Raw genomic sequence first — 144,179 nt, forward strand, 5'->3', positions numbered from 1 at the left:
CTTGGGCTCCACCTGGAGGAACTGGAGGAGGTGTCTGGAGAGAGGGACGTCTGGGCGTCTCTGCTGAGTCTGCTGCCCCCGCGACCCGGCCCCGGATGAGCGGAAGACGACGAGTACGAGTACGAGTGTTTAATTTAACAACAATATAATATAAAATAATATAATATAATATAATATAATATAATAAACAGGTTATTTATGTATGTTTGTGCTGTCAGTTAGCTAATTCAAATTTTTGCCTGAGTTTAATTTTGTTTCTTTGACCTCTTCTATTATGGAGGACCGATCCTGACAAAATTAAAAATAAAAGCAGAAATATATATATTTTCTTTTTCCTTTTCCTTAGACATGCCTTTGTTCTTTTGACATTTCCTCGTCTCTCTTTTTCCTTTACCGTATGCATTTCTGCTTCATTATGCAAATGAGGAGGGCTGCCTTCATCTCTCCAGCTCCTCTACTATTGGTCAATAAACAGGAAGGAGGAGGATCCATGTGCCGGCCGAGGGTGTGTCCCAATTCAGGGGCAGGATCCTTCCAAGTCCGTACTTGTGGGGCGATTACGTCACAGCGCAGCGCGGAAGGTCTGTCAAATGCGGCAGACAAATGTGTCCTTCTTTTGCCCGATTTGAAGGATGCGTTGTGAGTATCCTTCGCGGTCCATCTTTTCTCATGATTCATTGCGGGTCGAAGCGTTTTGGTCAAGCAGGGGCAGCCATGGCGGACCACACTGGCAAAAGCTGTGAGTAAACTGTGACAAATTACACTTTCTGTGACACAAATGAACTTTTACAATGTTTTTAATGCGGGAATATAACTGTGTAGACGTGAAAAATCTGCTTGATTTATCAAGACATCGCTTGATTTCAAACGTGCTCCGACATGTTCGGAGTTTTCCGATCCCGCTGTAGTAACTGCCGGCTTGCCTCGACAGCAAGCTAGCCCCGGAGAGATCTGACCGGACTCTCGACACTGAGCTCCTGCTGGCAGTCATCACAGTGAACGTTAAACACAAGTGATTTCTAATAGTTTATGTTAGTATTATTTAATGTATTGTGTCATTTGTTCATGTAAGTTGATTTGACATTACAGGTGATATTAAAGTTAACCTGAATAAATGGACGATTGTATGTAATCTTACCGTATCGCTGGAGAGTGTGATTGAGAATAAATAAGCTTTTAAATATTCATTTTTGATGAAGAAATATGCTACATGTGTTTTTAAAAGTATATTTATAATTCAGCTAGTATTATAATTCGTGATTCCAGGTATAGCTGAAGAGAAATACACTTTCAAATGCAAGCAAATCTCAGTAAAGTGTAAAGTTTGAAAGAGCTTGTTTTAGGCATTTGCATAGAAATATTTTAATATGTTCTGCAAATTAAGAAAAATGTAAAAAAGGCTTTGTTTACACCGAGCCAGTTTATTAAGCTCAGGGGTGAGAATGACCACCTTTTTACTGGAGCTAAAAACTCAGCCACCGTGGCTTGGAGGTACAATAACAACATTCTTTGCAGTCAGTTTCTGTCCAGTTTCAAAAACTCCTATCTTTCTATCTTTCATAAATATCCATCCAGTGATTAACATACTTCTTTTGGTTTTCCCTCTTTCCTTTTGTTTGCTTAGGACAATTCAAGATGGGCCAACAGGTGTCTTTATGCAGCTAACGACCTCAAACAGGTGCTTCTAATTTAGAATAATAAGTGGAGTGGAGGTGGACTTTTTAGAGGTGGACTAACAGGTCTTTGAGGGCCAGAATTTTTGCTGATTGGCAGGTGTTCAAATACTTATTTGCAGCAGTAACACACAAATAAATTATTTAAAAAAATCATTGTTTTGTTTTAGATTATGTCTCTCACAGTTGACGTGCACCTAAGATGAAAGTTTCAGATCCCTCCATTATTTCTAAGTTGGAGAACTTGCAAAGTCGCAGGGTGTTCATACTGACAACAAAATCACACAAAAATCATCAATGGAAATCAAATTTATTAACCAATGAAGCCCTGGATTGGGAGTCACACACAAAATTAAAGTGGAAAAACACACTACAGGCTGATCCAACTTTGATGTAATGTCCTTAAAACAAGTCAAAATGAGGCTCAGTATTGTGTGTGACCTCCACGTGCCTGTATGACCTCCCTACAATGCCTGGGCATGCTCCTGATGAGACGGAGGATGGTCTCCTGAGGGATCTCCTCCCAGACCTGGACTAAAGCATCCGCCAACTCCTGGACAGTCTGTGGTGCAACGTGACGTTGGTGGATGGAGCGAGACATGATGTCCCAGATGTGCTCAATCGGATTCAGGTCTGGGGAACGGGCGGGCCAGTCCATAGCTTCAATGTCTTAATCTTGCAGGAACTGCTGACACACTCCAGCCACATGAGGTCTAGCATTGTCCTGCAATTGGAGGAACCCAGGGCCAACCGCACCAGCATATGGTCTCACAAGGGGTCTGAGGATCTCATCTCGGTACCTAATGGCAGTCAGGCTACCTCTGGCGAGCACATGGAGGGCCTTGCGGTCATGCTGAAGGATGTTGCAGGCAGTAGATCGCTGTGAGCACAACCCCCATTTGTAGACGTCGGGCCCTCATACCATCCTCATGGAGTCGGTTTCTAACCGTTTGTGCAGACACATGCACATTTGTGGCCTGCTGGAGGTCATTTTGCAGGGCTCTGGCAGTGCTCCTCCAGTTCCTCCTTGCACAAAGGTGGAGGTAGTGGTCCTGCTGCTAGGTTGTTTCCTAAGTGGACAGTTTGATTTCACAGAAGTTTGATTTACTTGGAGTTATATTGTGTTTAAGTGTTCCCAGGCCAGTACAGACTTTCCTGGAACTTTCGAAATTAATGGCATTAACCTACTTCCGGCACAGCCAGGAAATGGGGTAACTGGACTTCCTGTGACGTCACTGTCCAAATAAAGGCTAGCTCTTGCTACATCCTGCCTCTTCCACCCGGACTCCGTGCGAGGCTAGTCAGTGGGCAGCGTGCTAATGTCTCTTTGCTGGCAAACAGACATAAACTCTTCAAACTGGATCCAAGGGTGTCATACGATGCACTGAGTTAAGTAAGGATGAATTACTGTTTGTGTACCCGGTATTCATTCATATAAAAGGGAAATTGGTATAAGCATTGCTTGACTTTCTCTTTGAGGCCTGCAGAAGCAAGCTGTGTTCGAGAGTATTCCCTGCAGAGACGCTGTCTCTACGAAGCCGAGTGGAGCGGTTTTCCCTGTCTGGATAGAGGACAACAGAGACCGCATCACTGTGGTAACGTTAGCTGAAGCTAACCTTCGTTCAAAGTGGATGTTTCTTCAAATTTTGTCGTCACCCGGACAACTCCTCAGCATGGTTCCTACGAGGTTAGGGTTTGGGCAGAGTAATAGAGAGATATTTAGGATTAAATGATCTGAACGTTTTTCATTTTATGAAGTTTGGTTTTGTTTGTGTGAAACTCAGCTATCTTGGTGCTAGCAGAATATCTGCATCACACGTGCTCCGTTTTGTGTTCTGTGTTTGTGTGTTTTTAAAGTTAAGACAAACTTTCTTGAAGGGTGATTTTAAACACAGAAGATTGATCATAACACGCCATCCGCGCTTATGCATTGTAACAATTTTATTAACAGTATTTTAAAGGTGTGTGTTTGATTCTGGTGCTAAGCTATCAGCCTCCTTTGTTAGCTTTCACTGCTAACAGGTAAGGACACGTGCTTGCATACTTAGGCCCATTTCTCCAGAAAGATTTGGTTCTTTTCCAAAATACTTCCTTAAATATTTGACCATTTCCTTAACATTTCTTTAAATATTATTTCAATAAATAAAGGCAGCTAATGAGACACCGTTGAGAATTAGTCTTCCAGAAGGTTGGTTTTATTTCAGCAAATCATTCTTTAAAACATTATTTTATTAAAATAATATTTTATCTGATCTTGCATTGTGAAGGGTTGTCTAAAGGTGTACTGATTATTGCCTAAGTTGGTTCCAAGACTAACTTAACTTCATTTCCAGATTCTTCAAGATAATCCTTGGTTCTCAAACATAAACATTGCATGGTAATGTTGCATCACTCTTTTGGTCATGATTCTCAATCATCTTTAATCAACTTGTTTACATTGTACATAACCCATTAGTTTTCCCTATTCTTTAATTCTGCTTGGTAGTTTAGTTGGATTATTTTAGCATAGTAAAGAGTTTGTTAATTGAAATATGTTTGACTTTGAGTTGACTTATTTTTGTTAATAAATTCTTGTATTTTAAGAAATTGTGTGAATTCATTCCATGTGTGTGCAGAGTTTATGCTGTTCAATAATGTGAGAGCTCGTCTCACACCTTTCTATTTTGTCCTAATACCACCGCCTTACTGGGCTGGTATTCACAAGACAACCCTTAACAGACCAAAATATTATTTGATAAAATATTAATATTAAATAATTTCAGATTCATAGTAACAACTGTCGAGGTAGGAAAACTTTACTGGCCGTCCGTTAACTCTTACATTACTCCTCACCTCTCATTGACTCTTTTTATTTGGTGCACCAAAGGACAATCTTCAGTCAGAGATGAGTTGTACGCTTCCACAAGTTTATTAAAACCAATACAAGTTCAGAGAGGGAGACATCACACTTACACTGCTACCTGGAAACGTCTGTGTGCTGTCTCACTTGGGCCTGTGTTACATTACATTTTATACCCCATGTTGCTGTGCAGCACCTTTTTTTCAGTTACATACACAATCATTCTATCTGTGGATGTCTCCCCAGCAACAGTATCAAAGAAACAGAGATACATTTCATTATTTAATTCATAATAATTTCATTATTTACAGGATTAACTGTGGACACTAGAGGAAGCTGTCTGAAAGGGATGTTTGGGTGCTAACCCGGATTGTATCAAAAAACATAAAACCACGGCTGCCCAAATCACGGCAGAATTAAATGTGCACCTCAACTCTCCTGTTTCCACCAGAACTGTCCGTCGGGAGCTCCACAGGGTCAATATACACGGTCGGGCTGCTATAGCCAAACCTTTGGTCACTCATGCCAATGCCAAACGTCAGTTTCAATGGTGCAAGGAGCGCAAATCTTGGGCTGTGGACAATGTGAAACATGTATTGTTCTCTGATGAGTCCACCTTTACTGTTTTCCCCACATCCGGGAGAGTTACGGTGTGGAGAAGCCCCAAAGAAGCGTACCACCCAGACTGTTGCATGCCCAGAGTGAAGCACGGGGGTGGATCAGTGATGGTTTGGGCTGCCATATCATGGCATTCCCTTGGCCCAATACTTGTGCTAGATGGGCGCATCACTGCCAAGGACTACCGAACCATTCTTGAGGACCATGTGCATCCAATGGTTCAAACATTGTATCCTGAAGGCGGTGCCGTGTATCAGGATGACAATGCACCAATACACACAGCAAGACTGGTGAAAGATTGGTTTGATGAACATGAAAGTGAAGTTGAACATCTCTCATGGCCTGCACAGTCACCAGATCTAAATATTATTGAGCCACTTTGGGGTGTTTTGGAGGAGCGAGTCAGGAAACGTTTTCCTCCACCAGTATCACGTAGTGACCTGGCCACTATCCTGCAAGAAGAATGGCTTAAAATCCCTCTGACCACTGTGCAGGACTTGTATATTTCATTCCCAAGACGAATTGACGCTGTATTGGCTGAAAAAGGAGGCCCTACACCATACTAATAAATTATTGTGGTCTAAAACCAGGTGTTTCAGTTTCATTGTCCAACCCCTGTGTTGGTGCTATATATATACATATATATATATATATATGTATATATGTATATATATATATATATATATAGCACCAGAACATGACTACTGTATGCAGGCAAGTATATTATAGATGTGATTAATGTTTGAGGGGTATAACTAATTGTAATATTTTGTAAGCACCATCTTCTAATTCTGCATATTTCTGATTACATCTTAGTGATGTGGTGCAGCCGGCCCTTTAAACTTGATGGATGAAAGAGCCATCACAAACATCTGCAGACCACCTGTGTGATGCTTCGCTCACCATCCAGAAAGACAAACCACAGGTCTCATTTGCAGCATCCCATCCATGTCTCTGACCTTGTGAGAGATTTAGCCACACCGCCAGACTTTCTGTTCAGAAAGACATCTGCCTCTTTGTTCTGTTGAAGAGGTTTTTCCAGGAACCAGTCACTCAGGTGGATCCTGCTGTCGCCATTGTAAATACTTGTACATAGTTTTATTTTATGCCTTTTGTCTTGTAATCTTGATCTGTTTGAATGTTCTTTTTTTCCACATTCTGTTTAAAATGCTATTTGTAATTTTCAAAATAAACTGTGTTTACAAATTTAAATGAAGTTGATGTATTGTTAGGTCAAATGGAAATAAAATACATTGGTGACAAAAACAATTTTGAAATTTATTAGAACAGCTTAAAACTTTAAGAACCTATTTGGACAAAACGTATTTATTTATTTATTACGTAGCACCTTATTTTGGTGCCATTCTTTGGAAAACAGTCTGTCCATTCTCTGTGCCCTCATGTCCTCCCTGATCAACTCCATCATCTCCTCATATCTGTCCCTCTTTCTTTTCTGACCCCTTCCTGCTGGCTCACTGTTTTCCTTCTCCGTCTGGATGACCACCGCTCCGCTTGGCCCTGCAGTGTCCTCAGGGATGGAGGCAATTAGGACAGGAGGTGTTGTGGAAGACCTCTGACCCAACACCTTATCCATAAGGACAAACCAGGGCCAAGTAGCAGCAGTGGACTTTTCACTGACTCCTGACTCTGGATACTTACAATCCTAAAGTTAGAAGAAAGAAAAAAAGAGTTGACTAAACAGAGAAACACAATAAGACTTTTAGAAATATTTTTTTATTTGTGTGTGACATGAGAAGTTCTGAACAAACTTTATATTTCTTTTTCATATTGTCCCACTTTGTTTTGGCCTGCAAGGGGTTGACCTTCCCCTGTTGGCCCATCTTCTCCAGAATTGTCCTAAGCAAGCAATAGGAAAGAGGGAAAACCAAAAGAAGTATGTTAATCACTGGATAGATATTTATGAAAGTGAGAAGGATAGGAGTTTTTGAAATTGGACAGAAACTGACAGCAAAGAATGTTGTTATTGTACCTCCAAGTGGCTGAGTTTTTAGCTCCAGTAAAAAGGTGGTCATTCTCACCCAAGAGCTTAATAAACTGGCCCGTCTGCTCCTTTGTCCCTAAACAACAAAAACAACAAAAAACCCATCTTGCTTAATATCAGTGTAAAAAAAAGCCTTTTTTAATTTTACATTTGTCTTAATTTGCAGAACATATTAAAATATTTCTATGCAAATGCCTAAAACAAGCTCTTTCAAACTTTTCACTTCTTTACTGAGATTTGCTTGTGTTTGAAAGTGTATTTCTCTTCAGCTGTACCTGGAAGCACAAATTATAATGCTAGCTGAATTATAAATATACTTTTAAAAACACATGTAGCATATTTCTTCATCAAAAATGAATATTTAAAAGCTTATTTATTCTCAATCACACTCTCCAGCGATACGGTAAGATTACATAAAATCGTCCATTTATTCAGGTTAACTTTAATATCACCTGTAATGTCAAATCGACTTACATGAACAAATGACACAATACATTAAATAATACTAACATAAACTATTAGAAATCACTTGTGTTTAACGTTCACTGTGATGACTGCCAGCAGGAGCTCAGTGTCGAGAGTCCGGTCAGATCTCTCCGGGGCTAGATTGCTGCCGAGGCAAGCCGGCAGTTACTACAGCGGGATCGGAAAACTCCGAACATGTCGGAGCACGTTTGAAATTAAGCGATGTCTTGATAAATCAAGCAGATTTTTCACGTCTACACAGTTATATTCCCGCACTAAAAACATTGTAAAAGTTCATTTGTGTCACAGAAAGTGTAATTCTTCACAGTTTACTCACAGCTTTTGCCACTGTGGTCCGCCATGGCTGCCCCTGCTTAACCAAAACGCTTCGACCCGCAATGAATCATGGGAAAAGATGGACCGCGAAGGATACTCACAACCCATCCTTTAAATCGGGCAAAAGAAGGACACATTTGTCTGCCGCATTTGACAGACCTTACGCGCCGCGCTGTGATGTAATCAGCCCACAAGTACGGACTTGGAAGGATCCAGCCCCTGAATTGGGACACACCCTCGGCCGGCACATGGATCCTCCTCCTTCCTGTTATTGACCAATAGTAGAGGAGCTGGAGAGAAGAAGGCAGCCCTCCTCATTTGCATAATGAAGCAGAAATGCATATGGTAAAGGAAAAAGAGAGATGAAATGTAAAAAGAACAAAGGCATGTGTAAGGAAAAGGAAAAAGAAAATATATACATTTCTTGATGAAAACGCATGTCTAAGGAAAAGGAAAATATATATATTTCTGATTTTATTTTTAATTTTGTCTGGATCGGTCCTCCATATTCTTTGAGCTCAGTTGTAATTTTTGTAATTATAACTTTTTTGGGTTAAAATAAAAAAAGACTTATTTTTTCTAATAATTGCTGTGACTCCTTCCTGTGTGGCTTTTCAACTCGGTCCCTCACAACATGTCTGGGAAATTAAAGACTTGTTCCCTGAGCATATGTGAAATTATAATCTAGCATTTTGAATGTTGCTTTTTTATTGCTTTTGAAGTAACAGCTTCTTCCTCACTGAGTGGCTTTTCAGCCTATGTTAGCACAGATATTAATTCATTGTGGATAATGACACTCTCTCACCAGCTTCATCTAGCACTCTCACAAGGTGTGCTACTTTTGTTCTGGGTTTGTTTCGCACCAAAACATGTTCGTCTCTTGGACGCTATACCTGTCTCGTTCCTGAGGAGTATGATGGCTGGACATTGCCATGGACCTTATACTTAGACATAACTGAAGAATGTGGCACCTTCAAGAATCTTAAATTTGTACCCAAGGATGACCCAGACTTGTCAAGTTTCACAGTTCTCTTCCTGATGTCTTGGGTGATTTGTTTTAAATTTCTTTTATGATGTCACACAAGGAATCAGTATATATGAGGTGTTGCCTTAAAATACATTCACAGGTGTGCCTCCATTTAACCTTAATGTTTTGAATTAGTCTATCAGAAACTACAAAACCGTCATCTGGGTTTTTAAAGACATTGTAATTTTGGTTTATGTAAACCTCCGAATGGGAAGAAAGTGAAAAATAAATCCATAATTATTCTGGCATTTAGTAAAAATAAATAATTCTGGGGATCCCAACTGACCAACAACATGAAAGTTTTTGTCTGAAATAATGTCAAGAAAGGGATTTTGTGTGCTTTTATAAGGTGTGTGTCAGGAGTCGGCAACCGTTTCAGAGCCATTTTTGCCTTGCTTCTAGTAAACCCTCCGTAAAATGATCAGGATTAATATATAAAATTACTATATAAAAATGTATGTTTTACCATTAAATTAAAGAACCAGAGTTGGAAAAAAAAGAGTCTTCTTTGTTGCATTAGAGTTTCATAGTTTTGTGGATTTTCAATGCAGATATTGAACCAAGTTGCGGACCCCATAAAAAACTGCTCTAAGTCTGCTTTTATTAAAATTCATAAGAAAAAACTGCCCAGTTCTACATTATCTTTGGCCAACTGTTGAGGACCCAAAGATCTACATGCAGCTCTGGAGCCATAGGTTGCGGACCCCTGGTGGTGTTAAATATCTGGTATTAACTTCTAGTAATGTCTATAACACCTGTTTGTCCCTAAACCAGGATATTCTTGATTATATAATTGAACATGGCCTTAATTATGATATTAAATATGCAGTAATATTAGAATTGTGCTGCAGGTTTGCTTTCAAAATATTTTGGTGACCAAGAGGTAGCCATTGATGAATAAGGGTAAATATTTCCAAGGTGAGAGTGTGAGGGGAGATAAAGAAGCAGATAGATTAGGAGTAGGCTCACTGAGGTTCCTGCTCTGCTGAGACAGGGAGGAGGAAAACATGACAATGCCCAAGATCTTTTCCCATCCCATGTCTGCATAAGTAAATGATAGTTTGTCATGACACGAGAACTAAATGCACAATTGTAAATTATATTTCCCTGTTGTTATTTTTTAGGTAAATGCACAGGCAAACATTCCTGGTTTACCTAACTTTATCCTAACACTTTTTAAAAAAATGTTTCTTCCTCTTTCTTTCTTTTCAATTCAAATCTTGCTCTGCACTTGAATATTAAAGGTATGGTCCACAGAACTCTAAGGACCACCGTTAGATGTTGAAAAATCAGGGACAAATATAGATGTCTTTAAAGCCTCTTACGACAGAGCCCGCTTACGATTCCCTTTCTGTGTACAGCATCCTTGAATAGACCACACAAAGATCCTTAAGCCAAAATCCCTCCTTGGTATTTAATTCTAAATGAGTAATTACTGGGTGTGTCAGTGTGTCTTAGGTTTACAGGTGTGCTGGGTGCAGGAGCTCATTTGCACACTGGCTTGGGAAGGAATTGCACTCTCACGTTAACGCACAACTCCAAGTGGGCATCCTTGGGAAGCCGGTGAAGAATCTAGTCACGTAGGGGGAAAGAACACATACAACCGCCAACATGTGTGACATGGGGGGTTTGGATAACCTGGTGGCCAACACGGCCTACCTGAAAGCCCAAGGAGGGGATGACAAGGAGATGAAAAAGCGTCGCCGCAGCTTGTCTCTGCCCAAGCCAGAGCAGTGTGCTGCCCTCCGAGGGGCCCTGGAGAAGGACTTTATATCCCTTTGTGAAAGGCAGCCTATAGGGAAAAAGCTTTTCCGCGAGTTTCTGTCAAGTACCCCTGAGTTCAAGCTTGCTGCAGAGTTTCTGGATGACTTGTATGACTGGGACCTTGCTGAAGGTGCAACTAAGGAGAAATCTCGCCAAGAAATTATGAATAAGTACTGCAAAGCTGACTCCAAATCCTTCCTGACCTTTCTTATGGAGGAGCCTCTGGAAAAATGCAAGTCTGTTACAGATGCCAACTTTGAAGAGGTGATGAAAACCAAGGTCCAGGAGGGTGTAAGAGAATTTCTGAAAGACAAGCCTTTTACAGAATACCAGGCCAGTCCATTCTTTGACAAATTCCTTCAATGGAAGGAATATGAAAAGCAGCCAATTGGTGAAAAATATTTCTATGAATTCAGAACTCTGGGGAAAGGGGGCTTTGGGGAGGTAAGCATAAAAGCTTTTATTTATTATAAATATGTTTTGTGAATAATTTATCTTTTAAACCTTAGCCATTTGATATGGTCTCCCCACATATACTAGTTATAATGTTAAGTTATAATGTCCTGCTGGCCATACTGCATTTCTTGGTCATAAGTAAGAGATGTAATTTCATTTGATGATAATTTATTGACAAGAGGATTAACCTCATTCCAAGCTGACTGCCTCATATGTGCTGCAAAGGCACACTTCATATTGTTGAAGGACAAATAAAATCTGATGACTGGACAGAAAAGAAATCCGAATAAAAAGCCAGCAGCTCCCAAAAACAAATGTTTTAAACATATTTGTTTTGAAGGACAAACAGCCATACAGAAAAAAGGAATGCCAAACAAAAGCATCACCATTATTGATAGGAGGTGCTTAAAATCATCAGATGAACACTACTATCCTGTAACGGCTCAGCATTACATGCCCCTTCAATGGTCCCAGAGTTGACCCTTGGGGAGTTTCTTTGGACGTAGGGATTAGCACGACTGAACCTCATAGCTGCTACCTCAAATGGCCTATACAAATATATGGTCCTTTTTTTTTTTACAGAACACAGATGGATGTAAATAGGATTTAATCTACATATAGCTTGTGCTTGTTCTATCTTCAGTCGAGATTAGGACTGAATTATAGGATTGAAAAATAGGATTTGAATATTTTAATCAAAAACAAAAAAGTCTCTAGTGTGATGCTAAGTGATGCTGAGGAGCAGCGAGCAAGAATCAAGTTAGGTTGGCTCTTACATCGAGTTTTTACTTGGCTTTACTTGATATAATGATTTAATATTAGTTTATCGTATATAATGGCATACAAATTACTTAATATTCCAAATTAACATTTTTGAATTGGACTTCGGTTTCACAGGCTCACAACATACAGACATTATGTACAAATATATAAACTTTGTCTAATAATTTGTACATTGTTTATTAGTATAATAAACAATTTAAACCTATAGGAATGAAAGAGATTTCTGTCATTTGATCCACATAGGTCAATGGGTCTTTAGCTAAGTCTGTTAGCTTCACACCTGAAGTTTTTAGAAGTCCTACACTTCTATCATAATGAAGTAGCCCTCACCTTTTCCAAAAATGTTTTTCCCCTGTAGGTGTGTGCTGTTCAGGTCAAGAACACGGGTCAGATGTACGCCTGTAAGAAGTTATGTAAAAAGCGCCTTAAAAAGAAGGGTGGTGAAAAAATGGCTCTATTAGAGAAGCAGATCTTGGAAAAGGTCAACAGCCTGTTTCTGGTCAACTTGGCCTACGCTTATGACTCCAAGACTCACCTGTGCCTTGTCATGACCCTGATGAATGGAGGAGACCTCAAGTACCACATTTACAACATAGGCTATGACGGCAAGGGTGTGGACAAGGGCATAGACATGAAGCGCATCATTCACTACACCGCGCAGATTGCCACCGGCATCTTGCACCTCCACGCCATGGATATTATATACCGGGACATGAAGCCCGAGAATGTTCTGCTGGATAGTCAAGGCCAGTGCCGACTTTCAGATTTGGGTCTGGCTGTAGAGATTACTCCAGGAAAAACTTCCACCCAGATGGTGAGTAGATGGACATTGAGTTTTTGTGGATGAGAAAGCATCTAGAAACACTGTACAACAAAAACGAATAATCATCTTTTGTGTCTGTGGGGCTGATGTTAAGGCTGTAGTCTTTTTGTTAGCTTATAGTCTGAAGAAAGGAAAAAGTCCAAATAAACCAGGATCAGTGGTTTGTGGGTATATAAAGAAAAGGTTGAGCTCATTTCAGGATCTGGACATACTGTCACCCTCTGGTAGAGTTTCAGTGTAAATCCGGACAGGGATTACTGGTTTGTTTAAAGATCTTTGCAATTACAGCCTATGAATCCATTATATAACTCATTGATCCTTTAGCAGTCAGGACATAGCTTGGTCATTTGTGGGCAATCATTTTGTGCCAGAGATATGTTAGCACAGATTCTTGGGCTTCCTTGAGGACCTTGATGGCAGAGATTTTATTAGTTCCTTCTGGCTGAGAGACTCAACTCAACTTTGTTGAGGCTACCCAAGTGGACGACCAGCTGACATACCTGAAAACGACAGAACCAAACCATACCTTTTAAGATTATACACCAACATCTGAAAACAATGGTAATTATTTTTTTAATTAAAAATGCATTGAATAAACCTTTAAAGACTCTAATTGTATAGTGGTGAGCAGCATATTTTAAGTCAACTATCAGGAAACAAAGAAGAACTATATTGCCACGGGTTTTCTTCAGGACTTACTTCAGGAGCAAAGAGTAAGCCCTCAGCTCTATGAAAGTCCAGTAAGCTCATTATCCAGCACTGCGATGCTCCTCAGTCAGCCAAAGTAACTGGGCTAACCTCCTACAGGGAAGCCTGACTTTGGTCCCATAATCCTCTTATTGGGCATTACACAAGTCTGTCCCTGATTAGATCGAGAGACTGAGAGAAAACTTGCACTGCATATGTGCAGACATGATAGTTTGCAAACAATTTGATCTTGGATGAAAAATGTCCAGAGATTGCTTCTGTTTTCCTCCTTTTTAAATGTGTGGACCAGGTGATCACATGTGACAAGGTGCTGGTAAAAAACTACTCCGCACGCAAGTTATAGATGTGTGTATTTGGCAACTCACGCTTAGTAAAGAACAGATCTTGAGGTGCCAAAGGTGTCCAATAATCCCAATCAACAATACAACTGATTTTAATAGCAGAAGCTGTGATGTCCTCGACTAATGTACATTTTTTCAGTATGACCAAAGAAGCAGGGTGCAATCTCTCAACAGGAGGGATGATTCTGGGCCAGTTGCCTACCTGCATGTTTTTTCACTGAGGGTGGAGCAAAGAATGGAAACAAATTATTTGAGTTCATAGTAATAGTCTTTAAGGTGTTAGTATATATTAATGCCTTGAATCGACTTGCGGTGGCAAACAGAAATAGTTCAGTACAAGTTTGCATCACATGTTCTTTAACTGGTAGAACAGGCTCTGTTTTTGGATGCCGGGAAGTATTTCTGCTGGTGGCCACAACATCCAGAAATGGCCAGGCCTTATATAAGAGACAGGACAACTCAGTGTGCAGACACCCACAACTCTTGACAGCTAGTAGGCTTAGCAATAGGATTAGGCTCCTGGCTTTAAGGCTGCCAGTGGGGTCACACAAGGAAAATGAAAGAAAAAGAAGGGGAAGTGGGGAAGGAGATGAGATGGTACTTCATTGCAGTACAACGAGTTTACAGTTGTTTGTATATTTGGTAAGGGAAATTCCAGAAATTGATAGTAAAAGCTAACAACATTCTCTAAATATGTAAAATAAACTGTGCATTAATTTAAATGGACACATATTTTCATAGCTGTTTCTTAATTTCATGCCTTTCATGTCTCCTGTCCAGGCTGGTACAGGTGCCTACATGGCCCCTGAGATCTTGAGCAAAACTCCATATCGAACATCAGTGGACTGGTGGGCCCTGGGCTGCAGTATTTATGAGATGGTGGCAGGGTACACCCCTTTCAAAGGCCCTGAGAGTAAAAAGGAGAAGGTGGAGAAGGAGGAGGTGCAAAGGCGCATTCTCAACGAGGAGCCAAAGTGGGAGCACAAGTGCTTCGATGCTCCTACCAAGGACATCATCCAGCAGTTCCTAAAGAAGAAAATAGATGAGCGTCTGGGCATGAGGTAAGAGCATGTAATACTGGTTGACATGGCTGCAGAATGTCATTTACAATTGGGAATTGAGATACAGTGCCTTGCGAAAGTACTCGGCCCCCTTGAACTGGTCAACCTCTTGCCACATTTCAGGCTTCAAACATAAAGATATAAAATTCTAATTTTTGTGAAGAATCAACAACAAGTGGGACACAATCGTGAAGTGGAATCAAATTTATTGGATGTGTCAAACTTTTTTAACAAATAAAAAACTGAAAAGTGGGGCGTGCAATATTATTCGGCCCCTTTACTTTCAGTGCAGCAAACTCACTCCAGAAGTTCAATGAGGATCTCTGAATGATCCAATGTTGTCCCAAATGACTGATGATGATAAATAGAATCCACCTGTGTGTAATCAAGTCTCCGTATAAATGCACCTGCTCTGTGATAGTCTCAGGGTTCTGTTAAAAGCGCAGAGAGCATCATGAAGACCAAGGAACACACCAGGCAGGTCCGAGATACTGTTGTAGAGAAGTTTAAAGCCGGATTTGGATACAAAAAGATTTCCCAAACTTTAAACATCTCAAGGAGCACTGTGCAAGCAATCATATTGAAATGGAAGGAGTATCAGACCACTGTAAATCTACCAAGACCCGGCCGTCCCTCTAAACTTTCATCTCGAACAAGGAGAAGACTGATCAGAGATGCAGCCAAGAGGTCCATGATCACTCTGGATGAACTGCAGAGATCTACAGCTGAGGTGGGAGAGTCTGTCCATAGGACAACAATCAGTCGTACACTGCACAAATCTGGCCTTTATGGAAGAGTGGCAAGAAGAAAGCCATTACTCAAAGATATCCATAAAAAGTCTCATTTAAAGTTTGCCACAAGCCACCTGGAAGACACACCAAACATGTGGAAGAAGGTGGTCTGGTCAGATGAAACCAAAATCGAACTGTTTGGCCACAATTCAAAACGATATGTTTGGTGTAAAAAGCAACACAGCTCATCACCCTGAACACACCATCCTCACTGTCAAACATGGTGGTGGCAGCATCACGGTTTGGGCCTGCTTTTTGTCAGCAGGGACAGGGAAGATGGTCAAAATTGATGGGAAGATGGATGGGGCCAAATACAGAACCATTCTGGAAGAAAACCTGTTGGAGTCTGCAAAAGACCTGAGACTGGGACGGAGATTTATCTTCCAACAAGACAATGATCCAAAACATAAAGCCAAATCTACAATGGAATGGTTCACAAATAAACGTATCCAGGTGTTGGAATGGCCAAGTCAAAGTCCAGACTTGAATCCAATCGAGAATCTGTGGAAAGAGCTGAAGACTGCTGTTCATGAACGCTCTCCATCCGACCTCACTGAGCTCCAGCTGTTTTGCAAGGAAGAATGGGCAAGAATTTCAGTCTCTCGATGTACAAAACTGATAGAGACATACCCCAAGTGACTTGCAGCTGTAATTGCAGCAAAGGGTGGAGCTACAAAGTATTAATGCAAGGGGGCCGAATAATATTCCACGCCCCACTTTTCAGTTTTTTATTTGTTAAAAACGTTTGACACATCCGATAAATTTCATTAAACTTCACGATTGTGTCCCACTTGTTGTTGATTCTTCACAAAAAATTAGAATTTTATATCTTTATGTTTGTAACCTGAAATGTGGCAAGAGGTTGACCAGTTCAAGGGGGCCGAGTACTTTCGCAAGGCACTGTAGCTAACAGGTGCCCCTGATTCCATAACAGTAACCTCTTTAAACAGGCCTTCTACAGGGGGTTAGGGATGGGGTTCAGTATTGGTGATTGGCCTTTTTGTAATTCTGGATCTAACAGGAACAACATGGAAGATCCGAGGAAACACGAGTGGTTTAAGACAATCAACTTTCCCCGCCTGGAGGCAGGGCTCGTAGACCCTCCCTGGGTCCCCAAACCCAACGTGGTCTACGCCAAAGACACTGGTGACATTGCAGAGTTCTCTGAGATCAAGGGCATTGAATTTGATGCCAAGGATGATAAATTTTTCAACGAGTTCAACACCGGTGCAGTGCCCATTCCATGGCAGCAGGAGATGATCGACACTGGACTGTACGATGAGCTCAGTGATCCCAACAGGAAAGAGGGCGGAGGAGGTTTTGACGACGACAAGAAGTCCGGCACATGTGCGCTCCTCTGAGCAGGCCCATGTTAGCCTACTAACACCTGATAATGCTTAATAATTTGCTCTTTCATGCACAATAGCATTGATGTAAAAAGTGGATCATGTTTCATGAGAGGATGGGCATCTTTGCTGAAAAAGAGGAACCATCTCTTGCTTGTAAGGATGCTCACGGTTTAGAGGTGAGCTGCTCAGTAAAGCATGAACGGTGATGTGATGATGTACTTTACAAATCACTTCAGATCCACAGCTTCTTTTAAAGACATGCATATTCAATTATGTAGGCTTGTAACCACATTGACCAAGAATGACTGCCAGCAGGAAGTTGTTTTTTTTTTTATCCACACAAGTGTTAGAGGATCACACTGTGAGCCAGAAACACTGTATGTCTTTAAAAATAAAAAGGTTGTTGCAGGGGTACACGCTTTGCAACTATAGTTACATTTCCAACTGTCGGTAAACTGTGGAAATATAAAATGTCCTCTAGATGATTAAATTGGTCAGTCCTGCTGGATTCTGGAATATCGGATCACTTTCGACGCATCTATTTAAACTGCGGTGAGGCCAAGCTGTTTCTACAACGAAGAGTGCTTTTTTTTTACCGCATTTGACAGAGAAATTTGTAGCATTCCTTTATATTTGCGATCTTAGACCACATAGTTACATTAAATCCCAGCATTTACATCTACCTGGCATCTTAGTTTTATTTTAATTATGAATCCCAATTGTATGTGTTGTACATAAAGAGTTACATATCTATCTATGCATGGAAAAGGGAAGCTTAGAATGCAAGTTTAGAATGATTTTAGAGACAGTAAATAATACCAAACACATCCCCCTCTGAGTACCTCATGTGTTGGTTCTGTGAGGTCCGACCTAGAGGCAAATGGAGACCTAAGCCCTGGGATGCTGGGGAACAGATGAAAGCACAAATAGCAGCTCTTTGCTGCAAATGGTGGTGGACAATATAGAGGAGTTGGGCAATATATTCCTATACCAGGATTTCCCTGTCCATGGCCCTGCACCTCTGTGATCACCCAGAGCTATTTTCATAGTCTTAGACTCAAACTAGCCACATATGGAAAAATATTGTACAAGTTATGTTGAGTCTAGAGACTTTAATTCATCTTAGTTCAGTTGTTCTTGTTAATTGTCTCAGGATCTTTATTTGTTTTAAATGGCAGATCTTGGGCAGAGTTGAGTTTTTACCATTTAAGTGAATATAAAATAAATGTGTATTCATGTTTGTGTAAATATTAGTGAAAGAAAATGTAGAAATGTCCAGTGCAAATCTGAAAAATCCTTTACTCTTGAATTATTTTGAGCTAATTAAATATATCTTTTGAAATCTGTGTTTCTGGTTTTCATGTGTTTTTGTCACTTGCTGCCAGTGTCACAGAACACTCCAGATCGTGGCGCATTACGCACGTCCTCATCGCTGTATTTACCACAGAGACAATGCTGCTGAGGACTCAAGTAAACCCTAAAAATATCCATCGCATTAATCCCCCTAAAGATGCTGACTACTGCCAGGTCTTGATTTCCACAAACTGGCAAGGTAAACTTTTAGCTGATTAGGTGACAACCCTTCTGCCATCTTAGTTTCAAGCAGTTTCAAACTGCCTCAAGGTTCTGAGCAACTCAATGCCGCTGACATGTGCAGGGTAAACATTTACATACAGCAATGATTAGTTTTTTTTAGGGTGGTTTGGTTATACAACAAACTATTTCAATTAATGTTTAAAATCAAAGATTTGCTGCAAAAGTTTGAATTTCAGTGGATTCTCTCTAAACAAGGTTCAGATAATATACAGTTTATACACACCCTCACCTCATGCACACCCTAGTTTTTTGTCAAATCTCTCAGCAAGCTGCAGAGAATCCATCCGCTTTTTGTGAGCTTCAACAATGTCCTGGCATAATTCTTACTGGATTTCTTTGAAAATAATTGGCCGGTTTCCAGCACAGATCCGGCTTTCGTGCCAGACTAGATTTTTAATACTGCTGAGGTCAGCACCTGTACAGAAGCCTAATATTACCTTGCTTTATCCATTCCAAAAGTTGTTGATATGCGTTTTTTGGATCACTGTCCTGTTGGAACATTCAAATGCATCCATGTTTTAATCATCTAGCTATTGATTTAAAGTCGAAAAACTCAGAAGTAGTGCTCCTTTAGTATTTAATGCAGTTTGTGTGATCCAGTCCGACCTAGCAGATGATCACCATGATGTTGCCACTGCCATGCTTGGCTGTCAGTGCAGAACTCTTAAACTTAAAAGCCTCACCTTGACTCGTCCAAATATACTTGTCATTGTAAGCTAAATGGCTCCATTTACAGGGGTTGGACAATGAAACTGAAACACCTGGTTTTAGACCACAATAATTTATTAGTATGGTGTAGGGCCTCCTTTTGCGGCCAATACAGTGTCAATTTGTCTTGGGAATGACTTATACAAGTCCTGCACAGTGGTCAGAGGGATTTTAAGCCATTCTTCTTGCAGGATAGTGGCCAGGTCACTACGTGATACTGGTGGAGGAAAACGTTTCCTGACTCGCTACTCCAAAACACCCCAATGTGGCTCAATAATATTTAGATCTGGTGACTGTGCAGGCCATGGGAGATGTTCAACTTCACTTTCATGTTCATCAAACCAATCTTTCACCAGTCTTGTTGTGTGTATTGGTGCATTGTCATCCTGATACACGGCACCACCTTCAGGATACAATGTTTGAACCATTGGATGCACATGGTCCTCAAGAATGGTTCGGTAGTCCTTGGCAGTGACGCGCCCATCTAGCACAAGTATTGGGCCAAGGGAATGCCATAATATGGCAGCCCAAACCATCACTAATCCACCCCCATGCTTCACTCTGGGCATGCAACAGTCTGGGTGGTTCGCTTCTTTGGGGCTTCTCCACACCGTAACTCTCCCAGATGTGGGGAAAACAGTAAAGGTGGACTCATCAGAGAACAATACATGCTTCACATTGTCCACAGCCCAAGATTTGCGCTCCTTGCACCATTGAAACCGACATTTGGCATTGACATGAGTGACCAAAGGTTTGGCTATAGCAGCCCGGCCGTGTATATTGACCCTGTGGAGCTCCTGACGGACAGTTCTGGTGGAAACAGGAGAGTTGAGGTGCACATTTAATTCTGCTGTGATTTGGGCAGCCGTGGTTTTATGTTTTTTGGATACAATCCGGGTTAGCACCCAAACATCCCTTTCAGACAGCTTCCTCTTGCGTCCACAGTTAATCCTGTTGGATGTGGTTCGTCCTTCTTGGTGGTATGCTGACATTACCCTGGATACCGTGGCTCTTGATACATCACAAAGACTTGCTGTCTTGGTCACAGATGCGCCAGCAAGACGTGCACCAACAATTTGTCCTCTTTTGAACTCTGGTATGTCACCCATAATGTTGTGTGCATTTCAATATTTTGAGCAAAACTGTTCTCTTACCCTGCTAATTGAACCTTCACACTCTGCTCTTACTGGTGCAATGTGCAATCAATGAAGACTGGCTACCAGGCTGGTCCAATTTAGCCATGAAACCTCCCACACTAAAATGACAGGCGTTTCAGTTTCATTGTCCAACCCCTGTATGTCTCATCTGACCATAAAACATTTCTCGAGAAAACATTCTTCTTGTCCATGTGGGCACTATAAATTTCAATCAACTTGGAGGTATAAATTTCAGAAATGATAGTTCTTGCTTGGTTTGCACCCTCTCAGTTCATGTTGATGTGGAAACGCAGTGGATAGTGACACTGGCGTTCCAACTCCTTCTAAGACACAGCAGGGTGCTCCATCCAGACAATGATCCCAAACACACATATAAAAACTGCTATTTAAGTGGATAAAGCAGGAACATCAAGTTCATGTAACAGCATTGACCTTAACCATGAAAATGTATGGATTATACTCTAAAGCCAGATCTGTGGCAGGACACCAACCAATTTAACTGGACTCTAGCATTTCCACTAAGAGTGGTCAAATATCCAGCCTGAATTGGGTCAGAAAGTTGTTGATGGGTATTGAAACTGTTTGGACTTTGGAAGCTGCTGGGGTACATACACTACTGGTCAAAAGCTTTGGACACACTTTCTCATTTAATGGTTTTCTTTCTGTTTATGACTATTTACATTGTATGTAGATTCTCAGTGAAGGCACCAAAACAGTGAATGAACACATGTTGAAATATATAGCAGAAAAAAATTACAAAATAACTTTAAATATGTTTTATATTTTGGATTCCTTAAAGTAGCCGCCCTTTGCTGTGATGACTGAAATATTAACCATTGGCCGTCTCTCAATGAACCTCTGAGAAGTTCTTTCAAGACTCTTTGGAAAACCATTTCAGGTGACCACCTGAGGAAGCCCATGGAGAGAATGCCAAGAGAGAAAAGCAGTAATCAGAGCAAAGGGTGGCTATTTGGAAGAATCTAAAATATAAAAATGTTTAGAGTTAATTCACACTTTTTGTTTACCTTATAATTCCATGTCTGTTCATTCATAGTTTTGTTGCCTTTGGTGAGAATCTGCAATGTAAACAGTCATGAAAATATAGTGACCCTATAAGTGAGAAAATGTATCTAAAACCTTTGACTGGTAGTGTATATCTAAATATTTGTGTGTGTAAAGGGTGCATATGTTTGAATCTGTATGTTCAATTGTGTTCATGTGTGGGTACCAAAGAATTCACAGTAAATTTAAACTTTTTAAACAAACTATTTAATTTATTACCTTTGTTGCAATAATCACACCAACCCAAAACACACTGCATCATTCAAAACCCTTAAATTGATACGATATTACTATCCTTTGTTTGTTTTGCATGTTGAAAGAATAAATTGTTAATGACTCCAAACAAATATCATTTGCATGTAAAGGCTGAAAATAATAGATTTTTAACAGCATTTCTGAGCAAATATTTGCTCAAATGTTGATTCATGTTATTTACCTCACTGAATCTTAAAATGTCCAGTTTTTGTCCCCAACTTTAGCCGTTTACCTCGATCCAACTCAAGGACAGTAAGAGCTTAGGAGACATTAAGATGGATTCTTGCCCCAGCTAAAGCCCAGGAGATTATCTCACATTTAGCAGAAGCTGCTGCTGCTGGTGCTGCTGAGAGTGAAGGACGGAGCAGCTGCTGCCGCCTCACCGCTCCACAGGAATGAAGTAGATGGAGGAGCTGGAAAATTAGAGCGGACAGGGGGGATCAGACTTCTTTTACATCTGACCCTGATGTTTTCTGGTCCTAACCGTCTCTGTGGGAGTGCAGATACAGGCCCAACATAATCACATGATCACATGATCAAAGAACAGTCTACAAAATAGAGAACAATTTAAATTTAAATCTATGAACACTGTTTATAGATTTATTTGCCATTAAATGTTATTAATGGCAAAGACAACTTGTTTTTGTTTCTTCAGTTAAAATATCAGAGAAACCCTGGTTAAGAAGTGCAGGGAAGTGATATTTTTCAGCAATAATTCAATTCCCAAAAGGTATTGTCCTAAAACCTGGCATTTCTCAGCATGTTGTGGGTGGGTGTTCTTAAAACGTCAAGATGAGGGGAACATTTAATGGTATCTGAAAGGTTTGCCTTTAAAAACATCTTAAAGGGGATTGCTAAAGCAAATGAAAAATGACTCAGACTGAAGATTTTTTCAAGGAATGAAGCAAAAGAAATAATGCAAACAAATGCATGTTTTTTTAAAATCTATGTTAACAGTTCTTTTTTTCACATATCCTGTCCTGGCATTTCAAAATCTGGTTGCCCACATGTTCAGGACAGATTTGCTCTTCAAAACGTATCTCTCAAGATTGTGTGATTGACTTTATTAAATTAAGACTGGATCCAGCATTAAAATAGGCAGCCCATTGATGTAATAGTAACCTATGTGCGTGTGTATGACCTTAAGCCATTTAGATTATGTTTGTGTACTCAGGGTGTCAGGAGACAGATACAATATCTTGCAAAGTAGGTAGGTTCAACTTTTTCCAATTTTATCACAATACAACCACTAATCTTTTGTGTTTTATTTGAATAATATGTGATAGAGCAACACAAATTAGTGCATCATTCTGAAGTGAAAGGAAAAGAAGAAATGTTTTTTTAAAACACACAATAGCATTGAACCCCCCATCTGTTAACGAGATAGCTGTAAGTCATGCTCTCCACAAATTTGTCCTTCACATAAGAAAGGCATGTCAGGTTTGCAGTTCTCCACTAGTCATGTAGGGGACACGGCAAACATGGAAGAAGGTGCTCTCATCAGATGAGACAAAAATGGAACTTTTTGGCCTACATGGCAGAAACCTACCACCACACATCACCCTGAACCCCAGACAAGGTGGGGGTAGCATCATGCTATGGGCATTCTTTTCTTCAGCAGGAACAGATAAGCTTCCTGTGGAAATGGAGCTGAAAGCAAGGAATACAACATGTTATGCCCCTTTTCCATTACCACCACCTCAGAGTGGTTCGCTATTGTTTGACTTGTTTCTTTGGCTTTTCCATTAGCAAGAAAGCACTGGTGCCAGCATTTTTAGTACCTGCTTGCCTGCGGTTCCAATCATTTCAAGTCACACTGGAAACATGACGTCAGAAGACTGTCAGTCACTGGTTAGTTAGGGGGTGGCGTCACTAGTCACAGCATACTTCAGTAGCTAATGTCTTCAACTGTTAAATAGTTTTACGCAGGGCTTATTGTGTATTACTATCTGTATACTATTATAGCAAGCTAGCATTAGGTAGCATTAGCTTATCCTCACGCCACACTTCCTCTAGCTCATTCCGCTCCATGGCTTCCCTCTCTCTCCCGTACTTATCCACAGTGCCTTCTCTTGCAGCCCACAGTCTTCTCTGGCTCTCTTCTTTCACTCTGAGTCTGATAACAGCCATAAAGGGAGCAGCAGTCTAGGGCAAGGGTTCCCAAACTTTTCCATACCATGGTACACCCAAACAGCAGTAGCTTTTGGGTGGAAACACCCTTTTACAAACTCACAGACGATGCTTAAAAATTATGCAAAGAGACATCAACTTTTAAAAACGTCTTTTACTAACTATGCAACAATCGATACATTTCTTTAATGTAAGAATATAATTAAAATGTGTTAACACAATTATAATCCAGTGCTGCATGGTGGCGCAGTTGGTAGCCCTGTTGCCTTGTAGCAAGAAGGTCCTGGGTTTGATTCCCAGCCAGGGGTCTTTCTGCATGGAGTTTGCATGTTCTCCCTGTGCATGCGTGGGTTCTCACTGGAAAATGACTGACTCACATTTATAATCCCACTGAATAACATTCAACAAACTGTTGAGAATAAGAACAGTGTTTTTTGTTTTATCATCCTCCCAACCTTTCTGATGCCCCCTTAGCGCCCCCTGGCGTCCTCCAGGGGCCACGGCCCCCAGTTTAAAAACCACTGGTCTAGGCTTTTGTTATGGTTGTGTCTCCACAAATCACATCACTTCGGACAGTGGCTATTTACAATCCTGCCCATATTGAGCTGGTACTCAAGTATGATGGAAAATGAATCAAAACATGTTAAACCCGACCCAAATAGATAAGGTACTAATGGAAAAGGGGCATTAAAGGCCGCAAAAGACTTGAGACTGAGGTTGTGGTTTATCTTCTAGCAGGATAACAACCTTAAACATACAGCCAATGCTACAATTTAACGATTTAAATCAAAGTATATTAATGTGTCAAAATGGACCAGTCAGTGCCCAGACTTCAATATCATAGAAAATCTAGAGATGGAAAGATATTTCAGTCTCCATATGTGCAAAGCTGGTAGAAACCTACCAACATTGATAGAATAATGACCTCAGGAGTGTAGCTTCAGATAGTTTCTGGAAAGTGCTTGAAAAGTTACATTTTTCAGTATGATAATGATTCATGATAATAAATGATAATGTTATAGAAAAAACATGTGATAAATAAGAAGCTGCATCAGAAGCATTACAGAAGCTGCGATCAATAATTGTAAACGGCAAATTAAAAAAGCCAGCCAACATCCACTGAGGAACTTTGGAATATCCCCTAGAAAGTCTGTGGAAACATAGGAGGAGCCTGAGAGAGACTAGATGCTGTTAAAGAATAAAGGTGAACATGTCAAAGATCAAGCTCGTTAGAACGATACCAAGTTTATTTTACCCCAGTTTCTTGTGTCACTGTTTGGTCTCTCTGGTGGTTCCAACAAAGTTCTGTTTCTAGCGCCCCCATGTGGCTGCAAAAATGTGCTACAATAAAGATGAAAGTTTATGGTAGTGAAAAATCCTATCTGCAGTCCAACTGCTTTTACCATCCAGGTAATAATGTCGTATCTGAAGGTAGTTATGTATTTTTCATTCTATTTTGGAATATCTCCATGCCAATTTTATACAATAATGTTGTACACTTTATCATATAACACAGGGCTAATAAAATAAAGTTTAATTTCCGAAAGGTTAGAAAATTCAGTTATTAGAAATAATGATTACATTATCTAAAATCCTTCCAGTGTGTTTTCTGTTTAAGGACAAAAACAAAACAATTTCTTCTCTACAGCTCTGACAATCATTTGTACACTGTATCATACTACACAGGGCAATCAATAAAAAGGGTAATTCAAGAAGTAACCAAGAATATGATTTTAAAAGAAAAACACTATTAGTTTTTTGTAAGTGGGGCTATACAGATCAGTTATTAGCACACAGTATCTTATCTGAGCTGCCTGAGGTATTATTTAGGTCATGGGGGGAATATAATTCAAAAAAAGCATGTGAAAACCTTCACGTCTATTGCATTAAAAATGTTCTTGCTATGGGAGGGAAAACATGAACAATGAAATTTAAACAAGGAGAAATTTTGTTTTCTCATCCCTTTATGCCATTTTGTTTGAGGTGGATGCCTAACATTGTTTCTTAATGAAATAATTAGCCTTAATAAACTCCAAATTATCCCTTTAAGACAGAACATGAATATATTTTGGGTTTTAACTGTCTGCGGTGACATACAAGTCAAAGTAAATGTTAGAATGCTAACACTGAACGCTTTTCAAAGCAATTAAATAAGTTTCTACAAGCTAAATCAATGAAAGTAAAACACAGGAAACTATTATTTTTATCTTCAAAATCACTTTTATTCCACAATTGATTTCATCAGGTCTTAAGGCACCCTGAAGAGATGTTACAGGTTGTTCCTTTAAATATGGGTTCCTTTTAAGACTGTGTAAACATAGCTTTGAATAAGATAATCTTTTGTAAATCTTTGCTTAAATTATATATTTTTTTTACAGTGCACAGACATTATGTTTTGTGACGAAAATACAGTGTGAATTAGGTAAATATGGTTGATATTGTGTGTGTGGGTGTGTGTGTGAGTGTGTATATATTTATATATATGTACATTAAAGAGTAATAGATCAGCAGACAATCAGATAAACAAGCTGAAGAAGAGAGTAAACTAACAAACAATCTTTGAGACCCAGATAGATATACAGATCACGTAAAGATATACAGTACATAGTTGTAGTTATTTTTCATTATACTTCTCTAGTTCCTCTCCGCCTCAAGCAGCAAACCCTCTCTGTACCTTCTCAGCCACCATCCATACACACTGCCGCCCCAAGCGAGGCAGCTCATCCAGCCCTGGAGGGACTCACTCACGTGTTGGCTGCGGCAGTGGAGAGGTGGACCAACAGGAAAACAGGCAGACAGACAGACAGACGGACAAATACACATGCAGACGGACAAACAGCCAGACACACACACGGCACAAGACTGGACTGCAGCTTTGTGTGCCGCAATACAGAGATCTATCTATAGTTCTCTAAATATGCTTAAGATCACTATGTATTTATGGTTAAAAGGGAGTTTGGAATTGACATTTCATATACAAGGATATATTAGCTATACTTGATTCTCAAGGTATGTCTTGATGACGTCTTTGAGATGAGAGATAAGTTGGAAATGTTCTATTTTTTCAGCTCTACTATACAGCAAGATCAACATCTTTGCAACATCAGCAAGTAACAGGGTCCCTCATACAGATTCAGAGGGGGAAACAACACACTCATCCTGACAGGAGGAAGGTTACAAATGAAAGGTGGTTCTTTTCAAAAAGAAAAAAAGTATCAGCAATTACACAACAGCTCCAAACAGCTTGGTTCCAATGGCTATAGGTTATAAAATCACATCAGCACTAAAAAAAAAGATCTAAACTAGGTAGAGGATGAACGGTGCATCAGGGATGGACAAGAATTTCTGGTCCAGAAATTTTTGTTCTGTGGATCTTTGAAGAGATCAGCAAGAAATCACAATGGAAAGAAGGGTCAGAAAGGTCATCAAAGCAACATCTCATACTAACTGCCTCCTCTGTTGGAACCCAAACTTTTATCTGCTAAAAACATAGATACCACATCCGGAAATTACAAAAACAAATCTTTGTGACATATTTGACACTTCCTTCCTTTTTTTAGAAACACAAAGCTGCCTTCGCCTTTTTACTCCACAACCTTGATCCGAAAGGTGACACGGCCCAGGAACTTGTCCCTTTCGTCGTTGTTGCGAAGGTCGGAGCCCTCCACCTTGCACTCCACAGTCAGCTCCTTGTTATAATCCTCCTTGGTGAGCATCAACTTCACAGCCACCAGGGGCTGCACATAATTCTCCTGCAATGAGGATGAAACATTCTTTCATCAGCACAGCTGGATGTTTTACCCTCATGACACTAGTTTGTATCTGCCCTGCAATTCAGTGGTGTAAGAAGGTAGGCTGCCTTATGGAAATAACGCTCTAGCATCATCTTCCCACACAGCTGATACTGGGTCATACACAATTGGATCTCCGGCTGAGACAGGCTGCCACGGATTTGTTTAGGAATGTGGAAAATTTCCATGACATGAGCTCTGGAATGCATAGACACCATAAATACTGAAGATACAGTTAAAACCAGATCATATTTGCATACGCTATAATAAGAAACATAACCTTTATTCCTCCCTGTCTGACATTATATCACACAAAATAACTATTTATCTTTGTCAGTTAGGATTACCAAGAATATCTCTATTTCCTAAATGACAGAATAATGAGAGAGAGCAGAGACTTTGTTCTTATTATTTAAAAGTCAAAGGTTTACATATACCATACTAAGACTATGAAGGCACAGAGGTGGGTGTATTTTAACAACTTAAACAGAGAAGATAGCAGGAAGAGAACTGTGGAACTCCACAAGTCTGATTCATCCTCTGGTAAAGTTTTCTGAGGTTTGACGGTGCCACGCTCATCTGTTCAAACAATTACACACGCTATTATCAACACCGTGGGAATGTCCAGCAATCAAAACAATCAGGAAGGAGAAGGTTTCTGTGTCTCAGAGATAAACACGTTTCGGAGTGAAATGTGAATATATTCAGAAAAAACCCAAAGACCTCTTGAAGAAGCCATTCATAGTGGCTGAAAGGCCACTGAGTGAGGAAGCAGGCATTAGGCAAAGAGCAACATAGCAAAAAAGACAGATTACAGTTTGCAAATGCACTCAGTGAAAACATCACCATTTTTAGAGACATGTCCAGTGCTCTGATGAAACTAAAACTGAAGTGTTTGGCCATAATGACCATCTTCATATCCAGAGAAAAAAGGGGAAGATTGCAAGCCTGAGAAGACCATCTGTGAAGTAAGGTGATAGCAGTTTCATGCTGTGGGGCTGTTTTGCTGTAGGAGATACTGGTGCATTTTACAATTATCTTAATCAATATTTCCTAATTATGTGGAAAAATTGAAGCAACATTTCAAGACATCAACCAGAAGGTTAAAGCTTGGGCACAAATGGTTTTCCAAATGGACAATGACCCACACTATACTATCAAATTAGCTACAAACAAAGTCAATGTTTTGTTTCTGTTACGCCAGTTCTGTAGGAGGTATTATCAAACTATTGTGAGATGTTTGTGGGAGGATACCTGAAACATTTAACCAAGTCATACAATTTCAAAGGGACATCTTCCAAATACTAAGAAAATATATGAAAACTTCTGAATTTGAAGAAAGCGTTAAAAATTGTCAAAGAAAATAGAAAAAAAAATTGAAATCCTAACTGACCAGAATAAAGAAAAGCTTACTCGGATTTTGATGTCAGATGGAGTGAAAAAAAATGTATTTTTATACAGTACAGCATATGTAAACTTTTGGTTTCAACTGTAGGTGCCACAGCTATGGTATTGATTCAAGTGCTACTAAAATGTTTCAGCAATGACCCAATCAAAACATTAGGTAACCTCAATTAATGCTATGCTAACTCTCTGTCTGCACTGATGAAGATTTACTTCAGCTAATAATTATCAATCATTAATTGACTGTGTAAGAAATCTATAAGTTATTAAGTGATCGTTAAGAATCGGCAACATAGGAATAAAACGAGATGGTGACATCACTGTAAAAGTAACGTACCCAGTTCTGATTGAATTTCACATTCTCCCTCCTAACACACACACACACACACACACACACACACACACTAAAACAGGTGCACAGACCAATACTTACATGGGCTTTCTTGCCATAGTAAGGGAAATACTTCTTGTCAAAGCGCCCCTCTTTGGGAAAATAGTGCATTTGGATCAGGTTGTCTTTCTGCAAGGAAGAATGCATGCTGGCATAAAGTTCACATTGAATGAAAGCAGTTTATTGTTAAATTAAAAGCAAATATGAACTGTTTTGAGGACAGCATGACACAGGACATAAGCAAGCAGAAGCAATGTCCCTCTGAGGTTGGCAAAAAGATTTAGATGAACGAGGCAATCGGATGTGCTGTGCTGAATCTGAAAAGTGACATTTTAGGGGTAAAAAAAATGACATTCATTAGGCTAAAAATAAACTCTAAAATGTCACCCAAGACGGCTTTAAGAGGCGCCCACATAATGACCTGTTACATAACAGAAATGTGTTCTTACTCCTACTGGTCTTATCCTGATAATTTACATATTCGTCTTACCCTAAAGACGTCAATGACAGCATGCAAAAAGACACGAGACACACAAAAAACAGAAAACAAACAAAAAAGAGGAAAAATATGAAAGTAAGATCAACAAAATTAATATTAAATTCACAGTGGTTATGTGTTTTTTATGGAAGAACTAAAAAGACATAAATACACATAGATTGACAGTAGCACATAATGTTGTTATTTTTGTTTTACTTTGACGGTGCAGTTAACGTAGGGATCTCCGTGTGGCTTCAGGCCGATGATCTGTGATGGGAGAGAAACAGGTCATGGGTCACTGTCAGGATAATAAATCTAATCATTTCAGAGTCATATGAAGATGTTCAGGCTCTCCCAAAAGAATTCATACCTATTAAAACTGTTCATTTTTATCATGTTACAGCTGTAAGCTACAATGTATTTTATTAGGATTCTATGTAATAGACCAGCAAAAGTTGTAGATAATTATGAAGTGGAAGAAAAATGATATTTGGTTCTCAAAAATCTTTACAAATAAAAATATAACAAATCATCTAAAATTTCCCCCTGAGTAAATACATTGTAGAACCACCTTTCACATCACTTTTAGCTGCAAACTCTTTTGGGGTATGTCTCTACCAGCTTTGCACATCCAGAAACTGCCATTTTGTCTAATTATTTTTGCAAAATAGCTCAAGCTTAATCAAACTGGACAAAGAGCATCTGTGAAAAGCATTTTTTAAGCCATCTCACAGATTATCAATTGGATTTAGGTCCGGACTTTGACACGGCTATTCTAAGACATAAACATGTAGCTCTGGCTGTATGCTTGGAGTCACTGTCTTGCTGGAAGATGAACCTTCACCCCCAGTCTCTTGAAGCCTTTAAGATAATTTCTTCCAGTATTGCACTGTATTTAGCTCCATTTATCTTCCCATCAACTCTGACCAGCTTGTCTGTCGCTGAAGAAAAGTATTCCCACAGCATGTTGCTACCACCACCACATTTCATGATGGGAGGTTGTGTTCAGCAAGATGTGCAGTGTTAGTGTTTCATTAGACATAGAAGATTGATGTTTGATGTGCCAACACAGTTATTTGTGTCAGTCCACCACAAAAACTCCAATAAAATACATGGACGTTTGTGGTTGTAATCTAACAAAAAGTGAAAATGCATTCTTGCTATGCATTCTTTTGCAAGAAACTATAAAATATATTTTTGGCAGATTTTGCAAGGAAATGTGCTTGTTACCCTGTTCATTTTGAGCAGCACACAGGGATTTCCTTCATGGTATCCGAAGTTAGTGTCAGAGAGGCCGGAGCAGAAACTCAGGAGGGCCCTCCTGAAGTGACATACTTTCTTCGACACTCCCTCCTCATCCTCCTGCAGGGTGTACTGTCCAGAAATGCAGTCCTCGTTCCCCTCCTGCTCCGTATCATTATATCCTAACAGAGACATGATGTGGACAGAGGTCTATTCAGATTTATGACAGAAGTCCATGAAAAAAGAAATCCAGGAGAGTGAAAGAGGTTCTTCTTTAACTACAGATCACTTTTATTTATTGGCTTGGAGTGCACTCACTTTGAAGGAAAGATTCCAGGTTCTTGACATACTGCGCATACTTATGCGGATCGGATTTGTTGAATGAGATGTCCAAAGAGTTTGGACGGATCACCAGTCCTGCAACAAAGACATCGAGTGAAATAAACATAACGTAAGTGAAAAGAACCTAATAACGGACACCCAAACACAGCTGTAAGAGCTCATTCTGGAAAGAAAGTATCCACTGAGCCATCCTTACTATAGTTTTCACTCAGGAAGAGACTTCCAAACAGATCAATACAAAAAGCTTCTGTAATGTAGCACATTACTGTGACAGCATCTACGTTAAAGGAGTATGAATTATAAATAAATGAAAGAGAAATGCTGCCAGTTATAGTAGAGGATTGTGCCATTCCTTAGGTGTGTTGGAGTGCTGAATGACACTGACCTGGATTGGGAATACGGTCCCTATACCTCGGCACATAGTCATCCAGAGTGAGCAGCATCACCCACATGGTCAGGGCAAACATGCCAGCCAGGAAACAGTAGAAGACCAGGTAGAAGAGCAGGATGAGGGCTGCGGCAAGGTTATAGAGACACATAGAGTAGGGATAAGAACGGAGATGTTAAAAACGAGGGGGGTAGAGCATGATTTATGGGATGTGTCTTGGTTTACTGCAGTTTGAACTATCCCTTTGAGAGTGACCATTTTGAATTCAGGAGTAAATGCTACCCACTCCTAACTAAGACAGGTGGTTTTACTTGAACAGACCCCCCTCCCCAACTTTTCAGATCAGCCAGGATTCAGCAGTTTTTGCTGCTGTAAACGTCTTAGATCGTCAGCTGCAGGTAGGAAACATCAGAATCAAAATGGTTCACCAGCATCCTGCAACTCAGAGATGCCCTCTAAGCAGACTAAAAAAGGGGGGGAAACATCCCCCCCATCTTTTTCCTCTGTCCTCTCCAGCAGTATCCCACAATGCACCTGTCCAGTGCGAGAAAGACAGAGAGAGGGAATCCCATTTGACCTTGACAGGCATGCTAATGTGGGCGGCCATGCAACTGCAATGGAGCATCCCACTGCACAGCAGCAAGGGGGCCCAGGCAGCCTGACAAGCCCTGCTCCAGCCTATAGGAGCTGGGCTGTGGTGAGGAAGGGTGGGAGGGTGGCGTGTTACCACCTAAGCCTGGGGAGAAGCATTACATAAAAATCTACATCCTGATCAGCTATGAATGCTGCTGAGGAATGCAGCAGCACCCTTATCGTTTAGGAGGGAAGCAGCTTTTACACTCAGGGCTCTGCAGATACACATAATAATTTATATTTTTTAATGAAAAACTCTCAGCTGCTGTGGCTAATAATGCAGAAAGAGGAGAATGAGACACACCTTTTGGTGGTATCACTAATCCTCCTTCACACCTTCATGTAGGCCTGGGATGGCTTCCCAGCTAATTCACTCTCTGCATGATACTCATTCAACCATCCATGCAAGGAAATGAAAAGCAGGATGCATAGATTTAAGAATCTGAGAGGAGGAGGACATCGGATGAGGGTACAATGGCAATGCCGCCGATGAAGTGCTGTGTAGCCGGCATTCTTACCCCAGCTGCTGGCCGTGCGACCCAGCAGCTCCCCGGTCCTCGGGTTGTAGATGGAGTCCTTCCAGCTGGACGTGTTCTCCTTGCTGGCCGCTTTATCCTCGGTGCTCGCCATGGTGATGAGGAGGGAGGCAGGGAGGGAGGTAGGGGAGGTTTATTTGGTCCCAAAAATATGCTGGTTATCCTCCCCTTAAAAAAAGAAAAAAAAAAAGAAAAATACAGAAAAGCGCAGCGGGGCAAGGCGATGAGGCGGCGGTGCGGTGAGTGGTCGGGATCAATGGTTGGGAAGAAGTGGGCGGTGGAGAAAGAGGAAGAGCAGAAGGAGAGAGATGCTCCGGTGGAACAGGGGGGGGGGGGGATGGGGGGGGAGGAGGAGGAAAGAAAAAGAGACGAGAGGAAGGTGAGGAAAGAGAGAGAGAGAGCTGTGACGTCCGCACTGAGCCCTGTGCTGGCAGCTGATGCAGTGCGAACATAGAGATGCGCATTGGTTAATCACAGAGACGCACGCTACGTTTACAAACTCCAAGTAGAGCGCTCACCACCAATTATACCACTTTCCTTCGCAGATTTTTACAATGTCCTCTTCAAACTCTTCTCCAGCTGACCATTTATTAAACAAGCCATATAGCGCCAAAGGCATCTGAGAGCATTTTCTCTTTTAGAATGATGTCGTGGATTGCTTTAGATGAATCTATCCTGCATCCAAGACGGAAGTGGTGAGTCACTAAACCAGGCTACACCCTAAAAAACCAGGACACAGAAATGATCCCAGAAAAGGTTCTCTAAACGTATCTGTACCACAGTGGGGGAACAGGCATAGCCAAAAAAGTGAAGACATTCTGGTTGGTTGATTGGTTCTTGGTTGTGGCAATCTGTCTTGGTAATGAATCTTACACTGCTGTAAGATTTAAGTTCTCCGTAAAAGATGCAACACTTTTGTTAGGAAAATTTGTGGGTTAAGCAGGAGATCTGAGCAAGTGGATCCTACCAAGTGCGACTCTAAGCTCTTTCTAGTGTTGCCGCCGAGGTTACTTTTAAGAAATGTCGCCACAACTAAGACATAAGACTGAAAGCAAATGTCAAGTTTTAAGAAAAACTATAACATCAGAGTATTTATTTCCTGAAGTCAAGTTGGTGGGCTGTTTCTCAGGGTTGCAGCTTTAGTATGATCATGTTTTTAGTTTTATTTATTTGACTGGGGCTCTGATTGCTCCATATTTGATCTGACAATTACTGGTCAGAATCAATCCATAGAAGATGGCTAATTCTAACCTCTGGATTACCTGAATTCAGCCTGTTGGTGTGACTCCCCCAGCAGGAATACTTACTGATTAGGCCCTTTGGAAATTCAATTGCCAACCCCTGTGGGAAGCTTTGCACGTTTTTCTTTTCTTTAAATTCTTACTATAATTGAGTTAAACCTAAAATTATTAACAGCCTCGATTAAGACTTAAAATTATTTTTATTCAGCCAAAAGGTTTGTTGTCAGTCGGATATGAGGCAGGCATCTCAAAAGATGATAAAACAATGTAAAACACTGATTATTGTTTTGGTCCAGAACCCTTGTCTGTGTTCACTGGGGGCTAAGCACCTCTTAAGGTCAAAACCTAGAACCACCACTGGTTGTGCCCGTGAAAAACTTTCCAAATCTTCTCTGCCAGTGCTCAACAGCCTTCGGTGGAGGCAGTGTGATGGTGTGGCATTACATCTCCCTCACTGAAAAGAAAACATTGTCATCTCTGGAGAGATACAGAGAGATGTCCACTTGAGATACTGCAACCAATGGTAGTATCACTCTTGGGGATTTAATTCCCTACTTCAAGATGTCAGTGCTCGCCCCCTCAGAGAGTGTTTTATCAGAGAAGGGAAGAGGATGGAACAGTGTCCCTGCAGTCCTGACCTCAACCCCATGGAACACTTGTTGGATCAGCTTGGGTGTGCTGTTTGTGCCAGAATGACCAACACACCCTCATTGTCTGACTTGCAACAAATGCTGGTTGAAGAATGGGAGGCTTTTAGAAAGGCCCTTGGCAGCTGATTAAGGCAGGAGGCTTGAGGCTGAGAAAAGGTGCAGGCCCACTGGGTGTTCATTCACCAACACTGTAGACATACAGGTAGGAGACCCTGTTACATAGGTCACACATGGTCACAACTACAGCCACACTCAGGTTGTTAACCGGCAGCCTTTTATAGCCCCTCCCATTAACAGATCTACCATGACAGGGGAAACAAACGTATACGCTGATATACATACAACATAGCTAAAACATCACTTTATTTGACAAACATTATTACTAAACACCCCTAAAACAAGTCTGTACCTAGGCTTAAGTCTTTAACACTAAACACTAAAATGCACACAGTTTACTCCTCCTTTTCAATTTATAATGGTCTCTTCCGGAACCTATAAAAGGTGCTCAGGCCCCCGGGGAATCTTTTAGCCCAAACACCCTACAGAGGAAGAGACAGAGGTAAGTCATTTGTTCAACAATACACTGGAAAACAATCCATTTCAAAGATTAGTCACAATATTGGTATTTTATCTATTTGTTTGGTTCGTTTAACAGGACACGTCATCATCAGTACCAGCTGAGAAGAAGCTGCCTAAAACATCCACAAACTAAGAATAAAATACTCCAATCTCTTTCACAGTGTAATTTGTTCTTAAAACAATATTCAAAACAGCATTTTAAGTGTACCAGCATACGTAATGCAGCTCTTCATTACAGAGGCCATCCCAAGGCAGTGTGGGACCAAGCTGATGACCTTATGACCTGGCGACCCCAAACAATTGCTAAATAAACAGAAGACGGCCATTTTTATTCGATTTTATTACCCCTTTTTTAGAACACAACGTAACAACAATGACAAACAGCACAGAGTCAGTGACTCCGAATAACTAATGGCCAATAGGGTCCAACAACACAATGACAAATCTTCATATGAGGACAGTGTGAAACAACATGAGCAATCTGAACATCAGGATGACATAAAACTACAGCATTACGGAATAAAATAAAATGAGCAATGTTAACTATTTACCCAATATTTTTTTATTCAGGTTATTACTTACCATCGATAATGTTGTAATCTAAAATATTTTTTTAACTATGGAAGCACTGTTGACATTTGCGTAGGCACACACACACATACACACACACACACACACACTCTTGTTTTACTATATGTAGTGAGGACCATGTGTTGACTCCCATTGACTTCCATTGATTTTCAGTCATTTTCAACCCTTTCTATGCCCTAACCCTGACAATAACCCTAAACCTAACTATTACCAGTGCATGCCTAACCCTAACCTTAACCTAAACTCAATTCACATCTTAGTCCTAAACCTAACCGTTAGCAAAATAGGTTGTGAGGACCAGCAAAATGTCCTCACTTTGGTACAAATGGTCCTCAATTTGATGGTGAAATCGGGAAATTGGTTCTCACTGTGATGCCAAGACAGGAACACACACACGCACACACACACACACACACACACACACACACACACACACATTTTAAGCAAGTAAATTGGACAGTAAACATATAAACACTTTGGAACGCCAAACAGAGAAACTCTCCATAGCTGGTTTTACCCTAACCTCTTCCTAGTTCCAGTGCCAGGGAATATTTTTTTAACAGGACGTGTCCTTTTAGACAAGTTTCCATGACTGCATTGTGTCATTTTTATTAAATGCAAAGATTAGGATCATTCTGTTCAGGACTGATTCAGAAAAAACATCTCCTTGCACATATTACATTTTGGCTGGACTGGTGGAATTCTTTGTTTCAGAATCTCCCAAAAATCCCTTGAAGAACCTTCAGCTGATCCAAAATGTTGCAGCAAGAGTAGACCTTTAAAAGAGATCATATTTTAAAATCTCTTCTTTTCATTATTCAATACAAAGGCAAGGATAGAATTTCACATTATGTTTCTCAGTTATGAAGCCAAATAATGACCAATCAGTTTTTTCTTCAAAAGACTAATGGATTTTTCTTTATAGTTGTATTTCTGTAAGTAGAATGGCAGGCAGACCTTTTAGTTATCAGACAGTTCTCCCAGTTTCAGTTGGAGGAAGACTCTTTTAAGACTTGGCCTAAAACGCTCCTTAATGATAAATCCCTATAGTTACAGCTGATTTCAATGAACCTCACTGGAAGTTATGCGGTTGTAGGTCTTGACAGGTGGGAGACCAGATGCACAGAACCTCTTTTCCCCACATTTCCCATTTAGTGTTGATGTTTATGCTTTTACCCAAAGTGTAATATACAGTGCCTGGCCAAAAAAAAAAGTCACCACCCAAAAAAAAAAGGTCACACTATAATATTTCGTTGGACCGCCTTTAGCTTTGATTTCGGCACGCATTCGCTGTGGCATTGCTTCAATAAGCTTCTGCGATGCCACAAGATTTATGTCCACCCAGCGTTGCATTGATGATGGTCTGACCGCTGTGCAAAGCCTTTTCCAGCACATCCCAAAGATTCTCAATGGGGTTAAGGTCTGGACTCTGTGGTGGCCAATCCATGAGTTAGAATGATGTCTCATGCTCCCTGAACCACTCTTTCACAATTCGAGTCCAATGAATCCTGGCATTGTCATCTTGGAATATGCCCGTGCCCTCAGGGAAGAAGAAAATCCATTGATGGAATAACCCGTTCATTCAGTATATTCAGGTAGTCAGCTGACCTCATTCTTTGAACACATACTGTTGCTGAACCCAGACATGACCAACTGCAGCAACCCCAGATCATAGCACTGCCCCCACAGGCTTGTACAGTAGGCACAAGGCATGATGGGTGCATCACTTCACCTGCCTCTCTTCTTACCCTGATGCACCAATCACTCTGGAACAGGGTCAATCTGGACTCATCAGACCATATGGCCTTCTTCCATTTCTCCAGAGTCCAATCTTTATGCTCCCTAGCAAACTGAAGCCCTTTTTTCCGGTTGGCCTCACTGAGGCTACACAGCTGTTTAGTCATATTCCCTTGTCTGGAGTTCTACTGTTGTTTTTCTTCATTTGATTTCACCAAACGTTTAAGTGATCGCTGATCACGATCATTCAGGAATTTTTTCTGGCCACATTTCTTCCTCGAAAACAATGGGTCCCCACAATCCTTCCAGTTTTTAATAATACGTTGGACAGTTCTTAACCCAATTTTGGTAGTTTCTGCAATCTGCTTAGATGTTTCTCTGCTTGATGCATGCCAATGATTTGACCCTTCTAAAACAGACTGACATCTTTTCCACGATCACGTGATGTGCGACATGGTTGCTTAAGAAATGCAACTCATTGCAATAGTTGGGTTAAATAACTTGTTGCCAGCTGAAAGATAATCGCCCATGCTGTAATTATCCAATTGGAGGCTCATATCTATTTGCTTATTTAAATCCAGGTGGCGACTTTTGTTTTAGCCAGGCAGTGTAAATCTTGAGCTGCTGTCACCCCTTCTCCTATTTTCCCATGTATGCTGGTGTTTTGGAAAAAACATATACAGGTACTTCTCAAAAAATTAGCATATTGTGATAAAGTTCATTATTTTCCATAATGTCATGATGAAAATTTAATATTCATATATTTTAGATTCATTGCACACTAACTGAAATATTTCAGGTCTTTTATTGTCTTAATACGGATGATTGTGGCATACAGCTCATGAAAACCCGAAATTCCTATCTCACAAAATTAGCATATCATTAAAAGGGTCTCTAAACGAGCTATGAACCTAATCATCTGAATCAACGAGTTAACTCTAAATACCTGCAAAAGATTCCTGAGGCCTTTAAAACTCCCAGCCTGGTTCATCACTCAAAACCCCAATCATGGGTAAGACTGCCGACCTGACTGCTGTCCAGAAGGCCACTATTGACACCCTCAAGCAAGAGGGTAAGACATAGAAAGAAATTTCTGAACAAATAGGCTGTTCCCAGAGTGCTGTATCAAGGCACCTCAGTGGGACGTCTGTGGGAAGGAAAAAGTGTGGCAGAAAACGCTGCACAACGAGAAGAGGTGACCGGACCCTGAGGAAGATTGTGGAGAAGGGCCGATTCCAGACCTTGGGGGACCTGCGGAAGCAGTGGACTGAGTCTGGAGTAGAAACATCCAGAGCCACCGTGCACAGGCGTGTGCAGGAAATGGGCTACAGGTGCCGCATTCCCCAGGTCAAGCCACTTTTGAACCAGAAACAGCGGCAGAAGCGCCTGACCTGGGCTACAGAGAAGCAGCACTGGACTGTTGCTCAGTGGTCCAAAGTACTTTTTTCGGATGAAAGCAAATTCTGCATGTCATTCGGAAATCAAGGTGCCAGAGTCTGGAGGAAGACTGGGGAGAAGGAAATGCCAAAATGCCAGAAGTCCAGTGTCAAGTACCCACAGTCAGTGATGGTCTGGGGTGTCGTGTCAGCTACTGGTGTTGGTCCACTGTGTTTTATCAAGGGCAGGGTCAATGCAGCTAGCTATCAGGAGATTTTGGAGCACTTCATGCTTCCATCTGCTGAAAAGCTTAATGGAGATGAAGATTTCATTTTTCAGCACGACCTGGCACCTGCCCACAGTGTCAAAACCACTGGTAAATGGTTTACTGACCATGGTATCACTGTGCTCAATTGGCCTGCCAACTCTCCTGACCTGAACCCCATAGAGAATCTGTGGGATATTGTGAAGAGAACGTTGAGAGACTCAAGACCCAACACTCTGGATGAGCTAAAGGCCACTATCGAAGCATCCTGGGCCTCCATAAGACCTCAGCAGTGCCACAGGCTGATTGCCTCCATGCCACACCGCATTGAAGCAGTCATTTCTGCAAGAGGATTCCCGACCAAGTATTGAGTGCATAACTGTACATGATTATTTGAAGGTTTACGTTTTTTGTATTAAAAACACTTTTCTTTTATTGGTCGGATGAAATATGCTAATTTTGTGAGATAGGAATTTTGGGTTTTCATGAGCTGTATGCCAAAATCATCCGTATTAAGACAATAAAAGACCTGAAATATTTCAGTTAGTGTGCAATGAATCTAAAATATATGAATGTTAAATTTTCATCATGACATTATGGAAAATAATGAACTTTATCACAATATGCTAATATTTTGAGAAGGACCTGTAATGCAGGTCAAAGCATGGGATGATGAATTGGACTTTTTTGAAAAATCTAATCCCATCACATTTCTGACATGTTCCTGATCTGAATAGTGCATTTGTATTGGGATCAAGGGTGTGAAACCCTGTTTTTCCAATGTGTACAGAATGTTCCTGAACAGGAAAGGTTTAAATTCACACATCAAAGCAAGCTCTGCTCCTGTAACAGTACACAGTTGTTTTTGTAAGAACAACCACCCTGCTCATCAGCATTTTTATAGCCCTGGAGGTTTTTATTTGTGACAGACAAAGATAATAGACATTAGAGTACTAGGTTTTCCTTCTTGCTACTGCAAGTGAGTATTGGAGAAAGAAGAAAGTACATGATCGAATTCAGAGAGCATGATTGTAAACAGATGTGTCAAAGTTAATAGAGAGTACAATTGGGAGTAGGGCAAACACATTCCATCCTGTGCTCACAAATCAGCTTTTTCTTTGCCAGAGATGAGTGAAATAAACTGGGCTGGGACAGAATCCCCCACCGAACAATCCCAGTGTGTCACAGAGAGCTGGAGAAAAATAATGTAGAAGAAACAGTTATATAATGACAAGGGTCCCGCTTGCATGGGGGAGGGGGACTGGAGTAGCGGTCACAATGCACTCACTTCCTGCTGTCAGTCTGAATTTGTTGCAAGGCATGGTCCAACAGAACTCATGCAATATAGCACCTGAACACGCTTTACAGATAACAGTGAGCACAGCCTGCACTCATTTGAGGGCTACTCCTGTCTGGATCACACACACAAATACTCTCCAGCCCATTTTTCCTGCAGACATCACACTGCTAATGAAAAGCTTTAGCAAAACTGCTAATGTGCTAATGTTTGAGTAAGGAAGAGTGGATGGAGAGTACCACCAGGGGAAGAGTTCCTCTGGATGATGGGTTGTGCAAAAGAAACAGAAGGGATGAAGCTATGTGACGCAAACGACACTCAACTATGCTCTCCTTCTGACTGAACACACACAATCCTCCCATTGTTTCAACACCCCCTTTCCCCCCCATTGGTGCACTCAATTAACACCCCCCAATGCCAGCAGGAACACACAACCCGCTTGTTCTCAGTCACTCCATCCTCAAGCTGCCATAGCAACACTCGTAGCAAGGATGGTCACGTCAGAGGGGCTCCAGACACATCTGACAGTCGTGTGTCTGATGGTTCCCCGGAGGCGAACACTTTGTGCAGCATCTGCTCTCTCATGTTGTCAGGGACACCTGTGCAGCTGGAGTCAGGAGATACATCACCACAGCCAAAGGTTGGAGAGTCCATGATTTATTATTAGACCTTTTACAACATACAAAAAGTCCTGTCTGGAAAAATTACAGAAAAAAATGTGTTACATCCCTCACATCTGGGATAATGTGCCTTTCGAAAACTGAACGTTTTGACCTACATGCAAAATTATGTGTGGAACTAATACTGCACATCGCCCTGAACGTATCCTCTTAATCTTAGAGTTTACGGAAGAGGGAAAGAGGTAATTACAGAACAACCTTAACATAAAACAGTCAGAAACAGCAACAGGCCTGAGACTTGAGTGGAGGTTCACCTCCTAGCATGACAACAGGCCTATGTATGCAGCCGGATTTATATTAAGGTGTTAGAATAAGTTAGCCCCGGCTTAAAGCAAATTGAGAATCTGTTGCATTACTTGAAAAGTTTTGTACACAAACATTCTCCATTTAATCTGTATGAGCTTCAGCCAGTTTTAAAATCACGAATTGGGGTTCTGTCTCTGGATGCTGAGATACATATGCACACCACACTTCAGATTTATATGTAAACGGTCTTGAAAACAATGCATCATTTCTTCCTCTTCACTGGTTTGTGCTGGTCTATTGCATAAAATGGGGAAGAAATAGGTTCACAGCTCCCGGTTGTGTAGCTAAAATATACATGTGTTACAGCACAATCATGTTAGCAGAATGTCTTCAAAGTTTACACAGATAACATGACATCAACATGCCGTCCTCCCATGGAAAAATTACATTTTTAGGAAAACCATGATGAGTATTGGAATGTTCCAGTTCAACCTGCACTTATAACCCTGATCCCCTCATTTAATTAATCATTAATGAAATTACAAAACATTGTTAAAATTCCAAAGTGCAATTATTTGGTTCCTATTACAATCCAAATAGTACAATGCATTTAAATAGTGAGCCCAGAGGCTTATGCATGTTTAGTCATATTGTAACAGTGTGAGGCAGGATTTAACACAATGATATTAAAATTATTTACAAACATTGAAGGATTTCAAATACAGTTGCTCCAAATTTCCCAAAGGAATCATGTTTTTTTTTTTAACCAGGTCCACGTTTTCCTAAAATGACTTTAAAGATTTCATTTTAAATCAGCAAGAAGCAGCTTCATTAACAATAGTGTTTCTGAAACAACTAAGAGCTTTTAGATTGCCAGTCTTAAGGTCAGTTTTCTTTTTGTCCAAGCTGAGCTCAACTAAGGATTATGCTTGAATCTAAATGGACTTTGGCTTGTGTCCCAAGATTAACATTTAGCACTCAGTGGTTGCTATGGAGCGCTCACGAATTAAAGGCTTATAAGCCAGTAATATTATTTAGGGTGTTCAATATTATTTCATAAGTGAGCAAAGAGACTGAAAAATGTAATCCAGCAGTGATGAAGTTCACTTCTGAGTAGATGGCACTGATGTGAAGAAATCATGGAGGAGGAATTTGTTTCTTTATGGCTATGAACACTATAGGCCCAGTTTAGACTCACGCAATAACATGCGTCCTGGCTGCTATGGATACAGCTTTCAGCATGAGTGATCTCACCTAGAACCCATCTTAACTGGTCAGATCTCAGTTACCTGCATTCTATCAAAAATAAAGATTTAATTACAGTGGAAAAGTCATTACCCCCTTACAGATTTCTTTTGTTTTTGCTTTTGTGTCGCACATTTTGGATTCAACAATTGTTTATATCAGACAACCTGAGTAAAGCCAAGAAACAACTTTCCATTAATTCTTTTTTCTAGCAGAAAGTCCCTAAGAGAGATGGCCTGGCTATCAGTTTGTGACTTTAAGCTCAGTACACTTTCCTTTCCGGTGAGGTGTTTAATAGGGCATCAGGGGAAGTGTAAAAAGTTGCAAGAAATATTTAAAAAGAAAACTGATTTCTATAGTATGTTGGCTCTTTTTTCTACCGAGTAAGGTGGGGTACTGTCTGCCACAGAAGGCTAATTTGAATCGGAAAAGGAGCAAATCAAGCTGGAACTTAGCTCAGCCGATACCAGGAAGGCTTCAAGGTTTCTGGAAAAGTTCTTTTTTTATTCTTTTGAGCATAGAGTTACTATGGAGTACACATGGAGGCTGTCGTACAAAGCTAACAATGCTAACCATGCTAATATTAGATGGTAAAGATGGTTTAAAATGTCATCTGCAAATCTTTTCCTGTTTGACAAGATTTCTCACAGTGCGAAGTCATCTCTGCTAAAATAAACAATATTTCACTGCTAATGATAAAAAGATGAGAGATAAAAATAAGTCCTATTCTTTTATCTTCTTGTATTTCAGTTCTCAAAGAATTTGCCAAGATGGCATTCAGCAACTCGAAGCTCTAAACAAAACATTGGGGATCAGAAACTGGCCATAAATCTCTGATCGGTGCATCTCTACAGTGCTCCTTATCTGGTCTGACACAGAAGAGTTAAGCCAGTAGATGAGCGTGTTCATGCCTATAGTCAGCTCTGTCCATGCATGATCTGATTCCCCAGGATGAATGTCAGTGCCGGGTCTGAACAGGGCCTTAGATCAAGTCTGACATGGCTGTAAAGCTCAGAAGATTGCTCTCATGTTCAAGTAACTATTGGTCTATTTTACACCGGCCATCAAGCCTCCATCACCAAAAGCTTTAAGTATCATGTCTTCACAATATAATGATCATGATTCACACTCTTAAACAGTTCAATTCAGCTGACGGTTAGTTCTGTGTTTTCACATGCACTCAGCAGCTCATTTGTTGTTTCCATTTTTTCTGCCCCAGGACCTTCCTGTTTGTGCATCCACTGTCAGGGCTTGTACCAGTTCATGGAGCGCCTCAGGGCTCTCTCCCAACTCTGGAGGACGGGGATGTATTCCTGACTTGGCCTGGCGGTGCCCCTCTTAGCAGCACCTTTAGGCAGGAACACCTTATCAGCATTCTGCAGCTTCTTCAGCTCTTCACGGGTTGTCCAGAACCCTACAGTGACAGCCCAAAACTCAGTAAGCATATCTTCAAATTAGGCATTGACTAAATCTGTAATAATCTCCTTACATAATGTAGTAAATAATATGCAAGGAACAGCTTTTTAAGAAAAAACAAGAATACAGCAACATTTATTCCTGCTTTTCTGGACCTAGTCAGAATAATAAAAATAGGACTTTTGATCATAAGCTTTCAAACGAGAACCTGTCATGAGTTGCAATTTATTTAGAGCATTGGTAAAGAGTCTGAGAGTGACTGCTCAACAAAGCTGCTTTTTAAGTCGGGTTTAAATTATTACATTTATGTAAAAGAGCATTTCTTACACATTTTAGATTCCTGGAACTGTTTTTTAATGCAGGAAGATAAAAACAACTGATATCTGCCATTTGACAGACAGCAAATACAGTAACGTGACAAACCAAAGAAAATACACTACTGGTCAAAGGTTTTAGACACTTTCTCATTTAATGGTTTACTTTATATTTATGACTATTTACATTGTACGGTACATAGATTCTCAATCTGCATCAAAACAGTGAATGAACATGTATGGAATTATGTAGCAAAATATTTTTTTAAATATGTTATGTATTTTAGATTCCTTAAAGTAGCCGCCCTTTGCTGTGATGACTGAAATATTAACCTTTGGCCGTCTCTCAATGAACCTCTGGGAAGTTCTTTCAAGACTCTTTGGAAAACTATTTCAGGTGACCTCCTCATGAAGCTCATGGAGAGAATGCCAAGAGAGCAAAGCAGTAATCAGAGCAAAGGGTGGCTATTTGGAAGAATCTAAAATATAAAAATAATTAGAGTTAATTTACACTTTTTGTTTACCTTATAATTCCATGTGTGTTCATTCATAGTTTTGTTGCCTTTGGTGAGAATCTACAATGTAAACAGTCATGAAAATACAGAGACCCATAAAGTGAGAAAGTGTATCTAAAACCTTTGACCGCTGCTGTATATCATGCATTTGTTTCCAGTCCCCTTTACGCTGAACACCTAAATAAAATCCAATGCAACCTATAGCCTTAAAAGGTCACATAGCTATTAAATAGAGTCCAACTGTTAGCATCATGAAGGCCAAGGAACACAGCAGACAGGTCAGAGAGGAAGCTGTGGAGAAGTTTAAAGCAGAGTTAGGTTGGAAAACAATATCTTGAGCTTTGAACATCTCACAGGGCTCTGTTCAACAAACCATCCGGCCATGAAATGTGGAGCAACAGCAAACGTAGCAGGATAGGGCTGTCTATATACGTTGACAGACCGGGCAAGGAGAGTATTAATCAGAGAAGCAGCTAATAATCCGATGGTAACTCTGGAGGAGCTGCAGAGATCCACAGCTCAGGTGGGAGAATCTGGCCTTTGAGGAAGAGCAGAAAGAAGGAATACATTGTTATAAGAACACTATTGGGAGTCCTGTGTGCATTCTGCCACAGCAAACATATGGATGAAGATGCTCTGAGAAGAGAACCCAAATGGAACAAAATGCTGTGCATGGAGGAAAACTAACACTGCACGTCACCCTAAAAAACAACCAGGAAGAAAACCCGTTAAAGACTTTAGACCAAGGTGAAGGATCATCTTCCAGCAGGGCAACCATCCAACCAGAGTTAAAATGGAATGGTTTAGATCAAAGAATATTCATGTGTTTAAAAGGCCCAGTCAAAGTCTAGACCTAACTCCAACAGAGAATCTGTGTAAAGAGGTGATGCTCACAGATGCTCTCCATTAAATCTGACTGAGCTAAAGTTATTTCACAAAGAAGGGAAACAGATTTTAGTCTCTAAATGTTCAAAGTTGGTGGAGACATACTTGATAAAACCTGCAGCTGTTATTGCAGCCAAAGGTTGAACTACAAAGTTATGTCTCTGAGGGTTGAATACAAATTAATTTAAACTTAAAAGCACAAATCATTTACTGTCCCCTCCTCAGTTATGCACTAATTTGTGTTGGTCTTTTACTTAAACCCCCCACCCAAAAAATTGATAAAGTTTATGGTTGAAACCTGAAGAAATGTGAAACAAGAGGTGTGAATATTTTTGCAAGGTGCTGTGTGTTCTACATGAGTGTATGTCTGCATACCCACTGCAAGTCCGGCAACAAAAGCAGCCCCCAGGGAAGACATCTCAAGGTGTTGGGGTCTGACCAGCTTTCTGCCAAACAGGTCTGCAGTCAGCTGCGTGACGAAGTCGTTGGAGGAAACGCCACCATCCACCCTGAGATGGAGAGCAACAGAGTGCTCAGTTATCTCTCTAATCATTTTACTGGAACTGTATGAGAGGAACGTCCATCCACATAATGTATTATCGATACTCCTAACTGGACTGCATTAGTAGAATCAGGGTTGGGTGGAGATCAGGCTGCCACACCCAGGTTTCTGGCTACAATCCAAGTTCAATATGCAAAAATGGATAATAGACCTCTACTGCCCATGAACAACACTGATGCGTGATGATAACCCTCACCTGATCTGTGTGATGGGAATGTGGGTCTCTCTCAGCATGGTGTCATACAGCTGTTTGTTTCTAAAGACATAATTAAACAGAAAGGCGAACAATGAATGACGTTGAAACGAGCACGCTATGATGGAAACTCTGTGTTTAAATCAAATCACCTGAAGGCAACGGACTCCAGAATGGCTCGGACCAGGTGGCTTTTGGTCGTGGAAGGCTTGAGGCCCATGAGGGAGGCACATGCTCTGGGGTCATTCAGAGGAGCCTTTCATAGGAAACACACAACTACAGGTCAACCTTATTAAACATCATCCTCCAATCAAACTCGGCTGTCTCTGTACGCATCGACACAGTCCTGATTAATGATCAATATCTTTCAGCAGGATGGAGCAAAAATGCAAGAAACAGCTTCAATGATTTTAAACAAAAACTGGGAGCACAAACTTAATTGAGTCCAATCTGGTTTTGGAATGAATAATAGAAGACTTCTGGAAAGGCACCCAGTTCTTGTTGTTAATATTCAGTGAAGTTGACTTTTGCATCATCACTCCACCCTGGAAATAGAGTGGTTGAAACACATCAGTTAAAAGCACCAAATGAAAGGATTTCCAGTAAAAAACCAGCTGCATGGTTGGTGTTTTACATAAAAATAGTGAGGAGGTCATTCAGCCATTTGAGTTGTGTTGGAGGAGGAACACATCTAAAACATGCAGGACCCCAGCCCTCGAGGTCACCACCATTTTACGGTATGTTTGTCTTTACAACTAGGGGAGGGAATACATTTAGTAATTACAACTAAAACATCAACATCCGGCAGAAAACACTTACAACTACCAGTTCCCAGTGGAGGGCAGAGGAAAAACAGAAAAGCATGTTACAGAGAGATCATGTTTCCACAGTGCATGTGCTTTTGTTAGAGATGGAGGTAGGTGTGTGCACAAAACACAATACAGCCGCAAATAAATAAATGCATTTACCTGCAGGCCACTAAATGAAGGGACGAAGCACACCCCATCTGAATCACTGACGCTGTAAGCCATATCGCTGGTCTCTGTGACATCTGAGAAGAGCTCTGCAACAACATCATTTTAGGTGTGAAGAGGAATATTAGATGGATTTTTAAGAAGGTATTGCAATAAGCGACTCAGTTCTGTCCTCTGCAAACACCTCATCCCTCACCGAGCTCTTGGGCCCATTTGATGGCAGTGCCTGTGTCTGCTGCATTCCCCTCTGCTAGGTACACAACATCAGAGCCAATCTTCCATCCCACAAGTGGATACAGACCTGCAGCCAGGGAGTGAGGGTTGGAATAATCCGGCATAATTAAAATTTGAATTAAAAAAAATGAACGTGCTGCGCCTCTACCTGCTAGAGATGTGTGTGGTTTGACCCCAGTATTGATGTCCATGAAGGTACCTGTTCCCATTGTGATTTTTACATCGCCCACATCAAAGCAGCACTCTCCAAACATGGCTGCCTGCTGGTCCGCCATCTACCACAGAAGGACAGAGGAAGTCTTTAATATGTTTATGGAAGCAAGAAAGAAAACTGCTAAGAGACAATCCTGAACAAAGCTCGAAAGTGTCTGAGGTCTGAAGCACTCCACACCAGCTATACATGAATGATGCCAATGATGTTTTTCCTCTTCTACATCAGTCCTGAGTTTCTGTTTAGCTGTGATACTTTTCTGGAGGGAGCCGTTGGCTAAGCTACTGCTGGCTGATGTCATGTTCTCTTCATATAGCTGATATACTTGACCCAGTCTCTGTTTTTACTCTGTGTCTCTAAACAAGTGAAGGAACCTGCTACTAACTACAGGTTATTTTTTTTTCATCCTATAGATTTTACAACTAGCCCAGAGTTTAGATGTTTAGTTTCTTTCTCCTAGATAAAGCCACTCAAGGAGCTACTGCTGCCAATAATGCTTTACTTTTTTCAACATGGGAAGGACTCCTGAATCAGTGATTCTGTGTTTTTTTGTGTGTATGCTCTGTCTTTTCAAACCCAGTCAGTCATGGCAAACGGACGCCCACATTGAGCCTGGTTCTGCTGAAGGTTTTTTTCTTGCTAAAAGGGAGTTTTCCTCTCCACTGTCACCACATGCATGCTCAGGATAAGAGATTGTTGCAAAGTCAGTCAGTTGATAAAAATGGCTGGATTTCTTTAGGTAAAAAATGTTAAGAATTTGTTTTAAAACTAAGATTGAATTGGGATGTTTGTGATTGACTTTGAATCTGTCAGGGTGACTGGACTGAATTGAATGAATATTTCTGTATATAAATAGATGGATGCATGGAAAGCCAAAAAAGGGTTATAATTTAGAAACTTTGTAATGTATGGTGGTGTCTAATAAACACCATTGTTTATGACATTAACTACTTAAACTAGTGCTACCTGGTGTTTAGTGTGTATCATGCCAGGTGCATTATAACTTTTCATCCTTTTATGCATTTATATTATCATATGTTAGAATATCTTTCAGTTCTATATTGCCTTTACATTTGCATCAGTTAGGGATTGTGTAATTGAGACAAGCCATTATTTTATTACATTCAAAAAAAGACATTTCTTTTATTTTTGACTTCAAGTTTGTTTTGTTTTTTTACATGTGATCTGTATCACACGGCTCAAACTATGTATTTGAAAGGTATTTTCCTCACTCAATTGTGTAACATTTTACATCACAAACGTCAGTGTATTGAGATATTGAGATTTTCTGTGAGATACCAACTTTAAAGTAGCACATAGCTGTGAAGTGGAAGGGAAATGATACATGTTTTCCAAAAGCTTTTGAGACAAATATCCGAAAATGTTAGTATTTAGAGTCAACTTTGTAGAAATACCTTTAACAGCAGTTCCAGCTGTGAGTCTTTTGGTGAATGTCTACCAGCTGTGCACATTAAGAGACTGAAACTTTTCCCTGTTCTTGTAAAACAGCTAAAGCTCAGTCAAACTGGATAGAGAACATTTATGAACATTCATTTCCAAGTCATGGCCAAATTTTATTTAGGTGTGGACTCTTGACTGCTTCCTTCCACAGTAGGTGTCCTGCTGGAAGGAGAACATCCACCCCAGTTTCAAGTGTTCTGCAGACTTTAACAGGTCTTCTTCCAGGATTGCCCTTTAGCTTCATCCATGTTCTCATCAACACTGACCAACATTAGGAGCTAATTAGGAGCATTATGAGAGCAACTGCCTGAGTGCCTGACACACACTGCTGATTTCTTTTTCTTTTGGGAAACAAATATTAGAAAACCAAGTACTTCTGCCCACTTCTCAATTATGTACTACTTTGTTTTGGTCTATAGCATAAAACCAAATAAACAAGAGCAGTGTGTGGTTGTAATGAGATGAAACATGAAAAACTTCCTGGGGTATGAATACTTTTGCGAGGCACGGTAGCCAACTACCAGAGAGCCTGCTCACTATTAAGGCTGGCCTGGTTTTTCTGTTAGTGTGAGGTTGATTTTTGCTTTAAAAATCAGTGGAGAGCAACCTGGGGTTTAGTGTTTAATTTTTTACCTGCTGTACAGAATAAGTATTAAACCGTGACCCCGACACTGAGGTAGGCAACCTGAAGAAAAACCATCACCAGGTAATCTTCCTTTACCTGAACCAACCTAGTCAAATTTCTCAAATTCATCAATGATTTCCTTGTAATCAGAGAAGAGTGGCCAGAGCTGAAGAACCGAGGAAGTACAAAAAAAAAAAACTTGCTCAGTAATTTCAATGTAGCCAAGATGTTAGGGGCTATTAACATTAGACACCTAAAAACAGTAAATGATGGTACAATCACCCTTAAAAGATGCTTTGAACGTCTGATACTCACTCCTCCTGAGATAAGAGACAGTGAAATGTTTACCAAGAACTTTTAACTTCATAATGACTATGCTATGGTGGCACAAATAAGGCACAAGTTATCGTATTCATGCTGATACTGGATTGTGACACCAGGACGTTCACTCACCACTGACATAATGGGAATGGATACTCCGAAGATGGACGGATCTATGGAGCCAAAGTTATGGCTGATGAATCATGAAAGAGAAACCAGAGACAATGCATTAACTCATCCTCTCCATCAGTACTCTGTTCTAATGGCAAACTGCAGGAACAGGACTGAGAACATGGAATAATGTTCAGGCTGTGCTGCTATACAATACGGGTCATCAAAAAAAGAGATGCGCTGAAATCTTTAGAAGACTTTAATTCAACCTATTAAACAGAGACCAGACAGAAGTTTGTTGTTTTTAATAATTGTGATGTCATGAGTTTAAATTAAATAAAAAACAGAGCTGAATATAGGGAGTATGAAGGTGACCCCACACAAGCCTGTCCAGATGATTCTGTCCAGATCAACAATGTGCAAATGTTTCCACCTCACTAATTTACGAGCATGAAAGGAAATGGATGAAAAATAAATGAAGTGACACTTAAGTTGTTCAACGTTCACCTCAAGTTTTATATATTTACTATTAGAGGTTTAAGACTAAATGAAAGACACACTTTGACCAAACAGTAAAATGGCTTGCTGCAGAGATTGTGATGAGGTTTTTATCTGGTTGATACTGATTTATGGTTGTGTTTGAAGCCTGCCCTGCCAATTCTAATGTTGGCAGATGTCCCACTAATGTGTATGTCGCACACACTCATACTGTGTGCAATTTATTGGTACAATATAATCGCAATATATTGTCCAGCTCTAATAGAGTAAAATACGTTTTTTTTCTTGTAATTTGATGATTATGGCTTACAGATGAAAACTAAAAATTCTGTCTGTAAAAATTTGAATATTACATAAGATCAATAAAAATAATATTTTAAAACAGAATTGCCAGCCTTCTGAATGTTAATTTCTGTGCACTCAAAATTTGGTTGCAGCTCCTTTTGCATGAATTACTGTATCAATGCAGTGTGACATGGAGCCGATCAGCCTGTGGTTCTGCTGAGGTGTAATGGGAGCCCAGGTTGCTTTGATAGTGACCTTCAGGTTATCTGCATTGTTTGTTCTGGTGTCTCATCTTCCTTTTAATAATACCCCATAGATTCAGTATGGGGTTCAGGTCAGGCCAGTTTGCTGGCCAAACAAGCACAGGAACACCATGGTGGAAACCTCACAATGGACTTCAAGCAACGTGGATTCTGTGCCTCCACCCTCCTCCAGACTCGGGCACTTTGATTTCCAAATAAAATGCAAGCTTTACTTTCATCTGAAAAGAGGACTTTGGACCACTGAGCAACAGTCCAGTACTTTTCCTTCCTTAGCCCAGGTAAGATACCTGTAGTACATATGTAGGATTCATGTGTGTAGTGGCTCTTAATGTTCTGACTCCAGTCTTAGTCGGCTCCTTGTCAAGCTCCACAAAATTTTTAAATGGATTGTGTATGACAGTCCTCGTTGCTGGTGTACCCTTTCCTTCTGAATTTTTTTTCCTTCCACTCAACTTTCTATAAATATCCTTGGATACGTCACTTGGTGAACAGCCAGCTTCTTTAGCAATGACCTTTTGTGGCTTACCTTCCTTGTGGAGGATGTCAATGACTGTCTTCTGGACATTTGTCCAGTCAGTGGTCTTCCATATGATTGTGTAGCCTGTTGATCCAGACTGAGACCATTTAGAGGCTCGGGAAACTTTGCAGGTGTTTTGAGTTAATTAACTGATTAGTGTGACAGAGTTTTGAATATTAAATTTTACACAATATTCTTTTATCTATTATCTGTAAGCCATTATCATCAAAATTAAAAGGAATAAAGGCTTGAAACATTTCACAAATGTGTAATAGATAGTGACAAGAAATATTGAACTTTTTCATGTTCTAATTTTTGGAGCTGTACCTATACCAAGGGGATACCAGGTCACAGAAAAAAAAACACATTTTGTGAGGAAGGCCACACATAAACAAGAAATCAGCTACAAAACTCAGATCAGTGTATATCTTGTTTTGTATGTCTCCCTGGTCTTTTAGCGGCTAAACACTTTTAATGGCTAAAACCTTAAAAGTCTTAACTTGAACAGCTCCAGCATGAACTTACCCTGTATTTTCTACTTGGGGGAAAATTGAGAGGGGCAGAGAGACAAGAGAGCAGAGAAACCCACTCCAACACATCTGTGAAACAACACATGACAGGAATGTAAAAAACAACAACAGACACCCTCCCACACACACACACACACACACACCCTCTTGTTTTGCTATATGTAGTGAGGACCATGTGTTGACTTTCATTGATTTTCAGTCATTTTCAACCCTTTCTATGCCCTAACCCTGACAATAACCCTAAACCTAACCATTACCAGTGCTTATCTAACCCTAACCTTAACCTAAAGTCAATTCACACCTTAGTCCTAAACCTAACCGTTAGCAAAATAGGTCGTGAGGACCAGCAAAATGTCCTCACTTTGGTACAAACGGTCCTCAATTTGATGGTGAAATCGGGAAAATGGTTCTCACTGTGATGCCAAGACAGGAACACACACACACACACACACATAGTAAAACAGAGAGTAAGCAACAACATGATGCACCGAACCTGGTAGGAGTCAAACATTCCTGTAGAACTGGCATTGGAGTAGTCTGTGGCATGGACACGTCCTAGAACACATAAGGAAACATGTGAAGCTACTTTCTGAATAGGTAAAACAACAAGGCCCTAATCATTTGTTTTCCACTCCCCCTCCTGCAGAGCTGAAACATTCCTTAGAAATTTCCGGCAATCAGTGATGCAAGAGAAATTACAAGACAAAGGACACCCTGTCTGGACTTCAATATCCATTAGAAACTCCATGGCATTAAACTGACAGGTCGAATCACAGATTACTGAGCCATTTCCAAAATGGACAGTGCTCAGAGGAGGGATGGCTGGGCAGTAATGACTGCCACCGACCTTTTGTGAGTTTGAACAAAAGCCAGGTGTCGATTGTTCCAAAGCAGCAGTTGCCTTCTTCGATCGCTTGATGAACCTGGAAAAAAGAAAGAAACACGATGAGGGAGAAGAAGGTTAGGGAGGGAGGGAGAGAACAGGCTGTTCCTGCTGGGATTTATAGGCCCTGTGGGTGTTTGTTTTGAAGCTCAGCCACATTACATTAAAAGGCACATTGGCATCATTTATTTATGTTGCTCTCATAAAAACTACTCTGGAGTGAAAAAGTATTTGCCCCCTTACAGAATTCTTGAGTTTTGTCATAAATGTTTCAGATCACCAAACTATTCATAACATTAGACAAAGATAACTGCTTTCAAGTCATCATTTCATTTATTAAAAGTTTAAAAAACTATCCAAACCAGCCTTCGCTCTAAAAGAAAAAGTATTTGCCTCCTAAACCTAATAACAGCCAATTAGTCTTTTACATACTTTGCAGAATTGTTTTAATTCAGCCCCACTGAGAAGTCGGAGCATAAACAGATAGGAACTAGGCCACTCCATTTAGTTTTATGAGGTATTCCAGCTAGACTTGCTGGTGTGCTTTGGGTCTTTCTCCTGCTGCATAACCCAAGCGTGCTGGGTGTGCTGAACTTAAGTTCTAAAACCTTTGGGATTTTCTGCTACAGAGCAGAATTCATGGTTCCATCGATAATGGCAAGTTGTCCTGGTTGTAAAGCTGCCAAACCCGTCCCAGACCGTCACACTACCACCACCGTGTTAAACTGGCATTAAAATATTCTTTTCTTAAAATGCCTGGGGTTTGCAGTGAGCCAAAGAAATGTATAGGATAAATTATACACTGCTCAAAAAAGTAAAGGGAACACTCAAATAACACATCCTAGATCTGAATGAATGAAATATTCTCATTGAATACTTTGTTGAATGTGCTGACAACAAAATCACACAAAAATCATCAATGGAAATCAAATTTATTAACCAAAGGAGGCCTGGATTTGGAGTCACACACAAAATTAAAGTAGAAAAACACATTACAGGCCGATCCAACTTTGATGTAATGTCTTTAAAACAAGTCAAAATGAGGCTCAGTATTGTGTGTGGCCTCCATGTGCCTGTATGACCTCCCTACAACGCCTGGGCATGCACAGGGCGCCAGTGGGGAATTTACCAATCCTGGTGTTCTCTGGCAAATGCCAAGCGTCCTGCACGGTGTTGGGCTGTGAGCACAACCCCCATTTGTGGACGTTGGGCCCTCATGCCATCCTCATGGAGTCGGTTTCTAACTGTTTGTGCAGACACATGCACATTTGTGGCCTGCTGGAGGTCATTTTGCAGGGCTCTGGTAGTGCTCTTCCTGTTCCTCCTTCCACAAAGGTGGAGGTAGTGGTCCTGCTGCTGGGTTGTTGCCCTCCTACAGCCTCCTCCACGTCTCCTGGTAGCGCCTCCAGGCTCTGGACACTACGCTGACAGACACAGCAAACCTTCTTGCCACAGCTCGCATTGATGGTTCATCCTGGATGAGCTGCACTACCTGAGCCACTTGTGTGAGTTGTAGAGTCCGTCTCATGCTACCACGAGTGTGAAAGCACCACCAACATTCAAAAGTGACCAAAACATCAGCCAGAAAGCATCGGTACTGAGAAGTGGTCTGTGGTCCCCACCTGCAGAACCACTCCTTTATTGAGTGTGTCTTGTTAATCACCAAAGATTTCCCCCTGTTGTCTATTTCATTTGAACAACAACAGTGAAACTGATTGTCAATCAGTGTTGCTTCCTAAGTGGACAGTTTGATTTCACAGAAGTTTGATTTACTTGGAGTTATATTGTGTTGTTTAAGTGTTCCCTTTATTTTTTGAGCAGTGTATATTTGCAGATATAAATATAATTATTTGGATAATTGTTATCCCTAATAAATTAAATCATCCTTTGAAAAATTTAAGTGGGACAAAAATGATGAAAAAAAAGACACCTGAAGAGGGCAAATACGTTCACAGCATTAGAGCTCCGCAATGTGGAATTTTTTGTTACATACTTACCATTTATTTTGTTTTTCTTCTTTTACAAACCAGAAAACAGCAACATGTCAGTGTGTCTTTACAGCTCCATTTAAACTGTAGTTGAAACCAACAAACACTTCCTATTCTGTTTTTTCAGAACCTGACTGGGCAGTGCCAGGGCTTCCCCTATCAACCGTGAGATGCTTCCCCAATAACAAACCTTGGATCACCAGTGACCTGAAAGACCTGCTTAACAAGAAAAAAAGAGCCTTCAGAGAGGGAGACAGATAATTATTGAGGAGTTTACAGAAGCAACTTAAAGTCAAAATAAGAGACAGCAAGGAGGTGTACAAGAAGAAGCCAGAGAGCAAGCTCCAGCAAAGCAATATCAGAGATGTGTGGACAGGGATGAAGATCACAGGCTTCAAGCAGAAGGATGATCAGACCGATGGAGGTCTGGACAGAGCCAATGAACTGAACACATTCTTCAATAGGTTCAGTTCAGAAACAAGCTTCACATCCTCCTCTCCTGCTCACAGCCAAACAGACATTCCACCTTCCTTTGACCCACAGGACCCACAGCTGTCCAGTAACACCTCAAATGTTTTATCTTCCACCTCAGCCCTAGACCCTTCTGCTTCTACATGTTTGCCTCAATAATATCCTGGATCAAAGACTACCTGACAAACAGACCACGGTTTGTGAGACTGAAGGGTTGTGAGTCTAACCAGGTAGTCAGCAGCACAGGAGCACCACAGGGGACTGTACTCTCACCATTCCTTTTCACTCTGTACTCCTCAGACTACCAGTACAAGACAGACTCCTGTCATCTGCAGAAATACTCGGATGATTCTGCAGTCGTGGGGTGGATCAGAGATGGACAAGAAGCTGAGTACAGGAAGGTGGTGGACCGCTTTGTGGCATGGTGTGGAAACAATCATCTCATTTTGAACGTGACTAAAACAAAGGAGATGATTGTAGATTTCAAATGAAACAGGAATAAGTCGAAAACTATTTCCATCATGGGAGAAGAAGTGGAGGTGGTGGAGGAGTATAAATACCTCGGTGTTCACCTGGACAACAGACTAGAGTGGAGATGCAACTGTGAAGCCATCTACAAGAAGGGACAGAGCAGACTGTACGTCTTGAGGAAGCTTAGGTCCTTTGGTGTTTGCAGCAAGATGCTGCATATCTTCTATAAGTCTGTTGTGGAGAGTGTGATCTCTTCTGCCATCATCTGCTGGGGAAGCAGCATCAGAGCCAGGGACTTAAAAAAGCTCAACAAACTGATAAAGAAAGCTGGCTCTGTTCTGGGGACTCCTCTAGAACCTTTGGAGATCATTATGCAAAGAAGGATTCTTCATAAAATGAAGAACATTATGGAGAACCCTGAGCATCCTCTTCATGAGACAGAGTGTCTTCAGTCAGAGGTTTCTTCAGATCTGCTGTAAGACGGAGCGCTAAAGGAGATCCTTCCTCCCCACAGCCATCAGCATCTACAACGGCTCTTTGAAGAAACCTTCATAATGAGCTACAACAACATTTAATTTCCCTTTGGGATTAATAAAGTATTTTTGAATTTTGAATTGAATCAGCTGGGTCATCCACACACCTGCTTGTAGTGGGCCAACATCCACACGAGGCGAAAGGTGACGTGCTGAGTGGAAAAGACAATGAGGCTCGCTGCTAGGGATCTTTTGTGCCGCGTCAGGAAATAGGCCAACTTCATCACGCCATGGATTACCTGAGAATGTTGAAAAAAAAAATGGATAAAAATGATGGTGAGCGGACATCATGTAGTAGGCTGTGTGCCTCCACACAGCCTACTACTGTGTGGAGGCACAGTAGTAGGCTGCTACTGGCCAATCACAGCCACAGTGGGTATCTGGTAGTTCTGTTTTATGATGTATCCACTGTAATGATAATCAGGCCTGTTTGGGATTAATTTAGGTTGTGGTCATGGAAACAAGACTCAATGTATTAATGTGATTATCAGCAGAAATAAAGATGACATATATCCTAACATTGTGTTACACTAGAAGCAGAACTATTCTGACTGCTTTATCGGTCCAGATCTACAGCTGATCACATGACACTGCAGGATCACCCTGTGTTTAAGTTCACTTCATTACCATTCTGTGAAATGCAGATCTTAACGGAGTGTTTACCCACCATGGATCATTACACTGTAACCCTTACATTAGATCATTACATGAAAAAGTCATTTTATTTTTGGTTTATATGGAAATGTGTAATATGGCATTACTTTACAGCACCCTCCACCTTATGCCATCTTTGATATAGATGTGTAAAAATAAGTTCCTGTAACATGATCCCACACTGAAATTTCAAATAATTCAGTTAAAGTTTGTATATATAACAAATCACAAGAGTAGTGCATAGAGAGAGAGGATCTAATTATTCCTCTTTCTAGATCATCCAGATTCCTGGATCCCTAAAGCTCTCTTCTCTTCAGCTCACACGTTTTTTTTTTCCAACAGGATCATTATCTACCAGATTCCAACAAATTTATTTCAAATCTTCTGGTGTATTAATGGCTCTACGCTGCCATGTACTTCAGTACATGGCAGCGTAGAGCCTGCTTCTCTTCCAAAGGCTTCTGAGGGCCTTTGGAAGAGAAGCAGGCCCACAGTATCAGAGATCCTCTACCATGCTTAACAGTGGTGATAATTTGCTTTTCCACACATTCAGACCTCGATTTGCCACATGAAACCAGGACTAGGACTGCACAATAGATTAATATTATGTGAATATTATCATTATCACAACCTCGGCATAGCCAACATTATTATCTCAATGGAATGTTAGGAATGCATAATATATTTGTATGAAAAAATGTATAACATAAAACTGTATAGATTAAAGATTACACATTCAGATAATCAAAAGGAATGGGTTGAAGTATATACTTATTTAATCCTACTCCTTCTTTTTCTTTTCATTTAGTCAATTTTGATGTTTTCTTGTTTGTTGGTTTGAATCCCTCACCCAGAAAAATAAGCACAGACTAAACAGCATTGTAAAGATGTGCAGCAAAACTACAGGGATTAGTCCTGTTGAGCTCCCACAGCTCTACAGGACAAAAGTCATAAGTAGGGCTTTGGTGATCCTTGCTGACCCAAGCCTCCATCTTTACTAGAATTACAAAAATGTACAAATGTTTGCCAGAAAGAATGCAGACAAACACCAGGACTTATGGAATAATTTGCTTTTGGACTCTAAAACTGAATTATTTGAACTCTAGAACAGAGGACATGTGTGGGATAAAACAAATAAAACATTTTCAGAAAAAGAACCTCAACCAGAATGGAGATGGAAGTGTCATAGTATCGGGATGCAGCAGGAGCCGCCCAGCTCACCCATCCCATTGAATCCACCATGGATTTTACTGTCTATCTGAGGGTACTAGAAGAAAACCATCTGTAAAAATGTTCAAGCTGAAGCAGAACTGGACCCAGCAACATGGCAAGTAGCCCAAAACATTCTAGTAAATCTACCAAGGATTGGAGGAGAATTAAGAAATTCCTGAGCTGCTTCAAAGTCCAGCCATTTTATATCGTCCCAACTGAAACAGAGGAGTGGGGCAAACTTTCCTCAGACTGATGAGAAGACTGGTAGATGGCTACAAGAAGCTTCTTACTGAAGATACATTTTAGGGGCCAGCCCTAGCTGTTAGGGTATAGGGTGTCCTAACTTTTTCCTCAGTTAGAAAACACCATTTCTCTTGATATGTTTAACATTAAGGGTAAATCTAGGTTATTTTTCGTTGTTTATCTGTGATTAAATCAATTTACTCCAGAGATAAATAGAAAATATTAGACAAGGATACGTGATCATCTTCTATGGAAGAACACAGTCTTTATTCATGGTTCCTTAAATATTCCAAGACTGAATTTACACCAAACAATTAAAAGAAGAAACATTTCTTTTAAAACATACTGTTTGGATTATCCATAAAATATATTTCTCTTGGTGTGCTTTTGTTCTGAAACATTTTTATTAAAAGGTATAGAAGAGGTAAAGATGTCTAGCAGACCCACCTTCATGGTGCACGATCTGTTCCAAGACTTCACCAGTTCTGCAGCTCTTTGATCCTGCCAGCTGATGAAGTTGTGAAAAGGAACCCCCGTTCTCCTGTCAAAGTTCACACACAATGAACCAAAGTAGAGACCGAAAGAGAAGAGGAATGACAGAAATGTTAAACTAGAAGTGCTCACGCAGCTCCTCTCAGATTGGTCAGGGAGTCACAGAGCCTTTTTCAGCAAACAGAAACAGTGCCTGGCTATTTCATTTCTTTTACCTGTCCCAGGTTGTGAAGGTTGCTCTCTGAGTGGAGATGCCAAGGGCCTCCATCTGGCACATTTGAACTCCTGCATCTGCAGCATAAGCATGGCAACACACTCAGAAAATGGGTGACGAGAAAAAGCAGTGGGACTGTGTACACTCAAACCTTTTCAGTGAGAATGCAGGGAATATTAGGGGAATTTCAACTGTACTGGAGCATGAGAGAACAGCTTTTAACATTTATGGGCATTAACCTAGAGTAGCTGCATTTAATCATTCATTTGCTACTCATCTGTAAATAAAGCCACAGTGAAGACAGAACATCTATCACATGTCAGCAGGCTTTTATAATACGGAGTTTTGTCAACTTCATACTTAAAGTTGCTTATGGAAAATTTATCGCACCAGTGTTGCTGCCGTGACACAGCTGCAGATGGCCGTGATAACAGGATGTGGTGCAGCTGTACCTTGCACGGCTCCTTTGACCACAGTAATAAAGCCTTTCCACAATGCATCTGGGTCCATCTCCACATGCCCCACCTCTGGATACAACGGCTCAACCTGGAACAAAGATGTGATAACAGCATATTCAGGCTTTAGATATTACAGAGAAACATGTTTATTTAAAGGTCTGCAAAAGAATTCATACTCCTGCAACCTTTCCACACTTCAATACCTTAGTGTATTTTATTAGTGTGTTATGTGATAGACACAAACTGGTTTATATTTGTGAAGTGGGAAATGATATAGAGTGTAAATATTTTACAAATAAACTAAAAAGTGTGGCATGCATTTATATTTAGCCTTTTACTCTGACGGGTCAGAAGTTGAGTTGAGAAGAAGTGCAAAGCAAATCTCTTGGAGCACTGTTCAATCCACCCTTTTAAAATGGAAATAGTCTGGTACAATTACAAACACATCAAGACATGGCCATTCACCTACACTGACAGGCCAGGCATGGAGAGCAATTATCTTAGAAGCAGCCAAGAGGCCCATAGTAACTCTGGAGGAGCTGTGGAGGTCCACTGCTCAGGTGAGAGAATCTGTTGACAGGACAACCATCAGTTATGCACTCCACAAATCTGGTCTTTATTGAAGAGTGGCATGGAGAAAACCATTGCTTAAAGAAAGCCATAAATAGTGCAGTTAAAACAGCAAACATGTGGAAGAAGGTGTATTGGCCAGATGAGACCAAAACTGAACCTTCTAGCCAATGTTTAAAACGATGAGTGTAAGAAAAAAACTGCACCATCCAGCAGGACAACAACCTTACAAAAACAAGGCTGAGCTACAGTGAAATGCTTTGGATCAAAGTACAGTCAGAATGGCCCAGTCAAAGCCTAAATCTTAATTCAATTGAGAATCTGTCCATCTTTTGACAGGTGCTCTTCATCCAGTCAGACTAAGCTTGAGTTAATTTGCAAAGAAGAAACATTCTAGTCTCTAGATGTGCAAAACTTGGGAGATGCGATTCAACAAAAATATTGATTCAAGGGGAGTCAATATTTTTTTTATTCCCCGATTTTATTTAGTTTATTTTGAAAACCATATATCAATTTCCAGCTACGTCATAATTATGTATTACTTTCTCTTACTGTTTCACATAAAATCCCAATACAATAATTGAGAGTTTGTGATGATAGCGTGTAAAGGCTTAAGGTGTAAGCATGATTTTGCAAGGCAGTGCGTGTAGAATACCTTGCTGGTGCATGATCCTCGGATTCTCGCCTCCTTATCGTACACATGACATCTGATAGACGTTGTACCAACGTCTACTGACAGAATAAAGCTTTCCTTCTGAAAGCCGTTTCTCCGGCTGCCCATCGTTGTAAACATTTAGTGAGTTTTAAAAACTATTGATTAGGTGTCCTAGAATTACTCAGACAAATCCGTGTCCTCCATGGTCAGCTCCCACGGGCTCTGCTTTAAGCCTGGCTGGATGGTGGAATCTGATCAGACTAAATCCACGCCTGGACTTTGGTTTCTTGCACGGCAAGATCTAGTTTAACCTGTTCAGACAAACAAACATGGTTATATCTCGGGTCAAATGAGGCCGTAAGCTCCGCTAACAACACCCTGACACTCTGTATGTCTGTGAGGGAAGCTAACACGGTTGAATGTACCCGGATAGTTTATGTATAGACAGGATGGTGAATACATTGATAGACTATTAGACTCAAGCTAAGGCTACGTGGCAAACTGTTAGAGTAAGATATTTGAGGAATTATTAGTTTAAAAGCAGACTGTTATAAACCATTCTATGCTACAGATATTTACCGAGTAAGCGTTCATAACGTCGAAGTTTCTTATAAGAAGATAACTTCACTAACTATTCAGCGGTAGTCTTCGCAAACATACCTAAACAGCGCGCTCTCCCTACGGGCATCCGTAGAGTGCCTTCACACATGCGCACTGGGTAGCATGTGGACGTACGACTGACCACACGTTTGTTTATCTGCACATGTCCGTGATTACGCTCTCTGTTAGAAAATAACATGGCAAAGATACAAGTAAGAATAGCATTTATGTTTATACTAACTACAGCTGAAGGTGTTTTAAGTCGATAGTGTAAGCTAACCATTGCTTGGTTTAATTTGCTGCTAACTAATAAGCTAGTTAGCTTGTTAGTTAGCAGCTTAGCTTAACTTGTGTGAAAGCACTTTCTTGGATGTAATTCAAATTTTCCTAAGCCGTTAAATGTAGATTTTTACTGGGTATAGCCTTATCATTACTGGTGTTCTGTCAGTTGAACTGGTACGTTGATGGGTCTCAATTTGAGATGCACTCACTAAAACACCTACAGAGAAGACTTCAAGTATTATGAAACGTGTTAGCAAAATATTCAGAATGACGGAACAAATTACCATACCGACCGAGGTGGTGGCACAATTACTGTTGGTAACATACAGTACAGACCAAAAGTTTGGACACACCTTCTCATTCAAACAGTTTTCTTTATTTTCATGACTATGAATATTGTAGCTTCACACTGAAGGCATCAAAACTATGAATTAACACATGTGGAATTATATACTGAACAAAAAAGTGTGAAACAACTGAAAATATGTCTTATATTCTAGGTTCTTCAAAGTAGCCACCTTTTGCTTTGATTACTGCTCCACACACTCTTGGCATTCTGTTGATGAGCTTCAAGAGGTCGTCACCTGAAACGGTTTTCACTTCACAGGTGTGCCCTGTCAGGTTTAATAAGTGGGATTTCAAGCCTTATAAATGGGGTTGGGACCATCAGTTGTGTTGTGCAAGAGGTGGATACAGTACACAGCTGATAGTCCTTCTGAATAGACTGTTAGAATTTGCATTATGGCAAGAAAAAAGCAGCTAAGTAAAGAAAAACGAGTGGCCATCATTACTTTAAGAAATGAAGGTCAGTCAGTCCGAACTGGGGAAACTTTGAAAGTGTCCCCAAGTGCAGTCGCAAAAACCATCAAGCGCTACAAAGAAACTGGCTCACATGAGGACCGCCCCAGGAAAGGAAGACCAAGAGTCACCTCTGCTGCGGACGATAAGTTCATCCGAGTCACCAGCCTCAGAAATCGCAGGTTAACAGCAGCTCAGATTAGAGAACAGGTCAATGCCACACAGAGTTCTAGCAGCAGACATCTCTAGAACAACTGTTAAGAGGAGACTGTATGAATCAGGCCTTCATGGTAAAATAGCTGCTAGGAAACCACTGCTGAGGACAGGCAACAAGCAGAAGAGACTTGTTTGGGACACAAGGAAAGAACACAAGGAATGGACATTAGACCAGTGGAAATCTGTGCTTTGGTCTGATGAGTCCAAGTTCGAGATCTTTGGTCCAACCACCGTGTCTTTGTGTGGTGCAGAAGAGGTGAACGGATGGACTCTACATGCTTGGTTCCCACCGTGAAGCATGGAGGAGGAGGTGTGATGGTGTGGGGGTGCTTTGCTGGTGACACTGTTGGGGATTTATTCAAAATTGAAGGCATACTGAACCAGCATGGCTACCACAGCACCTTGCAGCTGCATGCTATTCCATCCGGTTTGCATTTAGTTGGACCGTCATTTATTTTTCAACAGGACAATGACCCCAAACACACCTCCAGGCTGTGTAAGGGCTATTTGACCAAGAAGGAGAGTGATGGGGTGCTGCGCCAGATGACCTGGCCTCCACAGTCACCGGACATAAACCCAATTGAGATGGTTTGGGGTGAGCTGGACCGCAGAGTGAAGGCAAAAGGGCCAACAAGTGCTAAGCATCTCTGGGAACTCCTTCAAGACTATTGGAAAACCATTTCAGGTGACTACCTCTTGAAACTCATCAACAGAATGCCAAGAGTGTGCGGAGCAGTAATCAAAGCAAAAGGTGGCTACTTTGAAGAACCTAGAATATAAGACATATTTTCAGTTGTTTCACACTGTTTTGTTCAGTATATAATTCCACATGTGTTAATTCATAGTTTTGATGCCTTCAGTGTGAATCTACAATATTCATAGTCATGAAAATAAAGACAACTCTTTGAATGAGAAGGTGTGTCCAAACCTTTGGTCTGTAGTGTTCTTGACCTGACCAAATTATTATTCTAGATTAGAATACAGGTCCTTCTCAAAATATTAGCATATTGTGATAAAGTTCATTATTTTCCATAATGTAATGATGAAAATTTGACATTCATATATTTTAGATTCATTGCACACTAACTGAAATATTTCAGGTCTTTTATTGTCTTAATACGGATGATTTTGGCATACAGCTCATAAAAACCCAAAATTCCTATCTCACAAAATTAGCATATTTCATCCGACCAATAAAAGAAATGACTGCTTCAATGCGGCGTGGCATGGAGGCAATCAGCCTGTGACACTGCTGAGGTCTTATGGAGGCCCAGGATGCTTCGATAGCGGCCTTTAGCTCATCCAGAGTGTTGGGTCTTGAGTCTTTCAACGTTCTCTTCACAATATCCCACAGATTCTCTATGGGGTTCAGGTCAGGAGAGTTGGCAGGCCAATTGAGCACAGTGATACCATGGTCAGTAAACCATTTACCAGTGGTTTTGGCACTGTGAGCAGGTGCTGAAAAATGAAATCTTCATCTCTATAAGGCTTTTCAGCAGATGGAAGCATGAAGTGCTCCAAAATCCCCTGATAGCTAGCTGCATTGACCCTGCCCTTGATAAAACACAGTGGACCAACACCAGCAGCTGACACGACACCCCAGACCATCACTGACTGTGGGTACTTGACACTGGACTTCTGGCATTTTGGCATTTCCTTCTCCCCAGTCTTCCTCCAGACTCTGGCACCTTGATTTCCGAATGACATGCAGAATTTGCTTTCATCCGAAAAAAGTACTTTGGACCACTGAGCAACAGTCCAGTGCTGCTTCTCTGTAGCCCAGGTCAGGTGCTTCTGCCGCTGTTTCTGGTTCAAAAGTGGCTTGACCTGGGGAATGCGGCACCTGTAGCCCATTTCCTGGATGTTTCTACTCCAGACTCAGTCCACTGCTTCCGCAGGTCCCCCAAGGTCTGGAATCGGCCCTTCTCCACAATCTTCCTCAGGGTCCGGTTACCTCTTCTCGTTGTGCAGCGTTTTCTGCCACACCTTTTCCTTCCCACAGACTTCCCACTGAGGTGCCTTGATACAGCACTCTGGGAACAGCCTATTTGTTCAGAAATTTCTTTCTGTGTCTTACCCTCTTGCTTGAGGGTGTCAATAGTGGCCTTCTGGACAGCAGTCAGGTCGGCAGTCTTACCCATGATTGGGGTTTTGAGTGATGAACCAGGCTGGGAGTTTTAAAGGCCTCAGGAATCTTTTGCAGGTGTTTAGAGTTAACTCGTTGATTCAGATGATTAGGTTCATAGCTCGTTTAGAGACCCTTTTAATGATATGCTAATTTTGTGAGATAGGAATTTTGGGTTTTCATGAGCTGTATGCCAAAATCATCCGTATTAAGACAATAAAAGACCTGAAATATTTCAGTTAGTGTGCAATGAATCTAAAATATATGAATGTTAAATTTTCATCATGACATTATGGAAAATAATGAACTTTATCACAATATGCTAATATTTTGAGAAGGACCAGTATATGGTCAAAGAATGAATGGTAATTGAACAGTTCAAACTGGGGTGCTTTTAGCGGTCCTTATTGGCAGTTTTAACATGGATAGAGGAGTCTAGAGTGGGAATTAGACTCGAGCAGTGCATTAACACAAGTATCCAGCATAAGCACTTTGAATCAAAGAAAGATATTGTTAGAATCACAGTGCCTTGCGAACACATTGTTACTTCTACGTGTTTCACATTTTGCTAAATTACAACCACAATATTCAATGTGTTTTTTATCAGGAGTTTATGTGATAGACCAACAAAAAGCAGTGCATAATTGTAAAGTTGAAGGAAAACTAAACATGCATTTCAAAATGTTTTACTAATGAAATCTAAAGAGTATGCGGTGCATCTGTACTGAGCCTCCCTATGTCAGTACTTTGTAGAAAAACCTTTATGGTGATCTCTCTGCAAGCTTTGCATATTCAGATTAGGGCTGCATGATATCAGGAAAATAATTAATTGTGATACTATTGCTGAAAATTGTGATGACATTTGTTATGATTAACCAGCCTTTTCCTGACAATTTTCTTTCTTTACCATTATAAAATGTCCGCACCACTCTGCATGAGCTGTATAATCTCAGCCCCTAAAGATAAAAGCTGGTCTGAGCATTAATGGCTTTAGAATCCATCTATCTGGTCAAAGATATTATCACTCTACAGCAATGCCTGACACTTAAAATATCTTACCAAATATTGCACCCAATCAGTCCTCAATTGCAATATTGCACAAAGTGATATTGCAACAGTGATTGCCATGCTATATATTTTACTGCTCTAATGCAGAGACTGAAATTTTTGTCCATGTTTTTGAAAAATACCTCAGTGTTCGTTGAATTGGATGGAGAGTGTCTGTGAACATTTATTTTCAAGTTGCCACAGGTCGTGGCCTTTGTCCTGGCTTTTTTATCCATCCACCCATCCATCCATCCACCCACCCATCTGTCCGTCAGTTGTTTTTGTCTATACATGGCAAGGCACACCCTGCAAATGTCCCCAAACTTGGTGTCTCTACGATTTGATCTCAACCATTCCTTTGTAGCCCTGCCTTGATGTTTAGGGTTCTGGTCTTGCTGGAACGTTAGCCTTCATCCCAGCTTCAAGTCTCTTGCAGCCTCTTACTGGTTGTCTTCCAGGGTTGACCTGTACCTAGCGCCATCCATTTTTCCATCAGCTCTGAACAGCTTCTCTGTCCTTGCTGAAGAAAAGCACCCGGACAGCTTACTGCTGCCACCATAATGTTTTATCATAGGGGTGGTGTGTTCAGGGTGAAGTACAGTATTACTTTTCCACCCATATGTAGTATTTTGCAAGTTGGTCTCAACTAACCAGAGTTTCTCATCTACATGTTTAACGTGTCCTCTACATGCAAACAAACTTAACTCTCTCTAATTACTTCTGTCTTTTAATGGTGGTTTTCTCCTTCTTGTTACTCTTCCAAAAAGACCAGATTTGTGCAGATCTAATAGTTGCTTTGTGAACAGATTCTTTTGCCTGAGATGTGAATCTCTGAAGCTCCTGAGTTACCATGGGCCTTTTGGCTGCTTCTCTGAGTAATACTCTTCTTGTGCGACTTGTTAGCTTAGGTGGATGGTCACTTCTTGGTAGGTTTGCAGTGGTACCATGCTCTTGAACAGAGCTCTGTGAGATGTTCAAAGATTGGGATGTTGTTTTCTAACCTAACTCTGCTTTTAACTTCTTTACAACTTTCTCCCTGACTTGTCTGCTGCGTTCCTTGGAGGTCATGATGACATTTGTTTCTAATGTTCTCCAACAAACAGCAGTTGGAGATTTTTAAGGCTTCTGAAGGCAGTAGGCAACATTTAATTTAATTTAGGGGTATTGGAGTAAAGGGCGCCATACAAATGCACGGCAAACCTTTTCAGGGTTTCATTTGCACAACAAAAACAAAACCATGCATTATTTTCTTTCCACTTCAGAAGTTTGCACTGCCTTGTGTTAGTTTATCACATAACATAGTTCTAATGTGAGGAAAAGATTAACAATTCACCATAAATAAATCAAGGGGAATAAATACTTTTCAAGGCCTTGTAGCTTCATCGTTTTTCAAACTCAAAGGGAATATTTCTGGGTTCCTGGGCTTGTTGGTGTTGACGGATATGAATCCAACACTTAGAAAATAGAAGTATTTTTAAGTTAAAAGTGAAAAAAAATGTAATTGATTGAATGGTTTTTTTGTTTGTTTATTTTTTTGTGAGAACATTTGCAACTTTTATGTGTTAGATTTAAATACATCAACTTGGACTTTTTAATAAAATCTGATTTAAACTGATGTACAGGCTATGCAGACTCATAACTTTCTCCTTTTTATTTTAAGAATAGAAAAAGACAAACCAGCAACATAAATAAAGAGGACACATGTAATAATGGTAGGTTATTTTATTTAAATGTTTGATATGAAGTATATTCATGTCTTTTCAGTTGAATAATAATAATAATTTAACTGTATCAGATGGGCGACCAGAAGAGAACACAGAAATGGAGAGGCACCAGGAGGAGAGAGGAGATAAGAAAGGTACTGTGATTTGTAGCATTTGACAGTGATAGATATTATGAGCTGGTTTAGTAATGCTGTTGTCATGATACTTAAATTTCAATCTTAATACAATTGCAAGAAAACAAGAAAAGCACAATTTTTATTAATGAGAGAAAAATTGCAAAGGGTTCTTTAAATAAAATGACTTTAGTAAATGTACAGCAACAAATAGAAGTACGTAGACACACAATAAAAACAACAACATTAATAATAACGCCACTATTAATGATAATACAAACAGGAATTCTGCTATTTCCTACTGTATAGTTGATGCAGTAGGCAATCTACATTCAAACATGTAGGTCCATGTTGGAATAAAATGTATCTGTAGCTGTAAATGTAGCTCTTTCTGCCACACAGAAGGATGCTGAACATGTTAGAAACTGGGTTCTGGTCCAGTAAAACATGTTTTTCCCGTTCAGTTGTTCTGCTTCTGGGGATTTTTGCATCAGGTTTCCTTTTGATGGTCAGGTTAGTTTGCCATGCTTTCTGACTAGTTTCTAGTCAACTTGTCAGGCCTTAGTTTTAAGACAAGATTCTTCATTTAAATTAGTATTGATCAACCTTACAGGTTTTATTATTACTCAGAGCTGCTAACTACTCCACTGCTGAACAACACTTCGCCTTTTTTCCTTTTCAACTACAGAGGGTCACAAGGTCTCCTCCTCAGACCTACTTGCTATGTTACTGGAGTTTTATCCCTCCAATAGCAGCTTGCTGCTATGATTCACAGCCATGATTTGTTTAGATGAGCCGCTGCAAGGAAGGAGTGGGGTTGAGTGTTTGTAGCTCTGCTGGTTCTTGTTTTTGTTTTCTCTGGTTTTTGTAAATGTTCGACTTGCCAATCCCAATGTAAGCTGAGTCTGATTTCTCTTCAGGAAATAATATAAAAAGACAATGAAACAGAATTCAAAATATACTTTTCTAGCCATTGTCACGTGACAGCACAGGTGTCAGCCTATATGGGAGAGAGCAGTCGCTGTAAAATTGCATTTTATTATTGTAAAACAAAGAACAATTGACCTAGTTGACATTTGAACTACCTTTACAATCAGTCATTACTAAAACATCAGCCCCTCTGTGTGCATCCCAGGCAGTGTAGATCCATACCTTAACTCTGAGATTTCCAAATGGCTTCCCATATTTCCACATCCAGCTTGCTTCAAAACAGGATGATAAAAAGGATAAAACAGAGAAGCTTTGCTGTAATACAGCCCTTCTTTCTGTTATCTACTGAAGGTCTTACTCTTTCTGAGCCCTAATAACCTGCAGATATATCTCAACATTTCATAGAAGATGAGGTGCATTTCCACTGCAGGAACCAGGACTAAATCAGAATTCCCAGAGCATCGGCCCAGATAGGGTGGTAGGAATCTTTGTAGTGGGAGGATGCTAAACATTCCCCAGTGTTTGAATATTCCAGTCATCTCACATTTATTTTTCTCTGCAGTTCATATTTTCTGTTGCCTTTAAATGACATGACAGGACTTTTGTCTTTTTGTTTGCAAAACAGTCATTCAATCTGGCACCTTGTTTTACTGAGTTTTTGTCTTTCAAATACACAGAAACCCCTGCAGACCTTAGTGAAAATATACAATCTAAACGTGGAACATAAGAGTCTGGAGGCAGAGAGAGGAAGTTAAAATATTGATGGTCTGAGATTTTAGATTAAAGCAGTCACAACTACCCAGGACTGTGGATTATTCCTTGGTTTAATGTTTGAATGGAGCAGTTATTGTGCTGCCGCTGTGCAACATGTTTGGTTACTATTCTTACACAGGACACATCTTTAATTATTAAAGTTCTGGGACAAATTACAAACTTTCTCTAAATTAGAAGTACATTTAATTCAGTTTCAGAGGTTAACCTGTTATGATTTGTGGGTGCTTTTGGGTTTTGTTGGTCTTATTCACAGTTGAAGTTTTGAATCATGCTTCTGTTTATTATTTTCCTGGTCATGCTTTAGTTTTTGTCTTCTAGTTCATGTTTTGTCAAGTTTGGTTTTTGGATCTGTTTATGCTTTACTTTCATGTTTTTCTAGTTTCTGTTAGTTTGTATTCAAGAGTCTCTGTTTTGCTCCAGTCACGTTTTGTTCTCTCCTTTGTTAATCAACTTTATTCGGTTCACCTGCACTAGCAAATCTGTCTCCTTGCTTCACCTGGTTCACGCTCCATATATACACCTCTGTTCTGTTTATTCCTCGCGGAAAAATTTTCTCGATCATGCTCATGTCTTGTTTTTCGGATCATGCCATGCCTGTCTTGCTTGCCTGTTTATTGTTTTGTTCCTGCCTCTTCCTGAGTTAATTTTTTGTTAATTAAACCTTTTTTCACTTACCTTCATACTGGCTGCTTGTCTGTATTCTGGGGTCCTGCACTAATCCTGACAGAATGTTTCCGCCTACGATGGACCTCGCGGATGAGCATCAGGCTAGCTCCATGGACCTCTTTACCTTCCTGTCTCGGGAGGCGGAGAAGACGCTGCGCCGTTCTGCAGGGCTGTCTGTGCCGCAGTCGCCTTTTTTTCACGGATCCAGGTTGGCAATTCCATGTCCGGGGACATGTCCCCTTCGTCGCCGTTCTTCTCCTTCTCTTCATACGGCAGTGAAGCCCACGTCCTCCTCCCGCCGCAAGAAACGCCGGCGCGGGGCACCTTCCTGTGGTTCGGCTGGTGAAGAGGTGGTTTCTATGCCCGCTGACGTGAGGGTTGCAGTGAGTAATCCCACGTCTTCGTCTGCCACAGCACGTTCTCCCAGGCTCGCTGCAGCTCTGCCCATGCCGTCTTCACTTGCTCCAGCCCGGTGTTCTGAGGCAGCACCTGAGGCGCTGGAGCAGCGTTTAAGGTTTTATGCTCGCCAGATAAAGAGCTTCAGGAGGACCTATCTCCTGTATTCCTCTCCTGAGCCTAGGGAGAGAATCAGGCAGATGGAGGAGGATTATGAGAGGCAGTAAGGCAGTTTTACTGCCGTCCACCTTCACCCACACCAAGCCACAAGAGCCACATCATGTCTCCAGAGTGCTTCTGATGCAGTTGCTGTTGAGCAGTCCATGCCAGGTCTACAGCCTGCTGCAGAGTTTCCAGAGGGGCCCGAGGATGGACCGCCTCTATTACCGGTTCCAGAGGGGCCCGAGGACGGACCGCCTCTATTACCGGTTCCAGAGGGGCCCGAAGACAGACTACCTCTGATTCTGGCTCCTGGACCCACTGACTGTGTTCCAGGGCAAACCGACGCACAGTCTGACTCCAAGCCTCCGAAGTTCCACCGAGTTTCTGGAGGGCCCTCTACTTCCATGGCCGGCCTTCTGACCAACCTGCATGTTCCCATTGGCCGCCCAGGTCTCTACGTCTCTGTCGGTCTTCAGGTCTTCGCCGCCATCGCCGGCTGATCAGGCCTCTGAGTAGCGGGTCCTGGACTCCTCCTGAACTTTATGCCTGCACGGGACGACCTCCTGGTCGCCCGTCTGAACTTTGTGTTTTTGTTTCTGGTCACTAGTGGCCATGGCCAATCAAGCTAATATCATCCGTTTTCTGTTTCTGGAAGTTTGGAGTAGTGAAATAATTGGAGGAATTATAGATCATTAATGGTTTGTATTTTTTCCAGATGCATTTAATTGATTAGTTTGGAAACTGTACTGTTATTGCATTAACAGTTGTGTTGGTTACCGGTTTCCCACTGGCTGTTAAAAACTGAACCAACTTTCTGTCTTGCAGTAAATGGGAAGCGGAAAGCAGAGCCCACCTCTGACTCTTCCCCATCAAAGAAAGCCAAACCCAGCAATGATGGTATGAACTCATTCTATGGTGGACAACCAAACTGTTGCTTCTTTTGTTAATGGTGCCCCACACATTTCACTGCAGGTTTCTGTCTTTTTGTTGGCAACCTCAACAACACCAAAACGTCGGAGGAAATCAGAAATTCTCTGGCAAAATACTTCACGATGCAAAATCTGCTGTTTCAGGACATCCGATTGGGAAGGTCCAAGTGAGTGTGTTGAGATGTTCACAATTAGCTTTGTTTTTGAGGTTTTTTTATGCTGCTGATGCTTAAAGGGAATGGTTCATGTTTTGTAGGACTCATGCGTTTGTAGATATGGCCTCAGATATTGACCTGACCAAAGCTTTGGCATTGAATGGAGAGGAGATCCTTGATAAGCCGATGAAGATGGCTAAAGCAAAAGTTAAAAGCAACGACCAAGGGAAGGTGAAAGCTCCACCTGTAGCTAAGAAAGGTAAAATAGTTTTTATTGTCTTAAGCTTTTTGATGTGAGTAATGACAGTCTTCCTCCAAAGTGCTTTGGGCAGAGCGTCCCCTGGCTGCAGCCAGCAGGAGTGCTGTGTTCGCTCTGCATACCACCACAGAATTTCTCAGTTGTTGCTTGGCAACATGCCAGTTTCAAAACAAACATGGTGAATAAAGGATCTGCTTCAATGTTACATGAGCCGCGTTGTAAAAATGTTTCAAAGTGCTGAAAGGCCGAATTGTTCAAAAGTTTTGAAGTACTTCAAACTAGGCAACGATGAACCAGGGTTTGGACTCTGTGGAACTATTTCTTTTGGACCATAGCAGCACAGGCACCATGCACAATGAGCAGCTGAAGAGATGAGATCCACAAGCTGCTGATGATCCAACAGTATAGACGTTTACGGTGTGCTTGCATGCCTTATTGTGGAGACTTTATGAAGCTGACAGTTAATTTTACTTCATCCAATCAGTGTATTTGTGTAGATAATGTCTAAATGAATCCAATTTAAACCTGAAAATAATTCATTAATAAATACAACTCGTTTGCATGTTACTTAAAGTGTTACAGTCTTCATTATTACAGTTTAAATAAGTGCTGATATAGAAGCAAACTTTTTCTGCCTTTGGACTTGCAGTCTGACAGAACTTAGGCCTGTTTTGTTTTATTTACAGTTCAATCTCATCATACTTAAAATTCCAAACTCTTCTCTGAATTATTAACATTAATATTAAGTAATACATAATAAAAACGTTTATAACAGGAGGTAGCACTTTATATATAAATTTCAAACCTTAAACCGGAGGTGTCTAAACTTTTTTGCCATGTTCCTCGGCGGCCAAAAACATCAAGTAAATTGTGATTTATTTATTTATTTTTTGTTCCACCTACAATAAATTCAACATGCATAAATAAATAAAAACATTTTGCTCAAATACCATGGTAAAAGAAAGCTTTCCTGCATTTTTTGGGAGAATTGTTTTCACCTTTTCTTCTTAAAACATTCATGTGGCAGAGCAACAAAAACTGGATATGGGTCTCTCTTTGTTCATTAGCGCTTGCTGTGTTTAGCCAAGTTTAATGGATAGGTGTGCCCAACTCTGCTTTTGAGTAAACACACTGAATGTTTGTGGCCGTTTACTATTAGATTAAAGTGAAAGCAAAAAGCATGGCTGATAAAAGAAAAATGCATTTATATGTTGGAAACCCTGAAATATTTTAGAAAGCATCAACCACCTGTGCAGGCAGGTCAACTTTGTATGACTCCTGAACTGTGGCCAGGGGCCACACAAAATCCTTCCAGGGCCGTCAGTGGCTCCCGGGCCGCACTTTGGAGACCCCTGCCTTAAAGTGTAAATTTTGGTTTATTTATTTTGTCATATGCATTAAATGTAAAAGTATATATATAAAAAAAAAAATCTATTTTTGTAAGAAAATGTATTAGCTTTGTGGTTTAGATTAATCACTTGAAGATATTGATAGATTAATAAAACAAAATTTATTGTAGGCAGCCGTTTACAGTTTTTGTTTACTTCATAATTCCATCTGTGTTCATTCACAGTTTTTATGTCTTCCGTGAGAATCTACATACAATGTAAATGGTCATAAATATAAAGAAAACCATTAAAGGACAAACTGTTTGACTGGTAGTGTTTTGCCCTGAAGGAGCTAAAAGCAGCACAGCACTAACATAAGCAGAAGGCCCAATGCTACTGCTGTCAGAGCAATGGCAGGACGTCATATCAACACGCAATGAATTCATATCTAAAATATAGTTTCTTATCATTTTAGTGTTATTTGCAGCTTAACGCTTTGCTGCGTCTGTCGTTTCCATAGCCAGAAGGAACTGACTCCGTAATGAGATGAAGTCTTTCAGTAAATCCTTCTAGATACTGGTTGAGGTTGTTGAAGGTGCTCAGAATTTCCCCACTGATGTGGGAATATTTCCATGAAAAAAACAATGTAACTGGGTACTTTGAAGAGGTTCTGATGCTGGCTTACTGAATTAAGTGTTTTAATACACCCAACAACCGAACATTTAGACTTATCTAATTACAGCGTCAGCAAGAAATAAAAATGGCGGATTCACTGAATTGGGAACCAGAAATCCATGACTTTGTTTAGTTGTTCCACAGCAAAGACTGTGACATAACAGTTAAAAAAATGTAATAGAGAAAACTGAATGGACTGAAAAATATGACCCAAACAGAACATAAAGATATCTCCACAAGACCTGGAGAGACTAAAAGTAACTTTTCTGCACTCCTACAGACTCGGGAATTTTGCATATGTCCCATTGAAAGAACAGCCCACAGGATCCTCTGGCTTAGGCGAGACTCTTTGGGATTTACCACCATTTTGTACCATACTCCTCAGGATCTTTCAGGAAATTTTAAATAATGGACTTACTGTGTCCAGTCTCGGCAATGAAGGAACGTTAAAATAGGTCTTGCTCATGCATCAACGATGCCATGTTCAAAGAAACGATTTTACCTTTGACAACAGGAGTTATGACACTGTGAAAGCCTGATAGAAAGTGACATGACAGCCAGATTTATTTGCAGACAGCGGATGAAGTTTATTTCTATCCACTGTTTTTGTTTTGTCTCATGCTCCTGTTCTTTTTGCACTTTGAAACTCTTTGCTTACAACCTGGTTATGATCCACCAGCACAAAATGTGAACACTTATAATTTCCTTCCTGGTCTTAAGATTTCCATCAGGTGTGTACATGTGAAAGATTGTGCGCTTGATGTTCTGTGTTTTCTCAGTGAAAGACAACAGATGTCTCTTTCTGAAGAATGTACCGTACGATGCGACTCAGGAAGACATCCGAAAGGTTTTCCAAAGAGCCATCGCAGTTCGCTTTCCTGGTGGAGCTAAAGGCCCAACTCAAGGGTGAGGGTTTGGACAAAAAAGCCATATGTTGATGTTGGATGAGGAACAGATTTTACATTGTGGCATTTTTATGTTTTGAAAGCATTGCCTTTGTGGAGTTTAAAAACAAAGCCATCGCTGAGGAAATGCTTAAGAAGAAACAAAAGGCTCAGATTAAAGGTCGGGATTTGATTGTGGATCGCATACGACAAAGAGAGGTTGCCAAAGCTGACAGTAAGAAAGCAAAGGGTAAGTCCCTGCCAGTCAAATAAAATCTGTTAGCTGAAGTTTGTCCTTTCTGTAACTCACCTGAAATTTCATTGACGATTAAAGAGATTTTCTTTGTTCAAACAGCAGCAGCTCCTTCAAATAAAATTTTATTTGTAAAGCATCTGCCTGAAACTGTGAATGAACCCCACCTCAGGTGTGTCTTTAAAAAAGCTGTTCGTATCAGGATACCTCCAATGAAAGATAAACCAAAACGGTAAGTACGTTCACTTCATTTCTTTTCTGACTTACTATAGAAAGAACTGACTTAAGAACTCTCATCAAATGATCAAATGTTTTTGATCCTCTGCAGATTTGCATTTGTTGAGTTTGCAACGGTGGCCCATGCTAAAAAAGCGCTGCAGTTTTCCAAAACCTTAAAGATCTGCAACAAAGCAGCCAAAGTTGAAATGTGTCGCAACAGTTTGCAGCCTAGGAACGCTGGAGGTACTTGGGATTTATCTTATAGAATGGGTTGAATGTGCTTCCGGACTGGCTGTCTCATCAAACACATTCTCTAGTACCATGCAAGTAAAAAACAGTTTTCTGGTTTAGGCCAGCTGAAAACCCTGTTTGTGGTGGGCCTTGCTGAGAAGACGACTGCAGAAACACTTCAGAGTGCTTTTGATGGAGCCATCAGTGCAAGAGTTGCAGTGCATAAGAGCACAGGAGATTCAAAAAGGTTGGTTTCTCATGGTTGTGTCAATGGACTGTGGTACCATGTGTTTCTGATCGCTCTGTTATTTGCTATTATATTATTTTCCCCTCAGGTTTGGTTTTGTGGAATTCAACAGCGAGGAATGTTGCAAGGCTGCCAAAGCGTACATGGAGGACTGTGAGATAGATGGCAGCAACGTCACTGTAACCTATGCAGTGTCCAAGGGTGAAGGTTCAGCTGAGCCTCCCAGTGGGCCATCGTCTGGCAAACAAAGCAGGAAACACAAAGGTAAACTGGACTTCATTACTGTTAACCCAACAAAAAGTTCTGTTTGACTATAAAACACTACTCTCAGATGTGTAACTCTGCTTTGATTGAGGTGAAGGGAAACAGTTATGTTAATATGAAGATGTTCATTAACTGATCATAAATCAATAAAAGCCTGTCCGTTTCCCTGTTTTTCTCCCGTATGCTTTTATGAGTGGCAAAACATTCAGTATAGATTAAATCATTCAACAGTAAATGAGCTGAATTTACATTGTAGAAAGGTTTTCTAGTCATACCAGCCTCAAACTGCTTTTACACCACAGTCAATCAAATAGACAATCTCTTCAACATGGTACCTTTTATGGGTGATTATATTTTAGGCAGCAAGCGAACATTATTTTTCAAGTCTGAATAAATATGAAAAAACGAAAACTAAATATGAGAAAAAGTTTGGGTTTCCACGATTTATTTCTTATTCCTTTTTTAAAACACAAAAATATCAGAATTTCAAAAAAAGAAATGACTTTATATTGATTTATATTTGGATGATTATCTTTATACTGGCCAAAAATTTGAGTATATATCCAACTCCGTGATAAGTGTGGTCTTTGGTCTCTAGATCATTTTATTTCTGATCATTTTCTGCTGTTCACTGATTGGCCATGGGTGGGTCAGCTGTATGAGTACGTGAACAAGAAAACAGCCATTTTCCAAACTTATTACCATACAGTCAAGCCATGGAATCCTCTCAAGCAGCCAGCCAGTCTAACCATTGGTGCAACGATAAGGTGCAGGCTTTCCTGTGCATCATTGGAGATTGCAATATTCAGTGGCAGCTTAATGGTGTCTCGGGAGTATAATGTCGCATGGTTATGAAGCACACCACAATGGACATACAACAGGTTTCATAGTGAGTAGAGCGAGGTTGAGCAGGGTGTAGCCGTGTGGTGGTGAAACCATGAGCGGAAAAGAGGCAGTAGCAGAGATTTTACAGTAGATCACTACATATGTGGATTTTATACAAGAGAGAAGCAATGTACAAAAGAGCACCTATGATGTGCAACAGTATGACTGATCATTAGAGATGTGCTGATATCGATATGTGGTATTAATATTGCTGTTATGGCCAATAACCAATATTTTCCTACCTTTTCAACACCGTAAAAAAACGACCACACCGCCAACATTGCTTCTCTGCTTCAGTTGAACACCCACAGTTCTGTGCTGCATCACTATCACATGACCAACCCCTCCCCCTCCCGAAACGCATACGGCTATAAGATGGAAAAAAATATTAGTTATTAATATCGGCCCAGTTTTAGAAAAAAGTATTGCCTGGTTATTTTCTAAATCCGCCTTTTGAAAGCATCTTATCAGACATATGATTACATACTGCTGCTTTATGTTTCTGAGAGTATTAAAGAACCTCCTGATCCAGACTGGGTCTGTTTAAAAATATATTGTGTCTGATTCATATCAATCTGCTTGTCTTTGCATAACTATTAAGTCATCTATTGAGGGAATGGGGGCAGAAAACTATTGGGCTGTTTTGTCTGGGTAGATATATACTCTACCAGTCAAACGTTTTAGAACGCCTTTCTCATTTAATAATTTTCTTTATGTTTATGACTATTTACATTGTACGTAGATTCTCACTGAAGGCATCAAAACCATGAAAGAAAACATGGAATTATGTAGCAAACAATAAATTGTATGAATGTCTGGGAATTTCTTTCAAGACTCTTTGGAAAACCATTTCAGGTGACCATCTCATGAAGCTCATGGAGAGAATGCCAAGAGAGCAAAGCAGTCATCAGGGCAAAGGGTGGCTATTTTGAAGAATCTAAAATATAAAAATGTTTAGAGTTATTTCACACTTTTTGTTTACAATATAATTCCATGTATTCCTTCACAGTTTTGTTGCCTTTGGTGAGAATCTACAATGTTAATAGTCATGAAAATAAAGAGATCCTTTTAGGGGGAAAGTGCATCTAAAACCTGTGACTGGTAGTCTAGTTATATACTATATAATAAAGTTTGGTTATTAAGTAGTTATTTCCAGTGTTTTCAAAGGCAAATAAAATGTGTTTATAAATTCACATTTTTGGCGTGTCTTTCTTTTAGGTAAAGGACATGGATCTGGTACATCCCGGCATGCTGCTGAAGTAGTGAAAAGTCAAAATTAACTTCTGCTGGAAGGTTTTTTTCTCAGGATGTTCTTTACTGTTTTAGACCTTCTCCCTGAACACCTTAAAGCTGCTTTTAGTGAAGCCGTAACATATATTTGAACAGATTGTTTTTTTAATGTTAAGTCCTGTTCTGGACTGTAAAGCATTCACTGTCCATATATGAACGTTAACCTATAAAAGTTTTCTACAATTGATAAAAACTTATTTAAAACCAACCCAGCTGTTTTTGGTGTTTTTGTGAAACTTTTAATAAAGTTGTAGAACATCTTTTTTTCTGAATGGATTCAGTTTTAAATCTCAGGCTGGTGTTGCATGAGAAAGGCTTAACATGTAGCTGAAATCTCCTAAAGAAGCAATGGCCCTCACATCTTTTTGACCACAAAGTAAAATAATGAATTATTTTCTAATACTTCCTACAGCTTTAGAATATTCATTAACACTGGCATTATAAAATGGCCAAGGTTCTCTATGGCCATTTTTACATAAAATCAGTGACTACTTTACATTAGAGTAATCCAAGTTAAGGTAACCTACAAATATAAGTGTTATTTAAAAAAGCAGAGCTCCTGATGTGAGGAAATGTTAAGTGTAGTGAGGAGGACTTTTAGTGTTTAAGAATGTCTTAAGCAGAGAAGATGGTGGGAAGACCGAGAAAAAGGAGAGATTCTCCGACAATCAGTGAATTAATAAAACACTGCCAGCTTGAATACACAGGGATCCACCCCCTTAATAGTTGTGTAAATGAGCACATAAACTTCTATGACAATCATACAGTTATTAATATAGAGATAAGATTAACCTCATCATCCCGCTAGTGGGAAAATAAATGGTTTCAGCAGCAGCACAGGTTAAAGTGCACCTCGAGTGAGGTAATATTAGGAAGGATAAATAAATAGTAGAAACTATAATAAATAACCATGAATAAAAAGTCAACAGAATTAAAAATTGTATAGTACAGAACTATTTAAATGTTTACAGACTAAAAATCCTGTCAAAATATACATTTGGAAAAACTCAAAAAATATATTTACATACAAGATACAGTACAACAATCTAAGCACTATATAGATAGAAGGAAGATGTAAATGAGGTGAAATATTTGCTGTATTGAACATGATGTCATACTGACAATTTTCTCGTCACCGAGATGGGAAGTTCTGTCATCTCCTCAGTCAGAGTCGCTAGGAATCCTTGGCGGGGATTTTTGGGCTAAGATAGGAGCTCTTTGAGAGGACTCTGAGAATCTTTGTGAAGACGGGCCTGATTTCCAACAGCCCTGAGCTGCTTTCTTCAGAAATTCTCGGACGATACAGTAGTTGAGTGTGTGCAAGGAGGATGTGAAGCAGAGTTTAGGCAAACCATAGGTGACTTTGGACTGGTGTAGTCACGATCTCATGCTTAACATCACATAAACAAAGTGAATGGTTGGGGACATTAGGGGCAGGAGGTCAATACCATCTCCAGTAACTATCCAAGGAGATGATATGGAGATCATTTCTAGCCACAGGTACCTGGGAATACGGCGGACGGTAAGCTGGACTGGCTCACTCAGAGAGGCTGTACAAAACGCGTCAACGGTCAAAGCCCATTGTCTTAAAGACTGCTGAGATCATTGCTCGTCTGTAGATCACTACTCTGCTCCTATGTGTGGTGGCCTGGTTGCTAGTTTTTGGTGATGGTTTGCTGGGGGAGGCAGCCATCACAGCAGACAAGAACAGGATACATAAACTGTTCAGGAAGGCAAGCTCCACATGAGGGGCACTGATAGATCAGCAGGTGAAAGAGTTGAGAGTGCTCCATAAACTTAATTACACCTCCCACCCACTTCATGCTTTGGGTTGGTCCTTCAAAGGCTAGAGACAGAACGCTACAGGAAGTCATTTGTTCTAGCAGCCATTAGGCTCTTTAACAAACATCTGGATTTTCCAGATAACAAAGTACCTACCGACCTATTAACTGAAAGTTGTCAAATTTAAGTACATAAATAATAGTAAGACAAAAGTACCAGACAAGAGGCCTGAAACAAATTCATATTGGCTTTATTTGTCTGAAACTAGTCTGGTAGCAGAACGTTCAGTTGACTTACGAAGGAAAATACTACCCTCTGGCTTTGGATTTTACACTTACATGACAAACCTCTGAGAGGGCAAGTATTGCATTCTGACTTTAGACCATGTAATGTATTAACAGGACTCTCCCAACCTTCAATATTCCAGCTAATGGACCTCACATTAGTGGTAGGATGTCTCAGTTCTACAGGTTTTTGATACAAGCTTTAAATTAAAAAAGATAGAGATGTGTATAAGCTCTATGTACACAGGGAATGAACGGTGGATGTTTGTGTGACAAGAACCAACCTCAGACTGAGCAGAATAAAAAATGTCTCACTAGAAGTGGAACTGGACTGAAAATCAGTGTGGACTTTGCTTTTCACGGTAAATGAGCCAGTATGACAAACATTGGACTTTTAGGTCCTGTTAGCTGCATCTAACCTGTACTGAACCAATGACCATCAGAATAAACAGGCTGTTTGGCGTATCTACCTGCTGGAATTAAGATAGAACTGCTAATGCTATGATAATGTGCAACTTCAGGTAGAACCACATATTTACCTACAGTGCTGTGAAAAAGTATTTGTTCCCTTATAGATCACTTCTGTTTTTGCTTTTTTTGTCCCAAAGGTTTCAGATCTTAATGTTGAATAAAGACTTGAGTAAACACAAAAAAGTTTTCAAATGATTTCATTCATTAAGGAAAAAAGCTAATCAAACAATCCATGCCCTCTAGGAAATGTAATTGCCCCCTAAACCTGAAAATTGGATGTGCCACCCTTAGCAGCTAAAACTGACATCAAGAGTTTGTGATAACTTGCAATGAGTTTTAACATCACCGCTAAGGAATTATGGCCAGTCTGCTTTGCAGAGATGTTTTAATTCAGCCAACATGAAGAGGTTTGGAGCGTGTACTACAGTATCTGAATTAGATTTAAATCCAGACTTTGTCTAGACCACACCAAAACGTTATCTAGTTTTTTGAGCCATTCAGAGCTGGGCTTGCTACTGTGCTTTGGATCATTTTCCTCCTGCAAAACCAAAGTGTGATTGAGCTTAATGTCCGGTACTGATGACTGGACGTAGGCATTTCTGGTGGAGAATAAAATTCCTGGTTTCATCAATTATAGCAAGTTGTCCAGGTCTTAAGGAATCAAAGCTGCACCCACACCCTCACAATACCACCCCATGTTTGACTATCAGTGGTTTGTTTCTGAAATGCTGTGTTAGTATTTTGGTCAGATTTACCACGACACACATAATGTTTCATTTTTGTCTCATCAGTCCACCCCATATTTTCTCAAAAGTCTTGGATCATCAAGATGTTTTTATGTAAATGTGAGACAGGCCTGTACACTATAATGTTTTGGGTCAGCAAGGAGTTTGGACTTGGAATTTGCTCCCGGAGGCCATGTTCCCCAGTTTCTTTCTTATTATTGAACAATGAACTCTGACCTTAACTGAGGCCAGTGAGGCCTGCAGTGCTTTAGATGTTGTTCTGGGTTGCTTTGTGACTTCCTTGTTGAATTGTAAACATGCTCTTTTCTACTGCCGCTTTGAAAGACAAAGGGACAGTCCTGCAACCATCTCCCACGACGCCCCCCAACAGCTGCAGCCACAATCCACCACCCCCATCTCTCCAACCTCAAGAGGGGCCTTGGCACCTCCAACCCCCACCCTGAAGTTCCCCCCCACCAGCCCCCTACCCACGCCGAGGACGGCTCTTTCCATCCAGAATGGGGACGTCAACAAACTCTTCAGGAGACAGAACCCCCGGAAAGCTGCTGGTCCGGATTCTGTCTCACCAGCCAGCCTGAAGCACTGCGCTGATCAGCTGTCTCCAGTCTTCACAGACATTTTTAACACCTCACTGGAGACATGTCATGTGCCAGCCTGCTTCAAGTCCTCCACCATCGTCCCTGTTCCCAAGAAGCCAAGGACCACAGGGCTTAATGACTTCAGACCCGTCGCCCTGACCTCTGTGGTGATGAAGTCCTTTGAGCGCCTTGTGCTCTCACACCTAAAAGACATCACCGACCCCCTCCTGGACCCCCTGCAGTTTGCCTACAGAGCCAACAGGTCTGTAGATGATGCAGTCAACCTAGCCCTTCACTTCATCCTCCGGCACCTGGACTCCACAGGAACCTATGCCAGGATCCTGTTTGTGGATTTCAGCTCTGCCTTCAACACCATTGTCCCAGTTCTGCTACAGGAGAAGCTCTCCCAGCTGAGTGTGCCCGACTCCACCTGCAGGTGGATCACTGACTTCCTGTCTGACAGGAAGCAGCGCGTGAGGCTGGGGAAGCACGTCTCTGACTCCCTGACCATCAGCACCGGTTCCCCCCAAGGCTGTGTTCTCTCTCCTCTGCTCTTCTCCCTGTACACCAACAGCTGCACCTCCAGTCACCAGTCTGTCAAGCTTCTGAAGTTTGCGGACGACACCACCCTGATCGGACTCATCTCTGATGGTGACGAGTCCGCGTACAGATGGGAGGTGGACCATCTGTTGGACTGGTGCAGCCAGAACAACCTTGAGCTCAACGCTCTAAAGACAGTGGAGATGGTTGTGGACTTCAGGCAGAACCCAGCCCCACCTGCCCCCATCACCCTCTGTGACTCCACAATTGACACTGTGGAATCTTTCCGCTTCCTGGGAACCATCATCTCCCAGGATCTCAAGTGGGAGCCAAACATCAGCTCCCTCATCAAGAAAGCCCAGCAGAGGATGTTCTTCCTGCGGCAGCTGAAGAAATTCAACCTGCCAAAGACTATGATGGTGCACTTCTACACAGCCATCATTGAGTCCATCCTCACCTCCTCCATCACCATCTGGTACGCCGCTGCTACAGCCAAGGATAAGGGCAGGCTGCAGCGTGTCATTCGGTCTGCTGAGAAGGTGATTGGCTGCAGTCTACTGTCGCTCCAGGAACTGTACACCTCCAGGACCCTGAAGCGGGCAGGGAAGATTCTGGCTGATCCCTCCCACCCCGGTCACAGACTCTTTGAGACTCTCCCCTCTGGCAGGAGGCTGCGGTCCATCCGGACCAAAACCTCACGCCACAAGAACAGTTTTTTCCCATCTGCCACCAGCCTGGTTAACAAAGCCCGGAAACCACCCTGACACTGTCCCTTTCCCCCACACCCCCCTTTATACTGACAGGACACCTGTAACCTGCAACTCTATGAGTTACATTAACGCTCAGCTTGGACTCCTGCTTTACTTGCACAATGATCACCTGCACTGTTGTATTGCTCTTGCATCTTATACTGCTCTATATTTACTCTCACTCACTTAAAACTGTGCACATATATTTATATTATATTGTAGATATGTTTATACTGTTTAATTTGTACTGTATTGCACCGACTACGCCAAAACAAATTCCTTGTATGTCCAAAAACGTACTTGGCAATAAAGCTTTTCTGATTCTGATTCTGATTCTCTTGGAGTAGTTTCAGTTGACCGGCCTCTCCTGGGAAGGTCCAACACTGCTTCATGTTTTCTCCAGTTGAGGATTATGGTTCTCATGGTGGTTCATTGGAGTCCTGAAGTCTTAGAAATGGCTTTGTAACCCTTTCCAGACCAACAGATGTCAATGACTTTTTTTTTTGTTTGTTTGTTTTTGATTTTCTTCAGAGGATGTGTTACTTTTGGAGATCTTTCAGCCACCAGAGAGGTTCTATTTCAATTATTTAGTATGTCTGCAGGTCAGGTAATAATCAGGCCTGGGTTTAGTTTGTGAAATTGAGCTCGGCTTTCTAAAAATGTAGTTTAATCACGTTTAATTCATGATCAAACAAGGGGGCAATTATTTTTCACATAGGACTAGTTGGGGTTAGTTTTTTTCCTTTTTTGAATGAAGTCAATTGACAACTGCTTTTTGTATTTACTCATGTTATCTTTATCCAGCATTAAAATGTGTTTGATGATCTGAAACCTTTAATTATGACAAAAAAGCAAAAACAGATGAAGTCTGTAAGAGGGCAAATCCTTTTTCACAGTACTGTACACTATATAATAATTACATAACCTGTTTTCTCCATCAGTCCATTGTCTACACCCCGGGAGGTGGAGGTATGGTTTTTCCTGTATAGACACCATTACAATATTCCAGCCAACTGAAATTAAAAGCAGACACAAGTTTTTTCAGTCTTGTTTTGACAGGAAGTCTTTATTCTGGTGGTTTTTAAGGTGGTAGTTGGCTCATTTTATGTTGTTATAAAATTCCGCTCTAAGTTCTTGATGATCCCTTGGTTATCTGCATGCCCTGTGGTCTCAAGTCTCATACATTCTAGTTGAGTTTTGATTTGTAACCTTGCATTTTTGCGACAAAAAGCAACAGCTTCCATTTTTTCTGAATTTAGCTGGAGGAAATTTTGAAGCCTGGACTCATGGATAAACCTTGACACAGAAGAATAAAGTTGAATGTCAGCAGCATAGAAGATATTGTAAGATCAGATATTAAAAGCAACTATATGATCTAGGGTGATCATAACGATGTTGAATAATTGTGTCCTAAGACTGGAGCCCTGAGACTCCCCATATTTGATCAGAATTATAATAACCAAATGACACAAAGTAGTTCCTGTCTTACAAATGACTTCTAAAACAGTTGCATGTGAACAAACTGGAAAATCCCAGATAATAATTTCAGCTTTGTAAACTTCTGATTAAATAATTAACATTTTAGTTATTTGGAAGTAAACCTGTCAATGTACTTTATGGCAACACCTCAAACATACTGCTTCCTTTTGTGACATCATGAAAAAATCAGAAGAACTGGAACCTGTCAACCTTCACAAGTCTCAAGTCCAGTTCAACAAACTGGACTTAGTTACACAAGTTCTGTCAGGAGAAATGGGCCAAGTTTCCAGACTTTTGTGAGAAGAATTCCCAGAACATTGACCCAAGTCACACAACTTAAAAGGCAATTCAGCCAAAGATGAAAACAGTCTTTTAAATATGATCTTATTATTCTAGCATTCAGCAGATCAAAATAATTTTGGTAATCCTAAAAAATCTAAAACAGAAAAAATCTGATCTGAGTATATGTCAAACAGTCTTTTTATACAGCATATGTAAATATCTGGTGTGGATTATATGTATGAATGACTTCCAAACTACCAAGCATTAAAAATGTACTCTGCTGTTGACCTAACATTGATTTCTAAACTAATTTTATTTTAATCATTTCTGATTTTATTATTTTGTTTTAATTAATGATTAAGTTTAATTTGTTTTGTGTTTTTACATTCTTTTAATTGTAGCACTTTGAGATTGGAAACTGATTTAAAGTGCATTATAAATTGCATATTTTAGTATTTAGTAGTCACCATATTAGTCTCGACTTATCATTCATGTGAGTTCAAACAATGAAGGAAGCTTGATGTGATTCTCTGACTGTAGATTTTGCAAATAAAATGACCTATAATTTTCCCAGACTGGTCCTAATGCCACTGCATGTTACATTTCTCATCTGCCATTTCTGAGGATTCTGGGAAGTCAGAAGAAACTGGCTGGAAATGAACAACTAATGTTAGTTTATATCAAGTCCCAAGTCCTGTGCAGTTTCATCAAGTCTAAAGTCAATACATATTTGAAACGAGTCCGACTCATGTCCAAGTCACCTGATTCAAATCCACACCTCTGCCTAAATAGCCAAACTTAAATACTGACTACATGCACACACTCGACAGCGTTAGCTTATCGTTAGGGGTCACATTACGCTGTCTGACGTGATATTCAGTTCACCTAAACATGTGTCATGCTGCACCATGTTGTAAAGAGAACACCTCATGCCAGCTTACACAGTACAACCATCCTGCAAATATAAAATGTGACCCCAATTAAGCTCCATCAAGTGCTGGTAATGCTGTCTAATGTGGATAGAAGAAATCTTTGTTGTCTGGTTAACATTCATTAGAACAGTGATGGAAGGCTGTGGTTAGCACCTGACAACATTATTGCTCCACTCTGTTATCATTCTATATAAAAGATGTACTTACATCAAATGATTTGCCTAAATTGGTACTTAACAGATTTTGCTAGTGAGTGTATAAATCTAATGTTTTGAATCGTCCACCAGTAAATAGGCCTAAAACACGTAACATTTTTATCTGTGATATATAGATAATTTAGGTGTTCATGTTTTAATCAGAAAGCCGTTCTGAAGAAGAGCAATCAGTGTAACTTTGCCTTGATGACCTCAAATATTCCTATTTAGTGGTTAGCTGCCATTGGCCTGCCAACTTGGTCATCCAGCTGGCAGGCACAGCATTTTGTAAAGCGACAGAAAGACATCTGATTCATCTGTTGTAGCAGACACAGTTGCCAGGGCCTTTTAGAAGATCCCTACGAACTTTCCCATACAGCTTATGCCAACTTCACCTCTAAGCTTGCACAAGAGCACAAGTTTCATATGAGACTCCTTAAAAGGCCTTCGTTGTTGACTGAAATAAATTCATAAATTTTTTTTGCAACTTACATGAAGTGCCTTTTTGAGGCAAACAGGAAATATTGGTCTCATGAGATTCTTGGACTTTTTTTTTTAAATGTAAATGCAAATACTTTGCTGGATTCTTTTAACATGAGGCAAAGCTTTACCTACAAAGCAGTTTTCAGAAAACTCAAATTATGTGTTTATGCACCTCACTGGGGCAAAACCATCTGCTCTGGGTTACTTTCCTTTCTAGTTTAAATGACAGATGCTCAATGCACAACAGCTTTTTCATATGGTCACCTGCAGCATTTAGTGAAAGCTCCAGGCCTGCATGGAAAAGAAAGAGACCACTTCTGTACATTGTAAAAGCAAGGTACAAACTCTGAAAAGGGACATGAAATACAGGTCCTTCTCAAAATATTAGCATATTGTGATAAAGTTCATTATTTTCCATAATGTAATGATGAAAATTTAACATTCATATATTTTAGATTCATTGCACACTAACTGAAATATTTCAGGTATTTTATTGTCTTAATACAGATGATTTTGGCATACAGCTCATGAAAACCAAAAATTCCTATCTCACAAAATTAGCATATTTCATCCGACCAATAAAAGAAAAGTGTTTTTAAAGCAAAAAACATCAACCTTCAAATAATCATGTACAGTTATGCACTCAATACTTGGTCGGGAATCCTTTGGCAGAAATTACTGCTTCAATGCGGCGTGGCATGGAGGCAATCAGCCTGTGGTACTGCTGAGGTCTTATGGAGGCCCAGGATGCTTCGATAGTGGCCTTTAGCTCATCCAGAGTGTTGGGTCTTGAGTCTTTCAACGTTCTCTTCACAATATCCCACAGATTCTCTATGGGGTTCAGGTCAGGAGAGTTGGCAGGCCAATTGAGCACAGTGATACCATAGTCAGTAAACCATTTACCAGTGGTTTTGGCACTGTGAGCAGGTGCCAGGTCGTGCTGAAAAATGAAATCTTCATCTCCATAAAGCTTTTCAGCAGATGGAAGCATGAAGTGCTACAAAATCTCCTGATAGCTAGCTGCATTGACCCTGCCCTTGATAAAACACAGTGGACCAACACCAGCAGCTGACACGGCAACCCAGACCATCACTGACTGTGGGTACTTGACACTGGACTTCTGGCATTTTGGCATTTCCTTCTCCCCAGTCTTCCTCCAGACTCTGGCACCTTGATTTCCGAATGACATGCAGAATTTGCTTTCATCCGAAAAAAGTACTTTGGACCACTGAGCAACAGTCCAGTGCTGCTTCTCTGTAGCCCAGGTCAGGCGCTTCTGCCGCTGTTTCTGGTTCAAAAGTGGCTTGACCTGGGGAATGCGGCACCTGTAGCCCATTTCCTGCACACGCCTGTGCACGGTGGCTCTGGATGTTTCTACTCCAGACTCAGTCCACTGCTTCCGCAGGTCCCCCAAGGTCTGGAATCGGCCCTTCTCCACAATCTTCCTCAGGGTCCGGTCACCTCTTCTCGTTGTGCAGTGTTTTCTGCCACACTTTTTCCTTCCCACAGACTTCCCACTGAGGTGCCTTGATACAGCACTCTGGGAACTGCCTATTCGTTCAGAAATTTCTTTCTGTGTCTTACCCTCTTGCTTGAGGGTGTCAATAGTGGCCTTCTGGACAGCAGTCAGGTCGGCAGTCTTACCCATGATTGGGGTTTTGAGTGATGAACCAGGCTGGGAGTTTTAAAGGCCTCAGGAATCTTTTGCAGGTGTTTAGAGTTAACTCGTTGATTCAGATGATTAGGTTCATAGCTCGTTTAGAGACCCTTTTAATGATATGCTAATTTTGTGAGATAGGAATTTTGGGTTTTCATGAGCTGTATGCCAAAATCATCCGTATTAAGACAATAAAAGACCTGAAATATTTCAGTTAGTGTGCAATGAATCTAAAATATATGAATGTTAAATTTTCATCATTACATTATGGAAAATAATGAACTTTATCACAATATGCTAATATTTTGAGAAGGACCTGTACATGCATTGGAATGATGGATTATATCAGATAAAAGCTTTGAAGCACTGGTGAAATCCACAGGAGAGGTGGACCCCCCCGTTATACACCCCTCCCCCAAAACCCAGACCCAGATCGACACCACGGTAAACCCCCCTCACCCAGACCCCGACCCGGACCGCACAGAACTCTCCCATCTCCCCACTGAGCCCGCTTTTTGCTTTACTGGATTCTGATAACATGAAAGGAGCTCTTAAAATTGGGACCCCCAAATGGCTCTGACCTCTTCTCCATTCAACACCCCCCGTGGCCGAGGCCCTGCTACTGAACCAATATCTTCCAAATGCCACAGACCTCCATCACCTTCTAATCTATCTCCTCCTAATCGGGACCTTCAAATCACTTCTCTGTGATACAGTCTGGGCCCCAGTGGTAACTCTATCAGAAATGAGCACATCCAGGAAAAACTTGGGCCCCTAATAGGAGATAGTTGTAAAATCTCTGTGATTATACGTGACAGAAAGAACAAAGCCAAAAGGATAAGAGACAGTAATAAACAATCAACGAAAGCCATAAACTGTCAAGTACAACCACACACAGAGTTAATATCAGCAACTAAGTCATATAAACTGGCTTTACTGAACATTAGATCTCTGTCAGGAAAATCATTTTTAATCAATGACTTCATTACTGACCACGATCTTGATGTTCTGTTTTTAACAGAAACATGGTTACATGAATTTAATGAAGCTCCCATTCTGATAAAGTCGATGCCTCCGAACTGAAATTTTCTTTGTGAGAGCAGACAGCAAAGAAAAGGTGGAGGGGTGGCCACTTTGTTTAAAGATTTATTAGAGTGTAAAAAAGTATTTCTGGGCAAATTTGACTCTTTGAACATTTGGCTCTCCGGGTATAGAGCCCTGTCCGAACCATGTTTTTGAATATTTACAGGCCTCCTAAGTCCAAAACAAACTTTTTCAGTGATTGTAATGAGCTTTTATCTGTGATATGTGTTGACTATGACTGTTTAATTATTGTGGGAGACTTCAACATTCACATGGACAATCCTGAAGACAGAAGTACAATAGATCTATGTGACACTCTTAGAAATGTTGGTTTGACTCAACATGTTAAACAGCAAACACACAAACAGGGACATATTTTGGACTTGATCATCACTAAGGGTCTAAACATTTCCAAGGTGTCTGTAACTGATGTTGCTCTATCTGACCACTTTTCTGTTATTTTTGAAAGCATCATCTCCAATGACTCAGTTTGCCAAAGAGACATGATAAGAAAACGCATCTTTAAGGAAGGTGCTGCTGAAACCTTTAACCAGATTTACTCTTCTACCTCCACTTTGCCCTGTAACACTGTAGATGAGCTGGTAGATAACTTTCATTCTAAAATCTCGGACATCATTGATTCAATTGCTTCAATTAAAGGGAAAGTCGTTTCTGGGAAGAAAATGTCTCCATGGAGAAGTGCTCCACCAGTCAGAAGTGAAAAAAAGGAGTGTCGAAAAGCTGAACGCAGGTGGAGAAAGACTGGACTCCAGGTTCACTATATTATCTATAAAGAGAGACTATACAGATATAACCTACAACTGAAAATGCAAGAGAATCTTTCTTTTCTGAGATCATCAGCAAAAACATTAACAATGCTCGTGCATTATTTGCCACGGTCGACAGGTTAACAAACCCTCCTGTAACTGTAGCATCTGAACTCCACTCTACCAGGGCCTGCAATGAATTTGCTAAATTCTTTACTGAAAAAACCCAAAAGATCAGAGAGGCAGTCAGCACATCCACATCAACTCCAGTACCAATGTTGTCTCCAACTAGAACTGATTTTGACAAAATCTCCCAGTTTCACCAAATAAACTACAAAATCTTAGAAGAAATCGTACAGCAACTAAGCTCTTCTTCCTGCTGTCTCGATCTTTTACCCACAGCTTTCCTTAAGAAAGCTTTGCCTGTAATAACATCAGATTTAACACAAATAATAAACACGTCCCTTTTGTCAGGTGTTTGCCCCCAGGCCCTGAAAACAGCAATTATCAAACCTCTATTGAAAAAGAGCAACTTGGACAAGCTGCTCCTACAGAACTACAGGCCTATATCAAACCTCCCCTTCATCAGTAAGATTATTGAAAAAGCTGTGTTTCAGCAGTTAAACAACTTCCTAACAACGACCAACCGCTTCGATGTCTTCCAGTCAGGCTTCCTGCTCACCACAGTACAGAGATTGCTCTTGTCAAGGTGTTTAGTGACATCAATATAAATGCAGACTGTGGAAGAACCACAGTGCTGGTATTATTGGACCTTAGTGCAGCATTCGACACTGTTGATCACTCCATTTTATTAGAGCGCCTGGAAAACTGGGTCGGCTTTCTGGTACAGCACTCAACTGGTTTAAATTCTACTTGAAGGACAGGGACTTTTTTTGTGTCAGTAGGTAACTTTACATCAGAGAATCACATGTGGTGTTCCCCAAGGATCCATCTTAGGGCCCCTCCTATTCAATATCTACATGCTCCCCCTAACTCAGATTTTAATAAACAACAACGTAAGTTATCATAACTATGCAGACGACACACAGCTAAATGTTACGATGTCACGAGGTGACCATGAACCCATTCAAGCGCTGGGTAAATGCTTAGAAGAAATCAATGCATGGATGGGCCTCAATTTTCTTCAGCTGAATCAAAACAAAACTGAAGTAATAATCTTTGGACCAAAGGAAGAGCGTTTAAAAGTTAGCACACAGCTTCAGTTAATACAGCTAGAAACCACCAGTCAGGCTGGAAACCTGGGTGTAGTGATGGACTCAGACCTGAACCTTCAGAGGCACATAAAGGTAGTAACTAGGTCGGCCTTCTATCACCTAAAGAACATCTCCAGGATTAAAGGACTAATGTCTCAGCAGGACCTTGAAAAACTAATTCATGCGTTCATCTTTAGTAGAATTGATTACTGCAACGGTGTCTTCACAGGTCTGCCTAAAAAGTCGATCAGACAGCTGCAGTGGATCCAGAACGCTGCAGCCCGCGTCCTCACTAGAACTAAGAAAGTGGAGCACATCACCCCGGTTCTAAAGTCCCTACACTGGCTCCCCGTATCTCAGAGAATAGACTTTAAAATACTTCTGTTAGTCTATAAATCACTGAATGGCTTAGCACCAAAATACATTACAGACTTGTACAGACCTCTCAGGTCTTCTGGCTCAAATCTACTCTGCATACCCAGAACCAGAACCAAACACGGAGAAGCAGCTTTTAGTTCTTATGCTCCACTAATCTGGAATAAACTGCCAGAAAACTGTAAAAGCGCCGAAACCCTAAATTGCTTTAAATCAAGATTAAAAACTTATTTGTTTAGAGTGGCCTTTGACTGTGCCATCTAAACATTATTAGTAAAGTTTTCAGTCCAATTTTCCTTTCATTTTCTTATCCATCATTCTATTCTCTTTATTTTATTTTTCTTTTTTTTGTAAAATTACCTCTGTTGTTTGATTTTCTGTATCATTGTAATGTTTTTCCTTATGTACAGCGCCTAGAGTGCCTTGTTGCTGAAAAGCGCTATATAAATAAACTTGACTTGAACTTGACTTGACTTGGTGAGGATTAGTGAAGGTCAAGAGGTGTTTTACAGCATGTAAAGTCTCCAGTCTTTAACCAGTGTGGTATATCATTGCACCCTGTGATGGACTTTCTCGGGCCTCTTGCCCAATGGCAGCTGGAGATAGGCACTAGCCCTTCTGCAACCTGGCATGGATAAGTGGTGATGGATGGATGGATGGATGGATGGATATGGATGGATGGATGGATGGATGGATGGATGGAGTGTCAGTACGTACCTCAAGAGACTCAGGTAACAAATCCCAACTTTAATAGCAAGTCTTCCACATTTTTGGCAATGCTAAAGTTTCTTTGTAGAAAATGAGATGGATGGTGGTTTGTCCTGCTTGTTATGGCCCCTATTTTTACAGAACATTTTCATGGGGACATGATCCTGGGTTTTTTCTCCTGTGCTACTAATTGGCTGAGGGAGCAGCTCCTCTAGTTGTGTATCTCTCTTCCAGCTGTTTCCTGCTCTCATCGACCACTTTCCTATAAAACAAGCTGGATACATCTGTAGTGTGGCAACTGAGTCAGCCTTCTTCTTCTTCTTCTTCTTCTATACTTCTAAGAATCTGTGTCTCACCCAGTTTATTCCTTCTTGAACTGCCACACCCAAACCAAATACAGCATTCTATTTTGTTCTGGTGTTTAAATAATACAGTTCTAGACTGATCTATCCAAGAACATTATTCCTGGCCTTTATCTGTGTTCTCTCTGGCAAACTTTAGTCTGGCTGTTGTGTTTCCCAAAGAGAAAAACATTTCCTCCTTGTTAATCCCCCATAAAACTAAAGCTTGTGCATTCCTTTTCTGATTGTACAGACATGCACATTCACATCAACAGTAGTTAGAAGCTGCTGTAAATCTTGCGATGAGGGTTTGTAGAGACTTGTTTTAGCACCTTGCAAGCTTTTAGGATGTACTTCCAAGTCTAGGGTAATAGGAGTCTATATGTGATGCGTAGGTCCATCCTAGGAGCAAAAAGAGCATACTCTCAAAAACTGGAAACTCTCTACTTGTAAAACGACACACACAGCATGTGGCAGGGTTTTCAGTCTGTCACTAACTACAAAAAGAACACCAACAGTGTCATGGTTAGTGGTTAGTTGCACCTTGGGGTCCAAACTCCCAACTGCAATTTGATTTTGGATTTCCCTCTAGAATGACCGGGCATCCTCTGAACTCACAATCAGCCCAGGATCACCACAGGGCTGCTAAACCCTGAGCTCTCCCCATTGTACACCTATGACTGTCTCTCTACCCAGGACAACGCTCTCATCATCAAGTATGCTGAGGACATGACCATCCTGGCCCTCATAAATGGTGAACACGAGTTTAGTGTATAGGGATCTTGTACAAAAAAAGATCACTACAGAGAGAATGACCTCACTCTCAACACTGACAAAACATGCAAACTTAAAATAGATTTGAGGAAACCCACACCCTCTTTGCAGCCTCTCTACATCAACGGGACTGAGGTGAGAAGAATTGACAGTCGCAAGTTTCTTGGCTTGAATATGACATTAACCCTGAACTGGCCTGCAAACACCACAGCCACAAGTCAAAAGGCTCAGCATCGGCTTCACTTCATCAGGCTGCTCAGGACTGAACAGTTGCCTCATCAAGAATAGTGGAAAGCATCCTTACTACGGGCATGACTGCCTGGTATATAAATACCACCCAGGCAGAAAGGAAAGTTCTCCAGAGGGTCCTAAAGACTGCAGAAAGGATGATTAAAAGATGCACATTGAATGTACTTGTACAAATGGCAAATAAAAAATCTTGATTTTCCTGCTTGAACATCCAAACCCAGGCATGTAATCTTGAAAGCCCATTACTTGTAGAATGACAAAGGAAGGGCAAATGACAAATTCTTTTGAGAGCTCTTTAAAATCCTTACCAGACTCAGAAGTCTTTCTGAAGGCCTTGGACAGCTCTATGGATCTCACCATGGTGTTTACTCTTACTTCAACAGTCAGGAGCACCAAACAAAATCTTGGAAGCTTAATCAGGGGAAAACTCCATCAAAAGGCAAAGTAGTCATGTTCTCATCGTGAGCACCTGATGCGGTATACCTGTGAAGCATTTTAGCCATTTCATGTGGGAACAAATGTGATGTTAATTTAAATCAGTCTTCACCAGACATTATATTCTTATTACATTGTAGAAACTGTTTTAATTGGTTGTTTATGTTACTTAAAATTTTGGTTGAAATCTATCCTAAATATATATGCCATAGTGTAACCTGTGCCTTAAGGGAAGTACAGTGAGGAAAATAAGTATTTGGTACACCACCGATTTTCCCACTTAAAAAGAATGGACAAGCCTGTCATTTTCTTCGTAGGTAACTACACTTAAACTGTAGAGGCAAAATCTAAAAAAATCCTGAAAATCACATTATAAGATACTCAAATAATTAATTTGCATTGTATTGCACTTTGTTCTGGGACTACGTTACTACTTCAACACATGGAGACTGATGGAACCATGAGTTCTGCTCTCTACAAGAAAATCCTAAAGGAGAATGTCCAGTTTTCTGTCTGTTTAGAAAACATTAGTTACAAAACCACAGGAAAAGGATGAGTTACTGTATTTAAAGATCGGTATCAAAAAAAGAAAGGTAATATTTGGAAAAAGGTAATGTTCAGATCTTTCGCCCTGGAGTAGTTTACCGTTTAGCAAAGATCCTGCTTGCAAAGACATCATTTGCACCAGGGTAAAAAGCAATCCCTGATTTGAGGGATTGTTGAATTAAATGTCCACTTGGTTTGCCATAACTCCCTGAGCTGTGAATGTGTTAACTGAATACTTGTTGTCTGCACATGCTGCTGCCGTGCAACGATTTGTTTAAACTTACAGAAACTCAGCCCTAAAAATACACGGTGTCCCCCGTGATGACTGCACACCCTGTTTCCCCCACTTCCATTTGAAAGATCGGCGTGGACTAGGACGGATCTGGTTTCCACACACCGTGTTCCGGGGCCTCACGCTGTCAGATTTGCGGGGATTGGGACCGCAGAGTTTTTCTAAAGCAACGCTCATATCGTACAACCATGCAGCGTTTGGTTTGTTAACGCAGAAGACAGGAATCGTCGGTAAGTCGCCGCTGCGGGTAGATCTGTCTTTAGCTAGGCTGTAATTCTGGGATTTGAGGTGTTTTACGGGTGAAAAAAAAAAATCACATTCTCACTTTATCTGCAGCTTTAAACTTTAGTGATTTTCAGTAATCCTGGTACGAAAGCTACTCAAAGTTCAGTTTTGATTGTGCAAGAGCCTTTCTTAAGAGAGCAAGAACCTGACTGAAAATAAAAATATGTGTGCTGTGTATTACTTTTTGTTTCTGTGTTGACTGTATTTTGCGCTGGACTCCACTTTTTACCCCTTCAGGCTGATGTGTGAGCTAAAAACTAATATTTGCAGTAATCCGGTAACCTGAACATGTAGATGAGAGCGCCTTTTCACCGCAGCTCCACTGGTCTGTGTGAATGGGTTTATGTCAGCTCAGCTTTCTTTCATTCTTTCCTCTGGGTTAAAGTGTTTAGTTTCTGACAAGCTGTAGTCATTTTTGTCAACAGACCCCCCCCCCCCCCCTTCACCCCCCTCCTAAAGTCTGGTGCATTGGCGCAGCATCCGCTGAGGATGGTGCAATCTCTGGTGTTTGGGCTTTTGAGGTACTTATAGTTTAATGTAACTCTTTGTAAATAAAAAGTTAAGTGTGACTCTTATTTTCTACCTTATCTGCAAAGCCAGGCTACAGAAATGTAGGGAAGTGTTCTAACTCACTGCCACACAAACTTTAATATGTAATTTCTATCAATGTATGTACAGTGGGGAGAATAAGTATATGATATGCTGCCGATTTTACAGGTTTTACCACTTGCAAAGTATGTAGAGGTCTTTAATTTTTATCATAGGTACTCTTCAGCGGTGAGTGAATCAAAAACAAAAATCCAAAAATCACATTGTGTGATTTTTAAGTAATTAATTAGCATTTTATTGCATAACATAAGTATTTGATCACCTAAAAACCAGTAAGAATCCCAGCTCTCACAGGCCTGTTAGTTCTTCTTTAAGAAGTCCTCCTGTTCTCCACTCATTACCTGTATTAACTGCACCTGTTTGAACTCGTTATCTGTATAAAAGACACCTGTCCACACAATCAAACAAACTCTAACCTCTCCACAATGGCCAAGACCAGAGAACTGTGTGAGGACATCAGGGATAAAATAGTAGACCTGCACAAGGCTGGGATGGGCTACAGGAAAATAGCCAAGCAGCTCGGTGAGAAGATAACAACTATTGGAGCAATTATATGAAAACGGAAGAAGTTCAAGATGACGGTCAATCTTCCTCAGCCTGAGGCTCCATGCAGGATCTCACCTTGTGGGGCATCAATGATCATGAGGAAGGTGAGGGATCACCCCAGAACACGGCAGGACCTAGTCAAGGACCTGAAGAGAGCTGGGACCACAGTCTCAGAGAAGACCATTAGTAACACACTACGCCGCCATGGATTAAAAACCTGCAGTGGATCACAAGGTCCCCCTGCTCAAGCCAGCGCATGTCCAGGCCTGTCTGAAGTTTGCCAATGACTATCTGGATGATCCAGAGGAGGAATGGGAGAAGGTCATGTGGTCTGATGAGACAAAAATAGAGCTTTTTGGTCTAAACATCACTCGCCATGTTTGGAGGAACAAGAAGGATGAGTACAACCCCAAGAACACCATCCCTACCGTGAAGCATGGAGGTGGAAACGTCATTCTTTGGGGATGCTTTTCTGCAAAGGGGACAGGATGACTGCACCGTATTGAGGAGAAGATGGATCAGGAGATCTTAGCCAACAACCTCCTTCACTCAGTAAGAGCATTGAAGATGGGTTGTGGCTGGGTCTTCCAGCATGACAATGACCCGAAGCACACAGCCAGGGCAACTAAGGAGTGGCTCCATAAGAAGCATTTCAAGGTCCTGGAGTGGCCTAGCCAGACTCCAGACCTAAACCCAATCCAAAATCTTTGGAGGAAGCTGAAAGTCTGTATTGCACAGCGACAGCCCCGAAACCTGAAGGATCTGAGAAGATCTGTATGGAGGAGTGGTCCAAAATCCCTGCTGCAGTGTATGCAAACGTTGTCAAGAACTCTGATATCTGTAATTGCAAACAAAGGTTTCTGTACCTAATATTAAGTTTTGTTTTTCTGGTGTATCAAATAGTTATGTCATGCAATAAAATGCTAATTAATTACTTAAAAAAATCACACAATGTGATTTTCTGTATTTTTGTTTTAGATTCTGTCACTCACAGTTGAAAAGTACATATGATAAAGATTAAAGACTTCTACTTGCTTTGCAAGTGGGAAAACCTTCAAAATCAGCAGCGTATCAAATTCTTGTTCTCCCTGTTGAAATTTATTGGAATTTCCAGTGATAGACCAACCTACACAATTGATCTATAACCATAAACGTGATACGTGGTTTTCAAAATTTGTGACAAATAAAACTCTGAAAAGTGATTGGACTGAAACAACTAAAGTTTCAACAGCACCTGGCAGGAATGACCTGTATCGCTCACCATGGTTCAGTCAACCTGCTGTATATTTTCCTTCTGGATGTCCATCTTTTGGATAGCCAGCTTCATGCCAATTATGTATTCAAGGCTGGTCTTGCTATCAAGAATGGTCTTTAGAGCACATTTTCAAAGTCTTGGTCATGTCTCTGCGAATGTGCTGGACTCAGGATCAGTCAAGACCACAACTGCATTCTGCTTTTCTTTACTGCAACTTGAGCTAGGGCCCCACTAAATGACTTTTTTTGCTCGATTTTATCTCCGATTTCCAGTCAGGTAAAGTCAATCAAGCCTTTACATTTTAAACATAAAGGCAATGGACAAATTAAGATTTCTAAATGAAATACTTTTCTACATACAAAAAACCTCTTTATCATAAATCCTTAATGTTAATTTGCACGATCCAGCCCAAACATGATGTTGTCTGAATGAGTTGTCACTCATATTGTTGTCACAAAGTCTGTCAGGATACGATTCAATTCAGTTCACAAGTCTGCAATCGATATGTTGGGATACTATATGCCCATGCAACGCAATCATTTACATTTATATGAACTCACAAAAAACAACTCAAATATAATTTAACTATTTTATTTCTAAGCTCTTACTGGCATCAGACATTTAAATTAAAAATAGCATTTTTCTTAATTAATTAAAACTAATAAAAATAGATCACCTGTTCACAATTGTTTTACATTAAGTGCATTTTCATCAGTTCACTTAAAGAGTCCTTGATGACCTTTCATTCGTAAAGAAACAAACAGAAGTGATATTGAGCTTTAAAACATTCACATAATTTAAAACAAAACTTAAAGATCTTTAAATCCCTTTTTTATATACATTAAGCAAAAATCTATGAAACTTTTTTTAGGGTCTAAACCAAAACATATTTAACAGAACATAACCAAGGTCACCACATAACTTATTCAAAGTGCAAATGCAGTTCAGTCATCCTGCATCATAGCTTCTGTATCCAGTATCTTCTACTTCTTGGGATAAACATTTTTCTTAGCAAAAACAAAGTAAGAAATTTCAGCTGGAGAAGAAGCTGAACAAGTCAGAACAAAACCATTGTAAACAAAACCATTGTAAACAAACCATTGTAAACAATAACCAGCTAAAATCTCTGCAGACCCCACACACCCTGCACATAAACTGTTCAGAGCTTTAATTTCAGGCCGCCGCTACAGAGCACTGTTTACTAAAACCAGCCGCCACAGAAACAGTTTCTTCCCCCAGGCTGTTTCTTTGTTGAACATTCAATAGAGTACAGAACAACAGCATACAGATGTTGCAAATGCACCTTTTTATTATATATGTGTATATTGTACATTGTAAATATGTATATTCTGTAATGCAAAAACAAAACAAAAGAGCAAAGTCTACCGGAGTCAAATTCCTTGTTTGTATGTACAAACTTGGCAATAAAGCTGATTCTGATTCTGATATTCTTAGTGCATATTGTATTAGTAAAATACACACTTAAGTGCAGCCTCGATGGTGTTTTATATTTCGGCTCCAGAATACGAATTAGTTCACAAAAGCAGTCGTTTTGGACAACACTGTAAAGTCTCATATCTTCACATATGAAATATGAAATGGCTCTTTTAATGCTTATCGCTCTTTTCGACGTGTTGTTCAGCTTTTGTGGAAAGAAACTGGTCAAAACAGCATCTGACACGGTAATGCTGGCTGTCAATGCTGTGCTTCTTCTTCAGGTGGACAGCCAAGTTTGTTGTGTTTCCTGAGTATTTTAACTCACACTGACATCATTTGCATATAAATCTTGTCTGTTGAGGCGTCTTTTGTGAAATCCAAAATATTTCCACACCGTCGATTTATGCTGCCGCAGTTGGCTATGTTTAAAGGCGGCGGCAGCGCACGCAGAAAATGGTGACACAGACGTGTCTTGTGAATTTATGAATAAAGGCATATTTTAAAGATGACGATGTGGTCGATGTTGTCATTTTGCATCGATGTAATAGAATCGTTAATTATTTAACCGATGTATCAATGTGAACGGATGTATTACACCCCTTGTTCCAATCTCTCAACAGGATTATAACAAAGAATACAGTCAACACTATCATATTTACTTTTGGGTTAAACTTAACATATTTTAAATTTAATCTCTTTCATTTTATAGGGGAGTGTAACAGAAATAATTTTGTTTCTTCAAACTGTTGTCCTGGTGAGTTTAAAGCGTTCAGTTGCTTTAGTTGTTCTAAAAAAATCATGTAACCTGTGATTCCTCACCAGGTCCAGTTCAAAGTGTTAAACAAAAACCAGTCTGTTAGTGTGAACACATAGTATTTGGAATCTGTGATGAATGTAAAAGTCGTGTAGTGTGTCCGCAGCTTTAGTGTAAAACTGCTCACCGTATTCAGATACAACCAAAAAAGTTTTTTATTTGAGGGATGTAGTTAAGAGTCTGCTTACATACAAATTTGGCTTCACCTAAATGGTAAATTGACTGAATTTATATAACGCTTTTCCAGTGATACAGACCGCTCAAAGCGCTTTACACTAGAGCCACATTCACCCAATTGCACTCACTAACACTCACACATTCATACACAGATCGGTAGGCAACTTGAGGTTAAGTGCCTTGCCCAGGGGCACATTGACCTATGGCAGGAGGAAGCTGGAATCGAACCCACAACCTTCTGATTGCAAGACGACTACTCTTCCTACTTCCAACCAGTCTGGACCCTGTTATAGGTTAGCTTGTTAATGAGCTGCCTAAGGCAGATTTTCTTTTATGCTGCACGGTGGCACAGTCGGAAGAACTGTTGTCTTGCAGCAAGTAGGTCCTGGGTTCGACTCTTTCTGCATGGAGCTTGCATGTTCTCCCCATGCATGCGTGGGCTCTCACCGGGTACTCCAGCTTCCTCCCACAGTCCAAAGACATGCCTGTTAGGTTAATTGATCTCTCTAAATTGCCCTTAGGTGTATGAATGAGTGTGTGTTTGTGTGTTGCCCTGCGATGGACTGTATCTCGCCCATCGACTGCTGGAGATAGGCACCAGCTTCCCTGTGACCCGCTATGGAATAAGTGGTAGAAAATGACTGACTGACTGTTTTGAGCTCAGTCTCACCTCCCTCAAAGCTGTGGTCTCTTCTTGGTCTTGGTATGCTCTAGCCTTAGTCTTAACTTGGTCTGGTTGTCTTGATTACAATGCTGTAAGGACGTAAATTCAATTTAAAAATACTTTGTAAATCCCAAAGGGTAATTAGATGTTGTTGTAACTCATATTTCAATACTGTAAAGACTCACGATAAAAAAACAAAGATGCCAATTAGAGAAGTTAAATAGCAGATGTTTATTTCCTTGGCGCTCGGACCCCGGAGGAAGATATGAATGCTATGAATGACATGAGTTTAAATGAATGATTTAGGATTAGGATTAGAGATGTCTTGCCCTCCCCCTGGGATCCGATACTGGTGATGGAGTGGAGGCCCGACAACAAGGGAGTTGGAAAAAGCTAGGAAGCCAGACGGTGGCGATGGGGTGGAGGGTCGAAGCTCAGCGGGAATATCCATGATTGGAGGTCCTGAAACGCGAAGCCTTACAGGGTGATTGGCTCAGGAGGAATGCAGACTTGATGCTGATTGGTTGGAGTGGAGACGCATGATGGAGTCATAGTACGGAGGCGGTGGTGGAGGTGAGTCTTCCAGATTGAATTTTCGTCAGAACTCCATTACACAGTACACATTTTTTGTAGCAGTCATTGTAGATGGTGATGGCTGTATAGAGGAAGGACCTCTATTGGCAGAAACATCAGAAACTGAATTTGAATTGTACAGATTGAATCTGCATAATTTGAAACTAAATTAATTTGCTTTGAAAATGTAATAAAAATGTATGTTGAGTACTTTTACTTTCAGTTATATAATAAAATTGGAGTCACACATCCGTCCTTGAGGAAAGTCCCAGAGTATTTAAACACAGATTCATAGATATATGTTTCACATCAGGTTAAATCTCCGTTACGCCATTTTGAGCTGGACCAGTCCAGCCTGCCATCTAAAAGAAGCTTGATGTAAACAATAGTCTAACTGTAACAATTATGCTACCTGTAGCTATGAACTAAAGATGTCAGATTAACATAATGTGCCTAGAGTGTTTCTTTAATCTCCGTTTCCCAGCTGTGTTCAAATTTCTTTTTCAAAAGTTTCACATAGGTGATGGCAGTAAAATATCTTTCTAAAACTGTGCCTCTCAGGATGGCACCATGTTGGAGTAGCTCTGTTGTTTTCAGTTCAGTTCAGTTCAAAAATACTTATATATATCTTATTTTAAAAACCTCAAATACCTCCTTTTGTGGAATAAGAGTGCTTTTTTTGGACAATTGTTTCCTCTAGTGTTGGATACTTTGCAGCTGGAAGGATTTGTGCCGATACATTTTTACTTTTAAACATTTGTTATGGTGCGTAACCACAGTTACAGGTGTTTTTTTTTTTTTAAACCGGGAGCAGCTGATTAATGTCTCAGCTCAAATAATACCTCAACGGTGGGCAATGTGAGATCATTGGGAAACATATTGGATGAACTCCAAGCCCTTACAAGCACCCAGCCAGAGTATCAGAAATGCATTATGTGTTTCACTGAGACATGGCTGCAGGATCATATCCCCAAATTCAGCATCTCTTTGCCAGGCTTTCTGACCATATGAACAGACAGAGATTTAAAGAGGAACGGCAAACGCAAAGGAGGTGGATTAGCAGTACTTGTGAACAACAGATGGTGTCATCCAGGAAATGTTACTGTGAAATGGCGTCCCTGCAGCCCAGATTAAACTGTTAGCAGTAAGCCAGTCAGTCATTTTCTACCGCTTATTCCATAGTGGGTCGCGGGGGAGCTGGTGCCTATCTCCAACAATCTATGGGCGAGAGGCAGGGTACAAACAATTATTACAAACAACCATGCACACACTCATTCATACACCTAAGGGCAATTTAGAGACCAATTAACCTAGCAGGCATGTCTTTGGGCTGTGGGAGGAAGCCGGAGTACCCGGTGAGAACCCACACATGCATGGGGAGAACATGCAAACACCATGCAGAAAGACCCCCTGGCCGGGAGTCAAACACTGGACCTTCTTGCTGCAAGGCAACAGTGCTACCAACTGTGCCACCATGCAGCCCTGTTAGCAGTAAGCATTCGTCCATATTATTTACCCAGAGAGTTCATCGGTGATATTTTGAAGACGGCTTACGTTCCACCATCAACTGTTGCTGACACTGCATCTGATGTCATCAGCTCAGTTGTTGCTAAGCCCTTGCAGTTTGCTTATCTCTGTGGAGTTGGAGTTGAAGATGCCAACATACACCTTTTTTAATGAAGCCACTGTCATCTGGACAAAGCAGGCTGGACTGTGAGGGATATGTTCTTTGATTTCTCCAATTTATTTAACACAATTCAATCTGATTTGCTTTGTCAGAAACTCCAGAAGACAGGTGGAGGCCTCAACAATCACCTGATTGACTACCTGACAAACATACCATAGTTTGTGACAGTGAAGGGTTGTGTGTCTAATCAGGTAGTCAGCAGCACAGGAGCATCTCAGGGGACTGTACTCTCACCATTCCTTTTCACTATGTACCCCTCAGACTTTGACTACAAGACAGACTTCTGTCATCTATAGAAATACTTTCCTAAAATACTGCCGGCTGTTAGAGCAGCGGTAAGCAGACATATCCAAATACGTCAGAGTACTTTTGCAATTAAGTGATCTTGATAAACCGAGCAGATATTTCAGGTTTCCATAGCTACATTCTCGCCTAAAAACCTTGTAAAAGTTAATTTTGCCTAACAGAAAGCGCAATATATTCAACTTTGTTCACATCCTTTCTCTTTCCTCCACCATTGCTACTTCCGTTTGAACAATCCGCTTTGACCTGCAATGAATCATGGGATAGGGTGGGCCACGAAGGATACACCAGACCCATCCTTCAAATCTGGGGAAAAGAAGGACGCATTTGTTGGCCGCATTTGGAGGAGCCTTTGAATTTGGGCAGCCTTCGTTGCTTCACTGTAATGATTTCAGCCTATAAATGCTGCCTTCAAAGGATGTAGCCCCTGGATTTGGACACTGTAAATAGTGAATGACATCCGTGATCGGTGAATCTGTGTTTTATTAATCTGTGGCTTTCCTCAGACCCGGACATGTGACACAAAAACAGAATTTTGGAACTGAAGTTGAACAATAGAACTGAAAGTGAAAGTAGTTAAAATTTTTAATACAACAAAATACATTTTCAAAGAAAATAAATTTGGTTTCAAACCATTAAATTCAGTTTCATTTTAGTCAAATAAAAGTTTAAAACAATGCATTTAATTTAAAATTATGTGAATAAAGATTCAGTCTGAGGAATTCTAATTCAGTGTCTGATGGCACAGGTTTCTGCCCATAGATCTCCTGTAGCTGTCAGTATAACAGCAGATCCCAACTCTCTGTTGTTGTACAACAGTATGAGGAAAAGGATGCTCAAGGTTGTCAGTATATTTATGAAGCATCCTTTTTCTAAAGCCTGTTCAGCATTGAGCATTGCACCTGGGTGCATTTAGGACTTAACCATCTCAACATCACACTTGCTAATGTGAACTGGAAAAGGTGGGGATTTATTCCTCCTAAAATCCACCACCATCTCTTTTTCTATTTGACAAATTTTACTGTGAATGATTCTCCACACAACAAAATGACTCATTAGACCCATGTATTCTCCTTGTTTCTCCCTTCAATACAGCCAACAATAGAATTGCTTTTGAAATTTGCTGTATAGCTGGTGAACTGGAATGGTGAAAGCACAGTGGATTGGGGGGCACTGGCGTAGCTCACCAGACTTTTTAACTCACAGCTTTTCACCTGTCAAGTAGTCCCCCATCCAAGAGATCTGTGGGGCATCTTCATGCATGGTCTCCAACTTTTTTTAACAGCTTCGATTAAATGATATGAACAACGGTCGCGAAGTCGTAGAACAGGATCAGGACAATTTATGGCAGTGTAAAAAATTGCATCATCCACACCAACATGGGGCTGACATGCAAACTGCAAGGGGTCCCATCAAGGGCTCCCCAACTTCTCGATGATCTTCATCACTCAGGAATTAATGCTACGAGTCTACTGTCATTCAATGCTGTGGGATGGTTTCCAGATCACAGGGACTGTCTAGAGTTTGACACTCATGTTAAAATATGCATCATTTGGAATAATCTGTGAGTGTTTGTGTTTTTGTGATTCTCATTTGTTTTTGTATATGAACTATTTTTTAGTATTATTGTCATTAAAACCTTTCCTCATCAGTTTGTTCCTTTGTGTTGAGTTTTTTCTTTTGTTCTGTTCTTTGTGTATTTGGTTTGGTCTCTTATTTTAGTGCCTGTCTTTATCCTTTGGTTGGTAGATCCTTTTGTGCTCTGGTTAGGCTCCCTTTGCGTTCATTCTGTTTAATAGTTACCTCAGCTTCTTCCCCACCTGTGCCACACTCACCGGATTTATTACAACCTGGTTCTCATGCCACTCATCAAGTCTCGCAGGGATAGGGATTAGAAACCTCTCTATTTCCTCACCTCTCTGCCAAATTATTTGGTCATGTATGTTCCATTTGCCAATGCCTGTTTCTCCATCACCTGTATTCCTCCATGCTTTCCATTTGCTTTGCTGTTCCCTGAAGTTTTTTTTTCTCAGCTGTTCTGTAAGGTCTATAACTATAATTATGAGCATGACACTACCTCTGTCCTGTCTGTGATTGGGTCTTACTCCACCACCACAACAACAAAGCATTACACCGGTAGCGTAACCCACAGAGCTGACTGACTGAAGAAAACCTGTTTGAGGCTGCAGAAAACTTGAGAGCAAGGCAGAGGGTCACCTTCTAGCAAGAAAACAACATTAAATATACAGCCAGAGCATCAATGGAATGGCTTAGTCAATATATGTTCATGCATGTTCAAAATGGGCCAGTCAAAGTCTGGACCTAAGTCAAATTGAGAATCTGTGACAAGACTTGAAAATTTGTGTTCTCAGATGCTCTCAATCCAATCTGACTGAGCATACAGAGTGATTACAAATGTCAGTCTTTACATGTGAAAAGTTGGTAGAGACATAACCCAACAGACATGCAGCTGTTGGGTAATGGGTGTTGTAAAAGGTCTGAATAGGACAATTCCTCCTTGTACTTCAAAGAGCCAGACTGTGAATCAGAGATTATCACAAATATGACAGTTACTGAATGTGAGCATGTGTACGTGGTGCAAAGGTTAAAATGTAATACAAGCTACATTGCACTGGTTAACAACACAGCAGTCATACTACACATGAGAAATTGCTTAGCAGAGTCAATAAAACTTTGAGTGAAGTTGTCAGTTAAACAAAACAGATGATGCAAAGGGACAGAATGGAATGATGTACTGATGGCTTGTGTCTTCATTTGTTTGTATTTTTACAAATTAGCCCATTAAGAGTTTTCCTGCTGAAAAGGAACCATCTAACCAAACAGTGCTTGTTCTGGTACCTTAGTGAAAATCTTTCTAGGGTGTAGTAGGATTTTAAAGTCAAGCTGACCTGCGTAGCATTAATCTGTGTCTTTTGAAAATAATTTTCCAGCTTAGTTGCCACATCCAAGACTCTTTCTTTCATGCTCCATTTGTTATCTGTGAAGTGCATGAAGATTTTTCTGCATTCCTCCCTTTTGTTTATGTCTCCCAAGAATTTACAGATAACCTCTGTTTAAGGTTTGTTGCCTGGGTCATTTAATGTAATCAGGAGGTTTCTTCCTGTTAAAAGGGAGTTTTTCCTCTCCACTTTCACTACATGCATGCTCAGTATGAGGGATTGCTGCAAAGTCAACAGCGTAATGCAAGCAACAGTCCACTGTTGCCACATGCTCATCCAGGAAGAGTGATTGCTGCAAGTCAGTGACTTGATGAACAACTCTCTGTGATATAGAAATTTAAATCAATAATCATATATTTTCATTTATTTGCCGTTGTTAGACTGACTAGACTGACAAAATGAAGACAAGCGAAGATGTGAAAATAATCAACCAGGGCCTGGAGGATGAGATGGTAAATATAACTTTTGTTTCGTTTCTTTATTTATAGTTAAAAAATATTTTTGTGTCATATTAAACTAATACATTATGACCAAACATTAATCCCCAACTCCTTGTAAATGCAAAGGGAAGCAGTATGAGTTAAACGGGTTAGAGGTTTCAGGAGATAAGATCCTTCAAAGGTGAGATTCCTGAAGCTGATTAGATTGCAGTTAGGTACTAATAGTGCCAGAAATCAAGAATGCTTGCTTAAGCTGACAGTGCTGTGGGAAATAATTTACCCCCCTTACAGGTTTCTTTTGCTTTTGTCTTTCTTTGTCATTCTTAAATGATTCAGCTCATTCGGGGGCGGTATGTGGCCCCAATTGTAAAGTGGGCCCACTATGTGCTGCGGATTAAAATTTCACAAGCCACGCCCAGGCATGATTACTGCCTGAGATCACTTAAATAGATCCAGTCTGACAACAAGCTGAAAGATCTCAAAAAACATCACATCATCGCCGATCTAAAGAAATTCAAGAACAAATACTGACAAGAACAGTCACTGACATTTATATGCCTGGAAATGCTTACAAAACCATTTCTAAAGCTTTGAGACTAATGAATCACTTTCGGAGCCATAATCCAAAAATGGGAAAAAAAACACAAATGGAGAAAACGGCATTCCTCAACTTTCCCAGTCTTTTGTTGCCCCTGTCCCAGGTTTTTTGGAACGTGTTGCAAGCATCAAATTTAAAATGAGTGAACATTTGCAAAAAAACAATAAAGTTTTTTCAGTTTGAACATTAAATTTCTTGTCTTTGTTGCATATAGGTTTAACAGATTTAGCAAATTATTATATTCAGTTTTTATTTATGTTTACACAACGCTCCAACTTTATTGGAATTGGGGTTGTATGTTCTTCTACTTAAATGCGCTGCTCTTACGTCACATCATATGTTGTTTTTACCTCTTCAGTCTGTCTTTACAGTTAAATACAAGAATCAAAATTAGGCTGCCAGACCTTTATTTAAACTCTAGAAAGTACAATCTTTGATAAAGTTAAACCTTTAATCAGTTTAATTAATGGAGCTCTGAGGTACTGTAAAGCATTTTAGACTGCTAAACTTCCCTTGCTTTCCGAACATTCAATCCCAGTCATAGAAATGTCTCCTCTAGAATTAGTTTTCATAATTGTTTGTTATTAATTCTTTGTTTATTAACCATTAGAGAGTAGATTAGTTTGTGTACTGATAATTACTAATTATTATTGATTCTATTGCTGACTAGCACAAAAAACAATTCAATTTTAATTGAACTGTTAATATTGTAATTCCTTGTTTAAATTATGACACTAGTGCCTGATAAAATTCAACCTTCAAATTGACTTTTCAGTACATAGGAGACTGATCAATATGTAAGACATGTACATGAGATTGACTTCTTGCATTTATTAATACAGTTTAATGTACAATCAACAGGGATATGGATATTTCTGTATATGGATAAATGAAATGCAGGAAGAAAAATTATAATAATAATTACAAGGTTTGCATAAAAACAAAGATCACATCCACATTTAAATGTCCATGATAATAGTGTAATATTACGGTACCTGCAATCCACTAGTACATAAAAATTATCACCACAGATTTGATGGATCATTTTTTGCAACCTTTCTTACAAAAACACAGTAGTGTGTTTAGTCCTTAATTGGTTTAACAGAAATATGTGGCTGTGCAGGAGGTCAGGGGTTACCAGCCCTGTCTGTGGAAGATGATCTTGGTTGGTGTGGGTGCTGTTTGCTCTGGTGGTCTCCTCCTGCTGCTGCTCTACTGGCTTCCAGAGTGGGGCGTCAAGGGAACATGTACACACACGTCTCTGAAGGATGCACACACCCTGCTGCTCAGAACTAAGGTAGAAAAAAAAACACATTATGCAATGAACGTTTATAGTTTATTTAGAGCTTGGTAATCTTATGGTTTGTACTTGTTTTTATTCTAGCAAAGAATGAGAGTTGTAAATACCTGATTTGTGTATATGCTACACCTCCTAGAATAGAGTTAGATTTCCTTGATCTCATGCAGAAATTACCTGTTCACAAATGTCCTTGTTTTGGTGAATATCCAAGGATGAGTTCAGGCAGTGGTTTAGAGTCAAAGTCCACAAAATGTTGGCTCCAGGGAGGAAGCCCTTTGACGATTTGGATGTAAAACCTAAAACTCAACTCCCAAACGGAGACTTTGATCATCAGGTCCGCTCTGTTCATGATGAACAGCTTCTCCATGGACAGCAGGTTCAGGTATGTTACATTGCAGGTTTTTTACTTAAATGGACTTTATTATTGTGGAACTGTTTCTGGGACATTGTCATCGTTAAGGGTTAACTTTGTTTTTTAAATTATGAAGCATTCAGTCTCTGATCACATCAATCTTCTTTCCCCGCTCCTAGATACAATATTTCACGCACCACAGCTTTAGATACTACTGGAATGATGTCATCCAGAACTTTGAATTATATCAGTAAGTGGTCCCCACTGCCATTTGTTTAACTTTTATTGCCGTATATTTAAATAATAAATAAATAAAATAAACTAGATCTTGACATATGGACTAATAGCACCACTTGGCTCAAACATTTGCATATGACCTGAGCCCAAAATTAATAACACTGCTTCCAAAGTTGTTTGTTTGTATTGAATCAAGAAATAAAGTAGTTAATAAATTTTAATTATTTCAATTCAATTCAGTTTATTTATATAGCACCAATTCACAACACATGTTATTTCCATGTCTGTGAGAATATGTAAAGAATTCAAAGGCTTGATTTGCTTCTAGGCAACAAAGCTGTTCTTGTGGTTTCTGACAAGTCATTTGCACATCTCCGGTTGGGTAATTTGCTCAGATGTTGTCCCTGCAGTCACACAGCTTTTCTGTTTCTGCTTCAGATTCTCTATGGGGTCCATTTTTCCCTGGTAACTGTGCACCCAGTGGAAACTTTATAGTATAGTATAGTATAGTATAGTATAAAATAGAATAGTATCTGGAGAACTACACTGCTATCAGCTCTGTTAACTGCTCTTATTGTTTATGGAAACTTCAGGCATGCAAACAACTCCTCTGCTTTAGCTGCTCTTGGCAAGGCAGATGATAATGTTGTCTTTTTCTGCTCTTTGTATTCAAAACACATTGCTCAAAGCAGCTTGTCACCAAAATAACTGAGGAGGTGGTTACAGGAAGCTGATGAAACTCTGGCGAAATATTTTAAGGCTACAGATTAGGAGGCCCTTGTGTAGATGACATCAATGTCATGTTTGTGACTGACCAAATTTTTGCTTGGACAAAACCACATCAACCAGAAAACTAAGGTGCCTCCTCAATTCCAAACTGGATCACCAGTGACTTAAAAGGATTGCAGATTGCAAAAAAGTAACTGCAAAGTCAAGATTAGAAACAGCGATATGTGGTAATGTAAAATAATTTTAATAAAGAGCAACTTCTGGCACAATAATTTAAGGGTTGTGTTGTTCAGGCAAGAAGAAGATCACATGCTTTAAGCAGAAGGAGCCTTATGTACTGTAGATGGAGGTCTGGACCGAGCCAACAACATTTTACTTTCACTCAAGATACAATGAAAATAAAAGACTACTTTTATCAATCTGCGATAGGTATGAATAATTTTGACTTTACTGTACATTGGGAAATCCTGGCACCTCCTTCTCCCCCCTGTCTGTCTTTAGCAGTCAGGTGGCACTGGCTTCTCATGTTTGATTCAGCCTCTCTTGATGTCTCTTGACATCAAGAGAGGCTTATTTAGGTGGGCTGCTAAAGACAGACCGCTACAGGAGATCCTTCCTGTCCACTGCCATCAGCATCTACAACTCTTTAAAGAAACTTGGATAATACGAGGTACGACAACATAAAATTTCTCTTTGGGGTTGATAAAGTTTTATCCAATTGAATATTTTTTTTGGTTAATTATGCAAAAAAAAAAAAAGACTTTTAGTAAAAATTAACAACCTACTATTTGTCTAGGAATGGTTTTATTGATAAACCATAATAATAATCATAATCAATAAATAATAATAATCATAACCAATTAATAGCATTGTATACAATTAACCATATTGTTGTGCTCTTTAGTCAGCCTTTGTTTAAAAATCCACAATTAAGCTCGTTCTTTAATGAATACAACTATAACAAATAACATTAAACTTAATTCCAGTAATACTTACAGTAAAGAATAAATAGAAATCGTCTTACCTTGTCCATTTTCACCTTATGATAAATTCTTTGGTCAAAGTGTAAATGTTGAACATAGCTAGCGCTATCTTTTGCTTACTACTTAGCAGGTGAAAAACTAATTTTCTCTTAAGTGAACTAAGGGTTAGGGTTAACATTGTTATACACTATCATTTTACCATGTAACTACTTATTCTTTGGTCCTGTGGAAGAGGTTTGGTGAAGTCTAATTAGGTCGTTGTACCTTCAAAATGTGCAAAATGGTAATCCAACATGCTGGGTCCCTAATTTTGACCCAAGGTTTTCTCAGCCAACTTCTGTCCCATCAGCCTAAACCCAGGGTTGAAGAAACCAACCCAGCAGTTTTTACTTTGTAACTGATGTGGATGTGTGCAGTACATGAGGTCCCTAAAATTTGTATGAGAAGAGAAAGGTCCAGTAAATGTTCAGAGGAGTTTTATTGCACCGATGGCAAATTAAAGCAGATAACTAAGAAGGTGTGTAAGATATTTGACAACGTTTAAAAAAATGTGATTAAACATGTATCTAAATTGGTAAGACTAATTTTGGGCTATTTGGTGTGCTGTTTTGCACACCATAGATGATAAAACTGTCTGCTTCTCTAGAGGCCTGGAGGATGTGAAGGTGAGCTGTTCCCACATCTACTCTGAACACAGCTATGGGCTTACCAAAACGCTGCAAGATTACAGGTACCTCTGTGCATCTTGTGCTTTAGTTTTTTATGAAGGAAAATGTCAGTTCATGTAGACCTCCTGGTAACAAAATAAAAAGAAATATTGACAATTCTTCTAGGAGGTTGTTTTTTGGGGAGAATGAGATTGCTGTGAGAGTCCCTTCTCTGTTCAAGCTTCTCATAAAGGAGGTGAGTGTTAAACCCAAGGCCTTAAATCAGGCATGACAGCTCTTCCTTTACGACACTGCCATGAATTAATACTGCTTCTGTTGTGGGGGCATGGTGGGGGCTGTCGGTCAGGGAGTGCTTGGCAGGTGAGTTGATCCCATCTTGGTGTGGGTTCGGGTGGTCCGGTGTGGGTACGGGGCTCTGTGGTGTCTGCTCTGTTTCGCTCACGGTTGGTGGCTGAGGTGGCCTTGCAAGGAGCCCTTGCTTTGCCATCGCAGCACTCTGTGTTTTGGGGCCAGAATGGGTGGGGGTGCTTGGAGCAGGGGCTGTCTGCCCTGCTCGCACTGTATGGATGTGTCGTCATCAGCTTTTCAGGGATGGAGTTCTCTTGTCATGGTGTGCCCCTGTGGGTAAAAGGAATTAATGGCATTTGTGTTCGGGGGCATGTGTTCAATATCTATGTCCTGGTTGGTGGTCTCTGCCCGCTGGTGTGTTGATGGATCTTGGTGTCCTGGACTGGGTGCTCTGGTGTGTGCAGACTCAATCCTGGTGGCTGTTTGGCGGGCCTGGGACCCCTGCCTCCGTCGGGCCTCTGCTGGGGGTGACGGGGTCTCAGGGTCCATGGTTTGATCTGCTTCGGTGTAGTCGGCTGCCGACAGGGCTGGTGGCTCTCCGGGGGCTCTCCTGTGCTCTTTCCTTGGGGGGGGTTGTCTGGATGTCTGTGGCCTCGATCTCCTCCTTGTCTGTATCGGGTCCGAAGGGGCAGTTCTGTGGCTCCTCACACCTGCTATTGAATATTCTATACCCAGAAGTGTTTGAATTCAGGTGTTTACAGGTACAAAGATATACTTTATATTTAGCTGCAGTTGCCACTAAATACATCACACTTTCATTAGTACCGTGTACTTTTCAGTAACGTTTTGTTATAAATGTGTTTCTGCAGGTATAGAAGCAGTCTTCTAGTGTTTTCTTCTATTTTGAGTATCCTTTCTCTCCTCTCTTCCTATCTCCTTCTTTCCCTTTTACTTTTCTGTCCCACGTCTCTCTTTTTCTTGCTTCTCCTTTCCATCTCCATGTCCATTGCATTTAAAATAATCTCAAAGCAGTTTCTAATAAAGTTTTTTATATATATCAAGCGGCGCATAATAGCAATAACTGTATTTTTCAACTTTCTGAGTGTTTCTTTCTCTTTTACTTCCCATCAGGTCCTCAATCCCTTTTACATCTTCCAGCTCTTCAGTGTTGTTTTGTGGAGTGCTGAGGACTACTACTATTACGCTACAGCCATAGTTTTCATGTCAGTCATATCAATAGCTACCTCATTGTATACCATTAGAAAGGTGAGTTATATATGATCTTTGGAAAGGGACCTGAGGGGGCATTGTTCAAATTTTGTATGTTCTATAGAAGAACTTTATTCTCCTAGATTTCTACACAAAATGATCACTGGGAACAAATCCTGTTAGGTGACCAGAATGCTTTTAGTCCTGTGATGTTTTTTTTCTTCCATTTTTGAATAAATGTTCCTTCCACTCTAAATCAGCAACTCTTATGTTTTTTCAGCAATATGTGATGCTTCATGATATGGTGGCCTCTCACAGTGTGGTTCGTGTGTCGGTGTGCAGAGGAAATAAAGGCATGTTTCAGGTTCAGGTTCTGCTGCACATAATGTAAATGGACATAGACTCTCTGCTGAGTTACCAATTCTCCTCATTTACTGTTATGTTAATCTCAGATATAGAACAGGCCATGTCAACTGACCTTGTGCCCGGTGATGTCATCTCTATCCCAGCCAATGGGATGGTAATGCCCTGCGATGCTGTACTTCTCCAAGGAACCTGTGTTGTAAATGAGAGCATGCTGACAGGTGAGGATGTTTGCTGTGTTTGGTGCTTCCAATCAGGATTGAACCTCTCTAAAAACTGATTTAGGATACTTTTCACACTGTTGGGAATCTTTTCTGTTTCTACATCAGGAACAAGGTTCCAATTAGATTACCAATTATTTTTATTTCCTTAAACAAATTTGAAGTGAAATTTCCTTGATCACAACAGCTTTCCCTGGCTTTTAAAAGAAAAGTATCACTGGGATTTATTAAAAAGCACTTATTTAGATATGGGAGTTCATCAGCCCATATCAAAACAAACCAAATCATGTAACCCCTGGAGACACTTAAAAAAACATCTTTTTCCCAATAAAATCTTTTCAAACTTTGGTTTCACTGGAAATCTCTCAATATGTGTTCTGTCCGTAGGTGAAAGCGTTCCAGTGACCAAAACCAGTCTACCCAGTTCAGGTGACGAGGCAGCTAGGAGATACAACATGGAGGAACACAAGAGACACACACTTTTCTGTGGTACCCATGTAATCCAGACCCGTTTCTACACCGGTGAACTGGTGAAGGCTGTTGTGATCCGAACCGGTGAGACACCTGGACACACCTGGACATGTTCATCCTCAAAACGCCAAGACGAGGAAATCTGAATGAGCACATTATGTTCCCCCAGGTTTTAGTACAGAGAAGGGCCTGCTGGTGCGTTCCATCCTGTACCCTAAACCCACAGACTTTAAGCTGTACCGAGATGCTTACCTGTTCCTGCTGTGTCTGGTTGGTGTGGCGGGGATCGGCTTCATCTACACCATCATACTCAGCATCATGAACAAGGTTTCACTGCTCCTTTTCTAGAAACATGTACAGTGTTTGTCATTTTTATCAGGACCCCTGGTACAGATATGGAAAACCATAAGAATTGTTTTTTAATTATTGCAGTCAAATTAACTCAAACTAAATATTGTAGAAACATATAACCTTTAATTTGTACATTTATTCAGTGGGGGAAAAACTCCATGTTAGGAAATAATTGTTTTTCACTAAAAACACCAGTGTCACCAATATTAGTCACCCAAGCTGTAACTGAAAAGGTTGTACTCACTTTTGAAGATTATCCAACCAGCTGTGTTGTTAAATGTTTCAGTTATTACAAACAGCTTCCAACCAGCTTCAAGAGCAGTTCATCCTCAAGGCTTCTCTTATCTGAAGGAACATCAAACCTACTTGATATTAGGAAAACATGCAACGTGCAATAAAGTTGGTGAATGTCATAATAAGTTACAATAAATAAACTGTAAACTAAAACTTGTTAATGTTCTGTGTTGGGTCCATGCAAACATGCATAACATGGTTTCTTTTAGACTTTACCTCTACTTAACCTATGAAAGCATTTTATGCTGCATTAATAAACACTATCATTAAGTATATTGCTAGCCTAGAAAGCCTGAAAGCATGTTTTTTCAATAATTAGCTGATATTAATTGCAGCTGATGTTTGTGTTCAGTAAAACTGTAATAACTAAGTTTCAATGCATTGTGCAACCCTAGTAAACACTTTCAACATTTCTGGATTTCTTTTATCTTTTTTCTTTATCTTTACCCTTTTTGTCTTTTTAACATACTGTTATTCGGTCATGTGTTGTTGGCTTTAATCATTGGCTGATGACAAAATGCTTGCTTTATTTCATTCTCACTAAAGAGAGAATAAAGAGACTACAGCAAAAAATCAGACACCTTTACAGGTTTTACCTTCTTAATTCAAGAAGTTTATACTTTTTTGATTAACAAACAAATAAAAAACTAAAATAATAGCTATCCACTATAACGCATTTACTAGGGCCATTACTAGGGCCACTCTAATCAACCTAAAATGTCTAAATATGATAAATAAATTGAGTATTTTGTGTATTTGTGTCACTGGTAGATTTGTGGAAACAATATTCTCCCCCACTGAATAAATTTACTTAAACAAAAGTACTTTATTAAGTTTTTAAGATTAAGATTTTGTGGCTGCAGTAAAAGATCATTTTATTTTAAAGCTTTTTCCACGTCTTTACCAGGGGTGCCTCTAAATGTGGGAGGTGCTGTTTGACTGATACGTGTGCAATGACAGTCTTTGAACATATGCAGGTTTCAGCTAAAACCATCATCATTGAGTCTCTGGACATCATCACCATCACCGTTCCACCGGCCTTACCAGCAGCCATGACAGCCGGCATTGTGTATGCACAGCGGCGTCTGAAGCGTGTCGGGATCTTTTGCATCAGTCCTCAGAGGATCAACATGTGTGGCCAGCTTAACCTGGTGTGCTTTGACAAGGTAACGATGCGAGTTTATATTTCACTGTTGAGTTCAAGGTTTGTTTTCCCAACTACTAAGGTTGGTTCTTTAAAAAAAAAACTCCAAAATTTGGATCCACAAAATCCAAACCCACTTCCAGCTCATATAAAAGAAATGTGATTCAAAAGGAAGTACATACTTTGACGACCAGAAATTCCAAAGAGTCTTGATGTGTTGTGCAGCTCAATTCAGCAACAATTTCAAGCTTTACTGTCCCAAGGCAGGATGTTTAATGTCAGCATTGTTCTGTATGAGCGGTAACTGGAGCAAATTAGCTGTTCTGTTTCTGCCCTCAGAGTTTTGTTAGAGAACATTAATGAAGAAACAGCATAATGAAGACCAAGACAGGTTGTGGCATAAACAATAGCTAAGTCTTTGAACATTTCACAGAGCTCTGTTTAATCCATGATCTAAAAATGGAAAGACCCATGCTAATTCTGGAAGAGCTGTCTTTATTAAAAAGTGACAAGATGGGTGCGGCGCTGGTGGTGTAAGGGTTAAGCGTCCGACCATGTGCAGAGGCTAAAGTCCTTGATGCGGATGTCCGGGTTCCAGTCGCGTACCTGGCAAGCTTTGCTGAATGTCTCCCCCTCTCTTTGCCCTCTTTCCTGTCTACCTACTGTCAGAAAAATGAAAAAATAAAGGCCTCTAGTGCTGCAAAAAATATATATATAAAAAAGGTGACAAGATGACAGCTGTATGAAGGCCTGTAGGGGACACCGCAAACATATGGAACAAGGTGTTCTGGTTAAAAGAGACCAAGAGGAACCTTTTCTGCCTTAATGCAATGATGGTGGTTGAAAACTAACTGCACATCACCTGGAACACTCCATCCCACCTATGGTGGCAGCATCATGCTGTTGAAGATGAATGAAGCTAATTACAAGACAGTCCTGGAAGAAAACCCTAAAACCCTGTTAGAGGCTATAAAAGGTTTGGAAGGTTCATTTTCCAGCAGGACAACAACCCAAGACACACACCGGGAGCTACAGTTAAATGGTTTAGATCAAAACATTTTCACCTGTTAGAATGGCCCAGTCAAAGTTCAGACTGATCAATTGATAATCTGTGACAAGACTTGAAAATTTATATGCACAGAGGTTTACATCCAAACTGACTGAGCTTTTTTATTTTGCGAAGAGGAATGGAAAACCTTGTCTGTCTCCAGATGTGCAAAGATATTAGAGACATACCTCAAAAGATTTTCAGCTGTAATTGCGGTGAAAGTATTGAGAGTATTGACTCAGAGGGAGTGAGGAGTATGGATGGATTTTGTAAGATACAGTATGCAGTGCTGCCTCAGTGTTCGCCCCCATTGTCCTGGTAAGCTTTATCTGGCTTCAACTGAACTCATGAAAAGAAAGCAGTTTAAGAGTGTAGCAAAGGTCGTGATTTAAATGTTCTGAATATCTAAGCTGGCATGTCTGGTGTTTTGCTGCATGCATTAAGGGTTTGTTGTATCCCGCAGACTGGTACTCTTACTGAGGATGGACTGGATCTGTGGGGCATTCAGAGAGTGGAGAATGAAAGGTAGGGTAACACGTCTTTGGTCTCTCTTAGTCACATGAAAATAAATGCAGAACATCTTTAAAGGTTTTTGAGCTGATTCTAAGACCAACAGTTCTCCTAATAACTCAGAACTCACTGACCTTGTGTCCATCTGCACTGCAGCTTTGTTGCACCAGAGCTGGGAGTAGCTGAGGAGGGTCTGATGAACACCGCATTCGTGGCCTGCATGGCAACGTGTCACTCACTGACCAAAATAGAAGGAGAGTACTCTGGAGACCCTTTAGATATCAAGATGTTTGCTGCCACAGGCTGGGTAAGCAAAACGCTTAGCACATTTAGTACAGAGTAATCAGGTTGTCCTGAAATTTGATGACACCAAACTGTTGGCTAAAGTTTGCTCCTATGGGTGCTTCAGAAAGAAAGTGTTTCAGTATGTTCATGTTTGTCACAGCAGGGTTAATGTGACGTCTTCAGGATGTTTCCAAAATAATATTTGTGCCGTTTGTTTTTTGGTTTAGATTTTAGAAGAGCCTACAGAAGAAGAAACTGCTCTCCACAATCCATTGATGCCCACAGTTGTTCGACCTCCAAAGCAAACTGTCAGGAATGACAGTCAGAATGCAGTACAGTGGCCATGCATACATGCACAGCAGCATTTCTATTCTATACATGAGTTTACAACAGTCTAGTCCATTTATTTTCCAGCATACAGTCCCTCACAAAAGTATTCACTATTTGGAACTTTTTTGCATTTTGTCACCTTACATCCACATAATTCTATGTTCTGCCGTAGACCAACACACAGTAGTGCATAATTGTGAAGAGGAAGACAAATTATACATGGTTTAAAAAAAAAAATGTTAAAAGAAGTCTGGAAAGCGTGGTGTGCATTTGTATTCACCCCCTTTTACTATGATGCCCCTGAAAAAAAACAGTGCAACCAATTTATTTCACAATCACCCAATCAGTAAATAGACTTGCTCGTTATCTAATCCCAGTATGAAAGCAGTTGTTCTGTTTCTGGTCTCGGAGGTTTGTTAGAGAACATTAGTGAATAAACTGCATTATGGAGACAAAGGAACACAGCAGACAGGTCAGGTGTGAGAATCTGTTGATAACTATTAGTTGTGCACTCCACAAATTTGCCATTTTTAAAAGAGTGAGAAGAAGAAAGCTATTGTTGAAAGAAAGACAAAAGAAGTCCCATTTAAATGTTGACGCAAGCCACGTAGGGGACATGGCAAATGGGCCGTACTCATTAACCTTTTGATCATACAAGCATAAATCTGTGTGGGTGAAAAGACCAACATTGCTCACCACTCTTACAGTTAAACATGGTGGTGGCAGCATCATGCTGTGGGATTTACATTCTTCTGCAACGACAATAAACCTGGTCAGAGTTGATAGGAAGATGGATGGAGCTATATATAGGACAATCCTGGAAGAATATCTGTTAAGAGGTTTCTGAAAACCATGTATTCTTTATTTTACCCTGACAATATGAACTTTGTATTGCTCTGTCAGTTTGTGGGTGACTAAATGTGAAAAGCTGTAAGGGGTGTGAATAGTTTTGCTAGGAGCTGTAAAGTAATGTTCTCTGTGCATAGCACCTTTTTGTTGACAAAGAAGCAGTTGGAAAAAAATGGACTTTCTTGAATTTTTACAACATTAAATTTTGGCTCTCCAGTCCTGTGAGATCGGTATAGTGCGCCAGTTCCCCTTCTCCTCAGCGCTGCAGAGGATGAGCGTGGTGGTCAGGAGGTTGGGAGAAAAACACATGGAAGCCTTCCTGAAGGGGGCACCAGAGGTCGTGGCCAGCCTTTGCAAACCACAGTCAGGTTAGGCCTTCTTCTTCTGTATGACAAAGCTTTGTCGTGGAGAAAGGCTCTCCTTTTTTGTTTTCCCTATAAGGATAGAAAGAAACTGGGAGCTGAAAATTCCTGCATCCTCTGGTACCTCGTCTACAGTACATGATCTCGTTTTTAAAGAAAGGCCAGCCCGATATGACCCTGTCCTTCTCTTCAGTCCCACAGAGTTTCACTGAGACTCTGGAGAGCTACACTAGGCAGGGTTTCAGGGTGATTGCACTGGCACATCGACAACTGGAGTCCAAACTCTCCTGGCACAAAGTGCAGACCCTCAGCAGGTACGTCACCAATCACAGATAACGCAGTTCACAGTACAACCCTCCCACCATAATTCTGAATCTGCTGTGTCTGTCACCTGGATTTCCCATGTTAATGATTTAACTTTAAACTCTGGTATTCTTGAGGTTTCTTCTACATGAAAATTAGGTTTTCTGATCCCCTCAAAAGTGTTTATACTGCTTGAACTTTTATTCACCTTTTATGTCACAACCACAAACTGCACTGTATTTTATTGGGGTTTATTTCATTCAGCAAAACGTTCAGCCTCTAGATGTGCGAAGCTGGTAGAGACATAACCCAGAGGTCATGCAGCTGTAATTGCAGTACAGTGTAGTGCAGAACTACTGCTGTATCACAAAGTTTGTTTCTGTTTGCAGTTACTCTAATATTAAAGTTAAACAGGTGTTCTTTCATAATGTTGTTGCGTGCTTTGTGTTGTTAAGGGATCTGATAGAGACCAACATGGAGTTCCTTGGTTTGATCATCATGCAGAACAAAATCAAACAGGAGACTGCTGGTGTTTTGACTGAGCTACAGAGGGCTGACATCCGCACTCTGATGGTCACAGGTAGCTCTGCTCTGTGAAGGAATCTACTCATCATATGTATATGCAGCAGTCTGCACTGACGCTCCCGCTTTGTCTGCTTCCTCTATCAGGTGACAACATGCTGACAGCCATATCTGTAGCTCGAGACTGCGGGATGGTCCGTCCACATGAGAACGTTATCATTGCTGATGCTGTGCCTCCAAAAGACTCCCACCCTGCCTGCATCACGTGGCGTTACATGGACAACCCTGCTCGGACTGCCAGGGCCAGTCAGGTGAGCCTGAAGGTTTTGCAGGGTGATGAGAGTTGATTAAGCAAAAAGCGTTGCTTCTATTCTCCCCTGCTCCTGTGAATGAGCGTCTGGGCAAATAAGTAAATGATTAAATCATACTTTAAGCAATATCATTTTTTATGTTAATGAACAGAAAAAACTGCTAAAAAGCAGAAAAATGATATCCATCTCCTTTTTGTTTAGTAACCTATCAAAGCTCATACATTTCTTTCAAATGTTTCATAAAAAGGTTCCAGGAGAGGATTGGAAGTCTTTCACAGTCTGCTACCCACATAAGTTCACCCTATTTTCAAGAGCAACATTAATTCAACTTCATAAATAGTTAAACACTTATTTTCTTTTCAACACATATGAAAGATAAAACCAAATAAGGGGCCTTCACATTTAAACACCATAACCAGTTCATAAACTCGTCTTCTTATTACTCTTCCATGATGTCATAGTGTTTGTGCAGGTGTCTCCCCACAGCAAACAGCACCCCAAACAACCCCCAACCCCCGAGGAGTCAGCAAATCCCCCACTTCTGATGCAGTCAGATCAAGGTTTTAACTATCCTTCTTTATTATCCTGATGCAATGGCTCCCTCTGATCTACAGGCCCGTGAAATAGTATTTTCACACTCTTCTTTGCTGAATGTTTTAATTCAGCAATATTGGAGGGTTTTCGAACATTAATGGCCTGTTTAAGGTCATCCCACGGCATCTCAATCTGATTCAAGATTAGACTTTGACTAGGCCACTCCATATATTAAAACATTTAGAGGTGGAGTTGTTATTGATCTTCTGGCTATTAGAAACCGATGGCTTTAATGCAGGATTTTCTGCTTGAGAGCAGAATTCATGGTTTCATTGACAAAAACTAGGACAAGTTGTGGTTTGAACCAGGAAGTGACTAGAAGATCTAAAGACGGCTTCAGCTCAAGGTGAGATCAGGTAGGCACTAAGAGACCTGAGGTAAGTACATTAAATTACAAGAAGCATAGCAGCTAGATTACTGCAACCTGGCACCAGATGGAAGTCCTGCTATTTTTTTTTTAAAGCTGTAACTAGATGAGATGATTACAAGCAAGTGATCCACTGCGGTGCATATTCTGGCTCTCCATGTGAAAAACAAATGGCAAGATGGTTCTGGGTCAGAATCCTAGCCAGATCTTTCTGCTTGGAATTATTATGTTCTCCACGTGTGTTCTCTCTGGGTACTTCTTCCCTCTGTCAAAAAACTTGCATGTTAGTGTAATCGGCTACTTTAAATGGCCCTCAAGTGTGAGTGTGTGTGTGCATGGTAGTTCCCGTATGTGTTTGTGTTGCCTTGCGATTAAATGGGGAACTGCCAAGGGTTTACCGTACCTGTTGCCCACTGACCACTGGGGATAGGCACCAGGCCTCCCATAATCCTGCAAGAACTAAGCAGGTATAAACAATAGATGTATGGATATTTTTATATTATTGTTTCTGGTATTTATTTAGGTTTTTGAGAAATGGGGGATCTTAAGAATAAATGACCGAATAGACAAATACACCATTTACCTGCAATGGCAACTTTGGCAAGAGTCTTTGGTTACAGCTGTGCTCCTTTACTGTATGGCACCTAAATTTAGCATTAACAAAAAACAAAACACACTTATCTCTTACATAAATGCTTGTTTCAGTTCCGAATTGCCTGGTGTTTTGCATGTTTTAGCTATTTATTACAATGATCTGCATAACACTGGTTGTAGTAACTTGAGGTGAAAAATAACCAGGAAGGAATCCACTAAACTGTCATTGTTTGTCCAAACCACGTTAGAGTGAACTCTGTTTTGTTTCCAATACCCTGTCTTCTTCTCTTCCCCAGACTGCACACATAAACATGGAGGAGGATATGTATCACTTCGCTGTGAATGGTAGAGCCTTTGCTGTTATCACAGAACACTTTCCTCAGCTAATACAGAAGGTACTTTCCTGTTGTTGCACTTTTAGATGTCTATATAAGGTTTGTTGTTTATTCATTTCTGTTGTAATTGCATGTTCATCCCACATTGGGGCGCTGCAGCTCGCGCTAAGATCCACAGTGTTTGCTCGCATGTCTCCAGACCAGAAGACCCAGCTGGTGGAAATCCTGCAGGGCATTGAGTGAGGCTCTCAGCTGATTGTACTGCTGTACTTTCCCCCATTTTCATATGTTTTCACTGCTGCATTTTCTTCCTTTGTTTACTTTCCAGCTACATTGTTGGAATGTGTGGTGACGGTGCCAATGACTGTGGGGTATGTATGGATTTTGCACAAACAGGCGTATTCCGAATTAGTCTTTTGTAAACTAGTGGTGCATTTTCTCATCAGTTCACATCATTTGTAATGTGAAACTGTGATATTCTGCTCTACCAGCAGAACATTAGAGATTCCCAGCAGATAGGCTGAAGATGGTAATAAAGTCCAAAAATGTGTAAAAGCAATTACACTTTATAACATTGTACAAATACTTTGGTGAAGGACTGTAGTTTTTACAGTGCCTTGCAAAAGTATTCACACCTGGAACTTCCTTACATTTTGTCATGTTGCAACGAAATACTTCAATATATTTTCAAGAGATTTTATGTGATAGACCAAACAAAGTAGTGCATAATTGTAAAGTGGAAGGGAAATGGAACATCTTTTTTTTAAATGTTCAAAACTATACCAGTGCGTGTGGCATTTACATTCCCACAGAGGGGTGAACCTTCCACTGCAATCTCAACTCTTTTGCAGCCTGTAGCAGTTTGTTTCCCATGATTTCTCTGTATTTAGCTCCATCCATCTTCCATGAACTTCGACCAGCTTCCCTGTCCCCCTGAAGAATTGTACTCCCTCAGCATAATGTCCTCACTACCTTGCTTTGCTGTGGAACTGGTCTATTCTGTGTTTATGTGTTGTGTTTTTTATCACCACACAGTAGTGTTTTAGCATGTAGACCAAAAACTTGGTGTCCTCTAATCACAGCGCCTTTTCCCCACACTTCATGCTTTAGGTACATTGTAAACAGGACATGTTATGGCATTGTTTATACACTGGCTTCACTTTCTTCTTCACATTTTTACATAAAGTCCAGATTTGAGGAGTGCCTAGTTAATAGTTGTCCCATCAACAGATTCTTCCATGTGAGCTTCAGATCTCTGCAGCTCCTCCAGAGTTACCATAAGCCTCTCAGCTGCTTTTCTGAATAATCTTTTCCTTGCCTGTCAGTTTAGGTGGACGGCCATACTTTGGTGGGTTTTCAGTTGTGCCATACACTTTCCATCAGATAATGGATTGAAGAGAGCTCTGTGAGATGCTCAAAGCTTGGGATGTTGTTATATAACCTAACTCTGCCTTAAACTCGTCCACAATTTCTCCCTGACCTGTCTGCTTTGTTCCTTTTTCTTCATGATGTCTCTAATGTTCTCTAACAAACCTCAGAGGCCTTCACACAACAGCTGGATTTATACTGAGATTAAATTACATACAGGTGGACTCTATCTACTAATTAAGTGACTTTTGGGCTGAACCCATATGCACACTCCACTTTCAAGATTTTTATTTGTAAAATAGTTTAAAATACATATATAATTTTCCCTCACTTCAAATTGTGCACTCCTTTGGATGCCTGTTACACATAATCCTAATAAAATACACCGAGGTTTCTAAAAAGTTGTGAAAAAGGGGTAAGAATACTTTTGCAGGGCTCTGTAGGTTTAAAAATGAATTTAGAGTAGGGGCGCAGTGCGTGGTGCAGCGGTAGAGCGGGCGAAACATATACAGAGGCCTTAGTCCTTGACGAAGCCATCCCTGGTCTGGGTCCTGACCCCGGAGACATATGCTGCATGTCTTCCCCCTTTCTCCACTCCACTTCCTGCCTGCCGACGAAGAAATAACATAAATAAAGGCTAATGTTGTGAACAGCATTTTGGACCAAGAACATCTTACAGAAAGTAAAACACGGTGGTGTAATGGTCTGGGGCCGCTTGCTCCATCTGAACCTGGAAGACTTGCCATAATTGAAGGATGCAGGATTCTGCTCTCTAGCAGGAAATCCTGAAGGACTGTGACATTAAGATAAAACACTCTTTGGTTATACAGCAGGACAATGACATCAGCAACTCCACCTCTGAAGTGTTTTAAAAAAACAGAATGGTGGTTTTAGAGTGGCCTAGTCAATGCTCAGACTTACATCAGATAGTGAGGCTGTGCCATGTGCAGAGCCATGTGCCAGCACTGTAAAGATGGAAAGAGGAGAGCTTCTGTTGCATAACAAGGATCCTCGAAGAGAAAAATTCACAACTCTATACTGATACAAAATAGTGTTTGAATGTTAAAAACTGCCCAAGACAGAAAAATAAACCATGCCTAAGGTTTTAATTAAGCCTTTTCTTGCTTCTCTATAAAAATGTTTTGTTAAAACTGTAAAGGAATCTGTCATTGTTCATTTACGGTGTTTACATATCAGGTCGTGTGTTGCTATCGCTAAGATGCTCATAGTAACACAGCAACACAAATACCTCACCCAGTTTTAAAAATAGCTGAAAACATGTTGCTTTTGAACATCTAAGAGTAACTGGTAGGACTTTCCCTCTCAGGCCCTGAAGAGAGCTCACAGTGGGATTTCTCTGTCTGAGCTGGAGGCGTCAGTCGCTTCACCCTTCACTTCGTCCGTCTCAAACATTTCCTGTGTCCCCAACCTCGTCAGGTATGGTGATGATTTGGTTCTAACATGGAGCACTGACAAACAAAAGGCAACCTGTGTCCTACTCTTCTTTTGGTATCTGGTTAAAGTACATTTCCATGGCAAATTTTCCACCATTAGGGAGTGGAACTCTTCTTCATTCAGTGAAAATTGTTAAGACAGTTTAAATAATAAAGTGCAAGTGTAATTTTTTTGTTCACCGAAAGGGAGGGACGAGCCGCCCTCATCACATCGTTCTGCGTCTTTAAATTCATGGCTCTCTACAGCATCATCCAGTACATCAGTGTCATCCTGCTCTACTGGGTAAGAACTACACTGATCTCATTTTTCCCATGTCTTCTCCTTTTACTTGTGCAGTTTTAACCTTTCTGTTAATGCAGATTCTCAGCAACCTGGGAGACTTCCAGTTTCTTTTCATTGACCTTGTCATCATTCTCATCATTGCTTTCACAAGTGAGCAGCATGGCAACTACACCTAAAAGAGTTTTCAGTTGGTGGAGGTAATATGGGGCTCCTGTGACTTAAAGAGTACTTGCTAATGGCTTTTCTGGGTTTTTTCTGTCTTCAGTGAGTCTGAACCCAGCGTGGAAGGAACTGGTTAGGCAACGTCCTCCTTCCAGTCTGATCTCAGGCCCACTGCTCTGCTCAGTTCTGACCCAGATCCTCACCTGCCTGGCCTTCCAGGTTTTGGCTTTCTACTTGGTACAACAGCAGAGCTGGTACGAGACATGGACGCCTCAGTCAGAGTGAGTCATATTTACTATGGGATATTAATGGCTTTACCCATCAGCTATAGGTCCAATTAAGTCACAGCAGAATCTCAATGTGTGTGATATTTGTACAAGTCTGAGTACTGCATCAGAAAAGATCCAGTACCATGTAAAGGTCATCCATCTTTACTCTCTGCTTTGCTTTCAGTGAAACCATACTTCTTTTAACTTTTCAAAGTTCAAAATATTTTTTGATTTTTGGCTGTTTTTTTTTTTTTTTACACACTTTCTGTCAAATTTCCATCATAGAAAGATAAGATATGCTGCATGTCCCTAAAAACACGCACATGTGAATCCATCAGACTGTGTCAAACTGGTCGAAAGGATCTTTGTTACATTATAACCATAAGTTGTAACATATTTCATTCTACTATACAGGTCCTTCTCAAAATATTAGCATATTGTGATAAAGTTCATTATTTTCCATAATGTCATGATGAAAATTTAACATTCATATATTTTAGATTCATTGCACACTAACTGAAATATTTCAGGTCTTTTATTGTCTTAATACAGATGATTTTGGCATACAGCTCATGAAAACCCAAAATTCCTATCTCACAAAATTAGCATATCATTAAAAGGGTCTCTAAACGAGCTATGAACCTAATCATCTGAATCAACGAGTTAACTCTAAACACCTGCAAAAGATTCCTGAGGCCTTTAAAACTCCCAGCCTGGTTCATCACTCAAAACCCCAATCATGGGTAAGACTGCCGACCTGACTGCTGTCCAGAAGGCCACTATTGACACCCTCAAGCAAGAGGGTAAGACACAGAAAGAAATTTCTGAACGAATAGGCTGTTCCCAGAGTGCTGTATCAAGGCTCCTCAGTGGGAAGTCTGTGGGAAGGAAAAAGTGTGGCAGAAAACGCTGCACAACGAGAAGAGGTGACCGGACCCTGAGGAAGATTGTGGAGAAGGGCCGATTCCAGACCTTGGGGGACCTGCGGAAGCAGTGGACTGAGTCTGGAGTAGAAACATCCAGAGCCACCGTGCACAGGCGTGTGCAGGAAATGGGCTACAGGTGCCGCATTCCCCAGGTCAAGCCACTTTTGAACCAGAAACAGCAGCAGAAGCGCCTGACCTGGGCTACAGAGAAGCAGCACTGGACTGTTGCTCAGTGGTCCAAAGTACTTTTTTCGGATGAAAGCAAATTCTGCATGTCATTCGGAAATCAAGGTGCCAGAGTCTAGAGGAAGACTGGGGAGAAGGAAATGCCAAAATTCCAGAAGTCCAGTGTCAAGTACCCACAGTCAGTGATGGTCTGGGGTGCCGTGTCAGCTGCTGGTGTTGGTCCACTGTGTTTTATCAAGGGCAGGGTCAATGCAGCTAGCTATCAGGAGATTTTGGAGCACTTCATGCTTCCATCTGCTGAAAAGCTTTATGGAAATGAAGATTTCATTTTTCAGCACGACCTGGCACCTGCTCACAGTGCCAAAACCACTGGTAAATGGTTTACTGACCATGGTATCACTGTGCTCAATTGGCCTGCCAACTCTCCTGACCTGAACCCCATAGAGAATCTGTGGGATATTGTGAAGAGAACATTGAGAGACTCAAGAACCAACACTCTGGATGAGCTAAAGGCCGCTATCGAAGCATCCTGGGCCTCCATAAGACCTCAGCAGTGCCACAGGCTGATTGCCTCCATGCCACGCCGCATTGAAGCAGTCATTTCTGTAAAAGGATTCCCGACCAAGTATTGAGTGCATAACTGTACATGATTATTTGAAGGTTGACGTTTTTTGTATTAAAAACACTTTTCTTTTATTGGTCGGATGAAATATGCTAATTTTGTGAGATAGGAATTTTGGGTTTTCATGAGCTGTATGCCAAAATCATCCATATTAAGACAATAAAAGACCTGAAATATTTCAGTTAGTGTGCAATGAATCTAAAATATATGAATGTTAAATTTTCATCATGACATTATGGAAAATAATGAACTTTATCACAATATGCTAATATTTTGAGAAGGACCTGTATAGTGTTTTGCATGTAGTTCAAAAAGCCCAGCTTGTTCCAAAGGTTTGTTGCATCTACCAGATGTCTTGATTTTTTTTTTTTGCCTATTTTTTCCACAATTGTGCAACCATGCTAATCTTGAATGGAAGTCAGATTTGTGAAGTATAGAACTGGAAGCAAATTCCAGTCATAAATATTTTGTGCTTGTAAACCAGACTGCGTAGATGCTTCAAATGGAAGCAGCTTTTCTGATCTGCACCTCACTAAATGACAGAGTATAGTAACCGTCCGTGATTTTTTAAAATATTTATCTGGACAATTATCTTGTTGTTCCACTAAACCATGAAGTAATGCCTACCCCAGCTGCAGTTGCACTGGCGCCGTCCTCCATCTTTAAATGTAGTATCCGTCCATGACGTGCCGCTCAGGAAAATGCCTCCACCACAGCCAAACTCATCTGTTCTTTGATTGGATTGTTAAAATTGTGATTGACATGACATTCCTGTCAAAATTCATACGGGCAAGTTGAAACTCACAGGTAAGTTAGGGAACTTGAGCACACAGTTTTACACATAGTTTTTAGCTATGTATCTGTAAACAGACCTTCACAAAAAAAATTAGCAACGTGTGTAATTTATTTTTTACAAGTACAAATCTGTTTTACACACACACATTCCTATCTACACATGCACAAAGCTGAAATTCCAGGCGTTTATTTATTTATTTTTTACAAAACCTAATTCACAACTACGTATTCTAATTTATAAGCACAAAATATTTATGAATGAAATTTGTGCCCATAGTTATCCTGTCAGCAGATTCTACTACCTTAGCTCTGGATGCAAGCAGCTGTCATCAGGGCAAGAAATGTTGTGATGCTTGAAAATTTGAGCTAGGGGGAGCGTGTAGGAATGAAAGTGGCCCAAAAATGGGGACTTGATGAACCCCATATGTTATCTTTGTGTGCTCTAATTAAATGTTGCAAGAGTAAATCAAATTGTTTAAACCAAGATGGATAATTTTGATTTAAATAAGTCATTTTATTTATGTAACTGTTATGCATTCATTCTCTTCTGCAGTGCCTGTAACATCTCCCGATCCAGCTTTTCTGAAAGCCCAAATAGGACAAACTCTCACGACCACAAAAACATCAGGAACTATGAGAACACCTCCCTTTTCTACGTGTCGTCTTTCCAGTATTTAGCTGTAGCAATTGTTTTCTCCAAGGGAAAGCCCTTCAGGCAGCCGAGTTACAAGAATTGTAAGACATTTATAGTGAGGTACCATTCTTAAGTCAGAGTAAACCGCAGGTAGATCAGTGGTTTTAAATATAAAAATACCATCTGAAGCTCTGTTTTATCTTTCATAAGGGCCCCTCATGCTGTCCTGCCTCGGCCTCTATTTTTTTCTCCTCTTCATCATGCTGTACCCCATCTCTGCTATCGATAACTTCCTAGAGGTAAACCTTTTTGTTAATTTCTTTTTTATTGTGTCTGGGTGTATAATAAAATCCAGGTCACTATTGTGATGCTTGGCTTTCGTTTGCATGCTAATGAATTATTAAAGAATGTGACTGATGCAACATCCAAATGGAATGAAAAACATAAGCATGCTTAAAGAAAAGTGAAAGCTGCAAGAGAAATAGCATTTTGTGTGTGATGCTGTCTGCACTGCTCATCATGACCGCCTATCCCCCTCAGATTGTGTGTGTTCCACATGACTGGCGTGTTACTCTGGTTGTCATAATTGCAGCGAATACGGTTGCGTCTTTCATGTTGGAGGTACGCTCGCCTGACATCACACCCAGCATTCTGTCTCTGACCGATCCTCCTGAATTTGAAGTTTTGATTTGCACGCATTAAATTTTTTTTGTCTTTACCAAATTCCTTGCTGAGCTGCACAGTTGCTTCCTAATGAGAGAAATCAGTGACACAGTTTAAATCTTTAAATTTGTAATACTTACAGTTTTTCTCGTGCTGTAACTCAATCTTGATGATTAGCCGACTCTTGAAGTTCCCCCCTGAAATCTCCCGTAGATTTTGATCGTTGACATCATCTTGTGGAGGTTTGTTTTCAGAGAAGGTCAAGGGGCGAATGGCCCCAGAGAGTCCTCCTCTGGCGACACACCACAGGTTGGGAACCTTTTTTTATTTTACTAAAATCTACCTTATTCAGTCTCATTGTTTAGATCATACCTCGTACTTAACTCTTATTCTCTTTCACTTCTAAAGCTGCTGTTACATTGTTTTTCTTGAAAAGTATGCTGGTACATTATATCACACAATTTTGGTTTAGTGGGTGTCTAAATGTGAAAAATTAAGTACATTGGGTGAAACATAAAGTCCTGTCACATATCTGAAGTATTGCTCATGATACGTTCCGTTTGGTATAGAGCACGTGTATTGGGATGAAGGGTGTCAAATTTACACTGTGCTACTGTGTCGGGACAGGGTACTTTAGTTTTTCCCTGTTTTCATTTCCATGCTTATTGTTTGCCTGTAATCTGGACTTGAAAGTTCAAAGCTTGTTGTACAGTTTATGGCTGCCCCCAAGCAGTCAAATAATTATGAGCTGATTAAGTCAGAACATAGGCCAGAACCCACCTCAGCATGTGTTCAGGCAAATCCTCATCAGTTCAGAAATAGCAACAAGATGTTTACGTACAATATATAAAAAAGTAGCATTTTTTTCTTCATGTCTAACATTAAATCAGATAAAACTGAAGAATAAAAAATAAATCAGACTAAATATTCTTTGGTTTCAGTTTGGATTACCAAAATTATTTCCATTTACTAAATGCCAGAATAACAAAAGGATTTATAAGAAGAAAAACTTTTTCTTTTTCACTGAATGCCTTATCTTCAACATTTTGGATATCCTCCAACAAGCTTCTTAGAATAGTTTGCTGTAATTTTGAGCTTTTTCTCATTAGAACTGGTGTTACTGAGTCGGGTTTGTTGGCCGTCTTGCTCAGACACACTTTCAGCTCTTCCCATAAGTTTTCTATTTGAGTGTTTCGTGATTACCATTTCAAAGTACTGACTTTGCTGTCTTTTTAAATCTGATCTAAAACAGGAAAGTTTGATCTGATTTAATGTCAGACAGTGAGGAAACATTTTTATATGCCTTTTTATACAGTGTATGTAAATATATAGTTTCAATGATCTATATATCACACCTGGATGCTGGAGGCCAAATGCTGGATTACTTAAAGCCAGGTATTTTATTATGCTATAGATTCACAACAGTGTAACAGGAGTTTAAGGATTTGACATTGTGCATTACATTATACATGATGTTTGTTCTTCCATCAACATATTGTCATTGAGTAATATTGAAGTCTGTATCTGTTAGTTTTAGTATCCACGTCTTTAGCCATTCAGCAAAATAAATTTAAAGTGATGATATGGTCACTCACTACTTTGATCTCTAGATCTTTTTCTTATTAATGTGTTCACAGGCTGCCAACAACAGCTGGGGCGCGTTGTTCCTGTCCAGGTTGTTTTGTCGAAGGAACAAGCCCCCAAAGGTGCTGTACAGGCAACTTGCTCTGGAGCTGCAGGAGTGTGCCGACTGGCCCCCCAAGCCCTCTATTGTCACATATGCCAGTGATCCACAGTCCCACATCTCTCCAACTCTTTGATCCCTGCATGAGACATTAACAAACATCCTGAAGAGACATGTCCTACAAGATCTCCTGCTGGACTTGACTCTCTGCGAACGTATCATACTTGATGTCCTCCTTCATTTTCACCCTCCCTATCAAAGTGGACTAACCTCTGAATCCTAGGTTGTGTCAGAGTTCTTGGTAAAACTCCTTTCCACTTTTGGAGCTTTGTAGAGCTGTACACTGGTGTTATGGAGCAATCATCATACTTGAACATTCCAATCAGTCCAGAAACTGTGAGCATACTACAGTACGATGAAAAAGTATTTGCCCCCTGTACAGATTTCTTATGTCCCTTTTGTTGTCACTGTTACATGTTTCTACTCAATATAAACTTTTAATATCAGACAAACATAACCTGAATAAATACAAAATGTAGTTTTCAAAGGATGTGCGTAAAAGGTAATTGCTCCTGAACCTAATAAACCTTAAAGGCAACAACTGCCATCAAGATTGTGATAACTGCTGATGAAAATGGTAAATGGCCTGTACTTGTATAGTGCTTTATCAAGTCCCCAGAGACCCCAAAGCGCTTCACACTTCATTCAGTCATCCACCCATTCATACACACATTGACGCACTGACAGTGGTGAGCTACATTGTAGCCGCGGCTGCCCTGGGGCAGACTGACAGAAGTGAGGCTGCCATAGACCGACGCCACTAAGCCCTCTGACCACCATCAGTGGTCACCACTTTAGCCACGTTAGAAGGGTTTTGGCCCAATCTTCTTGGCAGAATTGTTTATTTCAGCCACATTGAAGAGTTTATATTACAGAATCCTAATTGGATTCAGACTAGGCTGCTCTGAAACCTTAATTTTTGGTTTTTGCCTTAGAACTCATTTATGGATGCAGTTTCTGTTGAACCGTGAACACTGACATTAACAGTGGCAAGTGTGGTTATTTTGTGTCATCCTGGATGAGTCATTGATGTACACTTGAAATAATTTTGATAGGCCAACCAGTCCTCAGAAGGTTCACTGCTGTTTCATGTTTTCTCCGTCTGTGGATAATTGCTCCTTCTGTGATTTGCTGGAATCCCAAAGCCTTAAAAATGGCTTTTTATCCCTTTCCAGACTGGTACATGTCAGGGACTTTGTTTCTCATCAGTTGTTGGATTTCCATAGATTAGGTCATCCTGTGTACCTTTTTGAGATTGTTTAGGCCCTGCTTACACAACAACATTATCTGCAGAAAGTGGAAAAGATTATTTGTGTTTCTTCTAAAAATGGCACAAGTTGAGACCGGGTTTCAGAGTGTAATGGTTTGAAAAAGTATGGGTCTCTATTGTCATGTAGACAGGAAAAATGGAATCTTTCTTACGGGAAAGCCTTGCGTCATGTGCAGTATGACTATAATAAGTAGCAATTAATGTGCACGCTCACAACATAAGTTCCGACCACAGAAGACGAAGATATCAACAATAACAATGGCGCCTTTGCAGAGTACTTACCTGTGCTGCTGACTCATTTGAATCTAACAATGGTTCTCCAGAAAAGTGCTAATGTTTTACCCCTTTTGTAAGCAGGAAATGTTTGCTCATGTTGAATTTGAAGAACATATCGCAAACTAGTGACGAGGCAGTGGAATTACACAATCTTCACGTCTGCTGTTCCCATGTGAATAGAGATTGTTATTAAAACGTTGTAGTGTAAATGTGTTAACAGAAATGGAAAAACATTTTCAATGGGTTGTTGTGTAAACAGGGCCTTAGTCTACTTCATGTTGTCAGACAGGTCCTCTTTCTCACATGGTGGTTTCAGGCCTGGTTGTGGTTAGTAAAATTAAACAAAGAAAACATGGTTAATCACAGTTAAATTATATTTTAACAAGAGGGGCGTTTACTTTTTCGCATAGGGTCAGGGTGGTTTGAACAGCTTTTCTTCTCTTAATGAATAAAAGTATTAAGAACCGTTTTGGATTTAATCTGGTTATCTTTGGGTGATATTGCAAATAATTTGATAATCCAAAATATTTATGTACAGGTCCTTCTCAAAATATTAGCATATTGTGATAAAGTTCATTATTTTCCATAATGTCATGATGAAAATTTAACATTCATATATTTTAGATTCATTGCACACTAACTGAAATATTTCAGGTCTTTTATTGTCTTAATACGGATGATTTTGGCATACAGCTCATGAAAACCCAAACTTCCTATCTCACAAAATTAGCATATTTCATCCGACCAATAAAAGAAAAGTGTTTTTAATACAAAAAACGTCAACCTTCAAATAATCATGTACAGTTATGCACTCAATACTTGGTCGGGAATCCTTTTGCAGAAATGACTGCTTCAATGCGGCGTGGCATGGAGGCAATCAGCCTGTGGCACTGCTGAGGTCTTATGGAGGCCCAGGATGCTTCGATAGCGGCCTTTAGCTCATCCAGAGTGTTGGGTCTTGAGTCTTTCAACGTTCTCTTCACAATATCCCACAGATTCTCTATGGGGTTCAGGTCAGGAGAGTTGGCAGGCCAATTGAGCACAGTGATACCAGGGTCAGTAAACCATTTACCAGTGGTTTTGGCACTGTGAGCAGGTGCCAGGTCGTGCTGAAAAATGAAATCTTCATCTCCATAAAGCTTTTCAGCAGATGGAAGCATGAAGTGCTCCAAAATCTCCTGATAGCTAGCTGCATGGACCCTGCCCTTGATAAAACACAGTGGACCAACACCAGCAGCTGACACGGCACCCCAGACCATCACTGACTGTGGGTACTTGACACTGGACTTCTGGCATTTTGGCATTTCCTTCTCCCCAGTCTTCCTCCAGACTCTGGCACCTTGATTTCCGAATGACATGCAGAATTTGCTTTCATCCGACAAAAGTACTTTGGACCACTGAGCAACAGTCCAGTGCTGCTTCTCTGTAGCCCAGGTCTGGGGAATGCGGCACCTGTAGCCCATTTCCTGCACACGCCTGTGCACGGTGGCTCTGGATGTTTCTACTCCAGACTCAGTCCACTGCTTCCGCAGGTCCCCCAAGGTCTGGAATCGGCCCTTCTCCACAATCTTCCTCAGGGTCCGGTCACCTCTTCTCTTTGTGCAGTGTTTTCTGCCACACTTTTTCCTTCCCACAGACTTCCCACTGAGGTGCCTTGATACAGCACTCTGGGAACAGCCTATTCGTTCAGAAATGTCTTTCTGTGTCTTACCCTCTTGCTTGAGGGTGTCAATAGTGGCCTTCTGGACAGCAGTCAGGTCGGCAGTCTTACCCATGATTGGGGTTTTGAGTGATGAACCAGGCTGGGAGTTTTAAAGGCCTCAGGAATCTTTTGCAGGTGTTTAGAGTTAACTCGTTGATTCAGATGATTAGGTTCATAGCTCGTTTAGAGACCCTTTTAATGATATGCTAATTTTGTGAGATAGGAATTTTGGGTTTTCATGAGCTGTATGCCAAAATCATCCGTATTAAGACAATAAAAGACCTGAAATATTTCAGTTAGTGTGCAATGAATCTAAAATATATGAATGTTAAATTTTCATCATTACATTATGGAAAATAATGAACTTTATCACAATATGCTAATATTTTGAGAAGGACCTGTACAAAAAAGAAGATATCCTTCAAAGTAGGGGGCCAATACCTGTTTTCAGCAGTGTCATATATTTCATAGAATCTCATGTGCAAGTCCATTGCAACTTGACTAGTAAAAAGGTTCAGTAAAGTTTTGTTAAAAGTGTAGCAAGAATAACAGTCAATGCACAGTCTGAACAATAACATGAAGTAATTGCTCCAAGTAAGAATGCCTTCTATAAATTCATCCTACTATACTAACAGTGATGATACAAAATGCAACTAATGCAAAAGACTATAGGTTTAGTATAGTGTTACATTTAGTATCATGGAGATGTTAGTAATGCAGTTACTTTAACAAGAAGGTTTTCAGACAGCAATATTTTATATGCATTTAAGGATAAAAGGAAGATTTACAGTCATAAAGGAAAGTACACCCTCTTTCATTTCTAGGGTCATCTCTTTATAGGGTTCTAAAATTATTTCAATCTAACCTTCTGTACGGAAAATGAACAACAGAATCAACTCTGCCATTATTTATGGCATTAGCTTTCATCCTTAATAGATGGAAGCAATTAGGGGATTCCATCTATGAAGCCTAAATGGAAAATCTCTGTTTAAAACTAAGGACACATCGTTATTAAGTAGCTTTAATTTAGGAACATCTCAGTGGCTGTTTACAGTTCACTTTGTCAGTCTACTGTGGAGGAATTTTTGCTCACTCTTATTCCCAAAATTGTTTCTGTCCTCGTTCAGGTCATCAGACATTTGTTTCCTCACAGCTCTTTTACAGTACCATTTCAATTACATTTGAAATAACTTGTGATGTGCCACTTCTATGCCTTTCTATGACCTTACCAGTCTCTCTGTATCTCTGTTGCAACCTGCCAATGACACTCTGACACTCTAAGCTCAGTGGTCACTTCCATCTGAGAATATCCTGTTTGAAGCCGTGCAATGGTGAGGTACTGTTGATAAATTGTTAGGTGTTTTCTTGGTCTTATGATGTCAAAATGTGAACAGCATGGTAAAGAGGACTGATTAAATACCAATTTTGATTGAACCAGGAAATTTATTGGTTGATTCATGGATCAAACACCTGTTGTGAATTTTGCCTTCAAGCTCATTAGAGAACATCAAGTTGTGTAGAAAGTACTGAAATATTGAGCCGTTGGAAAAGTTTAGAGAAAGTCACATTAAGTTCACCTTTAAAGGTGATGGTACATTTTAGGTTCATCCTGAAATTTCACCCGAAAGCCGAATATCCCTAACATTTTGTGAGTAGCTCCACAGAAACTGGTGTTTTCAAGCCTTTTATTATGATAATTTATTTCATAATAATTTTCTGCTTACAGCTAATAAAAACACAACATTTAAAATTACAATATTACATCAGACCAATAAAAAAACATGTTTAATACAGAAATGTGGGCTTAATGAAAGGTATCTTTAATACCTGCTTAAAGGTTATTTTCAACAAGTACTTTTAATCTGACAAACAAGCCTCATTGGAACTCATATTTTAATTAGCTAAATATGGATGTAGACATATTTTATAGTGGTTTAAATGACTGCAAGGTGCCAGGTTTTCTGCTTGCTAAACAAGCGCAAACGTTATGAGGTGTCGGTTTTCATATGCTGTTTTTACTCCTCATGATGCGGTGCATTATGGTGCAACATGTTTGCTTTGGCCTCATTTCTCCAAACGGACTTTGCTCTAGAAACCTTGAGTTTCATTTAAATGCAACGTAAGACATAATTTGTGCTGCTTTTTAGGGAGAAGCAGCTTTATTCTTGCAACTCTTTCAAACGGGCCATGGTTGTTGAGACTTTTTCTAATTCTCCTGTCATGAACTTCAACATTTAACATTCTAACTAAAGCTGCAAGAGTAGACATGCAACTCTGGCTTTTTGGACTTTTCTTGAGCATTGCATAGTCTAAAATAGGCCTAAATGTTCTGGGTCATCCTCTGCTGGGAAGGTTGCCAGCTGTCTTAACTGTTTTCCACTTGTGAGTAATTTTTCTTTGTATAGAATGATCAACTTGTGTACCCTTCAGGTTAGATTTAATGAGCTTAGAAGTAGGTTAAGACCAGATCGTTTTTCTCATATTGTAATGTGTCAAACTATATAAATGAAAGAGGGTATCATTTTACTGAGATTGTATGCTAAATATATCAACATGACCAGTACTGTTGTATTTCTAAGAAAGAAAGCAGACAAATGTATTTTTTGGGGGTTAAAATTCTTCCCGTGGAAGAGAAACAATAGAAATGACTGCCCATCTTCCCTTAAATGTTTTTTTCCTATTTCTGATAGAAATGCCTGTATTTTTATGATCATAGAACAGTCCACATATATAATTGCATAGTTATTAATCACACAGGTACATGGAACTGAAAACTTGATTTTATTGTCAGATTTCTGTTTATATAGATTTACTATATTCCTGTTTACATAAAGTATTTTCCAGCCAGCTCTACTGAATTAAATCTGTAAGAAATGTGAAAATGTTTTATTTTAATGAAAATGTAATACCGCGTTTGTATGTTTTGATGCCAGTGTTTGCTCGGCAGAACTTCCATAAAATTCCCCAATAAATGCGTATTTTAAGCCAGTGTTGCAGACTTCGTGGGGGGCTGACCTTGGTCACACTTTTTTCAGCCAAGACTCACTGATCAATTATGGGCTTTCCCAGCCTCCTCGCTGCCTGGCATATGGGCTCTTAAGGGCGCAGGAGTGGAGGAGAAAGAGGGCTATCATTTCATGTGGAGATCAGGGCCTACAGGCAGTGAATGGATGGATTTAGGGGGTGGGGGGCTGCGAAAAAGGGAAGGGGTCTTCGCTTGTAGCCAAAAGAAAGGAATTTCCCACAGATCAGGGAAGAGCCTTCTTTTTGGGGAATATTCATGATGAGGATGAGGAGGCATCATGAATTCATGTGTGTTTCTTTTACGGGATCATCTTTTTGGTAAACATTGATGTGTACAGAGCGGGGATGCCTTGCCTTCGATGGGTGTTTGCCATGTAGTTTTGCATAAAGTGTTGCCTCTCCACAGAGCAACATGGGTTTTGTGTACTCTCTGCTGTATTGCTTTTGTATCCATAGACGAACAGATGGAGAGTGGTGGTGACAAATAAAGAAGCTAAAACAAACACTCTTTCTTCCTCGCAGCTAGCTACTCTCCAAAAAAGATTTTCTCAAGCTTGTACTCAGATGTGTGGTTTTTCAGACATTGTAAACTTTTTTTTAATCTGCCTTTTAAACAGGTCTAGGTTGGCCACTTTCAAGATTTGGACAAGTGTAAATGGAATGTGTTCACACTCTCTTTGCTTACAGTGGCCCCTAAATTTCACATTAAATGGATGGTTCAGGAGTTTTGAAGTAAGGTTCTGTTAATAGGTTATTAGCAGTTATTATTTTAACCGTTATAGATAACTCTTTTGGCATCTTCATTTAGCATAAACTACATTAGTTGGTCCCAGAAGCTGAAGCTAATAGGTAGAACTAGAGGAACCAAGACCAAAACAGACTTCTGCTTTCTTAAAATGGCTCCAATCTCAAAAACATTATGGTACTATCTAGTGAACCTTTAAACCGTCATCATGTTGCTTTGGGTAGTTATGTTTACAGATTTTGATTATTATTTACATAGAAAAGCGCAGTGGTTCACCATCAACAATCGTCTTGTGTGAACCATGCTTAGAACATGTTACGCATTTCTGGTCTGAGGATGTAACTGAAAATAAGGCCATGCAACCATTAATAAAATAGCATTCACATTGGCCTGTGCTGCACTGCACTATTTTTTCAAATATGTTCTCTCTTGTCTATTTGTTTTTATAATTAACTTAACCATTACAGTGATTTCATTTGAATAGTAATTTATATTCCACCAGGAGGTGGTAATAATATTAAGATAAGGAACCTAAACATTTTAAAGAACCAGAACAAGATTCTCTGAAAATAATTGTAGCTTGTGTTTTTTTGAGACAGTTTGCTCTTTGATTGCCAATTTTAAACTTCTTCAGTTTACAATTGAAATTCAACTCAAACAGAATAAGGACAAAGTAAGACCAATGTGGGAAAAAAGAAAAAAAAAAGGTCTTCTTTTCTGTTGGGGTTTCCAGCACACAGAAAGCGATACGTGGCCTCTCCTTCACTGTTGACCTTTGGATAACCCTCAAACCACAGACTTTAAAAATCACAGATCTGAAAGCTTTTATTAAAATTCTCAGCTTTTCGCACAAAATGTTAGCATGTGGACAGGGGATGCAAACACAGCAGTATATTTTAGCAAACTGTCCAGGATTGTATGAGCAGAGCCATAGCCCACTGTAATAGCTGTTCAAAACATTGCTGTTATATCAGTTACTCTGACTGGAAATATTCTGTTTTTGGTACATGTTTCACACGAGAAGGTCCATTCTGGGGCATTGCCTCCATCTGATGTTAGTTTGAAGGTTCATGAAATAGTGATCACATAAATTGCATGAGGTTTTGAGAATAAAGTTGTTTTAAGATGTAGAAATCCATTTTGGTCTGTTCCTAATCTGGATTTATACTAAATAAAGATGCCAAGAGAGTTATCCACTGCCGGTACAATATTAATTGCTTATAACCTTTTAACAGAAGTGAAATATAAAAATCCTGAACTAACCCTTGAGGCCTTTTTCATCAATTCTTCAATTTATACTTTTTTTATAGTTTCTTGTTGCCAAATGAGACAACCTTTTTTGATTAATAGCTGGGACGTAAGGCCAACCTGATGCTCACATACCACTGGCCTATTTTACAGATGATACAAAAGCAGCCACGTCTGTTAAAAGGTCTGTGACCCACCAGCTGGTCACAAAGCCCCTCTCCTCCCTAATGTCCCCCTGAGCATCGGCGCCTTACCCAGGCCCTCATGGCATCGCTGTCCCCCTTCATTTATCAGCCCTTCTTGGCCTGAATGGGCTCTGTGGTTGGTCAATAAATTCGGTGATTCAGGGGGTGGACAGTTGCAGCCATGTTAACATTTGTTCACAGGCTTGTTGGAGGGATGGGCCCCGCCCAGCCGCTCTTTGTCTCCCGTGGTCCCTCATCAGGTTAGAAGTCAATGGAGGGCCTTGTGTGGAGGTGGCTGGGGCATGGATGGAGCCGCCTCTCACATGGTGTTCACACAGGGGAGGACTGGTTTGGATCACTGTGACACTTGTTAGTGTGGGGCCACACAATATTGCCTGGTTGCCTGTCTTGCTCTCCCTGAGGGCCTGAGCAATCTTCGGAGCTTAAAACAAACTAATGGCTGAGGCTGCAGACTTGCAGTGGAAGTAAGATGAGCTGCACTCACAGTCCTTGCAGTGACCATGCTGAAAAGGAGCACACAAGTCTATCTCACGATCTCACTTTACAGATGAGCCTCACAATAAAATGAGGTCAGGCCTTTATTTGCAGTTATGGTAAAGCCACTTGTTAAAACTTGGCATAGAGTAGAACTTATACACTTTTGTGTCTCCTAAAGATGTCACATTGTTGCTACATTTTCGCCCCTTTGTAAAGATCAACTGAGCCCATACATGGGAGCACCCAAAGCCAAAGAAAAGCGACAGAAAGCCATAGATAAGGCAACACACAAACAGTGGAGGGGTTTAGGAGATGGAAAACAGAGGACAGAAAAAGACGCTCTGTGACTGAAGAGGGACTTAGAGACATGACTGAAGTCTGACTGTCATGAGAAGATGAGTTTCCATGGCCACCCAGTAGCCACCCAGGAAGCATTTAAGCAGGGGAGGCTTGGGGGTTCTGGGTTCTGGGCCCAAGCTGGTGAATCACACACATCAACCAGGGATTATGTGCATAAGTGATGAGCGCTAAGCTGGCAGGTGAAGAAGGGAGGCCCTGGGACAAGGAGCACGGCATCCCTCAGGACAGCAATGTCCCAGTAAGGATGATCTGCTATGTGAAGGGGACTCTGCCAGAGGTCCTCGAGAGCTGAAAGGGCATCCCACAGGCAGCTTTCACACCGTAAGTGGCCATAACGCTGGTCTTGTGAGTCATCTTGAGTGGCAAGAATGGGGAATCTTTACGTTCAGAACTGCCAACACAAACACTCATGGATATGGACTGAGCTTGCAAAAGGATAAGCCCCACATGGTAAGGCATCTTCAATGCTCTCGCTGAGTGGAGCTTTTGGCCTGCAGCACATATAAAAGAACAGAGGTTAGTTTGGCGTTCGTTTCAAGACAAGGAGCTCTTGTTTCTCGCCAGGATCAACAGGTTTGCCGGTTGTTCTGATGCAGGGAATCAACCCTCATAATACGCATGGCCTTACAGGAATGTGTTTGAACTTTGGTGGCACAAAGAAATCACATTCCCGTGGTGGCACGGAAAGAAAATGCACAGTTCACCAACCTACTCCCAATATCTTTTCAAGACGATGGTATCCCTGAACAGATTAACATGTAAATACACTTAGATGCTTTGACAATGCACTGAAATGCATATAATCTACATGCTAACAAGCACTTTAAAGAGCTGCCACGACTGAATGTGGTTTAAGCAACACTTTCATGTCTGGGTTTTAAAAATTAAACGTGAGGCCTCTCTAGGAATCTTGAAAAGCGTTTTTTTTAATTTGTTGAGGGATAGGGTGATGGCTGGATTTCCTTTTCAAAGGGAGTTTAATAGGGCTTCAGTCTCATTGTCTTTGCCTCCAAGCTGAACATATAAATGCTGTTTTTTCCCCCTTTTATGAAGGACCTCACCATGTTAGATGACAGATGGAAGGTTGTGATGGTGAAATACCAGTTACTACAGTGCCAGTTTTCCTAAGCAGCTTCTCCTGACATAGCAAAGCATCCCTCCTGAAACCCATCACCTGACTCGGAATAAGCTGACTCGAATCTTCTCAGGTTGTTGACAAACATGAACCTGGATGAGTCTACTAATCTCCTGCTCCTTTATGCACTGTTTATTGCCGTATAAACTGGACTGAATGGATTAAAAAAACTAAACCTCTGTTTTCAGCCTTCTCTTATCTCACCAAGGGTTTAATCTAATGCCCTTTACCCTTTCTACATCCCTGCCTGAGCTAAACTCGACCATATTTTTGATTCAGCACATCACCATGGCGACCAATTATTTCCCTTCCTCGAGCTCCCACCCTCAGCTCCTCTCCTCCATTGACACAGCTACCTCCTCCCTGTCTCTACGATTTTTTTTGTCTAAATAAAACAAAGCAGAGCCTGAATGTGCTCTGAGGTAGGTAAATGTATTCAGTGACATCAGCCAGGACGAGTCTATTCTGCCAGATTCCTGTTCCACTTGTTTCCAGCCTTGTCTGGGGGCTGGACACTCTGTTGAGCCTATTGTGCCATGTGTATTCCACACAGGCCTGCAATTAATAGAGGCCTTGTCTAAGGCTCCTGGAGCAGAAACTGCTATTGGGGAGGGGGGACAAAAGGCAGGCAGAGACGGGGGCTGGGAGTTGCCAAGGGAGCAACCCCTCCCTTTCGTCTTTATGGGGGAATTATAAGGGAGAAGGAAGGATGAAGAGAGAAAGCGAAGCACTGGATTGAGATCTTTAAGTGATCCCTTCTGTCTGCGCCCTCCCCTCCTGGCCTGAGATGTTTTCATACTAGCCTCTGAAAGGGAGTCCTTGCTGTATTTGATGATGAGGATGATCATTTCACTGCCTGCATGGTGGGGTGCTTGCTGACTGGGTGGGAGGAAGAGTAAGCCAAGGCTGAACTGATAAACCAGGTGATGAGAGAAGTGAAGCTGTTGGCACCTTGCAGCTGGATGCAATGAGACATCAAATTTTATGCATTCTTATTTGACGTTTGGTCTCTTTGGTCACTAAGAGATACTAT

General features: G+C 40.5%; 5 protein-coding genes across 8 annotated transcripts; 3 read left to right on the forward strand and 2 right to left on the reverse strand.

Moving 5' to 3' along the window:
* The first annotated feature begins 10,473 nt into the window (after positions 1 to 10,473).
* Positions 10,474 to 18,382, forward strand: grk7a (G protein-coupled receptor kinase 7a). Its single transcript, XM_047367551.1, has 4 exons — positions 10,474 to 11,168; positions 12,322 to 12,777; positions 14,616 to 14,896; positions 16,709 to 18,382. Exons 1-4 carry the CDS (start codon positions 10,572 to 10,574, stop codon positions 17,046 to 17,048), a joined length of 1,674 nt encoding a protein of 557 aa, XP_047223507.1. The 5' UTR covers positions 10,474 to 10,571; the 3' UTR covers positions 17,049 to 18,382.
* Positions 18,383 to 26,144: 7,762 nt separating this feature from the next.
* LOC124870539 (sodium/potassium-transporting ATPase subunit beta-3-like) lies at positions 26,145 to 33,473 on the reverse strand. The gene is made up of 7 exons (XM_047369292.1): positions 33,132 to 33,473; positions 31,978 to 32,106; positions 31,569 to 31,667; positions 31,239 to 31,432; positions 30,225 to 30,275; positions 29,573 to 29,659; positions 26,145 to 27,696 (listed from the first exon to the last, which is right to left on the reverse strand). Exons 1-7 carry the CDS (start codon positions 33,241 to 33,243, stop codon positions 27,529 to 27,531), a joined length of 840 nt encoding a protein of 279 aa, XP_047225248.1. The 5' UTR covers positions 33,244 to 33,473; the 3' UTR covers positions 26,145 to 27,528.
* An 8,054-nt stretch (positions 33,474 to 41,527) lies between these two features.
* Positions 41,528 to 61,956, reverse strand: gk5 (glycerol kinase 5). Of its 2 annotated transcripts, none has more exons than XM_047367895.1 (16): positions 61,817 to 61,956; positions 60,586 to 60,679; positions 60,135 to 60,210; positions 59,875 to 59,968; positions 57,426 to 57,557; positions 53,820 to 53,895; positions 53,466 to 53,527; positions 52,968 to 53,041; positions 50,901 to 50,961; positions 48,299 to 48,425; positions 48,113 to 48,217; positions 47,911 to 48,005; positions 47,095 to 47,198; positions 46,946 to 47,005; positions 46,563 to 46,696; positions 41,528 to 44,471 (listed from the first exon to the last, which is right to left on the reverse strand). In XM_047367895.1, the coding sequence occupies exons 1-16, from the start codon at positions 61,952 to 61,954 to the stop codon at positions 44,302 to 44,304; spliced, it is 1,602 nt and encodes a 533-aa protein (XP_047223851.1). In that variant the 5' UTR covers positions 61,955 to 61,956; the 3' UTR covers positions 41,528 to 44,301. The 2 variants fall into 2 exon arrangements, with proteins under 2 accessions (XP_047223851.1, XP_047223852.1); XM_047367896.1 differs by lacking the exon at positions 41,528 to 44,471 and adding an exon at positions 45,310 to 45,840.
* Positions 61,957 to 62,529: 573 nt separating this feature from the next.
* LOC124869777 (nucleolin-like) lies at positions 62,530 to 79,476 on the forward strand. Of its 3 annotated transcripts, none has more exons than XM_047367900.1 (13): positions 62,530 to 62,628; positions 68,550 to 68,596; positions 68,680 to 68,742; positions 72,475 to 72,546; positions 72,622 to 72,745; positions 72,835 to 72,992; positions 75,775 to 75,901; positions 75,984 to 76,129; positions 76,235 to 76,364; positions 76,461 to 76,594; positions 76,703 to 76,829; positions 76,918 to 77,093; positions 79,197 to 79,476. In XM_047367900.1, exons 3-13 carry the CDS (start codon positions 68,706 to 68,708, stop codon positions 79,256 to 79,258), a joined length of 1,293 nt encoding a protein of 430 aa, XP_047223856.1. In that variant the 5' UTR covers positions 62,530 to 62,628; positions 68,550 to 68,596; positions 68,680 to 68,705; the 3' UTR covers positions 79,259 to 79,476. The 3 variants fall into 3 exon arrangements, with proteins under 3 accessions (XP_047223856.1, XP_047223854.1, XP_047223855.1); XM_047367898.1 differs by having other exon boundaries at positions 62,540 to 62,628; positions 68,545 to 68,596; XM_047367899.1 differs by having other exon boundaries at positions 62,540 to 62,628; positions 68,545 to 68,596; positions 76,238 to 76,364.
* Positions 79,477 to 96,171: 16,695 nt separating this feature from the next.
* On the forward strand, positions 96,172 to 133,190 carry LOC124870602 (polyamine-transporting ATPase 13A3-like). Its single transcript, XM_047369406.1, has 32 exons — positions 96,172 to 96,459; positions 107,920 to 107,991; positions 109,701 to 109,874; positions 110,089 to 110,259; positions 110,409 to 110,479; positions 112,825 to 112,908; positions 113,012 to 113,081; positions 114,266 to 114,400; positions 114,624 to 114,696; positions 114,796 to 114,927; positions 115,315 to 115,482; positions 115,568 to 115,725; positions 117,021 to 117,209; positions 118,699 to 118,760; positions 118,902 to 119,052; positions 119,258 to 119,362; positions 120,427 to 120,577; positions 120,765 to 120,885; positions 121,330 to 121,454; positions 121,544 to 121,707; positions 123,559 to 123,657; positions 123,757 to 123,836; positions 123,926 to 123,968; positions 126,293 to 126,402; positions 126,606 to 126,702; positions 126,780 to 126,852; positions 126,968 to 127,145; positions 130,216 to 130,397; positions 130,507 to 130,595; positions 130,837 to 130,917; positions 131,173 to 131,268; positions 132,597 to 133,190. Exons 2-32 carry the CDS (start codon positions 107,938 to 107,940, stop codon positions 132,777 to 132,779), a joined length of 3,669 nt encoding a protein of 1,222 aa, XP_047225362.1. The 5' UTR covers positions 96,172 to 96,459; positions 107,920 to 107,937; the 3' UTR covers positions 132,780 to 133,190.
* Positions 133,191 to 144,179: the final 10,989 nt, after the last annotated feature.

The sequence above is a fragment of the Girardinichthys multiradiatus genome, chromosome 6, assembly GCF_021462225.1.
Source record: "Girardinichthys multiradiatus isolate DD_20200921_A chromosome 6, DD_fGirMul_XY1, whole genome shotgun sequence".
NCBI lineage: Eukaryota > Metazoa > Chordata > Actinopteri > Cyprinodontiformes > Goodeidae > Girardinichthys > Girardinichthys multiradiatus.

Coding starts and splice junctions, on each gene's coding strand:
- grk7a (XM_047367551.1), top strand. CDS start 10,572: ATGTGTGACATGGGGGGTTTGGATAACCTGGTGGCCAACACGGCCTAC. Junction 11,169..12,321: donor GGAAAGGGGGCTTTGGGGAG/GTAAGCATAAAA, acceptor TTTCCCCTGTAG/GTGTGTGCTGTTCAGGTCAA. Junction 14,897..16,708: donor GATGAGCGTCTGGGCATGAG/GTAAGAGCATGT, acceptor TGGATCTAACAG/GAACAACATGGAAGATCCGA.
- LOC124870539 (XM_047369292.1), bottom strand. CDS start 33,243: ATGGCGAGCACCGAGGATAAAGCGGCCAGCAAGGAGAACACGTCCAGC. Junction 29,660..30,224: donor ACGTTAACTGCACCGTCAAA/GTAAAACAAAAA, acceptor TCTTCCTTGCAG/AAAGACAACCTGATCCAAAT. Junction 27,697..29,572: donor ACTATGGCAAGAAAGCCCAT/GTAAGTATTGGT, acceptor TCCTCATTGCAG/GAGAATTATGTGCAGCCCCT.
- gk5 (XM_047367895.1), bottom strand. CDS start 61,954: ATGTTTACAACGATGGGCAGCCGGAGAAACGGCTTTCAGAAGGAAAGC. Junction 50,962..52,967: donor CCCCAAGTAGAAAATACAGG/GTAAGTTCATGC, acceptor ATGATTCATCAG/CCATAACTTTGGCTCCATAG. Junction 48,426..50,900: donor CCATTCCCATTATGTCAGTG/GTGAGTGAACGT, acceptor CTTCTGTGGTAG/ATGGCGGACCAGCAGGCAGC.
- LOC124869777 (XM_047367898.1), top strand. Junction 68,597..68,679: donor AGAGGACACATGTAATAATG/GTAGGTTATTTT, acceptor TAACTGTATCAG/ATGGGCGACCAGAAGAGAAC. Junction 76,595..76,702: donor GCAGCCTAGGAACGCTGGAG/GTACTTGGGATT, acceptor TTTCTGGTTTAG/GCCAGCTGAAAACCCTGTTT.
- LOC124870602 (XM_047369406.1), top strand. CDS start 107,938: ATGAAGACAAGCGAAGATGTGAAAATAATCAACCAGGGCCTGGAGGAT. Junction 114,401..114,623: donor CATTGTATACCATTAGAAAG/GTGAGTTATATA, acceptor ATGTTTTTTCAG/CAATATGTGATGCTTCATGA. Junction 119,363..120,426: donor GGAATGACAGTCAGAATGCA/GTACAGTGGCCA, acceptor TTGGCTCTCCAG/TCCTGTGAGATCGGTATAGT.